The sequence below is a fragment of the Tenrec ecaudatus genome, chromosome 1, assembly GCF_050624435.1.
Source record: "Tenrec ecaudatus isolate mTenEca1 chromosome 1, mTenEca1.hap1, whole genome shotgun sequence".
Lineage (NCBI taxonomy): Eukaryota > Metazoa > Chordata > Mammalia > Afrosoricida > Tenrecidae > Tenrec > Tenrec ecaudatus.
The window spans coordinates 129,499,740-129,643,918 of NC_134530.1; the positions used below are offsets into that span (position 1 = coordinate 129,499,740).

General features: G+C 39.2%; 1 protein-coding gene across 4 annotated transcripts; it reads left to right on the forward strand.

The window, feature by feature from the left end:
- Positions 1 to 38,167: 38,167 nt before the first annotated feature.
- PTBP2 (polypyrimidine tract binding protein 2) lies at positions 38,168 to 110,118 on the forward strand. Of its 4 annotated transcripts, none has more exons than XM_075558698.1 (14): positions 38,168 to 38,334; positions 39,936 to 39,966; positions 64,056 to 64,131; positions 80,690 to 80,862; positions 81,974 to 82,117; positions 83,433 to 83,597; positions 83,688 to 83,798; positions 94,760 to 94,955; positions 102,369 to 102,514; positions 103,941 to 103,974; positions 104,391 to 104,483; positions 107,657 to 107,873; positions 107,966 to 108,043; positions 108,212 to 110,118. In XM_075558698.1, exons 1-14 carry the CDS (start codon positions 38,327 to 38,329, stop codon positions 108,339 to 108,341), a joined length of 1,602 nt encoding a protein of 533 aa, XP_075414813.1. In that variant the 5' UTR covers positions 38,168 to 38,326; the 3' UTR covers positions 108,342 to 110,118. The 4 variants fall into 4 exon arrangements, with proteins under 4 accessions (XP_075414813.1, XP_075414804.1, XP_075414830.1 ...); XM_075558689.1 differs by having other exon boundaries at positions 38,169 to 38,334; positions 108,209 to 110,116; XM_075558715.1 differs by having other exon boundaries at positions 38,169 to 38,334; positions 102,384 to 102,514; positions 108,212 to 110,116.
- Positions 110,119 to 144,179: the final 34,061 nt, after the last annotated feature.

Genomic DNA, 144,179 nt, shown 5'->3' on the forward strand with positions numbered 1-144,179 from the left:
TATCTTATGTGGCCTACCAATTTTCCATACAGTCTTGACTACTGCTTTACATTTTATTACATCCTGTTTTGCTTCCAAGTTATTTTGTTTGTCTTGTGTCCTCACCTAAGATGCAAGCTCCCTTTCAGGAGGGAACTTGATTTATATTGTAATGAATATATATGTATATGTGTGTATATATATATATATATGCAATTTACTCTCTTCCCCATGAAACCTCTAGTAATATACCTTTTTTTAAAGAACCAAAAATGATATATGTGAAATCATCTTGTTCAGAACATGGCGCAGAGTAACAGTACAATGCTTGTTAAACTGAAAGTGAGTTTTAATTTTGATAATAACTATTGAAAATGACAGTATCTGTCATATATATCCCATAAAGATATATAGCCTCAAAAATCCTATATTGGGTTCTTATGAATCAGAGTCAACTAATGGCAGTAGGTTCATTTTTGTTTTGTTGTTGGTTTTTCCTTTTCATAAATTAGGCTAGTCTATGTTAAGGACTTGGCATGTGTACTTCCAATTTAATCCTCAAACTCAACTCACTGTCATCCAGTTCCTGCTGACTTATCGCGACACTACAGGACCGGATATCCCCCACCCTGGGGGTTTCTGAGACTGTAATTGTTAACAGGAGTAAAAAGCCCGTCTTTCTATCAAAGAGTGTGGGTGGTGCTTTCACACCGTGGACCTTACAGATCGCAGCCTAGTGAGTGACCATCACAGCACCAGAGCTCCTCTTCAATCCATGTAGGATGAAATATAACATAGCATCTAATATATTTGACAAAAATAATGCATTCGATAATTATATAAAATATTAAATGCTACAAATATGTATTTTAAATAAATATTACAAATATAAACAACATCAATATATCATATGTATACATATAAATTATATATAATTTTTATATGGTATAAATAAATATACTATGCTATATAACATATCACTAATCTTTATTTTACATAACAGAAAACTAAGGCTAAATACTAAATAAATACATATATTCAAATATCCTCTGTTTTATATGTACACATACATATACTCTCACTTTCCTTCCTGTACCTACTCATGTTCCTAATCTACTTCCTATACGTACCTATCCATGTGTATTCATGGATCACCTTCTTACAGGACTATATACATGACAATATTTATGTTGTCTTGAATTCTAGCAGAACTCCCACGGTCTTCTATGCCTCTGTCATTTTTCTGCCAACCTCCTTCCCAGTGGATAGCATCTTCCCCTCCACCCAAGTTCACACTCATCTGACTCATATTTTAAGTCTAGAGAGTTGAAGGCCAGAGACACCACATTAGTTAACCAGCATATGCAGCTGGTTTGAAAGCATCATCAAGGGAAAGGAAGTAAAAAGGAGGAGCTGCTATTCTGGTCTTTCTACTCTCCACCCAAATCCTGGCATACTCTAAAGAAGTGGTTTGTGGGGGAAGTGAAAGAGGAAAAGAGACCTGGAAGGGGAAGGAGAATGGGAAGGCGAATGAGCCAATGTTAAAAACACATCATCTGGCAGCTCGGAAACAGCACTAGGAGGCGCGTGCACTTGTGTTAACTTGAGCACCGCGGTTAGTGGTTCTTGCCTGGATTCTCACTTTGTTAGCATGAGATACTGATTAATGTTCTTTAAGGTTTCAGTTATCTTCCTAATACTCATCCCGTTGGATTCAAAGGCCATGATCAAAGTATTAAACATCACACTGCAAGACACTCTCTACAAAGAGCATTATTTTAGTAAAACGGAACAGTTGTCCAACTTTAGTGAATAATGCCTCCTTCAGGAATGTTCACGTCATCATCCATGGAGCCTCTGGGCAGATTATGTTGCATGGCCACGGGGACTTTTAATATTTGGCTGCATAAAGAATCCTTATATGGAAAGGTTTACCTGAATTATCTAGGTGGGCCCTGTGTAATTGCAAGAGTCCTTAGAAGAGGAAGGAAAAAAGGCTAGAGAGAAAAGGGTGAACGAGAGTTGCGAAAATAGTTTAGAGTTCAAAGTGGTGTGTTTTGACGCTGGCTAAAGAGGACACAGACAAGGACCAAGGACAGTCTAGAAGCGGGGAAAAGCAAATAAAGGAATTCTCCCCTAGAATCTACAGAAGGAATTGTTGTGCTGTGGGGGGTGTTGAGGAAATTATGACTCAAAGTGATATCATGTGACAAAGCAGGACTGCTCAATAGGTTTTTCCTAGCTGTATTCTTTATGGAATTTACATGAAAAATAATGCAGCATCAGGATTTGGAGGAAGGCTTATTACCCTGTGATCTGCAGATGACCCAACCTTGCTTGCTGCAAGTGAGGAAGATGTGAAGCCCTTACTAATACAGATCAGAGATTGCAGCCTTCCGTATGGAGGGAACTGGAAGATTGGAGTCTCCGATTCCTTAATGTTAGCAGCTTACGATTCATTTAAAACTTTAAATTCCAGAATTATAAAATGATAACTTTTTGCTATTTTAAACTATTAAATGTGTGGTAATCTGTGAAAGCAGCAATACAAGAAAACATATTAACTAGCTGTGTTGTATACTGTCTATAAACAACTGGCAGAGCAAGAAAAGTAGGCAGAGACAGAATAAAGTAAGGTTTCGGGAAGAAAAGACCCCTGCTCCAGGGGTATGATTGAAATGTGACTGTGTCAGGGTATCAGCTCTCAATAGACACAGGGGTTCAGGGCTGAATATATGAACTAAACCATCCAATTATAGGGAACCTCAAAACTTCTATTGGAGCTATTGAGAAATAGATTTTCTATTTTCCATTGGACTTGATTTGAAAGAATATATACTGAAATCCCCTATCTAACATTGTGATCAACAGTGACTCAGCACCGAGTTAAAGGGGAAAAGTCAGATCTTATTGTAATTGCTTTAAGTTCCTGTGCTCAAATATTTCAACTATAATCTATACATATACATACATATACATCAGGTATCTATTGTTGTGTAATGATGCCCAGGTGGCACAGTAGTACTTGGCTGCTAATCAAAAGGTGAAGGGCCAAATCCACACAGCTCTCCACAGGAGAAAGGTGTGAATAATTTGCTTCTATAAAGATTTACAGCCTTGGAAATACTGTGTGGGCAGCTCTACTCTGTCCTATAAATTTGTCATGACTCAGAATTAACATGATAGAAGTGGGTTAGGTTTTAATATTGTGTAAAAACAACCCCAAAACTCAGTGGATTAAAACATTAAGCTTTTATTGTTCATGAGTCAGTGGGAGAGGAAGTAGTTAAGTTGATCAGGTCAGCTCATTTTTTCTGGTTAGGCTTACTTATATGCATGTGATAATCTAGAAGTGACTGGTCTACCAACCCAAACCAACTGAGTTGATTCTGACTCACAATGTCCTTAAAGGTTAGAGACAAGGACTGCTCCACAGGCTTTTTCAGGCTGTACATTTTTACAGGAGCAGAGAGCCTCGTGTTTCTTCTGCAGAGCGGCTGGTGGGTTTGAACCGCTGACTTGGTGGTTACTAGCTCAATGGGACCACTAGGGTTTCTAGACAGGTCTAGGATGGCGTTATTTACATATTTGTTGGTTGATTGGCAATAGATTTGAACAAAAGGGACTATCCTTGGTCTGTCCTTATCTAACAGATTAGGTCATACCTGCTCACCTAGCAAATACATCTGGGAGAGGGCTGCCTCCTCAAAGTAGGAGCAGCCTTAAGGAATGGAGTAAAGCTTTCAGGAACTTCATTTGCTGATGGAGTGTGACTCAAAATGAAAAGAAACAAGCGCAAATATCTACTAATAAATGGAACATGGAATGTTCAAATGAATCCAGAAAATTGAAAGCTATCAAAAATCAAATATACTGCATAAAAATCAATGTCCTATATTTTTTGATAGCCGGGTACCATCAGCTTTCTTCACCACATTTGCCTATGCACCCATTTTGTCTTCAGCGATCGTGTCGGGAAGGTGAGCATCAAGGAATGCGAGGTTATTAGAACAAAGTGTTCTTGCATTGAGAAAGCACTTGAGTAGAGGCCCAATGTCCATCTGCTACCTTAATACTTAACATATAAATATATTTACCTAGATCTATTTCCCTATCATTAAATATAAATATATTTACATATGTGCATGCCTGTATTTAGCCCTCTCCAGAACCTCGTATGCCTCTGAGGTCTTTCCTTTATTCCCTTTTACTTTCCTCTTGTACCACTATCATGTTTGGCCTTCATTTGGGTTTCAGTAATTCCTTACTATTACATTGCCCTTGATCAAGCTCTACCAAGCAAGATATAGCGTCTGGGGTCTTAAAGGCTTGAAAATAAACAAGCGGTCATCTAGCTGAGAAGCAACAAAGTCCACATGAAAGAAGCACCCCAGTCTGTGTGATCATAAGATGTCGATGGGATCCGGTATCAGGCATCAAAGATGCAGAACAAAAGAATCATATCAATGTGAATGAAGGGGAGTCAAAGTGGAGACCCAAAGCCCATCTGTAGACATGAGTATCCCCTTATAGAAGGGTGACGAGGAAGAGATGAGCCAGTCAGGATATAGTAGAGCACTGATGAAACATACAACTTTCCTCTAGTTCTTTATTGATTCTCCCCCCACCAACTATCATGACCCCAATCATAACTTATAAACTAGCTAGACCAGAGCATGTACACACGTACAGATCTGGAAACACAGGGAATCCAGGACAGATAACCCCCTCAGGAAAAATAATGAGAGTAGTGATACTAAGAGGGTAAGGGAAAAGTAGACGGAGAAAGGGGAAACAGACCACAATGATCTACATATATTACCCCATCCCAGGGGGATAGGAAAGTGGGTGAAGGGGGACATTGGTCAATGTAAGACATGAAAAAAATTAATAAATTATCATGGATTCATCAGGAAGGGAGCATCGAGGAGGGAGGGGAAACAATGAGGAGCTGATACCAAGGGCTCAAGTAGAGAAAACTTTTGAAAATGATGATGCTTGACAGAATGGATGTTACGTATAGATTGTGATTAAGAGCTGTATGAACCCCCCAATAAAATGGTTTTTAAAAGAAAATATTCCAACTCAAACTACATTACTTTGACTACATGAGTTAATGTTTGATGTGTCTATTTTTATCAGTTATCTTTTACTCTAGTAAACAAGTTCAATATTATTAATCTTATGATAATTAAAACAGTAACTAATTTTTTTAAAAAAATCAATGTACTAGACATTAGTAAACTCTCACTGCCTCAAGCCAATTCTGACTCATAGCAAACAGGAGTAGACAGCTATATCTCTTTCCATGGAGTGGCTGGCAGTTTCAAACTACTGACTTTACGGTTAGCAACCCAATGAGCCACCATGAAACCACCAGGGTTTCCCTGACCCAGGCAGTAGTTGACTGAAATGGACTGGTGAGGAAAACAGTTATTTGGTTTATTCTACCCAGAATAACAAATTGGAGAAGAATAGAATCACATCCATTATCAAAAAGAACATTTAAGATCTATCTTGAAGTACAATGCTGTCTGTGATATGATGAAATCCACATGCCTATAGGGAAGATCAATTAATATAGCTACTATACAAATGTATATAAAAACCATTAAATCCAATGATGAAGAAATTAAAGTATTCTACCATCATTTTCCATCTTAAGTTGGTTAAGCATATAATCAAGATGCATTGATAATAATTGGTATGTAAAAGTTGGAAACAAAAAGGAAGGGTCAGTAGCTGGAAAGCATGGTCTTTGTGAAAACAATTAAGCTAGAGATAACATGATAGAATTTTATAAGACCAATGACTTCTTCATTGCAAATATTTTTTTCAACAACATAAGCAGTGATTGTATGTATATATGGACCTCACTAGATGGAATACACAGGAATCCAAATGACTATATTAGTGGTAAAATGCAATGGAAATATTCAATATCACCAGCCAAAGCCAAGCCAGCTATTGACTGCGGAACTGCATTATCAATTGCTTATATGCAAGGTCAATTAAAGCTAAATAAAATTAAAATGAATCCACAAGAATCAAAATACAACCTTGAGTATATTCCATCCAAATTTGGAGGCCATCTCAAGAGTATTTGACACATTGAGCACTAATGACCAAGAACCAGATGATTTGTGGAATAACAGCAAAAATATCATACTTGAAGAAAGCAGAGTATCATTAAAAGACAGGAAAATAAAAAGGGTAATGTGAATGTCAGAAAAGACTGAAATCTGCTCATGAACAATGTCATGTGATAATTACACAATAATCTTTATGTTCTTTCTTGGTGGTAATCAAATCTCTCTTTTTCTCTTTGGTTTTCTTTGCTGAATCTCTTATAAGGTCTAACTGATTACAAGAATTTACATATAACCTCCTTCCTGGGGAATGGACAACAGAAAAGTGAGTGAAGGGAGGTGTCAGACAGTGTAAGATATGACAAAATAATAATAATTTTTAAATTATCAAGGGTTCATGAGGGAAGGGGAAGTAGGGAGGGAGGGGAAAAATGAGGAGCTGATACCAAGGGGTCAAACAGAAAGCAAATGTTTTGAGACTGATGATGGCAATGAAAGTACAAATGTGCTTGACACAATGGATGGATGGACTGTGATCAGAGATCTAAGGTGATGCAGACCACAAGCTAGAATAGCTCCCCTTACAGCATATCAGGGCTACAATCTGTATGATGTTATTGCATTCCACCCCAATCCCCTTACAATTGGTTGGCTGGTCACATTATATCCCATCATCATTATATAACTACCAGTCCACTGAGAATCATAACCAAGCCATATGGACACATACTCTGGTGGGAGCCAATTCAGCCCACAGCAGGGTGCCTTTATTAATTGACATGACCGTAATACATAGATTAACAGCAGGTTTGTGATTAAGATGCCAAGGCCTTGAACAGTTTATGGATGAAGAAGAGACAAATAAAGGGGAATAATAGAGAGGGGAAGTAACTGATGAAACAAAGACCCAGATAACAGGCAGATACATTGATTTTGACTTAGAAGAATTACCTCCTTCCTCCAGAGTATAGAAAAGGAGTAAAGGAGAAGGTTTTATATCAATTTTACCATTGATAACAGTTCTGAAAACTAAGAAAAGTTCGTAGCTTCCTAAATGAAGCTGTCCACTGAGTAAGAGGAGAATTTAATAAGATTTATTCAGATCGGTGCAGTAGCTGAGGTATGTGGGAGAGAAGGATAAGTACAAATTAAAAGATTAATGCGAGAAGCTAAGAATCTCAGTGAGGTTTGAAAATATGCTTTGGTGGGAGAGAAAACCTTAAGATTAGGAAACTTTTCACTAACGGTACTCACCTGCTCAGTTGTAGGAAAGAGCAGATGACAAATTGAAGTCATGAGTAGAATTTTCTTTGGTTGAGTTGGGAAAATAGGTATTCAAAGTTTCTGTACAACAGTTAAGAGCTTTCTTTTTTTAAACATTTTATTAGGGACTCATACAACTCTTACCACAATCCATACATAAACATACATCAATTGTTTAAAGCACATCTATACATTCTTTGTTCTCATCATTTTCAAAGCATTTGCTCTCCACTTAAGCCCTTTGCATCAAGTCCTCTTTTTCCCCTCCCTCCACACTACCCCCTCCCTCATGAGCCCTTGATAATTTATAAAATTATTATTTTGTCATATCTTGTCCTATCCGGCATCTCCCTTCACCCCCTTTTCTGTTGTCCGTCCCCCAGGGAAGAGGTCACAAGTAGATCCTTGTAATCTGTTCCCTCTTTCCAACCCACTCACTCTCTACCCTCCCAGTATTGCCCCTCACACCCCTGGTCCTGAAGGTATCATTCACCCTGGATTCCCTGTGCCTCCAGCTCCTATCTGCACCAGTGTACAACTTCTGCTCTATCCAGACTTGCAAGGTAGAATTCAGATCATGGTAGTTGGGGGTGGGAGTGGGGCGGGGGAAGCATTTAGGAACTGGAGGAAAGCTGTATTCTTCATCGGTGCTATGTCGCACCCTGACTGACTCATCTCCTCCTCTAGACCCCTATGTGAGGGGATCTCCAGTGGAAGAGTTTTCTTTAGATGGTCAAACTCACATTTAAAATGTTTCTTTCCCAATGATCCTACAATGAAGTAGGAAAAAAGATATTCATCAGAATTCCTCTTCAGGTAAACAATGCATATTATCATTCGAAAGAATGGGATTGAAGAAGAGACTCTCAAGGTCATGTTCAAACAACTAATAATGATGAGGGGGTACAGCAATGTCTTCTGCAGGATGTGATGCCTCACTCTCACCCCAAAACCTCACAAGCATCGTAAGGTTATTTATTGCGTAAACAACTAAAGGGCTAAATTTTACATGGAGGCTAGTGCAAAATGAACAGATAACAGAATGCACAGATTCAAGAAACGGAAGCGGAGTGGAACACACAACAATGCAGCCCTCACGCATGGGTTTTCATATATTGTGAAACTGAGAAAGGAGCTCACCATGACTTCTGAAGGACAGGATTCAAACTGACCCTACTCACTATTTCTAGAGTGCACAGCCTACACCATGTATAGAGAAAACGTCCAACAGAAAACCTTAGTTTGGCAGCATCCCTCTCATAGATGCATGTTACCTTTAATGATGGGCGGAAAGAGAGAAAGAATAACTGGATCTCTCTCAGATCTTTCCCTGCTTTCAAATAAACAACTCAAAGCACGATTCAGTACTGTCATTTTCATGTAACAAGGCATTGCATTTTCAAACATCACAATACTATGATAGCACCTAAAATTTTTCTGAGACAGACCAGATAGCCCCAGGCATCTGCATTTGGTTATTAAAAACTCCTGCAATTGAGCTGTAAAGTAAACTATACTTATAACAACAAGTATCCCAAACCATAGGCACCTAACTTTTTCCAAAGGTAAATACTGACTCAGGCTTCTTCTAACTCATCCATAACATTATGAAGAAAAAAAAAACGTTTTAGTAATACAAGGTAACTAATGAGCAAGCTTAATTTTGGTTTAGGGTAACTCAAAACAGGAAATCACATCTCCCCCAACCTCACCCCCACCCTCCCACCCCCAGTGAAAAGCTTCTAAGTGCTCGCCTTTGGGAAACCTGTTGGACATGTTTGATGTTCCTTTGGTTTTGTATTACATTAAGTGTTGGAAACTGTTATTTCAGGTAAAGAAACAAATCCATAGACACTCATATGTGTAAAGAAAGAGCTTCATATGAAGAGCAATTAAACATTAAGAAAACATCCCAGCCCAGTCCAGATGAAGTCCATAAATCCGATATTAGCCCATATGTCTCATATCAATCTATAAAGTCCTCTTCTGACTCACGAAACACAAGCAATGATGCCGAATGCAGGAAGATCAAAGGCCAGAGGGTGGGAACTCTTGTGGATTCAGTAGCATTGTAAGGATCTTAGCGCTGGCAGGGGTCTCCTCTTGGCTCCTCCAGTTTAGGGAACTAGTGTACCTTCATGTGTCTTGTCAGCTGCAATGTCTCCCAAGGAGTCCACAGAGAGAAGGGGTGTCTCCCACCTCCAGGGAGGAATACCTGAGTTCCCAGAATCCTCAGGAGAAGGCCATGCCCACACAGAGGCCTCATTGGCTATGACCTGATTGACAGGTCAGACTCCACCCCTTCACTCCTAATCCTCTCAAATTGACAACAGATATATAACTACCACAGAAACTATGCATTAATTGGTAGTTACCTCTTCCAAAAACTATTCTTTTGGCTTTTGTACCTGCAGATTACCAGCAGACATACTAATGCTAGATCCTAAAGGAAGAGTTGTAAAACAAATTGATAACAGCATGCAAAATGGAAGGGGAAATCATCTAAATTAATTTGATGTTGAAGGGTAGAAAACAATTCACATTTTTGCCTTACTGATTCTCCTATCAAGTCCCAAGCCACTCAAACTTTTAAAGCTAATACTGTGTTGACTAATAGAAGTCCTTAGGGGACTGATTTAATGAATACCAAAAACCCAAGCCTACCGCCATGGAGTCAATTATTCATAATTTAATCATAATTAACATGTCAATACTTTGTATGTAAATTAACTACTTCTGAAGTACTTGAAGATGTTGAAGGTACTTAGAAACAGTTTATAGACCACATTATTTTATACATTCTGCTTACACTTTTTATTTATAAAATTATGCTACACTCTTTGTAAACAAACAATGAGTTACACAAATGAATTTTATTCAAATCCAGATCAACCTCAGAAATTCTGAATATTCACAATATCTGAATACTGAGGATTTTTAAAAGGAATAGATTTTATAGATTTTATTGTACCTGTTAACTTTCCTTCTGTTTTCCTCCTCCTCCTCCTCCCCTCCTCCTCCTCCTCCTCCTCCTCCTCCTCCTCCTCCTCCTCCTCCTCCTCCTTCTTCTTCTTCTTTGAAGCATGGAGAAAGCAATCAAGATGTGCAGCTACTTGATATCAATCACACAAGGCTCAAAGATACCTATTGTGTCTTATTAAAATCTTATTGTGAAATATAGCATATCGGTTACTTTTCATTACGAAGCATGTATAACATCAGGATAGCCCAACTGGTGTCTTCTCTTTAACTCTAGCAATGTGTGCAGTCAGACAAGGTTGTCTTCGTTGTTGAAAAAGAAGTTACAGACCTCTTTGTATTCCTCAAAAATATGTAAAAGGGGTATTTTTGGACGAGACATCATTGAATTGTGCTGCTTTTTAATATCAAGGAAAATATGCATTCATTGTACCAACCAAGTGAAGCTATCAGCATTTTGACATACCATTAACATTAATACAAATAGGTAAATATTATACGGAGTAAGTCAAAAGTATTGTTACAAAATTATAGACCTTTATTAAACAAAAATTTCAAAATGTGAAGCTACTAATTCTCAGTGTATCTGCCATGTAGGTCTATCTATACACTTCTGAAGGTACTGTTTCCATCTCTTAACTTTTCCCAGAAGAATCCTGTGCTCTTCAATTTACACCACATCAAAGTAGCAGTTTCGACACCTTCAAAGGACTAACTAAACCATGTTATTTCTCGATGTTTTTGAGCCTTAGGAACTAAAAGGAACCAGCAGGGCAAAACCAGGGGAATGGGGTAAGGTTTTCCAAAGCTATTGTTTTGGTTTTTTTTTTTTTTTGGGGGGGGGTGGCTGGTGAGGTAGTTTATTGTGCCAACCTGGCCAGTAAACACGTGAGTTTAATTGAAGGGCAGAAGGATAAATGGCTCGGTGAGCCTCACGTTTCCAGCTCTTGGATCTCTTGCTTTCTGATGGTTGGAGCAGGGTGCAGCTGCCTTAGCCAGTTCCCTGCTTTTTTTCCCCACCGTTTTATTGGGGCTCATACAACTCTTATCACAATCTATACATACATCAATCGCGTAAAGCACATTTGTACATTCATTGCCCTCATCATTCTCAAAACATTTGCTCTCCACTTAAGCCCCTGGCATCAGCTCCTCATTTATCCCCTCCCTCCCTGCTATCCCCTGCCTCATGAACCCTTGATAATTTATAAATTATTATTTTGTCATCTCTTGCCCTGTCCAAAGCTATTCTTATAGTAGCCCTTGCTACTGTCAAAGAACGATGAGGTGCATTATTGCGATGGGGAAAAAATTCCTGGGCATAACTTTCCTGGTCTTTTTTTTTTCACTAATGCAGTTTTCCATTTTCTATACTCTGTCCTTCTAACTCACTCACTGCCATCAAGCCAATTCCTATTCATAGTGATCCTGACCCTAAAATCATCCCATGTTCTTTGTGGAATCTATCAAGATGATCTCTGAAATCCAAAATAGCAGGGGCCATTATCTTCTGGGCTGACCTCTCTGCCCTGAGTTTAAGTGGCCCTTGGTCCTGCCTGAGTCCCTGGCAGAGCGGAGATGTGTGGAGCGAGCCAACTGCTTCTCCGTGATTTTTTCTCATCTCACCCCGAGCCTGACCGAAGCCGGGGAAGAGCTCGCTGGGTACGTCTGTGCTTGGCGCCTGTGGTTGGTGGGCATTGGGGGCGGGGTGAGGGCAGGAGGGAGACCACTCACGGGGGCCCAGTGCTAAGAACAGTGTTGTTATTTTGTTTATTTTTCATTGTAGTTTGGATGATAAGTTTATAGAGAAAGTTCATTTCCCCTGTAACAATTTATGCACATTCTGTTTTGTGATTTAAGTGTGATCACTACAGAAGCAGACTGCTAACCTTTTCTTCTCCGGAGCCACTGAATGGGGGCCAGCCATCAATCTTTAGAAGTGAAAAAGAGCACAAATCATATACAACCCCCCAGGGGACTAAATACAAAAACATACACACAAAAGAACTCACCATCTAGAATAGAAGATATATTAAGTCAACAAATAAATATATATAGTGTATTTTTCATTGAGAAATATTTATTCATAAGTATTTGTCCACCTGATTTAATAGTTTGTTCTTGCTTCTCAGCTTACCTACTATGTATATAAATGTCCTTGGATGGCACAACAGATTTATAAACAGTTGCTAACTTAAAGGTTGATATTTCAAACCCAGATAGGGCCACCATAGGAGAAAGACTTTGAGATCTGCTGTCATAAAGATAATATTCAAGAAAATCTTATAAAGTAGATCTAATATGTCTTCCATGAGAACACCAGAAATCAGAATTGACTCAACGGAAATGACTTTAGTTTGTGCATGCATGCATGTGTGTGTATGTGTGTGTGTAAACTTGGATTAGTTAGCTCATTTTGATTCACCAACAACAGGAAGAGAAACAATTAGAATGGCTACTTCTTTTTGTTTGAATAGGGTACTCCTGCTAATATAAAAAATGATTTGGAGGTCGATAGTCTAAAATAAGATTACTTGAACAGAGACTCTTCAAATTGGAACTAAATTTGTATACTTAATTATTTAATTTCATGCATGCTATTTCTTCTGGTGAAAAGAAACTAAATGATATATCTTGAGATAACCTACAAATCATCAGTTCTGTTATTAAACCAGGTTACTTTCCACCTGAACTTTCATTTCTGAATTATTCTACTAGCCTTATACAAATACAATATATTTTAGTGCTCCACTTTTGCCCACTTGTCTTGCATAATATAGTTATTCATTTCATATGTTCAAACATTTGTATTGTGTGCCAATCTTAGAAAGACACTGTGCTAAATAATAAGGATGCCTAGAACAATTGCCATTTAATTTTAGCAGTTTATTCATTAATTTATCTCAAAATCTTAAAAATTTTACTCTGTCAGGCATTTTCTAGGCATTTAGAGAGCAGCAAAGAAGAAAAATTGCACTGAAAAATTCACTGCTCACATACAGCTTGCATTTTTTAAGGTGAGACAAGTAATAGACAACTAAGCATCAAAAACTCCAAAACCAAACTCTCTACCATAAGTCACTTCTTACACATCACAACTCTGTAGGATAAACTGTAACTACCTCTCTGGGTTTCTGAGAGTGTAAATCTATGTGCGAGCAGAAAACCTCAGCTTTCTCCTAGGGAGCAGATGGTGGTTTCCAACTGCTGACCTCATGGTTAGCAACTGTGTTAGTCTGGGTTGATGAGAGAAACAAATTTATAGACATTCGTATGTGTGTAAGAAAGAGCTCTATATACAAGAACAATTATATATTGAGAAAATATCCTAGCCCAGTCCAGATCAAGTTGATAAGTCCGATATTAGCCCATATGTCTGATGCCAATCTATAAATTCCTCTTCAGACTCACACAGCACATGCAATGACAACAAATGCAGGAACATCACAGGCCTGTGGGTGGAAAGTTGTGGATGTAAGGGTGGTGTAAACATCTCAGTACTGGCAGGGGACTCCATGTGTCTCCTTCAGCTCCAGGACTCTAACATAACTCCATGTGTCTTGTCATCAAGAATACTAAGCAGAGAGTCTGTGTGTCCCACCTCCAGTGAGCTATTTATCTTCTTAGCGCCTCCAAATGAGGTCATCAAGCAGCAACCTATTGACAGGCTAACCTCCGCCCCTTAATTCTTGATAGTCTCCATTTGGCACCAGATTATGTAACCACCACAGCAGCCCAGCACATGATCCACTACGTCACCGGACACCATACCAACTAACCATAAGATATATTAGGCAGATCATTCTATTTTATTGTGATTTTACATATATACTATAACATTTCCCATATCAACCATTTTTTAAATATACCAAACAGTGAGATTAATTATTGTCACCTTGTTCTATCACCACTACTTATTTCTACATTTTTCATCACTTATAACAGAAAGATAATGTCTCAGCTAGGCAGATAATTCTGAAGAAGAAAAGGGATAAAGGATAATGGGGTAGAAAATGTTATTTTAAATATAATTATCATGCAAAAATTCATGAAGTCCAACAAAAAGGCTACTGCTACAGAATTCTGACTCTTAGCGACCCTATATATTGTAAGCGATCCTATAAAGCAGCCGTTCTCAACATGTGGGTCACGGCCTCTTTAGCTGGTTGAACGACCCTTTCACGGGGGTCACCCGATTCATAACAGTAACAAAATGATAGTGATTAAGTAGCAACAAATATAATTTTATGGTTGGGGGAGTCACCACAACATGAGGAACTGTATGAAAGGGTCACGGAATGAGGAAGTTTAAGAACCACTGCTGTAAAGGATTGCCAAGTCTCTAAATCTTGAAGACAGCAGTTCTCAGCCTTCCTCATGCTGTGACCCTTTCATACAGTTCTTCATGTGGTGGTGACCCCCAACCATAAAATTATTTTCGTTGCTACTTCATAACTATAATTTTGCTACTGTTATGAATCATGTAAATATCTGATATGCAGGATGTATTTTATTGCTACAGATTGAACATACTTAAAACATAATGATTAATCATAAAACAATATGTAAATATAGATTGTGAAATATTTATTTCTAATTACAAATAAATGACATTTTTTCTTGAAGCATGGTGTAGCATGGGTAACAGTCTTCACGCCGGGTACTCATATGTGAGCGTACGAGCCTGGAGAAGGATAAAGGAGCAGTGTCTTGGTTCCTAAGACCATCCGAAATCTGTTTTCTGATGGTCTTAGGTGACCCCTGTGAAAGGATTGTTTGATCCCCAAAAGGGTTGCAACCCACAGGTTGAGAACCTCTACTTTAAGAGGACAGATAGCCTTATTTTTCTTCCTCGGAAGATTGGTAGTTTGAACCATGAGGTAGTTAGTTTATTGTGCCAATCTGGCTGATAAACATGAGGGGTTAATTGAAGGGTGGAGGGATAAATGGCTCAGTGAGTCTCACCTTTCAAGTTCTCCCGGTCTCTTGCTTTGTGATGGTATCACCAGGGTGCCGCTGCCTTCACCAGTTCCTGCTTCAGCTGGCAAGGCTCACTTCCTGCAAGACATCCCTGAGGAGAAGCCACATGGACCTACCCTGATGCAGCCCTGGGTGCTGGAGCAACCATGTGGAGACCCCTGCCAGCGCTGAGATGCTTACACATTCACTGACTCGGCTTTCCTCCTGCAGTCGGTGTCATTGTATGTGTTTTGTGAAATGTAGGACTTTGTGCATTAGTGTTGTACATATGGATTAATGCTGGGCTTGTGGGCTTGGGCAGCACTGGGTTGGGATGTTTTCTTGATGCGTCTTACCCTTTATATAAAACTCTCTCTTATACATGAGTTTCTCTAAAGCACCCAGACTAATACAAACCACCATGCCTTTAGTTAGCAGGCGAATGCTGACCTGATAGCACCGCCAGGGATACACTGAACAGAAACTTTGAAAAGACCTGAATGCAAGGGAGAAAGCCATACAAAAACCAGGGAGAAGGGTATTCAAGTAGAAAGCACAGTCTGAGGCTGACCTGCTTGTGTTCCAGATAGAGCAGAGCGGGGTGTGCTGACGCTGGCTAGTAAATGCTCTGGAGAGCCAAATGTGCATCCCATCCAAATCCTACATTTAACCATTTCTGTAGCTTGAAATTTAGCCATGGTATAAATATTTCCACCAGGCAAATTGGCACATGTTAAAGTCAGCATTTTTGTCCAAGACTGCTTGCTGTGAAACATTTGAAAGCACACTGCTGCCTGTGTCCCAGCGCAGTGAGCAGGGAGCTCGTAGCGGCGAAGTGTGCCTCTGTAAGACTTACACACATGTTGCTAGGTGTCAGCTAGCCAGTCTGACTCGCAGTGACCCTGTGTACAACAGAATAAAATCACTTGGTTTCTTGACTGCTGCTTCCATGGGTATTGACTGAGGAAATCCTTGACAACTGCAATCCTCCATTTAATCTTTAACATATTTATCGTATGTTGCTTATCAATCATGTTGTGAGTTTTGGTTCCCTTTCACTGAGGTTCAATCCAGACTGGAGACTGTAGTTTGTGGATCTTCATCAGTATGTGCTACCAATTCTCTTTGCTTTCAATCAGCAAGATCATTTCATCTATATACTGCATATTTTAATGAGTCTTTTTTTCTATCAAGATACTTTTTCTTTGTACAGTTCAGCTGCGTAGATTATTTGCTCAGCAAATAGATTGATGAAAACATACAACCATAATATACCCCCTTGCTGATTTTTAATCATGCAGTAACCCCTGATTTTATTGAAATGACTGCCTCTTGGTCTGTGTCCAGGTTTCACATTAGCAAAATAAACAAAAGTAAAACTCACTGCCTTCAAATAGATTCCAACTCATCGTGAACCTGTAAGACGGGTAGAACTATCACTGTGGGGTTCTGATGCTGTGAATCTGTTTAAGAGCAGAAAGCCTCATCGCTCTCTCTCACTGAGTTGCTGGTAGTTTCAAACTACTGACTTTGCATTTAGCAACCAATGCTTAAACCATTATGCCAATGTGCCCTAACCCAGCATGCAACTATGTGATCCCAGAATTGTAGATAATAAAAGCCAGACCTGAAGAAGGAAATGGTGTTAGAGCTTAAATCCGGAACCCCTGATTTGCTGAAGGCTGTAGATGACAGCGAAAGCTCAAAATCCATTCACAGGGTCCCCAATTCGGATTAAGCCTCTGGTGAATCCTCCCTGATTATGATTTTGATTGAACTATGGAAATGTGAATTGTATGTCCGTGAACCAGAGACACATAAACCACAGATGTGCGAATGGATTTGTGGCTTGCCCTTAATTGTAGCCCCAGTCTCAGAATAATGATGACATAGCTCGATCCGATGCTCCTCTTCAGAAGCGATCACTGAAGATATGAGTGCCATCGCAAAGTGCACTGAAGAAACTAGATGTTGCCCAACTATCAGAAGCAATGGAGTGTGGGGTCTGAAAGGCTTGTCCTCATACGAGCAGCTAGGTAAATGAAGAGTCTACCAAGTACACAAGGAAGAAGCACACCAACCGGTGTGGTCCAAGGATCATAAATCATAAAATCCAAATCTGAAGGAGGGAATGGTGTCAGAGCTTACATTAGGAACACCTTGCTTGAAGAACACTATGGATGACATTGGAAGCCCACGATCCTTTTGCGGGGTTCACGCAGAGATTAGGTCTGTGGTAAATTCAGATCACAGGTGCGGGGTGTGAGTGGCCTTGTTATCACACAGAGAGCGCTGTAAAGTCACCTGTGGCAGCATCATTAGGTTAGAATGTAATATCTTATCATTTGATATCCCTTTTGACCCATTTAAAATTTGTTTCAGTTAAAAAAAAAGATGAAAGGAAAAGACATGTGTATTCGGCCTCTGGTGAATTCTCTCCAACCTTATACCAAGGCTGTGAATAGCCGAACACATTGGGAAGCAGATTATTACACATGCAGTTGGGTTAAAATTTAGCACATTATTATTTTAGTTCCCTTTTGGTACATTTAAAGTTTTTTCTAGTTTATAATATTTTCTGCTTTCTTTTTGATTGAGGTTGATATCTTTTACTTTGTTGTTGTTGTTAGTTTGTTTGCTTTTTTAAAATGGTTTTCTATACATGAAATCCAAGATAGATAAATCTACAAAACAATAACTGGATTAATGTTTCCTTAGGGCTGTGGCAGGGAAGTTGGAGGGAAATGGGGAGCTAATAACGATGAGGACAAGAATGAAGAAAATGTTGTAAAACTGATTGTGGTGATATTGTACAATTCTTTTTTTTTTTCATTTTATTGGGGACTCTTACATCTCTTGTTACAATCCAACATTGATTGCATCAGACATGTTTGTCCATATGTTGCCTTCTTCATTTCCAGACCTTCATTCATTTCTACTGAGCTCCTGGTATCAGCTCCTCATTTTCTTCGCTTCCTCCTCCTCTCATCCTCCCTTGGTAGATTATAAATTATTTTTATTTTCCTGTCTTACAGCAACCTCTCTCTCCCTTCCCCTGTGTTTTCTATTGTTCTTTCCCCCTAAAGAGGAGTGTATGGTTATGTGTTGATTATTGTGATCACTTACCCCTTTCCCTCCCCCTTCCCCTCACCCCCTTTATCCCTACCCTTATGGCATCACTATTCCCACTCCTATTCCTGAATTCTGTGTCATGAGTTCCCATATCTTTTTTATACCTGTGAACATGTTCCGGTCTAGTCTGAATTGAGAAGCACTACTTGGTCCTGATAGTGGGTAATGAGGAAGCCTTGAGGAACCAGAGGAATATAGTGTGTTTCATTGATCCTTTACTGCTCCTTGGTTGACTTATCCCTTCCCTGTGGCCCCTCTGTGGGGGAATTGTTCCATTGTCTACAGATGGCTTTGGGTCACTGCTCCACCCCACCTCGTTCTCCACAATATGTTTTTGTTTGTTTGTTATGTGTCTTCTGATGCCTATTACCTGGTCCCGATGACTCCACATGATCACACTGATGGTGTGCTTCTTCCATGTGGGCTTGCTTCTCTGCTGACTGACATCTTGTTTAACTTCAAGCCTTTAAGCCCCCAGATGTTATCTTTTAATAGCCAGGCACCATCAGCCTTCTTCACCACATTTGCTTATATGTACCCGTTTTGTCTTCAGCGATTGGGTCAGGAGGATGAGCAGCTCAGAATGCCGATTTGTTAGAACAAAGTGTCTAGTATTGAGGGAGGGGATGAGCAGAAGCCCCAAATCCGCCCACCACAATGGTGTATTGCTGAATAAATATCTGCACATAGGCCAATACCTCTGGTTTTGTGGATTAATGTATTTATAGCTGTACACACCTATGCTTATACCTCTACCCATTGCTTTGCTTCCTAGGTCCTTCCTCTGTTTCCTTTTACCTTCTTCCTGCCCCACCATCACTTTCCCCCTATTTCCGCCTCTTAGAACTTCCTCTTACCTAGTTTGCTGTTACTCTGACACCCTCAGGATCTCTATGTCCTCCTTGTTGTTGACTCCAATTCCCTAGTTATTCCCTGGTCTATGGCGCTGCCTGCTCCCCACACCCTTTCCCCTCCACCCAAGTTACCCCGGGACCCAGGGTTCCGCTGCGTTCTCCTCAGGCTTGCTTCCCATGCCTATCTTACATAAGTAGGCAAACAAATTATGATATAGACCAGGGCTGTCAAACTGGCAGCACGTGGGCCGCATGTGGCCCCCAAAGTAATTTTTTTGCGGCCCACGATACTCTGAAATAAAATGAAAATAGGGGAAAGAAAGTGTTATGAAGAAAATAGCATATAGGTGAGATGGAGGCAATAGTGCACACACAATTCCCTTGTTACATTTTATTTCAGAGGATCTTGGGCCACGAAAAATTACCTCTGGGGCCACATGCGACCCACGTGCAGCCAGTTTGACACCCCTGATATAGACCAAACAAAAAGACAACAAAAGATTAAAAGAAGAAAGGGATTAAATAAAAAAATTTTAAGGAGAAAAATATACACATTCCCAGGTCTGTTCACTGGCTTTCATGACAATCTCCGCACGGGTTATGGGGGATCTTCCCTTCCCAGCCTGACGTCCAATTTGGGGGCTCTTCAGGGGCTTCATTGCTTTACTTCACTTGCTGATCTGTTATGATCCCTTCTTGGTTTGCCCCGCTGTGGGAGGTTCAGACCGCGCTACCTTCCCTCCTTGTGACCCCACATTTGTCCTCAGCCGCAGTCTGCTCCAGTAAGGGGATAGCATGGCATGAACTATTGTTGGCCCCACAATCCCCTCTGTGTCCCAGCCGCTCTCCACAGGGATGTCGTCCTCTGGGCCTGGTGTCTCAGCATAGGGTCCAGACTTGCGGCCCCTTTCTCTTCTTCCTTCTGGATCAGCTTCTGTGAGGGCCAGGCATGCTGGACCTCCTCCCCAACCTGTAGGTTTAATGATGTTCTCTGTCACCCATATTTCTAGGGATGGAGTCAGATTGGCTCTCTTTGGGGGCCAATCTTTTCCTACGTTCTTCCATGAGGCCACCTTTCCCTCATGGTTTGGTGCACCATGGTAGGGTCTGCATGTCTGCTCCCAGTTCTGTGGAGAAAAAACCAATCCTCTCCCCCTGGGTGGGTTAGTGCCCTGCTCCCTCCCTGTCATCATCTCCGTCTTGTTCCCTCTCCCCTCCCCACATTACACTTCTTTGGGTTGGAACTCCAGGTGCCTCCTTGGGTTTGGTCTAACCTCCTCCCAGTTTCCTGTACCTCTACCTAAATATTGGGATGTAGATGTCTTCTCTTCTTTACCTACTGTACTGATTAGTTACCTCAGGGGACTCATGCTGTATTGCTCCTTTTGTGATTGGCTAACTTCACTTAGCATAATTTCCTACAACTCTTCCTATGAAACGATGTGTTTCACGTGATCATCAGTGCTTTTTAGTGATGCACAGTAGTACTCCATTGTGTGTATGTGCCAAAGTTTACGGATCCACTTGTCTACCGATGGGAATTTGGGTGGTTTCCAACTCTTTGTGATTCTGCCTTGTGCTGCAATAAACATTGGAGCGCAGACGACTGGTCGTAGTTCTTTCTTCCCTCTTACTTCTTACCTAAGGTGACCAGATGTCCCACTTTTGGCGAGACAGTCCCGATTTTTAACAATTTGTCCCACGTCCCGCGGCATTTTTAAAAAGTCCCGATTTTTGGAAAGAATGCACGACAAGCTAGGGAATGGAGGGAGAACAGGAAGGGAATCTACATAATACATAACACCATTCAAGCAGCTGCTGATTTGTCGCCCGTAGATGTGGAAAATATTGGTATTAAAATATATTCTTACTTCTATATATACACTGTGCACGTTGAAATGCTTAAAGAATTTTGTGAAACTGAGGAAGTTGAATATCAAAAATACTTGGACACAGTAAAACGCTTTTTTGCCAGCTGTGGAAAGAATTTTGAAAATATACGATCCTTTGAAATCCTACATTCTATCACAGGATAAATGTCCTAGAATTTTAGAAGAGTTTTTTGAAAAAGAGTCTTCAAAAATTTGGCTAGAGTTTGTACACAATCAAGCAGCTCTTTTCCAAATGTTATAAAACTTATTGAAGGTGACAAAATTTCGGTAATCAAAGTAGCAAATTAAGTTAATAATTTAAAGTTTCAGTGTCAAGAGCGGTTAGAAAATAATTGTCTTCCAATAACTATCCGTAATAGCATAAGCCAGCAAGAAGAACAAGGTGCAATAAATCGTGCAGATACCATGAATCACGTTAAAAAGTTCTACAGTAACTGCATAGATTATTTAGAAGTGTGGACGGTACATTGCACTGATTTTGAACATTTTCATTGGGTTACATTAAAACAAGAACTTAATTGGAATTGTGTGCAAAAATCATTCGATCATATACTCAAAATTTCCCATATAGTAATATTTCCAAAAATGATCTTTTTAATGAGGTGTCATTATTAAAAAATATATTGATAAGGAAAAAGTTAAATATTGGGCATCAGCAAAAATCACAATAGAGAACATATGGATAGAAATATTTCATCATTTTGAAACAAACCATGTTCCATACAATAAAGCACTAAAAATTGTGGAATACGCGCTGTCCTGACCAGGAACTAATGCTGCGACTGAATGCGTTTTTTCTACAGTAAATAAAGTGTAGACATCAGAAAAATCACAACTAAGTGTTGAGACTTTGAAAGCCACTTTATATGTGAAATATAATTTTAAAAATTCTTGTGAAAAATGTCATGACCTTTTAAATGACGACAGTGATCTACGAAAAAAATTCATTCAAATAGAAATATGCCAAAGAATAAATAATACTATACATAATTTTTAATGTATTATATTTGTAAATTATACTTATGTTGAAATTTTAAAAAGTTACAATACTATTTTTGCGTTCTATGAAAAGTTTTGTTGCTCCATATAGACCAAATTTTTATTCAAGAACCACCACCCCCACTCCCGTCAATGGTGTCCCGCTTTACCAATGTTAAAATCTGGTCACCTTATTCTTACCTCTTCTGGCTATAAGCCCAGATAGCTGGGACATAAGGCAGTTCAATTTCCATGTTCTCTAAATGTCTCCAGAGTGCTCCTCCATAAAGACTGTTGTGTCTACAAGATCACCAGCAGGGAGGAGCGTGGCTATCTGGCCGCATCCCCTCCAGCATTTGCTGCTCTCTGATTTCCAGATTTGGGCTAACCTCAGGGTGTTACATGGTTTCTCATGGTTGTTTTGATTTGCATCTCTCTGATAGCTAGTGATTGGGAGCGTTTTCTCATATGTTTCTTGGCCATACGGGTCTCCTCCTGAGTGAAACTTCAATTCTTTTGCCCACTTTTATTGTTCACTTTTTAGGCATGTTTATTTTAAAACAGAGTGAGTTTCATCCTGCGCTGTAAGTGTAGTGAAGGGCCATAGTCATACAGATTCCACTAGGTTTTATCCAATCTGTAAGCCTTTTTTGATTTGTTTTAAAATTATTTTACATTACCATCTGTCTTCTTTTAAGCTCTAGTGGTGCTGTGGGACTGCTAATCACAAGGTTGGCAGTTCAAACCCACAAAATGCTCTTCAGGAGAAAGATGAGGCTACCTGCTTCTGCCAAGATGGAAAACCTCCGAAACGCTACATAAAGTCACTAGAAGTGGGGAAAGGCTTGATGGCAGTAGATTTAGCAGTGGGTTTCTCTCTTCCTTCCAGGTTTCCTGTATCTGTCCACACTGCACATTGAACCCTTCAATATTGCAACTCAAGGCTTGATACTGTCTTCCTTCGTTTCAGCTTGAGAAATATAGAGCATGCTTTGCTTTTCTAATCCAGATCTTTACACATTTCAACATACCACGTTAATTCTACTGTTTAGTCATTAATCATCATTTCTTCCGTTTTAGGTGCTCAACATCAACAGCAAGTTTCTGAGTCTCTTCTGACCCCCATTTTGGTCTTCTCTTTCTTTCCTTTCAGTGATCTTTTGGTTGCTTTATGCAGCGTCACCCCACAACTCACCTCGTCTTTGGTCATTGTCGTTGCATGTGTCAAACCTGTTCTCCAGATGGTCTTTAAATTCAGGTGAGATATATGCAAAGTCATACTTTGACTCTTCTGGGCTTCTTTTCATTTTGTTCAACTTCAATTTAAACTTGCATATGAGTAAATGATTGTGTTAGCAGTCGGTCCCTGCTCTTGTTCTGACTGCTGGTAGTGGACTTCTCTATAAGCTCTTTGCATAGATGTAGTCCACTTGATTTCTGGGAAGGTCCACCGACCTAGTCACCATTTATATTTTGGGGATAATGAATTTTAAATGAATTCATTGATTTTTCAAAATTTTATCTTGCTAATTCTGGCAAAAATTTTATCATGCTAATTTCTAACTTCTCGCCTTTCTTTGTTTCCAACTTTCACATTCCATCACCAGTTATTATCACGGCATCTTGATTTATGTTTTATTAATTTCAGACTGCAAACATTGGTAAAAGTCCTTAATTTCTTTATTTTTGGCATTAGTGATCTGTGTGTAAATTTGAATAGTAGTTGCATTAATTGGTTTCCTTATAAGTAAATGGATGTTATCTTATCACTGACAGTTTTGTACTTCAGGATCCATGTTCAAATGTTCTTCCTTATGATAAATATGAAGTGCCAATTTATTATCCTTGGCCTGGTAGACTCTCAGATTCAAAAGTGTCAATACCAATCCATTTCAGATCACTAATGCCTAGAGTAATAACCTTTACGCATTCTATTTTATTTTTGATGATTTCCAGTTTCTCCAGATTCATACTTCATACATCCCACATTCCAATCATTGGTGGATGTTTTCAGTTGTTTCATTTCAGTTTAATCCATGCTGCCTGCCATCAAGTTGACTCTAATCCATAGTGACCTTTCCAGACAGGGTAGAACTGCCCCTGTGGTTTTCCAAGACTAAAATTCTTTCCCGAAGTAGGAAGCCTCATGCTTCCCGTTTGAAGTTGGTGGTGGTTCGGGACTGGTGACTGTGCAGTTAGCAGCCAAGTGTGCAACCCCTACACGACCAGGGCGCCTGTAAACCATGCCGCATTCCCCTTTTCTATTGGAAATACTGTTTCTTGTCTATGTAGAGGTTCCACATGAACTCATTTAAAACTGTATGACCAAGTGGTGTTTCGTTGTGCTGTACAGAGTCTATGAGTCAGAGCCAACTTGACAGTACCGAACAATGACCATAATGAGTGCATTAGTCCACTTCCAATGCACTCCCTCTGATAGGAATGGTATGCGTATCGCTGGGCAATGACCACAAGGAATTCACTGGAGCCTTAATCCAAGTGGGGACCCTGTAAAGGGATTTGGGATTTTCACTGTCATCCATAACCTTCTGCAAACTGGGTGCTCCGAATTTAAGCTCTAATATTGTTTCATCTCCCAGTGTTGGTTTTTATTATTTATAATCCTTGAATCATACACACTGGTGTGCTTCGTCTATGTGGGCTTAATTGTAACCTCAGTTAGATGGCTGCTTGTTTGAAGACAAGCCTGTAAGACCCCAGAGACTGTTATTTCTGATAGTCAGGCACTGCCTGATTGCTTCGTCCCACTTTGCTATAGCACCCATATTTTCAGTGATCTCTTCATGTGAGCAAGTGGTGAGTAGGGCCATGTAACAAGAATGAGTTGTTCTTAGAGTCGGGCTATTAGTAAAGGTGAGCTCAAAATCTGTTCATGTGACTATACTCATCTCTTTATTGGGGAACGTTATAAATTATTCCCATTGGCATATGGTAATTCTATTTATGGTATCATTAATTTGACCAATGTTATAGAATTTCAAATATTTTTAGAAAAGGAAAGTATACATGTCTAGGACAGATTTTTAGACCAAAATGCATGAATTTTTGACCTGTACAGGCAAAAAACTCAAATGAATGGGAACTACACAAACAATGCGGCATGTAGATGGGGCAAAACTTTCAATAATACTCACAAAGGCAAAACCATGCCTATTAGACTACGATATGTCATAAAAAAGCAACAAGTTATGAAAAGAGCAAATATGTGGTAGTCCTGAACTGCCATTCTTTGGGCAATTGTATGATATTGATGGATATTGAGCTGTTCAGATGTTGTTTGTTTCCTTATGGGTCCTTATAATCACTTTCCAATGCTGTACTTGATGTAACCATAGTATTTAGGTCTTGCAAGTGGTGGTGTATCAATAGGTCAAAATGAAAGAGGATTTGTTTATCGGGTAAGTAGATAGGCTGGAAGTGCCCCCATCAAAATACTTCAGACCAGATGGTAGAATAAAAAGAAACTTCACAATTCACCAAGTTCAATCTTCTATGGAGTTCATTGATCTCTTTTGTTGTTTCTCTAACAGATGCATTCTGCCCCTTATTGAAAACTCATAGTAATGTCTTTCAAAAGCACTAGGCAGCTCATTGCACTGTGAGGCGGTTGTTATTGTTAGATGCTTTGTTCTTATGCTTAGCTGAAAAATGCTTCTCTATAATTTAATCCTTCTACTTGGTGCAACAAAAATAATACACATAATTTATTTTTCATGTGGTAGTCTTTATTTGAAGAAAACTAACACATTCATTGGTTAAACACCTCCAATTTCTTCAAACATTTTGTGGTCACTGATACAGAACTTTCATCCATCACTGTTTTAATAGCTTTGTTAGTTTCAATTACCTGAAAATGAAATTCCTAGCCGATAGTTAGTCTTCAGGTGGTGGGTGACCCAACACCCATTCCTCATTCATGCTTCAGAATATTGTTACGGAGTCTCTACGATATAACCCCCTCAAAAAATGGGACAAAGCTCCACTGGGAAGAGCCTTGGTAGCACTCATTTTTCCTGCTAGGCGACCATCAAGCATCTCTCTTTAAGTTAGTAGAGTCACCTGGGAATGATCTTCTGGTCTCAGTGAAATTTTTCATAAAAGCAGCGTGACTTGAACCTCACTTTTGTATGATGGCCAGTTTAAGAGAACAGCTTGGAGCTATGAGCTTTTCTTACCTGCTTGGGAAAAATGCTGAAGAAATGGTTGTGAAGTTGAACACAGCTTACAAGGACAGCACTGTGGAAACAGCGCCTCAAAGGTATGAGCAATTCTCTCTTAAAAACAGGTGAAATGTCAATTGATGACAAATCTCATTCTAGACGTCCGGCAATGTTCCAAATGGACTTGTGTCCAAAGATGGATGGCAGACCATTGAAAAGATGGGGAAGTTATCTGGACAAACTTGGAGTTCAGTCAGTGAATTTTAACAGATGATTTGGGAACGAGAAGTCTCCCTGGAAAATTTGTACTGCGGGTTCAGACTGACCAGGAAAAATAACATGGGGGGGAAACATGCTGTGCTGTGAAAGAACAGATAAAAGCCACCATATTTTTTCCAAGGTCATTATTGGTGACAAGACATGGTGCTGTTCTTATGACACCCCCCCACAAGCAAACATCAATCATGCCAGTGGAACACACACCATCGTCACCTCACCCCCCAAAAAGCTTGTCAAAAGAAATCAAAGGTCAAGATGATGCTAATTTTTTTTTATGTGAGGAGAAAAGTGCATTTGGAGTTTGTTCCACCCGGTCAGACTGTCAATCAGGCTTGCTATTTAGTGGTTCTGAAAAAAATTGCGTTTAACAGTTTCATAAAAAAAAAAAGACCTGATTTGTGGCATATGGGGGATTGGTTTTGCCCCCATGACAATGCACCTGCTCACACAGACATCTCAGTGTGCCAGTTTTGGGCAAAAAACAGCATACCTTTCTTGGTCCATGCACCTTACTCAAATTTTCTCACTCTGTGCAACTTCTTTTTGTTTCCATGAGTGAAGAGGGGCACGAAGGGGCAGCAATCTGATGATGTAGAAGAGGTGAAATTAAATCAAAGTAGGTTCTGTTAGCCAATGAAACAGATGAGCTTGAAAACTGTTTCCAAGAATGGAATCACAGATTTGACAAATGTATTAAATGCAATAGAGAGTATGTTAAAGGTGATAGAGTTGTTTTATTAAAAAAATTTAAATATATAGCTTTGAAAAAAATTCCAGCTTTTTTGGTATGTCCTCATATGTCAGACATTAGTCGAAGTGCTTCAGATAAATCAGAAATAAAACAAACTGATCCTGCAGAGACTGAATTCTAGCAGAAGGAAAGAGATGCATGCACACAGCTCACTCCTTGCCTTCAATTTGATTCCAACTCAAGAGGTCCTATAGGACAGAGTAGAAGTGCTCACATGCGTTCCAAAGCTTTGCATCTTTTTGGAAGCAAAATGTCTCATCTCTAGTGGCTTAGAATCATAGACTTTTCAGTAGGCAATCAATTAGCCTACTAATGATTGTGTTACCAGGGTTCCTGGGAAAATAGATACTAAATTACAAATGTAAAAAATTAAGCAAATTATATAGTAAGGTAGAATGAGGTAAATGCTTTCGGGGGGGGGGCAGAATAGACCAAGAAAAAAAACTATTGCGAGCTATCTGAGTACAGAAGTATAAATAGTGCTACCCGGGTACTTCTCATTGTGTTGGAGAGATTTGAAGACAGATGTACAGATGTGTGGTAGGGGGTATTTAGCATAAGCAAAAAAAGTCGGTCAGTTTAGTAGTGGTACAAGAGAGCGTATGACAAGAGAGTCTACAAACCAAACTCCCCCTGCCTTCAAGTCAGTTCCACCTCATACCAACCGACAGGACAGGCTAGAGCTGCTCCTGTGCGTTTCCGAGACTGCAATTCTCGACAGGAGCAGAAAGTCTTATCTTTCTTCCATGGAGCAGGCAGTGGTTTTGAGTTAAATCCTGCAAGAGTTGGAAGCCTTTAATGGACTAAGGCATTTACTCGCATGAAATTGAAACCATATTCCATGTTAGGGATCTGAGTAGAGGAGAAGGAGTCCTAGTAGAGCAGTGGGTAAGCATTGGGATGCTCGCTGAAAGGGCGCTGGTTAGAACCCACTAGCCACTTTGAACGACAAAGGTGAGGTGGTCTGCATTTGCACAGCTTTACTGTCTGACGAACCCTAACGAGGAGAGAGGGACTTAAAAAAAACAACAAAAAGAAACCCTAACGAGAGGCTCTACTCTGTCCTATAGGGTCACTGTGAGCTGTCATTGACTCTTTGGCAGTGGGTGGTAAGAGAGAAGCGATATGATCTTATTACATTTTAAAAGGATTTCTTCTGATCCTGGAAAGAAAAGTAAAGAGACAGCATTTTTGTGTTTATGTAGGCTTTATCCTTTTGTGTTAGCTGCTAGCCAGGATTGATCACAGCTACATGATCCCGTATTTGTATCCTTCAAGAGAGAAATGATGACTCACATCATCATCAAATACATATTTCATGCCAATTATTTATCTCTGAGCCAACTCACGGAGTTAAGGAAATATCCTTCTTTGACTGGTGCTGCAACTATTGTGCTTGGTGAGGTGAAAGGACAGTGAAAAAGAGGAAGGGCTTCCATAGGATGGATTGACTCAGTGGCTGCGTCAATGGGCTCAGGCAGAGGAACAATTGTGAGGATGGCACAGGACTGGACAGTGTTCCTTTCTGTTGTGCAGAGGGTTGCTATGGGTCAGGCCTGTATCAATGACACCTAACAAGCACAATAACAGCATCATTACAGAAGAGAGATCATTACCATGATTGGTTTAAGCCTCGACTTGGGAATAGTAGTCAAACACAATAAATTGTATGATTGCTCCACAAAGCTACAATAAAATGAGTGCAAGGGTGCCAAAAATAATGCCTTCTAAAATGACTGAGATATAATTATGATTATATGTGTATTAAAAAAATTTTTAGCCCGGCTATCAAAAGATATAATGTCTGGGGTCTTAAAGGCTTTAAGTTTAACAAGCAGCCATCCAGCAGGGAAGCAAATAAACTCACATGGAAGATGCATACTAGCCTATGTGATCATGAGGTTTTGACAGGATCAGGTATCAGGTATCAAAAAATCCAAAACAAACAACTATATTGATGCAAGTGATGGAGGTTGGAGTGGAGAACCAAAGCCCATCTGTAGACAATTGGATATCCCCCACCCCCCCCACACACACAGAAGGGTTATAAGGAAGGGATGATTCAACCAAGGTGTAGTATAGCACCTGCGAATCATTCCTCTAGTTCCTGAATGCTTTCTCCCCACCCCCTGGCCCCCAATACCATGACCCAGTTCTACCTTACAAATCTGGCTAGACTGGAGAGCACACATTGGTACAGATAAGAACTCTCAACATATGGGATTCAGGACAGATAAACCCTCAGGAACAGTAGTGGGAGTAGCAATATAATGAGGATAGGGGGATGGTTAGGGAGGGGGAAGGGGAAGAAAGGGGGGACCCATCACAAGGTTGGATATATAGCCGCCCCCTCCCCAAAAGGGACAAATAACAGAAATGTGGGTGAAGGGAGACAACAGACAATATAAGATATGAAGTAATAATAACAATATATAATTGATCAAGGATTCATGAGGGTGGGTGGGAGAAGGGAAGGGAGAGGAGCTTATACCAAAGGCTCAAGTATAAAATGTTTTAGAAATGATGACAACATATGTACAAATATGCTTGATATAATTGATATATGAAATGGTAGAAAAGCTGTAAGAGCCCCCAATAAAATGATTTTTTTTAAAATTTTAACTCAATTTTAAAAAATTTCTCTGAGAAAAATTTGAATAAATAGGACAATAACACGCTCAATTGAATTCTCTAATTTCATTAACAAAGTCTAAAGTTGTAATTGTTTTGGTCAGTCTCTCCTGATTTATTTACATGGACTGTTTTCAAGCCGTATGTTTCCATGTGTGTGTTTATGAAGCTGAATTTTAAAAGAGAGAGAGGGACTTTACATTTATATTTCCATAGTGTTGTTAGGTGCCGCCGAGTCTTTTCCAATTCAGCCTCTATGTCAATCCAGCTTGCCAAAGGTTTTCCTCTTTTTCACAGCCTCTACTTTACCAAGCATGGCCTTTTCCGGAGGCTGGACTCTCCTCATTACATCTCCAAGGTATGTGAGAGGAAATCTTGTCACCATTGCCTCTAAAGAGCTGTCTAATGTCCTTTTGTCCAGACAAATCTTCTCGTCCTTTTGGCAGTCTCTGGTACTTTCGTTATTCTTTGCCTGCACCACAATTCAAGCACATTATTATTCCTCCAGCTCCCTTAGTTAGTGTCCCGTTTCTGTGGACCTATGAGGTGATTGCAAACACCATGGCTTGGGGAAGGGACACCTTAGTCCTCACAGTAACATCCTTGCTTTTCAACACTGTAAAGAGGTCGTGTGCAGCCAAATAACCCATTGCAATGCGTCACTTGATCCCATGACTGCGGCTTCAATGAGCAGAGGGTGTGGATCCAGGCAACATGAAATCCTTGAAAACGTCCATCTTTTCTCCGTTCCCAGGATCTTATCACTTGGTTCGGCTGTGGGGATTTTTGCTTGTTTCCTTTACATTGAATTATAATCCATACAAACGTCTGCCATCCTTGATCTTCATCAAGTGCTTCAAATTTACTCAACCCTTTCAGCAAGCAAGACTGTTTCAGCTGCATATTGCAGGCTGCTACAAAGCCTTCCTCCAGTCCTGTTACCACGTTCTTCCTGACATACACCAACCTCTGATCATTTGCACAGTGTGCAGATCATTTGCGCAGTGTGAGTATGGTGAGAGGATAGAAATGTGGGGCACACCTTTCTTCCTGTTAAGCCCTGCTGCGTTCCCTTGCTCTATCTGAAGAACTCCTTGATCCATGTGTCGGTTCAGCATGAGCACAGGGAAGTGTTCAGGAATCCCCATTCTTCTCGAGGTTGTCCATAGTCTGTTGTGATCCACACAGTCGAATGTCTTGCAGCAATCACTACAGCACAAGTAAGCATTTTCCTGGTTTTCTCTGCTTTCAAACAAGATCCATCTGGCCTCAGCAATGATATCTCTGTTCTACAGCCTTTTCTATAAACGGCCTAAACCTCTGGCAGCTCCCTCTCAATGTACTTCTGCAACTGTTGTTGGATGATCTTCAGCAAAATTTTACTTGCATGTGAGATCAATGATATTGTTCTATAATTTGAGCATTCTGTTGGGTCATCTTTCTATGGAACGGGTACAAATATGGATCTCTTCCAGTCAATTGACCAAATAGCTGTCTTCCAAATTTCCTGACATACAGCAGTGAGTGTTTCAGTGCTTCATCAGCTTCTCGAAACATTTCAATCAGTAATCCATCAATTCCTGGACCCTTGTTTTTGGCTAATGCTTTCAGTGCAGCTTGAGCTTCTTCCTTCAGCACCACTGGTTCCTGCTCATGTGTTACCTCTTGAAACAGCTGAATGTTGACCAGTTCTTTCGGATTCACTGACTCTGTGTGTTGCCTTTGATACTTCCTGTGTCAGTCAATATTTGACCATAGACTCTTTCAATATTGCAACTAGAAGCTTGAATTTTTTCTTGAATTCTTTCCGTTTAAGATATGCTGAGTATGTTCTTCTTTTTCAGTTTTCTAAGTCTAGGTGTTTGTAAATTTCATTCAAAGACCTCTATAAAATCAGCGCCACTTGTCTATCAGTTCGTTGTATTGTTGTGGCTTGAATGTTTCTGTGAGGCTGGAAGCTATGTCACTGGCACTTCAAATAGGTTTCAGCAGAGCTTCTGGACTAAGAACAGATTCCGAAGAAGCAATAGGCAAATTCTGAGCAACTGGCCAGTGAAAACTGTGTACTTTCTTCTATAGACCTTTGAATATCATTAGGAAGGAGGATTCCATTTTTTCATATAAAGTATCTTTGATTTGTTCAGCAAGTTTGGTAAATGTATTTCATTATAAATATTAAATGAAAACAAAATCATGTGCCTTCTCTCCTTCTTAAAGGGATGCTGCAAGGCCTGGGTTGTGTCAGTTTGGCTGGGCCTGCCATCTCAGTGGTCTCAGGGGAGGCACACCTAACCCACCTTGTGAGGGACGTAACGCAAACGACTCCACAATGGAATTTTTCCCATTTGTTTGTTCGTTTTGTTTTGTGTTGGTTCCTTTCTTTCAGAAGTTATCACAGAAGAATTTCCTTTGGAAAAGCTACTCTATCCTGATATGAGCTTAAAACCTGTTTGTTGATTTCAGAGACTGTTTATATTTGCAAATCTCTAGTCATTGCTTTCCATTTATGTATCCATTTGAATAAATTCATATACATTAGGTGGTTTTATAATATTTTATAATAGCTCGTGTTTATAATATTATTCTTTTAGGTGATGTCGTTTTATATAAAGTCAGCATTTTTTTCATCTTTTACTTCTCTGTGTAATTTTTCTTTTCTTTTCCCATTCCCTGGCCTGGATTAGTTCTTTATGTATGGCTGTTCTAAAAATTGCTGAGCCACTCAAACTATTGTGTTCTCTTCCCAGAATAATCTCTATTATGTGCACAGTATAGGAGGGACAGCCAGCAATGTGAGCTTTTTTTCAGTGAACATATAGATAAGCAGTCACTATAGCTGAATACAAAATTGACAGTGTTTGTCTAAGACCGTTTTTTTACCTGCTGCCATCTAATGCTTTCTTTTTTTAATGTAAAATTTCTTTTTTATCAAAGTTACGCATGTTCATAGCTTAAAAAGTAAATGGTTCTGGAAGAGATATCCTGATGTACACAAAAGCCCAAACAGCATGTAACAGTCTCATTCATCCTTCCTTACCCCCAAGGACCACCCATGGAGGCACACACCTTCACCGAGTCTCCCTGATTCTCCTGGAATATCCCACCCAAATATCAGGCTGATACGGCGACTTCTTCTCATGTCAACCCTCTATATTATCTGTTGGCTTCCTACCTTGAAAGATGAAAATTTATATCCCAGCCACACACAGAAGAAGGGCTTAATCCTCAAGGTCAGCAGTTTATCAAAACCACCAGGCGCTCCAAAGGAAAATGATGAGGATTCCTACTCCTCTAAGGAGCTGTAGGCTTGGAAATTCTGAAGGAGTCTACCTTGTGCTATAGGGTTGCTGTGAGTTAGAACTGAACTGATGGCCAGGAATCTGGCTTTTTGGTTTTCACACACAACCTGCACACATCCATCCTTTTCTTCCATTGTCCTACTAGCTTGTATCACATTCCTGATTTTGTTAATATTTAGTGCTAATGTTATCAGAAAGATAGAATTATTTTTACCACTGAACCAAAGTAGTGTGAATTTTCAAAAAAATTTCCTTATGTTTTCCAATAATTTACACCTATACTTGCCAGCAGTACTAGAAGACTCTGGTCAATACTGTTAAAACATTTTTGATATACCAGTTCATTGGAGGTTATTCATTAGTTGTTTTTTTTTATTATTCTTGGCAATATCTCTTCTGGAGACCTCTAACCTCATGTTCCATTGAACCCCTAGGTCTGCTGTGTTAACTGTTGTCCTGGGACTTTTTCACGGAAATCCTCCAAATTTCCTCCTTCTCTTTCTTATGTTAGTGTGGTAGTGTGGTAGACAGGGTTCTCTAGAAAGATAAAACCAGATTGCTACTAATTTACTATATATATATATATACATATTTATAAAGATATATATATATATGTTTATAAAGATATATATATATAACACAAGAAATGAACTGTTAAATTATAAACAGATATATAATGCAAGAAATGAACTGTTAAATTATAAACTGATAGATAGATATGCAATACAAGAAATGAACAGTTAAATTATAAAGCAGTACAAATGGCTCAGTGCAACTCACTCCTGTGAGAGAGTTGTGAGACAATGGAAGTCCTTCAAGTCCAGGTAGTCCGCTAGGCTATCCCAGTACAGGCAGCAAAACAGCAAGGCAGGTCACCAACTGTCAGCCAGGTCACCAACTGTCAGTCCCTAGCTCAAGAGATGTACATTCCAATCATGTGATCTTAAAGGGACATCAACTTACAGCAACACAGTCCACAGGCTAGGTGTCCCACAGCTAGAGTAGCCTGTAAATTGAGGCACAGAACAAGCAAGGCAGCTGCACACTGGTCCGATGATCAAAGAGCGAGAGACAAGAGAGGCGAGGCTCACTGAGCCATTTATCTCTCTGCCCTTCAATTAATCCCACTTGTGTTTATCGGCCAGGCTGGCACAATAAACTATGTCAGTAAGATTTCTAGTTTCCTGGATCTCATATGATCTTTCTGGACATACTCTTGTCATTATATTTCTCCAGATAGAATTCTCATTTCGAAACAACACAACTCTTTACTCTATCAATTATATCTATGCTGTTATTACTATTAGTTGGCATTAGGTCAGCCCCAACTCACGGTGACCTCGTGCATAGCAGCACAAAGCGCAGTCTGGCCCTGCAGCATCTGTATGATTCCCTGATGACCAGTCCCTCATGCTTCAGAGGGTTTTCATTGACGGATTTCTGGAAGTAGCTTTTTTCTCTCCTGTCTAGTCGTTAGGTGCCATTGAGGTGGTTCCAACTCTAGTGGCCCTATGTACAACTGAGTGAAGGAACGCTTGGTACTGTGCCATCCTCAAAGTTTTTCTTATTTTGAGCCCATTTTTGGCAGCAACTATGTCAATCAGTGTTCTTGAGGGTTTTCTTTTTTGCTTCCATCCACTTTACCAAGCAAGATATTCTTCTCCAGGGACTGGTCTTTACTGAAAGCGCTTCCAAAGTACATTAGACAATGTCTTTCTTGCCATCTAAGGACCTTTCTTCCAAGGTAGATAGTTTGTCCTTTTGGTGGTCCATTTCTAACACCGTAATACAAATGCATCTCTCCTTCTACAATCTTCCTTACTCAATGTTCAACATTCACCTGCATATGAGATGATTGAAAATACCATGACTTGGGTCAGGTTCATTTTAGTTCTCAAAATAACATTCTTGCTTTCGAATACTTTAAAGAGGTCATGTTCATTGGGCCTCTACTCAAGTACTCCCTGAACACAAGAACACTTTGTTCTATTAAACTGGCACTCCATGATGCTTACCTTCCCAACACTATCACTGAAGACAAAGCAGGTGCATAAGCAAATGTGGTGAAGAAAGCTGATGGTGCCCGGCTAGCAAAAGATACAGCATCTGGGGTCTTAACAGGTTAAAGATAAGCAAGCAGCCATCTAGCTGAGAAGCAAAAAGCCCAAATGGAAGAAGCACACCAGCCTGTGTGATCACAAGGTGTAGACAGGACCAGGTACCCAGAACAAAAAATCATATTATTGTGAATGAGAGGGAGTGCAGAGTGGCGAGGCAAAGCCCATCGGTAGACAACTGAACATCCCCTGACAGAAGGGCAGAGGGGAGGAGATGAACCAGTCAAGGTGCAGTATAGCACCAATGAAACAAACAACTTTCCTTTAGTTCTTTGTTTCTGTATGTTTCATAGATGCTTTTATATCTTTTGAACTTGTTTTGCCAATGTTGTGCTTACATCAATGATTTCAAAATACGTACAAGACTAAAATGTTATCTAATGGGTCCGTCCTATTAGGAAATCTCAATGTGAATGAGTTTAGTGCCTTTAGTGGTACAGTCAAGGAGCGGGCGCGCAAAGAATCAAATCAGAAAATTTAGAACATGACCCTACTTCCTATTCTTATGGCATCAATATTAGAGCTCATTTTGGCTTAACATGCACTGAAATTTAGATTTAATTATTATCCACATAAGTGTAAATCTCTGCGAAAGGTCAAAAATTACCATTCTGACAGGAAAGAACAAATCATTACATTGAAAAAAGATATGGGTATGAAAATAATACTGCAAAGCACTTCCATTTTTATTGCCAGATTTTGTTAGGAATCCACAAACACCAATAACATCTTGCCATTTATGATAAAGGTTGTCCATCTGCTAATGTTGAGATTAATAATCTACCCCATGGTTATCTCATAAAATCATACAAATTTAGATTTTAAAGGGCTTTAGAAACTAATCTATGACATTTCCCCAGATTTATTCCACTAATTACTTTAGTGACACGCTTAACCTTTGTGCAAATCTCTATATAGATGCACATGAATATTGTTGGCTTTTAAAAATCCAACATCCAAATGTGTGGCCAATCCCTTCTCAAGTGAACAATAGTAATAACCAAAATAATAAGGATTATGATAACACCCTATATTATTTAGGATAGTCAGTGGGCGGGGGTGTGCTTCACCTGCATTAAGATGTGTCCTATTTTACAGTAAAGGAAACTTTTCCCTGGGGAAGCTAATGAACGTGTGCAAATCCCACAGCTATTAAATGAAAGCCCAAATTCAAACCAAGGCTTTAATCACCATGCTTCTTGCTGGATATACTGTTCATTCGGGCTCTGTGCTCTTTTGTCCTTTTTTGTATTCTATTTTACTTCACTTACTTCATCTAGTACTTCATGTGCCCTGACTTGTAGACTACCTTAAGTTGTTTTTAGGAAATGATGATTTTAAATACATATTATGATAGGTTTGTAGTCTCGTATCTCATTAGGAGGGGCAAATTAAGATAAATGTGATTTTGTAGCTATTAGAATTTCTTCTGCCATGTAAGGGCAGACTTCCTCTGATGGAACAATTTGTCTTTGCCAAGACAAAATGAGAATCAATCAATCAATCAATATTGATTGAATAGGGAAATAGCAAATTGCACTATAGTCCCTGCCCTTTGGAAGCTTACCCATTCAATAGTTGAGTAACTCCACATGTGCAAAACCACAAATATGTGAAAAGTGATTATTAATGTCATTGATAATAGGTCGCCTTTGAAACCTGAGATGATCTTTAATATGAAGATAAGCAAAAGTATTGCCGAAAAAAGTACCCATCTCTGTGGCAAATAAATATTTTTTAAACATTTGGCTGCTTTGAATAGTTTGATAAGTACTTGGAAAAGTAAACTCCCATTTAACTCAATGAAATTCCAATTAGTAAAAAGGTGAGATATTGGGGCCTTCAGGACATTCTCAAATCTCAGCGTGGCATTGAGAGTAACTGGAGAAATGTAGGTAATATTTTCCATTTTCAGGAATAAGTGCGTTTGTGTGTGTATTGGACGTGTGATGACTTGTGGCCGATGGGACGCTGGCAAAAGTCACACCCACCATATTCTCTCAAAGCAGGTGACTTTTCCAACTTTTTTGTTGTCTCAAAAAAGGAATGTCCAATCTTATTAAATTAAAAATTGGGATTGCGATGCATGTATAAATCAAAACGTGTTCAGATTCAGCTGCCCCCACTTCATCCCCACCTTCCCTTTCACCCTTGCAAATGTTAACTGCTGACTTTGGGATGCATGTTCAGTATAAACTCTTTACTGTATTCCTCAACCTGTGTCCTTTTGACGCCGGTTAGGGTGCAAATTTCTCATGGATGCATCTAATTAACTGAATTGAGACTCAAACTTTCCTCCATTTGACATGTTCCTACAAGTGTTTGATTGGAAACACCTATTGTCCATTTTATGACATCTGCATGCTTTAGAAAGCACTGCTTTTAATAAGCAATGGTCTTGTTGAATAAAGTTTTGTGTGCTGGGATGGAGAGGGTCTGAGAATAAATGACAGCATGGGGAAAAAAGTATATATAATTTTGTGTTTGCCTGCATTGGTCCGGAATTGCCAAGCTGGCATTTAGTGAAAGCTGCTTCGGGGCACCCCGACAGTTCAGGGGTCACCCTCCTGAGGTCCAGGGCAGAGAGGCTGGGGTGGGGGGTGTCCCAGGCACCCCGCCCACTTGGAGGATCCAGAAACCCAGAAGCCCGCTCCGTGGCGGCCAGTCACGTCCCCCGGGGCGGCGGGCGGAGGGAGCGGTCGCTGCGGCGCGGGCGGGTGCGCCCACCGCCCACCGCCCACCGCCCGCGCCCCGCGCTCGCCGCCCGCAGCCCGACGCCCGCGCGCTCGGCTCTTTCCGCCGCCGCCGCCGCCGCCGCGGCCCCGTGCGCTCCGGCAGCTTCGGCAATTTCCGTCGGGCTCGGGCCGCCATTTTCTCGCCGCTTGTGCGTCTCGCTGGCTGCGTGGCTCGGTTCCTGTGGGCGAAGCTTTGTCCGGCTCGGCAATGGACGGGTACGTGGTCGGGCCGGCGGGGAGGGGAGCGAGGCGAGGAGTTGGGGTGCCCTCGGGCTCGGGCCGGGGTCGTGCCGACGCCCTCCGGCGGCCCCTCCCCGGGCCGGGCTGTCGTTACCCAACCCAACCCCCGCCCCATCGCACACACCCCTCCCTGGGCGGCCCGGCGGGCTCCGGCGGGGGCGCGGGGAGACGGCTGCGGGGCCGCCCGCGGAGAACGCCGGGCGCCGACCGGGCGGCGGGGGGTGGGTGGGGTGGGGACCCCGGCGCGCGTCGCCGGCCCCTGCCCCCCCCCCTCGGAGCCATTTCGATCCGTAACCTGGGACCTGAACCCGGGGCTCGGGCGCCTGTGGGGAGGGCGCGGGTGGCGGCCCGGCGAGGCCTGTGGGGCGCGGGGAGAGGCCCCCCTGTGAGCCCCACTAGTCCCCTCAGGCGCCCGGCCTCGCGGGCCCGCCCGGCGGGGGACGCGGGCGGCGGGAGCGCCGGGAAGCGCAGGGGGCGCCGCCGGGAGGGGGCGGGGCGGCGGCGGGAGGGGAGGGCAGATGTCAGACTCCTTTGTTTTCCCGGGAGTCGGTCGTGGGGGCGGCGGGCGGGGCAAAGCGCCCTTTGGTGGGGCCTGGGGCCTTCCAGGGCTTGGCGGGAGGGCCCGCCATGAAATCCTCCTGAAAACGAAGTGTTTGTGGTCTACATCCATCACCTGGGCGAAGGCCGCCCGCCCTGGCAGCAACGGGAGTAGAGAGCGCAGATCCATCAGATGCCCAGCTACTTTGACCACTTTCTGGAAAAACACAAAAGGCAACTATTAAACAAAAAAAACCACATTTTTTTTAGAGCCCTTGCAGTGCTGCATCTTGTGGAGCCTATGAGTGCAGACAGAATGCTGGGTGAGGCCAGGCGGTCCTACCGATTGGTGTGCCGCCCCTCCACATCTGAAGAGCCTTAGTTAATTGGCTCCTCATTAGAGGGCTCCATTCCTACTTCAGGGAGGCAGGGAAGCTGTAGCCAGCCTGTCTGGGAGAATTTAACACCAGGGTCGCTTTCAAACTCCCTCTGTGAGGACCAGACGGTTCAGAAGTACAGTGTAAATTTTACTTTGGGTGTAGGGTCTACAGTTCAGTTCTTTAAGGTAATAAAATGAACACCACTTGGAAGTTAATAGACTTAGCATTGTGGTCCTCCCACAGGTTACCAAGAGATTCCTGGATGTTTTACATCATAAACCACAGCTCCAGAGAGGCTCACTATTCTCCCAGCTCAATATGGAAATGGCTGGCAAAACCTTCATTGGAGTTCATGTTTCCTACTATTTCAGAATTCACCAAAAAGTTGATTTAATGTTAAATTATTAGTCTGCATGCACAATCCTAGCAGAAATTGGCATTTTGTAGTGTTTGAGGTCTTGCTCTTTATGCAACTTGTTCAGAAACACCACAGGTTGCCTCACTGTTTGAAAGTCAAAGTAGCCCTGTCACTGCCTATTGGTGTGTTAAACATTTGCAATAGCATTGTGGGGGCCTAGACCATTTATAAACTATTAAAAGTTTCAGAGAGGCAAATTAATCTGTGAAAAATAAGAGATTGAAACTTTTTTTTCTTTCCAGAATTGTCACTGAGGTTGCAGTTGGCGTGAAGGTAGGATATTATTATTTGAAACTAATATGAAAACTGATTGTTCAGTCTGTTCCCATCATTAATGGAAGTTTTCAGTTAGCTTTGGAAACTAGCTTATCGCCACCAAAACCCAATGGGAAAGGTTTCGCTTGATAAAGTTGTATCATGTAAATCATTAAATAGATAACTCTGCTCTTCTGGAAGTAGCAGCTTGTGAGAATATTTTAAAGTATGAGTGGTAGCCAAGGGATTAAAAATGCCTTTCAAACATGATTTCCTGGGAATACAAAATGTTAGTTCAATTTTCTGAGGGGAGATTATAGTTCCCAGTGATTTGACTTAGAGTATGTACTTTTATTAATCAAAGACTTGTATTTACCTTGTGATTTTGCCAATAATAAGTCACCTTAAAATCACTCATCCTGACCCTTGAAAAGAAACTTGTATAGGCAATTAGCTTCAAATTTGAGTTAGAAATTAAGAGCTGGCTTGGTTGTCTTCTGTTAAAGGTAAGTAGGCCTGGGTAGAGAGATTTTGGAATTCTTCCTCACCTACTTTTTGGCCAGGCCAACTCCTCTGTAACTTGTCAGCCTTAGCTCCAATTCTAGTGCCCAGGCCTTTGGTTTTTACAGGTTTTTAACATAATGGTGTAGGGAATTTTGTTTGCAAGCTTGTTTCCCTTGTTCTGTTCTTTGGGTCCTTGTTTCTATCTCTTTCTTTCCCGAGACTGTCACTTTCCAAGCCTACTCTGCAAATATTTGATGAAGGTTGTAAGGCTCCCGTTAGTAGTTTTGAGAGGCTGTAGGCTTACTTCCTTCAGGGATGCTGAACTTTGATAATTGTTTTGGCAACTCTTAAAATGGCATTCATAACAGTGCGATATTCTTTAGAATTTTCTTGGAGATGGCCAGTCTATTTTTTTTTTGGTAATACATATTTTGACATTAAAGTACTAAGTTAAATATTAGTGATACTAGTAGTATTAGGTGGTTTGTAAATTGTCAAAACCATCCAAAAATGTTTTCAGTATAACTGCTACCTAGTGGAAATGATAGTCTCTGAGGTGGTTAACTGAAGGATAATATCAAAATTTGAAAATGATGTATATTAGATTGCGCTAAATGGGAGGAAGAAAAGGACTAGGATGTGAAAAAGAGTACATTTAATGTATATGGCATTGAGGTTAAAGTATTAAGAGGATTTTGACCATAACTGAGATAATGAATAAAATGTGAGGAAACCAGTGTCAGGAAGAGACATTAAAATAAGAAATTGAGTTAGTTTTATGGAAGTCTAGAAGAGTAAGGACATTAATAGCTATAACACGATTCAAAGTTCATGGTTACGATTCTGGAACATGTTGGAATAGGGTGAGAGGAATGTTGAGCTGCAAAGTTTGAGGATGTGTGCAAGTGACGTGTACATTAAATTTTCTCCGTCCTTTTTTCCCTCCTTTCTTGAAAGGCCCTGATTGCACTGCATTCTTGTCTTCCAGACGATTCTTATTCTCCTTGGATGGCATCTTTTCTTCCCAAGTTACCTAGTAATTCAATATGCGTTACTACACGCCACTGACCTCCAAGACATCTATCTATTTTCCCACTTCATGGATTCACTTTGATATCTAATCATTTTCTTAAAATTCATATGGCTAAACTGAACTCTTGAGTCCTCTCACTTTCCCAAATCTATTTTTACTTAATTTCCTTACAAAAAAAGTTAACACTACCAGTCATCCAAATGCACCGATGTTACCAGGAGAGACCGTCCCTGGAAAAGGATGCCATGCTTTTCAGAACCAAAGTTGTAGTCATGCGGACTGTGCTTCCAGTGATCCCTCTCTGCCATCCATTTCCACATACAGCCAGTGATCTTGTAGTGCGGGGGCTCTCAGCCTGTGGGTCGTGACCTCTGTGGTTGTTGAACAACCCTTTCTGAGGGGGTCGCCTGATTCATACCAGTAGCAAAATGACAGTTAAGCAGCAACGAAAATCATTTTATGGTTATGGGGAGTCACCACAACATGAGGAACTGTATTAAAGGGTCATGGCATTAGGATGGTTGCGAGAACCACTGTTTTACTGTAAGTTTTAACTTGTTACTCCCCTGGATAGATAGATCCCTATGCTCTGTCTATTCACAGTAAAGTTGAAATTCCCATGTTGGTCGATAAGCCTCGTGATTAGACCTCAACTTTTAATATTTATCCTGTACTATGCACCTGTTGGGTAAGTGTTGTACTGCTGCTGGTAGAGTGGGTGGTTCAAACCTATCGGCCACTCCAGCGGAGAAAAATGAGGCAGTGTACTTCCATCAAGAGCTACAGCTAACACTATATAGTAATTGACAAAATGGCAGTGGGTTTGGCTTTGATGTGCCAGGTGTATGGGCATTTTTGTATTCCTGTACAATGAACCTTTTGGTGCCCTTGCACCAACTGACCCTAGTCTCTAAATCCTCCACCCTCTATGTTAGCGTCTTTTTGAACTAAGATTTAAATGACATTTTAAATCTTCTCATTCAAATTAACAGCCTACCCTATTATCTGATTCAAAACCTTTCAATGATATCATTTGAGTTTATCTTGTTAATCTGTTTTTTTCTTGAATATTTTCTTAACCTTGCCTTATGTTCATATTTTAATATTTGGGCTTATTCTCTGCATTCGTAGTTGATAGAATGAGGAAGAAATAATGAGCACTTTCTTTGTCGAATTCACTTTGCTGCCATTGAGCCAATTTTGACTCATGGCAGCACTGTAGGACAGGGTAGAACTTCTGTGACTGTCTGAGATTCAAACTCCTTACTTACAGGAATAGAAAGCTTCATTTTTATCTCTCAGAGCTGCTGGTGGTTTTGAACTGCCAAATCGGGGTTAGGAGCACAACGTGTGACTCATCATACACAAGGGTTCCTTTTTTATTTAGCAGTGATAATTTCTAAGTTGCAATGTTTAAATATTTGCAGTCAGGAATAGCTCAAAAAGTTCAAGTTAAGGTACTTTCCCAAGTCGATTGCCTCCCTCTCTTACAAACTGTCTCTAGGAATAGACTCAAATTCCCAACCTTTGATTTCGCAGCTGACCATAGTAAGTGTGTGTCCTCGCCAGGACGTTCCCATACCTTTAGGCCTTCTTTAAATATTGTTTGTGGTGTTCAGGGTAGAAGATTTTTTTGGTGGACCTATTCTAAGTATTTTTTGGATGCTACTATAAACAGTAATTTAAAATATTTTGGTTCCTAAGTGTTCATTTGCAATTATCTAATTGCTAATAAATATAAATTTAAAGATAATAGTTGTTGCATATTGCTCAATCTAGAATCTTTTTTTTTTTGTTATGGCTTCTAGTACAAAGTTGAACAAGAAATGTAAGAGTAGGCATCTGTATTCTGTTCCAGATAAAAGGGTAAAAACCCTAAATGGTACTTATTCCTTAAATAATTGGGAGAGTCCACCTATGAAACCCTGCAGGCCTGTGTTTTGCGGGGTTAGGAGTTTTAAACCACGGGCTCAATTTATTCTGTAGATAAGCGGGTATTCTTTTCCAGTGAGCTTAGGTGATTTGTGTCTTCCACAGAATTTGTTTACATTGTCTAAGTTGCTACCTTTTTTTGCTAAGAGTTACTCATGATTTTACCTTTTTAATCCTTTTATTATCTCTAGAATGTGTAATGATTTCACCTTCCTTATACCTGTTATTGACTATGTGTGCCTTATCTTTTTTTCCTGATCAGTCTGATTGAGGTGTATTGCTTTTATTAATCTAAAAAATTATTTTTGATTTCATGGATTTTATTTTGTTTTAATTCCTAGTTTATTGACTCTGTTTTTGCTTGTGTTTAGTTGATTGTGTGAAGCTGATTGGTGTTTTAGTGTCAAATGATGTTTTAAATACTTTCACTATTAACTTCCAATGATTTGGGGTTTTTTTCTTTTCTGATAAGAAGGCGGTAGACCAAGTAAATTTGGGAGCCTATGTTTTCCATTGTTTGCATGATATCGTTTTCTGTCCTTTTACTTTAACCAATTTATTTCTAAATATTTTAAATATGATTCATATAGGCAGCCTAAGGGTTGGTCTCTAAGTTTTTTTTTATCCAATCTTGCAATTCCTTTCTTTGATTATTAAGGCCATTTAAATGTAATGGTATTTTATGGTTAATATTAAATCTACTTTGCCATTTTCTATTTGTCCATTGTGTTCCCTTTTCCTTCATCTACTGCTGTCTCTTGCTGCCCCATCCCCACCATTTTACCTCATTTGTTAGTGGCTTAAATGAAATTATTTTGTTATTTTAGTGACTGCTGTAGAATTTATTTATAGTAGAAATTTTTAGCTTTCTAATCTTCTCTCAAATGTGAGTCTTACACAATAAAAAAAGCTCACTGCCATTGAGTTGACTCTTACTCCTAGTGACTCTTTATCTAGGGCAGGGTAGACTCTACCCTGTGGGTTTCCATAACTCTTTCTGGTAAAGAAAGCCTCATCTTTTTTCCCAGGAAGCAGCTGGTGGTTTCCAGGGCAGCCCAGCTCGATACCTACTGTGCTCGCAGTGCTTCTAGATGGGCTTGTGCAATTGCCACAAATGGGGCTCTAGTGTGGACTAAATGCCACACCATTTATTATTATTTGCTTATCGTTACCTTTTAAAATATTTTAGTAATAAGCAAAATCGCATTTACATTTCTTCCCATAGTACATACGTTTATTATTACTGTTTTGAGTCTTCAAGGGGAGTTCTCTAACTCCCTGGAGTTCTCTCGGCATCTGTCCTTCTATGGTCCTGTGCCATTTGTGCTCTAGATGCTTTAGCTTCTTGGCTCCTGTCAGTTAAGGGGTCTTCTAGTCTGCCCAGATCCCCTACCTGACCTGTAGCAGAGCCTAAGCATACACTCAAAAGACTTCATCCAGGGACTCAAACCTCACTTGATTTGCAGGCTCCCTGGAATCATTGTTCTTCATTGCTTACGTCCACTAGTTTGCAAACCGTGCTTTCACATGTACTTTGTGCCATTTTTAAGTTGTTCCCAGCAGGTAAATCCAGTCCCTCTTACTCTGTACTGTCTAGGAACCTACGTGTTTGTTTGGTTTTTTTAAACGCCATCATCTGCTAAGGGAAAGGTTAGTGGTTCAGTTCTATCCAGAGGTGCCTCAGGAGAAAGTTCAGCAGTCTACTTCCAAAAATCCAGCCATTGAAACCCTCTGAGTCGCTTCCTTCTGACATCTATGGGGTTCCCATGACTCAGAATCAATTCCTTGAAACTGGTTTGATTTTTGGTTTAATTTCTTAATATATTGTTAGCAGTTTTACTTTTGTCTCACTGTTAATTTTAATCTGTGATATTTTAGTGTGGACACACCAACTTTTCCTAAATTGATGGATATTTTGATTCTTGTTTATAATTTAAAACTTATAGATATATGTAGGGTAAAAATTAAAACGCTACATTAAGTAAAACTTAGATATTTTTGAATGCCAAAGTCCACAATAGGTTGTTGTTAGGTGCCATCAAGTTGGTTCTGCCTTAAAATGACCTTACGTAAAACAGAATGAAACACCTCCCAGTCCCGCACCATATGTTGTTGCCATTGTCAGTCCATCTCATTGATGGGCTTCCTCTTTTTCTCTGCCCTTCTGCTTTTCCAAGCCTGTATGCCCTTTTCCAGAAGCATGTCATCTCTTGATGACATGTCCAAAGTATGTGAGACATTCTTGCTGTCCTTACCCCTAAGGTGCATTCTGGTCGTACTTCCTTCTTCCAAGACCAGTGTTTGCTCTTTCGGTAGTACGTGCTACTTTAACTGTTCGTTGCTAGACCAATAATTCCACTGCATCGATTCTTCTTGGCCTTCTTGATTTAATGTCTAATGGTTTATAATACCATAGTCATGTATGAGCATCTACCAGCTTTGAAGTTTCTTGAAATTTAACATATTAACTAATTTTAAACATAAAATATTGGATGGTTTATACATTTTGTAATGGGTGAGATTTTTAAAAATATATGACTAGTAGTTCTATGAACTGCCTTGCATACTTGACCTATTTTAATGATCATTAAAACTCTTGTGTAGCGAGAAAACTTTTGTGATATGCATTTAAAATTTTTAGCTTATTTACGTAGTTTTGGATGTAAAGATACTTATCTTAAATTGTATAATTAATCTTTTTCACCTATTTAATACTTTTGTGTCTTCTTTAATGTTCAAAATTAGGCTTATACTGCATGTGAGAATTCAACGTGATTATGTTGAATAAAATATATTTTCTGTAGAGGAGGTCTTCAGTAGATAAATAATGATGAGCACCAGGCATGGGATATCCACTTGTAGAACTCCAGGCCCTATACCATTGGAGGTGTGAGAGTTCAGTGCTCAGCTGCTGTGGGAGAGAAAGCTGGCAGTCTGCTTCTCAACGTTTACCACAAAACGAAGCCAGTAGCCCAAGCCATGATGCCTCCTGTGATGCTGTGGGCAGAGTGGAGCTACTTCCCCAGGGTTTCCGACCTGTAGATCGCGCGGAGGAGACCGCTGCATCTTTCCCTGGCAGGGTGGCTAGTAGGGTCAAATTGTTGCCCTTGTGGTTTAGAAAACCTCACGGGACAGTTGTCTGGCATGCAGTGTTACTTTTAGTCCGAATCAACTTGACAACAATGAGTTTAGTTGGGATTTGATTATTGAAAGGCGTGGGAAACAAGGACCGGGAAAAGAATGAATGCAGCCAAATTGTCTGTGCTCATAATTAAGAGCTGGAAGGGCAAGAGTGGTGGAGGAAGGTTTTCACCTTTGTGAGTTAGAGATGAATCCTAGTCTCACACTCCAGATTGAAAATCATTTCCCCCCCAATAATGCTACTTTTAAGATTCCTCTCACAAGCAAGCACATGACTGATCCCCATGTGGTCTTTGGCCTACCTCTAAGAGCAGACATGTTCTGCTCTCCCCACTCCAGGGCTAGTTGACTCCCCTCTGCCTGTCCCCAGTACTGGTCCTAGGTTACTGCCCCAGTGAGTTCAGGAACATGTAGCGTTACTTAACATTGATGGGGCTTGCGTGTCCCAAGACTATATATACCTGTTGAAAGATACATTTGCTCTTGTTCAGGGCTTCATGGAAGAGATGAGCCCTTTGAACGCTTTGTCTGTTGTTTATTCTTTCCCTTTAATTGCACAATTGCCTTTCAGAACCCATTCAATTGTAGGACTGGACCTTACAGAAAAGTCATTGGTTTCACTTCATAACTCATGAACCTTTTATGCGTAAAAAGATAAATACCAATTGTATTGTGCAAAGTCTTCTGTTTGTTGAAGAGGTAAAAGGATCATTGTCTTCCAGAACTTAATGTTGTTTAGTTAGACCCATAGGGTTTTAATTCTAAGTGCCATGTTGCTACAGAAGGAAAGATTAGTTTTGCTTGGTAAAATCCTAGAAGATTTTGTGTAAATAAGTGGTTGTGACTTGTTTCTTAGAGATAAGCCCTATGAGTGAAATACAATGGAAATTTTAAAAGTCAGAACTGTGGAGACAGGATGGCACAATTCATGGTTAACAGTGGGGTAGAATGAGTTGGCTTTGAGCGGTACTGCAATATTTTAGAAAAAAATCTTAATTCATGAGAAGGGAAGAGATACGTAAAAAGGCAGTGGAATAGGTCACACAACATGTTCTTGTTAAGAGAGACTTTTAAGGAGAATTTCTTGAAACCTCTAAGCAGAATTTCTGGCGGTTATAGGAAAGAGTGAATTATTCTTGTTCACTCCAAGTACAAGAAGCTGTTGTAAAAGAACAATCAGTAGGAAATTGGCACATTGACGATTACTTTGTTTGGAATGTAGACTGAGATGGAGCACAGTATAAGACAAAATCAGAGTCATGAAAGACTTTGATATAAAGAGATATGAATGCAGAGGATTGTAGTGAGGACCTTTGGATACAATCTACTTACTGTTAAGTAAATAAACTTGATTATTCTTGAATTTTGTTAGATTTTTTTGAAAACCATTGTCGTAGTAGTAGTAGGTTTCTTTTTTCTTTGTGTACATATGTTCTTCCATTAATGCTACATCAAAATGACAATGTTCCTTGAATTTTTAGAACAAAGGGAAGTTTGAAAGGGCAAGATCATAGCTGTATGGTGACTGCATAAGGTTTCCCAATTAAATTCCTGTAAGACAGCCTTTCTGCCTTTGAAGAATGTGGCTAACGTTGCAAAGAATGAGAAGTCCAGAACACTTAATTCTGCTCATGTGGATCCTGAGAGGCAGTCATTTGAAAATAAAATTAGAATACTGTGGGGTTTAAAATCACAGAAAAGTTCATTTTACTTGGTTCTCCATCAATATTAGTTAAATCTGCTTGCACAAGATCTCTCTAGAATATTGAAAAGCAAGGACAGTTGAGGCAAGGAAGGTGTGGCTGACCCAAGCTATGGTATTTTCAATTTCCTCATAATGCATTTGAAAGTTGGACCTTGAATAAGGAAGCCCGAAGAAGAATTGATAGGTGTGAACTGTGCTGGTGAAGAATAGTGGAAGTGCTATGGACTGCTAAAAGGATAAATGAATCTGCCTTGGAAGAATACAACACGTCCCTTATTTTCAAGGATGGCAAGATTTCATCTTACATACTTTGGATATCCTGTTAGGAGTGGTCAGTTCTTAGAGAAAGTCGAGGGGCAGCAAAGAGAGGAAGGCCCTCAAGGAGATAGACTGATACTGTGGCTATAACAGCATGCTCAGGTATAGGAAGAATTGTGGCGATGGCACAGGACTAGACAGTATTTGCTTCTGTTGTGCGGAGAGTTGCTATGGGTCTGAAAACCTACTCCATGGTACCTAACAACAGCACATCAGTGTTCATGGAAACAGTCAAGAAATTCAAACTACGTATTGTTGGGCAAATCGGCTGCAGAAGACTCTGAAAGTGTTAAGAGCAAGGATGTCGCCTTGAGGACTAACGTGCTGTGCCTATCCAAGCCATGATATTTTCATTTGCCTTATATGCATGTGAAATCTAGACCATAAAGAATAGATGCTTTTGAATTTTGGAGTTGACAAGGAATATGGATTATACTATGAACTTCTATAAGAATAGGAGTGACAGCAAAAAAGAGAGCTTCCAAATGAGGTGAGTCAGCACAGTGGCTACAACAGTGAGTTCAAACAGTGATGGCTGTGAGGATGGTGCAGGCCTGAGCAATATTTTATTCTTTTACATGGATGGTCACTTTGATTTGAAACTGCTTCCGTGACACCTAACAACAAACACTAAAACAATTTTTGCTTTTTGTTTTTATTCCTGTCTGTAAGTGTAGTTCTAATTTACATGTTTAATTGACATTTAGACTATGATTAGTCATAAGACTTTGCCATTATCCGGTTGACAAATATTGAGGTTTCTGTTTTTTGCCTTCTGTGAACATTCATGTACACATTTCTATATCTCAGAGTTTTTCTAGAATTATGACTGCTGGATTATAGATGAATATTGTCAAGTTGACTCAGACTCATGGCTATGTACACCACTAGAAATATCTGGTCCTACATAATCCTTATGATACTGCTGAAATGCTCAACTTCTTCATCATTGGTGTTATGCTTATTGATCCATTCCACCAAGGCTTGCCCTTGCCTGCCGTACCACCTTGCCTTTCTCTAGTCACTGATTTCTCCTGATAATTCGTCCAAAGCAAGGAATCAGGCCATGTTCACTTGTGGTCTATAAGGATTTTGTTGACTAATTTTTAAAAGTAGATCTCTAGTCTTTTCATCCTAGTCTGGAAGCTTCTTAGAACCTACTTAACAGAAGCAACCCTAATGGTATTTGAAATAACGATAGACTACCTTCCAGCATTAGAACAACATGAATGCACCACAAAATAAGAACCTTGACAGGATAAATTACCAAGGGCATATGAGGGAGGGGGGAATGGGGAGGGAGGGGGGAAAAAAAAGAGGACCTGATGCAAGGGGCTTAAGTGGAGAGCAAATGCCTTGAGAATGATTGGGGCAGGGAATGTATGGATGTGCTTTATACAATTGATGTATGTATATGTATGGATTGTGGTAAGAGTTGTATGAGTCCCTAATAAAATGTAAAAGAAGTAAAGAGAAAAAAATGATTAGGGCAAAGACTGTACAGATGTGCTTTATATAATTGATGTATGTATATGTATGAACTGTGAAAAGAATTGTATGAGCCCCAAGAAATTGTTAAAATTAAAAAAAAAAAGAACCTTGACAGGAGTGGACAGGATACTATATATATTTATATATATTAGGTCATTTATATTGCTGACTTAAATGCTTGTGTTAATTTATACTCTAATCAGCAATGTGTGAAAATTTGTTTCTTCATTTCCCTCCTGATGATTATTATGGTTGGACTTAAAAAAATGTTGGCCATCTAATGTGTATCTAAATGGTTTCATGTGGCTTTTAGTTTGAATTCCCATTGCATGGCTAAAGTTCTCAGCTGCTAACCAACTGGTCAGTGGTTTGAACCTACCAAAACTACACAGAATAATGATAATGGCAGTCTGCTTCTGTAAAACTTTTAGCCTTAGTAACCCCACAGTAGTGTTGTGATCTGTGAGGTCCTCAGTTCAAATTCACCCGTTCTGTGGGAGAAAGACAGGGCTTTCTACTCCCATAAAGAGTTACAGTCTTAGAAGCTCCCAGGGGCAGTTGTAGAGTCACGAGGAAGGGGTCAACTTCTGCTTGATGGCAGTGAGGTTAGTAACGCCATAGGATACGTCTCTCTGATCCATTGCTATGAGCCAGAACAAACTCCATGGTAATGAGTCAGGTAAATTTTGGTTTGTTGTGGATACATTTTATTAGCTATTGGCTATTCTTATTTCTTTGTTAAATGTCAGTTCATACAATGTATCACTTTTCTTCATGTTCTTACATAGTTAATATATTTTGTGACTCATCGTTTTTTTCACAGATACATATGAGTTTATGTATCCTGAATGCTGTTAACACTGTTAAATGCTGGACTGATAATTTGTCAGAGTCTCACTCTCATTTGTGACTAGGTTTTTGTTTTTGATGAATAGAGGTTTAACATTTAACTTCAAATTTTTTAAAAATATTTTATTAGGGGTTCATACAACTCTTATCACAATCCATCCATACATACATCAATTGTATAAAGCAAGTCTGTACATTCTTTGCCCTCATCATTTTCAAAGCATTTGCTCTCCACTTAAGCCCTTTGCATCAAGTCCTCTTTTTTCCCCTCCCTCCACGCTACCCCCTCCCTCATGAGCCCTTGATAATTTATAAATTATTATTTTGTCATATCTTGTCTTATCCGGCATCTCCCTTCACCCCCTTTTCTGTTGTCCATCCCCCAGGGAGGAGGCTACATGTAGATCCTTGTAATCGGTTCCTTCTTTCCAACCCACGCACCCTCTACCCTCCCAGTATCACCCCTCACACCCCTGGCCCTGGAGGTATCATGCGCCCTGGATTCCCTGTGCCTCCAGCTCCTATCTGCACCAGTGTACATCCTCTATTCTATCCAGATTTACAAGGTAGAATTCGGATCATGATAGCTGGGGGTGGGGGGTGGGGTAGGGGAAGTACTTAGTAACTGGAGGAAAGCTGTATTCTTCATCAGTGCTATATTGCACCCTGACTGACTCATCTCCCCTAGACCCCTCTGCGAGGGGATCTCCAGTGGCCGACAAATGGGCTTTGGGTCTCCACTCTGCACTATAGTAAGATTTTTTTTCTGGTGATGCCTTATACCTGATCTCTTCGACACCTCATGATCACACAGACTGGTGTGCTTTTTCCATGTGGGCTTTGTTGCTTAGATGGTCGCTTGTTTACCTTCAGTCCTTTAAGACCCCAGACACTATACCTTTTGATAGCCGGGCACCGTCAGCTTTCTTCGCCACATTTGCTTATACACCCGTTTGTCCTCGGTGATCGTATCATGGAGGTGTGCACCCACTGATAGGATTTTTTGTTCTTTGATGCCTGATAACTGATCCCTTCAGGCTGGTGTGTTCTTCCATGTGGGCTTTGTTGCTTCTGAGCTACATGGCCGCTTGTTTATCTTCAAGCCTTTAAGACCCCAGATGCTATCTGTTTTGATAGCCGGGCACCATCAGCTTTCTTCACCACATTTGCTGTTCACCAACTTTGGCTTCAGCGGTTATGTTGGGAGGGTGAGCATCATAGGCCAATTTAGTAGAAGAAATTATTCATGCATTGAGGGAGTACTTGAGTGGAGGCCCAAGGTCCTTCTTCCACCTTAATACTAAACCTATAAATATAGGCACATAGATCTGTTTCCCTATCCTCATATATATATTTGCATATGTACATGTCTCTGTCTAGATCTCTATAAATGCCCTTTGCCTCGTAGCTCTTCCCTTTATTTCCCTTGACTTTCCTCCTGTCCCACTATCATGCTCCGTCCCCACCTGGGTTACTGCTATACCTCTTCATTACCTTACCCTTGATTATTCCCTACCAGGTCTGTCATTCCCACCTCACCACCAATTTGGATCCCATGTTGTTCCCTTGTCCCTGGATTTGTTAACACCATTTCCTTAGCCCCCACCTCCTCCTATCCCATGTCCCCCCAGAACTGTCGGTCCCGTTGTTTTTCCTCCAGATAGTTCATCCAGCCTATCTTATTTACCTGTGGAGATAATAACATGCATAGAAATAAGACAGAGCAAAACCAAGCAACAGTATACAACAAAAAACCAACAACAAACCACTGACAGAACAAAACAAAACACATCAAGAAAGAAAAGCTTGTAGTTAGTTCAAGGATTGTTTGTTGACCTTTAGGAGTGTTTTCCAGTCTAGTCTTTAACTTCAATTTTTGTGGGAGGTTTTTTAATCTCAGAATTTCTTATTCTAATTTGGTGTCTTGTATATGGTTTTGTGGATTTTTGTTGAGAAATTCTTCTAGGGCCTCAGTACACGTGGACTTTATTTTTTGTGTGAGGTGTGAGGTAAAGGCTTGTATTTTTCTCTTATGAATAACAAATTGGTTACCAATAAACTGAATAATTCATCTTTTCCCCACTGAGCTACAGTATTAGCTTTGTCAGGCTTTATATCTGTTAAGGCTTCCTTACTATTTCATTGTCTATTTTGATATCAGTACCACATTTTCTTGATTACAATAGCATCAAAATATGTCCTGAAATCTTGTAGAATGTGTTTTGTAAATTTGTTCATTAAAATTATTTTGGCATTTTTATTTTGTATTTTAAAGTCACTTGGCTATGTTCCATGATTACGTTTTGAGTTTTTGATTCTAATTGCATTGATTTATAAGTTATTTATAAGTTAATTGAGTATCATTATATTTGCATATTTAATAAAATGACACTGTTTGAGCTCAGAGGCAGAGAACTGTAACATTCCTTTGATGAATTTCCTTTTATTCTCCATAATATTTTCTCTAATTATGAAGACATGTTTAATGCAGAAAGGCAAAAAGTAAAATAAATTAATCGCTAGTAATCCCCCCACCAAAGCTAATCATCCTTGTTTGTACGTCCCATACTTGCTTCTGTGAAAGAGAAGGATTTTAAACAGCTTATGTGGTTTTGATTTGATGGCAGTGTTTTATGTGTAATTCCCCATGCCTTTTGAAGAGTATTCTAGAGGTGAGAAACAGTGTGATGCTTTGATAAATAGTTACATATCTCACAAGGCTATTGGTTTATTCAGTTATGTATGGAACTTTTATGGAAAAGTGTTTTTATTGAGCATTTCAAATTTCCCAGAATTATATAACATTTAAAGTTTTTGCTTTTATTACTAATACTGGAAAGTTTGTTTTCTCCCATTTATTGATTTGTTTTGCCAGAGGTTTATTTTTTTAGTGCTTTCATAGCACCAGCTTTTGTATTTCTAAGTATTTTCTAATTCACAAGTTTCTGCTTTTCTTTTTCTTTTTCTGTCTAACATTGAATTTATCTTACCAGTTTTTGTTCAATTTAAGTTACGTTGTAAATCATTTCTTTTCTTGAAAAATTAATGCAACAATTATTGTTCTTTTGGCATTAAAAGATCTCTTATGTATTTAACTTCATTATAAACATTTCAAAATACACAATGGTGAAGAAAACGATGTAATCACTTCTCTTTTTTTCTTTTTGGAGTTACTATTGTGGATCTGAGATCATTTTAAAGCATCCCCAAATACTTCAGTCTACACCTGTAACACAAAAGCTCCTTTTCTGGAAGCTAGCATTTTGATAGCAATGTTATACCTAATAAAATAAAAATAATTTTTAATCTAATCTAATCAATTTTTAGTTGTGCTCAACAGTCCCCCGTTGCTTGCAAAATAACTTTCACCTCTTTATTCTTTGATTCATGAACCAGTCAAAGGCTACATACTTGGTTTATTTCTCTTGATCTCTTACATTTTAACACCTGTTCTTCCTATTTTTTTGTTAGAGAAACATTCTAGATTTGGCTTCCTGTGTGTCTGTGTTATCAGTTCATATTCCTCAGTAAATTTATAGGGGAGGCTTGATCAGATGCAGGTTTATTTTTACCAACATTATTTTGTAAATATGTTGTTCAGTTCCTCTCCTATAATATCTAATTCCCCCTTTGTGAAGTTAACATTTATTAGTTGATTCAGGTTTTGGCCTCATGCATCCGTTAGATACGTCCAATGCTTCGTCGTCCTTTTATTTAATGGATTTTTGTAGCTGTTGCATCTTTATTAGCTATTGCAAAAGTGATGATAGTAAACAGATGCATACACTTAAACCCAGTGCTCACAGAAAACGAACACACCACACCGAGAGGGTTGCACGATTGTTGGAGGAGTGAGAGCAGACCTCCCCCAAACTTGAAAAGTACATCAGTTACTTGTAGAGAAGAATGAGATTATATTAGTTGGAATTCTTCTATTAGGATTTTTAACAACTATTTGGTCTCACTGTGCTTAAGCACGCTAGCTATCTTATTCGTGTTGTAGCATATGTCAGAACTTCTTGAGTAAAAGCCATTATCCGAATACACCAAATGTTGTTTATTTACCCAGTGGACATTAGGTGTTTACCTTTTGGCTGTTGGTAATCATGATGCATCAAACGTTGAAATATAATTGTTAGTACAATTGTTTATGGTAGTCCTATTGTCTTTAGGTGCCATCACATAATTTCAGATATGCAGTGACTTTATATACAACAGAGTGAAACACTCTGGTCCTGCGCCATCCTCACAATTGGTTTTCGGTTTGAGCTGATTATTGCAGCTACTGTGTCAGTCCATCTGGCTGAAGACCTTTCAATTTTTCACTGCCCCTCTACTTACCCAGTTATACTGGTATATACCTAGGAGTGGAAATACGATTCATTAATTCGGTGTGTGACTTTATGAGAAATCCCCATACTGTTTAATACAGTAGATATACCATTTTACATTTCTATTAGCATTGGGTTAGGATTCCAATTTGTCCACATTCTTACCAACTCTTATATTTTGTTTTTTAAGATATTAGCTGTCCTAATGGGTTTGAAGCATTATTTCTTGTGGTTTGCTTTTTCTTAATATTTAATGTCAGGCGAGACTGAAACTTGTGTGTGTTCATAGAGTAGCTAAAGCAAATGGAAGAAGTGATGAAGTTAAAGAGCTGAATGGAAAATTTCACAGGGCAGCTCAAAAAGACAAGTGTAATGAAATGTGCAAAGATCTAGAGTTAGAAAACCAAAAAGGAAGAACACGCTCAGCATATCTTAAACTGAGAGAACTTGAGAAAAAATTCAAGTCTTGAGTTGCAATATTGAAAGCTGCTCTGGGCAAAATATTGACTAACAAAGGAAGCATCAAAAGTAAATAAAAAACACTCAGACTCACTATACCAAGCAGAAGTAGTTGACATTTTCCCATTTCAGGATGTAGGTTATAACCAAGAATCAATGGTACTGGAGGAAGAAGTCCAAGCTGCATTGAAAGCATTAGCTAAAAAAAGGGTTCCAAATATTGATTGAATACCAATTGAAATGTTTAAACAGCTGATGGAGCACTGGAAGCATTCATTCATTGACCTATGTCAGGAAACTTGGAAGTTGGCTATTTGGCCAGTTGACTGGAAGATATACATATCTATACCCTTTCCAAATTATGTTATCAAATTATAGATCATTGATCTCACATGCAAGTGATTTGGGCTGAATATTGTCCAACAATGGTTGTAGCAGTACTTTTGAGAAGGAGCTGCTGGAGGTTCAGAAGAGAACATGGAAAAGGGATAATCATTCCTGGTGTCAGGTGGACCTTGACTGAAAGAGAATTCCAGAAAGATGCTTACTTGTGCTTTATTGATTATGCCAAGGCATTTGAGTATGTGGATCATAACAAGCTGGATAGTCTTGAGAAGAAAGGTACTTCCAGAACTTTTCAGTGTACTCATGCTGAAACGTACACATGGATCAAGAGGGAGTTGTTGGAACAGAAAAAGAGAATAAATACTACATGGTTTAAAATCAGGGCAGATATTTGATGGGATTAAATCCTGTTACCATACTCAGTCGGTAGCCAGAGCAAATCACAAGAGAAGCTGGATTATATAAAGAAGAAATTGGCATCAGAAGTGGAGGAAGACTTATTAACAACCTGTGATTTTCAGATGACACACCCTTGTGCTTGCTGAAAGTGAGGAGGACTTGAAGCACTTGCTGCTGAAGAGCAAGGATTGCAGCCGTCATTGTGGATTATGACAATGTCAAGAAGACCAAATTCTTTACCACTGAGCCAATAGGTAACATGATAATGGAGAAAAGATTGAAATTGTCCAGGATTTTGTCCTGCTTGGATCCACAATCAGTGCTCATGAACGCAGCATTCAAGAGGTCAAAAGACACATTGCATTGGCTAAATCTGCACAAGACCTTTTTAAAGTGTTGAAAAGTAAGGATCTATAATGATCCCTATTTCCTAGTCTTCAGTTAGTTGAAAGTGTTTCAGAAGGATTGAGTGAATAAATAGAATTCTCCAGTGACACTGTCTTTTCTAGGACATTTTTTATTGAGAGGGATTGAACAACAAAGCTAATCTATTGAATTGTTCAAACTTGTTTGAAATTTTCTTTTTTTTTTCTTAAGTCAATTTAAATAGTGTATACTATATATACTCAAATATAAGCTGACCCAAGTATAAGCTGAGGTACCTGTTACCTGGGAAACCAGAAAAAAACTGATTGACTCGAGTATAAGCCTAGGGTGGAAATTGCAGAAGCTATTGGTGAGTTTAAATAATTAAAACAAATGAAAATAAAATTACTAAAAATTGAGACATCAGTGGGGTAATGTATTTAAATATTTATTTTAAATAAAAGGACAAGTCATTTAACATTAGTAAACCAGCACAGTAAGTGGAAAATAGGTTCAACAAAAATAATAAGGTATCAACAATGATACCTTAAAAGTACTATTCCCTGAGCTCAATCAGCAACCAAGCTAAAATGTAAAGAGTTAAAATCCTTCAAAACTGGATTCCTCATCATCATCCATATCCCAATGCAGAGCTTCAGCTGGTGTGAGGTCATCATAGACGCTGTCCTCACTGAGATTGCCATCATCACTGCTGTCATTTTCATACAAAGCGCAGTCTTCACTGCCATCCATAGCATTACTAAGACTACATTTCTGGAAGGCACGTCGCACCATGTCTTCTGGAATGTCTTCCCATGCATCTCAAACCCACTTTGCTATTAACTCTATGTCAGGCTTCATGAGATTTCCTCTATCTGTTAGTTGGGCTTGACCAGATGACATCCATTCATGCCACATCCTTCACACACGGTCTTTAAAAGACTTATTCAAAGATACATGTCATAGGATGGCTCTGATTGGTTAGATGTGAGTAAACAAACATTCAAAGCCCTGCAGTATCAGCGGGGCTTTGAATAAACAGCAGAGAAAGACAATCATCTACAAGAGCAAGATAACAGGCGCTCACCTGGGGGGTGGCGGGGCAGGAGCAGCAAGATGTTAAACCTCCCTGGGGTACCACTGACTCTTGTGTAAGCTGAACCCCAGTTTTTCAGCACATTTTTTGTGCTGTAAAACTCCGCTTATACACGAGTATATACGGTAGGTATCTTAGGAATGTGCTTATTTATTGAGTCTGTCTGGTTTGATAGTAGAATTGTTGATCATATTTTATTTACATTTTTTAATTTTGTGGGGTCAGTAGTAATATTTGTACTTCACAATTTTAGTTTTGGATTTTTATTTTAGCATATGCATGCACGTGTGCACATACAGAATGGATGTTGATTATCTTTTCATTTTACATATTGTTAATTTTAAATCAATTTTTAGCTTAGCTTCTCAAGTCCCCGCATCATTGGTGAGAAGTTAACCCTTTCGCTGTCTTAGAGATTGCTTTTAAGCTCCCATGCATACTCTTCCTAGTTTACCCTTCCTTTGAACGTCTTCCATCTAAACCGTTGGAAATCTTTTAAGTTTCCGAGATATATTTTTATACTTTATGATTACTTTGGAGTAGAATTTATTATCAGTGTGTTTTTTATGGTTAGTTTGCTGTCTTTGTTTTAGAACTCATTACTTATCCCCAGTCTTAAAGATATTTTCTTTTTAAACCTTTTAATTTGCCTTCAAGTTTGTAACTAATTCATCAGAAAATTATTTCTTGTGTGAATTTTATTTGGTATGGATCCACTTTTAGTTCTTTGCGCTTTAAGGGATTACCAATTAAATTAAAGTTGGCAGTGCCATTTCTTTTATATTATAGATGGTTGCATCTTAGAGAAAAAGCTAGGCTTTTGTAACAAGTTTATAGAGACATAAAATGGGCTAGAATATTTCTCTTATTAAAAAAAATACTCGTTAGTCTAGGTCTCTAGGAGAATGCTTCATGTGGTTATTCATTGGGTAAACTTTATCTTACTGCTTCAGCATTCCCCAAACTTTTTCAATTATCCACATGCTGCAAAGTTTGTAGTTAAAAACCATCAGGTGCGAATTGCAAGAAAGATGAGGCTGTCTGCTCACTATAAAGATTTATAGCTGGAGTGAGGGAAGTCCAGCCCAGCCCACAGACTGGGTAAGGCCAGAGAAATCATCAGTACCAGCTAACATAACTTGCTTCACCAAAGAAAAACAGTTTCTAGCCATTACATTGCTGATGAGTTCATGAAATATTTGACCACATGTAGCAGACGGCTTTCTATGGCCCTTTACTGATGTTAAAAATATCCAAGTGGCCCTTGACAGGTAAAGGGTTTTCACCTTTGATGTACAACCTTAGTTAGGGTTCAGATGTGTTAGTACTGACTCCATGGCAGCGCGCCTGGTTTTGATTTTGGTATGGTAGAATGCTTGCTTTGCTTTTGTGCAAAGTAAATTGATCTCAGTTATTTGAACAGAGACCAATATATGCATTTAGCAATTATTAGTAATAATGACTAGCACTAATTTGCTCATCTGGAAAAAAGTGTAGCTCCTTTTTTTGGTTGAACTCTATTATAAAAACATTACTTTTGCATCGTTGCTACATCACACCCTGACTGTCTCGTCTCCTCCCCAAGACCCTTCTGTAAGGGGATGTCCAGTGGCCTACAAATGGGCTTTGGGTCTCCACTCTGCACTTCCCCGCTCATCCACTATGGTAAGATTTTTTGTTCTGGTGATGCCCGATACCTGACCCCTTGACACCTTGTGATCACACAGGCGGTGTGCTTCTTCCATGTGGGCTTTGTTGTTTCTGAGCTAGATGGCCGCTTGTTTACTTTCAAGCCTTTAAGAACCCAGATGCTATCTCTTGATAGCCGGGCACCATCAGCTTTCTGTGTCACATTTGCTTATGCACCCAGTTGTCTTCAGCGGTCCTATCAGGGAGGTGAGCACACAATGATATTAATTTTTTGTTCTTTGATGCCTGATAACTGATCCCTTGGGCACCTTGTGGTGACACAGGCTGGTGTACTTCTTCCATGTGGACTTTGTTGTTTCTGAGCCAGATGGCCGCTTGTTTACCTTCAAGTGTTTAAGACCCCAGACGCTATGTCTTTTGATAGCTGGGCACCATCAACTTTCTTCATCACATTTGGTTGTTCACCCTCTTTGTCTTCAGCAGTTGTGTCAGGAAGGTAAGCATCATAGAGTGCCAATTTAATAGAAGAAAGTATTCTTGCATGGAGGAAGTACTTGAGTGGAGGCCCAATGTCCTTCTACTACCTTAATATTAAACCTATAAATGTAGGCACATAGATCTATTTCCCCATCCTCATATATAAATATATTTGCATATGTGCATGTCTTTATCTAGAACTCTATAAATGCCCTTTGCCTTCCAGCTCTTTCCTCTATTTCCTTGGACTTTCCTCCTGTCCCACTATCATGCTCAGTCCCACCAGGGTTTCAGAAATTCCTCTTAGTTATATTACCCATGATCATGCCCAACCAGGCCTCCCATACCCTCCTCACCACCGATTTGGATCGCTTGTTCCCTTGTCCCTGGGTTTATTAACACCACTACCTTTCCCCCCACCTCCCCCTCTCCCATGTTCCCAATGAACTGAACTGAACTATTGATCCCATTGTTTTTTCCTCCAATTGTTCATCCGGCCTGTCTATTAGACCAGCGGAGACAATAACATTCACAAAAACAAGACAGAGCACAACCAAGCAACAATATACAACAAAACAACAACAAACCAATGACAAAAACAAAACAAAAAAGAAAAGCTTGCAACGATGAAAAATACAATTTTCCTCGAGTTCCTAAATGCTCCCCGCCTCCTCCCGGTCATGATCCAAATCCTACTTTGCAAGCCTGACTAGACCAGAGGATGTACACTGGTACAGATGGGAATTGGAAACACAGTTAAACACAGTGATCCCCTCAGGACCAGTGATGTGAGTGGCGACACTGGGAGGGCATAGGAAAGGTGGGTTGGCAAGGGGGAATCAATTTCAAGGATCTACATGTGACCTCCCTAGTGGACATACAACAGAAAAGTGGGGGAAGTGAGACATGAGACAGAACAAGATATGACAAAATAATAATTTATAAATTATCAAGGGTTCATGAGGGGGAGTGGGGAGTCGGGAGGGAGAGGAAAAAATGAGGACCTGATGCCAGGGGCTGAGGTAGAGAGCAAATGTTTTGCGAATGATGAGGGGAACAAATGTACACATGTGCTTTACACAACTGATGTATGTATGGATTGTGATAGGAGTTGTATGAGGCCCTAATTAAAAAAAAATTACTGAGGTGGGCCATTTTGCCTTACAGTGTACTTTATATGACCAGAAGTATTACTATTAGGCTCTGGTTTATACAGTATGGTTTTTCTCCAAACCAAACATAATTAAACCTGTCTTTGGAACCAGTGGTGGATGGGTGCAGACAAGTTTTGTCAGTACTACATTTCTCTTAGTTTTATTAGGATGCCTTTAAACAAAGGGTCCAATTAAAGCAGTGACTTTTTAAAGATCTGCTGGAGTCCGTAAAGTTAAATTCAACGGAAGAATGACAGCACACAAGGTTATGGAAACTGCTTGTTGAATATACATTAGAGCAGTCTCCATAGATTTTTCTCAGAGCATAGGATGATCTTGGGAGCTTATTATGTAAACAATTTTAACAAAATAGAAAATTGTAGTGGTGAGAAAAAGGCCAAGAAAGTTGAGCTGAGGAATCTCATTTTTATTTATATCACTACAATGTACCTGCTCATTCTGAAGGTGTATTAAAGGGGTGTCCTAAGAAAATGTTGGGAAGTCTTACCCCATCTACCATAACCTGATCTTGCCTAATTCTTCGTCTTGTTTCCAGTACTCACCATTTAAAAACATGAGGATGTCCACACTGCTTTTTTGATCTGCTGTAAATGGGAGATTGCAGAAGTCTTCGGGGAAGGGTTAGAGAGACGAAAATACTGACTTCAGAAAGGCCTGACCTAGATTGAGGATATGTTGAGAAAAGAGCTTCCTATTTTGATATTCTTGAGTCATGAGTCTGTGATTTTATAGTAATAATTTCTGATTTATTCTCGTATTAGTGCATGTAATCATAAAGCCTCTGACTTAGATGTTATCTGTTTTTACAATTGAGGAAAATAAGGAAATCAATAAAGTTACATAAATAAGAATTGTGGAAGTTGGCCTTCAGAGTTCTTTTTCTTAACAGATTATTGAATAATTATGGAATCTATTGAACCAATTAGGTTGTTTTGCCAAGTACCCTTAAGTGGGTTTCAACCTATAACTACCCTATATACAACAGAAGTAAACATTCCCTGTGTCACCCTGACCATCCTTATGATTGTTTCAACCCATTGTTGGAGGTACTGTGTCAGACCATCTCCTTCATGGGAGTCCTCTTTTTCACACCTTTTATTTTACCTAGCATGATGTTCCTCGCCAGAGATTGGTCTCTCCAAATCCACCATCCATAATTCTAAGGAGTATTCTACTTACTATACTTTTTCCAAGACAGATTTTTGTTTTGGCAGTTTATAGTACTTTCAGGATTCTTTGCTGACATTGTAATTCAAACGCATCAATTCTTTTGTGACCTTCCTTTCACTTGCATATGAGGCAATTGAAGATATTATGACATGGATCAGGAAGTGGTATACTGTCCAAACCAAACTTATTGTCATTGAGTCACTGCTGACTGGGAGGTCACCCCCTGAGGGCTTCCAAGATGACTGACTTTTTAGGAGACTAGAAAGCCCAGTAGTTTTGAACTGCAGACTAATGGATTTATAACCCAACATGGAAGCACTGCAAAGGGCTCCTGTGTGGTAAACTGTAGTCCTTCTTAAATGTCAGAAAAGTTTCTTAAAACTCCAACACCAGAGTTTCTTCATTATGTCTGAAATGGCTTGAAACAAATCCATAGCTAACAAATTCCTAGTTCTAATGCTAATGACTAAAGCTAAGGGTCACACTTAGAGACGTCATCATTTAGAGCCACCATGAGTTGAAATTGACTTTGTGGCAGTTTAGGTTTTTTTTATTTATACTATTCCTTGATAAGTCAGATTTTATTCCTTGATAAGTCAGATTTTATGTAATTATAATATTGTATGGTTTGATATGCTTATTTTTCTTATATTTCTTGAGGTCTTAATACTAATGAGCGGAGAGCTTTTAAAATGTTTTTAAGAAGTGGTTTTCTATTTGTTTCAAATATATATAAATATTTTGTAATACAACTCATTAGTGAAGCATTATTTCAAATTAGCGGATAGTTTATGGTTAATTTGGATCGGGAGGGACTATGAAATGCTTTCACATCTTTTGATATATTTTTTCATGGTTACATACTTTATGTATTGGTTGGTTGAATACTTGATAGTTTATGGTTAGTTTGGATCGGGAGGGACTATGAAATGCTTTCACATCTTTTGATATTCATGCTTTATACACTATTTCTATGTATTGATTGGTTGAATACTTGCTTAGTCAATATTATTCTCTGGCTATTTTTAATACTAGTGTCTACCTATGTAAATGAACACATAGTTTGAAATAGTCAAAAGAGTACTAGCTGCTTTGAATAGCTAGTTTTCAACACATAATGGTTTCTAATCATATTCTCTGCAGTTCGAGACGTGAGTAGGAATTCTTTATATTGACAAGTGTCTCAGTTTGTAGACTTTGCTTTCAGTGTTCTAGCCACAGAACTGTATGTACACTTAACTGTTTAATTTTTAAAATGATGATGACCCATCCACCGGTATAAAGTTCACATTTTCTAAAACTCAAATAGTATATATAATAAAAGCATGGAAGATTCATAGCACATCTCCTGCTTTATTTATTAGTTTGTTTATGTAGCTTTTCAACGCTTTTGATTATAAAACTGAATCATTTAAAACATTTCCTATATTGAAATTTGAGTTAGTTTTGACATTTTTAGTTTTATGGAATAGAATGAAGGAAAATTAGAGGGATGAAATTAATTTTTGTTTTAAATTTGTTCTTAGACTAGAAATTTTTCCCCAATAGTGTAATATTTGACATACTTTTCAGTTAGTATTAGAAAAGTTACAGCTAGGGGACAGGCTTTTAGAATAATGTTTCAAAATGAAAGCGGTCTTATGCTCATTTGTTGCTGTTTTTGTAGAGAGGATCTGACGAACTACTCTCAGGAGGTGTTCTCAGTAGTCCAAACTCTAACATGAGCAGCATGGTAGTTACAGGTAAGTGTTGTTCTCTTCTCTGTCTTTATTTGCCCTTTTATGGGACAAATGTTAAAGCAGATTCAGTGCTATATGCTGAAATGTTTTAAACTCTACTATCTGTATATGTATGCCAAGTTAAAAATCAAAAGTAAAGTTGATGTCTTTTTGTGGTCAAGTAACTGCTTGCTTTTTTAAAACCACAGAAATAATTATTTTTCTGTCAAGTCATGAGCCCCCTCACCACTTCCTTTATACTTTTGGTTTGGTTTTGTGTGTTTCATGGCGTTTTTGACTTACAGTATTCTCTAGCCTATTTGGCCCAAAGCACAAACTATAATCTACAACCAAATGATTGAACTTCACAGTTCCTTTCTTCCTGTGTGTGTAACTTTTCTCTTTTCTATAACAATATTTAAATGATTTGCGTGGCATCCTTATAATCTTGGGAATTTACTACTAGCTATTTAATCTGTAAGGTTAAATAAGCATCTTTGGCTGTTTGTAATGTCTGTTTAAGCTTAAAAAACAGACACATTTAGATCATAGTTTTATGACTGGTAGGCCCAATTTTGTATCTGTTTATTACTATTATGATTATTGAATGTTTATGCTTCCCATTATTTCCCTGCAACCAAAATTGTTGTGTATGCGCTAACACACACACTCTACCTCTTCTTAAATTAGTTGCTTGAGGAATTAATTATATCAGGCGTGAAAAGAATTGTAAAAGACTAGATAGAAGGTGTGGAGACTTTTAGAAGTCATTACGTGTATATATAAACATAGGCACACACATACACTTTCTTGACAGTTCAATTAACTAAAAGTAATAATGAAATGCTTACCAAATATATTGGTAATGATATGCTTCATATGGGAAGATGAATCTGTCAGCACATCATTATAGACTTTACAGTGCCTTGATTACAAAGCAAAGTAGGCACTGTTGTACAATGTACCAAATAATTAAATAGATTCAAGTGTTTGTAAATCTGCTGTATAACTGTTATTTTTCTTTCACTTAGTATGTACCCCAAACCAAACCCACTGCATTTGAGTTGATTCCAATTTATTACAACCTTATAGGGCAGAGTAGAACTGCTCCTTAGGGTTTCGGGGACTGCACATCTTTAATGGAGCAGACAGCCTCATCTTCCTCCTGTGGGACAGCTGGAGGATTTGAACCTCTGGACTTTGGTTAATATTCCAGTACCTAAACCCACTCTGTCACTAGGGTTTGAAATGTAAGGAAGGCCATGACTAGTATCAGTCTTAACTTTTCTTTCCCCTCACCCCCCAAAAATAAATAAGTAAAACTGAAAGAGAATAAAACGTATGAAGCAACTCGACAATTGATGGGTAAACAATGCAAGGCTATGTTTATTGAAAGACGAGAAACACATGCAGTAAATCCCATGACCATTCCAACTTTCTGCCCTAGAGTGTTTTATTGCTGTGGCTCAGAGAAGTAGACCCCTGGAGACCACACAGATCTCAGAGAGCTGTAAAGCCTCTTTGAGAAAGCAAGGTTGTTCTAACAGCTCAATTTTTGGAGGGAAATTGGTGTGTTCCTAAGCATAGGACGGTATCGAATTGGTATGAGGATTTGTGCCACTCAGTGCTTTGTATAACACCTGGGTGTACATATATAGGCTCTGATTTTACAAGGTCTGTCAGAAATTGCTCACTTTGGGTCTCAGTGCTAAATGGTTATACCAAAGGGTTTACAAATGTTGAAATTGTAGAAAGCCAGATGGAGATACCTTGAAAAGTACCTCAAACATTTTTCATACTGCATTAAAAGCAGGCCTTATGAGAAAATCGCACCCTATATTTAACATGCCATAAAATCGATGTATGGCCCCCATCCCAGGGGGACGGATAGCAGAAAGGTGGTGAAATGAGACACCAGTCTGTAAAACATGGGGTAGGGGGAAGAATAGAATAATTTATAAATTATCAAGGGGTTATAGGGGAGGGATATATATATGTATAGAATGTGATAAGAGCTTTAAGAGTCCCCAATAAAACAAAAATGAAAGAAAAAGAAAGAGTAAGGTAACAAAATGAAATAGTTTAACTTGACAGGACTTAAAGGATTCACTAAAAATCTGATTCCTTGCCAAAATAAAAATGGAATTCCTTAAGGCAGACAGCATGACAGACTTCATATTATTGTTACCCACAATATCTTGCATATAGTCAAAACTAAAATCATGTGAATTAAGCTGGGAAATAACCCATAAGTTAGAGAATATACCATTAATACAAACATCCTGAAATATAACTTACATGTTGGTCATTGCAGGCAAGGATGACAAATATTTTCAAAGATATAGAGGTAAAGATTGAAATGGTTAGAGAACAAATAGGAAATGTATTAACAAAGGAAGTAAAACAACTATTAAAAAGCACATAGGTATATTCTTAAGGGAAAGGCACAATTTTTGAAATTAAAATTAATTAGCTAGAATTAATAAATTGAAAACAAAAGAAAGACTTTAATAATGGTAGTTTAAAATTATTAAATTTACCTGAGAGAAATAATTATTACAATGGATCTTAAAAAATACATGGAAAAATAGAAGTAAATGATTCTGGAGTTTTCCTACAATTTTATTTTTTTAAGATCCCTTGTTTACAGAGTCCTGGTGATGTAGTATTTACATGTTGGTGTGCAATCCACAGATTGAACAGTTCAAAACTACCCGTGCTCTGTGGGAAAAAGAAAAGGCTTTTTACTCCCATAAAAGGTTACAGTTTGAAACTCACAGGGGCTGTTCTACCTTTCCCTTAGAAGGGCCCCTATGAGTCAGCCTTGACTAGATGGCAGTGAGTTTGCGTTTCATGTTTTGTCTATCTATAGGGAGCCCTGGTGGCATAGTGGTTGTTTGGCTGCTAACCACAAGGTCAGCAGATCGAAACAAGCAGCAGCTCTGAGGGAGGAAGATGAAGCTTTTCACTCTTGTAACATATTACAGTCTTGGAACCCACAGGGGCAGTTCTACTCTGTCTTGTGTCCTTTAAGTAATAATGACCACAAACTGCCAAAGTTAGAAAACAAATACCAACCTAGAGTTTTAAGAATCTTGAGTGAATTCTATGTTGGATAAATGAAATGAATCTAAGCAGGCAATAATAATCAATAGTATAAACTTAACTAATCATAAGTAGCAAATTGAAATTTAGTCAGGAAGAAGATATTTAATAGTACAGAAACACTAGACATTGCTAAAACATGCACACAAAACCAAAAATTATTTTTGAAGCCTTGTAGAATTATATAGATAAAAATTTAAATCTACAGGGAGTAATGAAGACCCCTGGGAATGGGAAATAGGTGCATAAATCAAAAAATATTGTTCTGCTATTATACTTTAGTTTTGCTTGAAAGACTTTGGATAATAACAGACTAGCATGGGATTTATTTTACATGTGTATGTGCACGTACACACGGGGTGGGGGGTGGGAGTGGGCACCAAAATGTCCATGGAAAAATCCCCACTTGGAGCCCTTTCTTGGATGGCAACAATTAATTCAAAGGAAAGATTAAGTAGACTTCTGAAGATGATAGCATTCTTATTTTACCTGAGTGATTCAAAATTAATTTTAATAGGCTGATCGCTAAGGTTACATAGTAAAATCTTTAAAACAGCCTCTTAATTAGACAAAAATCAGTTAAGTGCTGAGTTGCTAACTGAAACCTTGGCTGTGTGAACTCACCCAGTGGCCCCATGGGAGAAAGACCGGGCTGCGTGTTCTTGTGGAAATTTCAGCATAGAAAACCCCTTTGCGCAGGTCTATTCTGCTTCACAGGGTGACAAATCGGCTTACCGGCACCTACCAATAGCAATAAGTCAAAGCCAATAGAGTAAAATAAACTTGACCATCTGGTACTTTGTTTTCAAGAATTAGTATCAAACTATATTAGTCCATTGAGGATTATATTGACTTAAATAGAGACTAGAGAGTCCAGAAATAAACCCACACATATGTGGACAACTGGTTATTAACAAAGGGGCAAGGTATGAATTTGGTGGAGAAAGAATAACCTTTCTATAAATGGTGCACTAGCAATACTAATGGGAACGAAAGGGAGCCCTGGTGGTGTTGTCTCGTAAGTATCGGACTTGTAACCAAAATGTCTGTAGTTCAAACGCAACAGCAACTCTTCAGAGAAAGAACAAACTGTCTGCACCGAGATCTACAGCTTCAGAAAGCCCCTCTAGGGAAGCTATGAATTGGAATGGCCTCAGTGACGGGGTTGGGTAATAAGGCTCTTTAAACGCAAGGGCTGCTGTAGTGGTGGTGCTCTAACGGCCACATCAGCAGTTTGAATTCAACCCGCTGTTCCTAGGGAGAAAGTGGGGCTTGCTACTCATGGAAAAAGTTACTTGTCTTGGAAACTCAAAGGGGCCGGTATATAGGGTCTCTGTAGGTTGCCATCAACTTGATTCATGAGTTTTTGGTTTTATCTAAATGTAAAATTTTAAAAGTTTGGTTTTATCTAAAATCCAATTTGCAAAATTTCTAGAAGAAAATACAGGAGAAAAATTTAGGGATCCTGAAGCTGAGATTTTTAAGATATGCCCCCCCCCCCAAAGTGGACTTTATAAAAAAAATGTCTTATTAGACTTCATGAGAATTTAAAGCTTTGACTTTAAAAAGAGGATGAAAAGACAAGCCATAAAATGGCAGACAATCTTTACAAAACTTAGAGTTGATAAAAGATTCCTGTCCAGAGTCTACACACACACACACACACACACAAAATGCTAATGGAAATATAAAATGGTAGAAGTTCTTTTGAAACCATTTTGGCAGTTTCTTTAAAAGTTTATATATTACTATATGATTCTGATGTTTGTCTTAGGCATTTATTCAAGGAAAATAAAATCATATGTTAACTAAAAAGTAGTTGCAAACACTAACATTGATTTTAACTTATTTTTTATAAACTCAAGCCAGGAGATAACTTAAATGACCATCAACAGCTTCGTGGGTAAACAAATGACTATTTACCAGTAAAGTAGGATGTTACACAGCAATGTAGAGTGAGCTATAAATACATGCAGCGGCAGGACTGAATCGTGAAATAAGCTGTGTGGAAGAAGAGAGACATTAAACACTGCCATCCTGTCAGATTCTGTTGACCATATAGACTTGTGTATAAGCCGAGTTTTTTCCAGCACATTTTAAATGGAGTTTTTGTGGTAAAATTAGGTGCCTCAGCTGATATTTGGGTTGGCTTATACTCGAGTATATACAGTATATCTTACTGCCATCAAGTCTAATCTAATTCATAGCAGCCTTACAGTTCTACAGAGTAGAACTGCCCCTGTGGAGACTTAGCTCTTCATTGGAATAGAAAGCCTCATTTTTTTGCCTGCCGAGCAAATGGCGATTTTGAACTCCTGACTTTGCAGTCAGCAGCCAAATGTAATCATTATGCCTCCAGGGCTCCTTTTATAACTAAAAATTGCAAAAAAAAAATTTAATGAAGGAAAGCAAATTAATGGTCATTTCAAATTTGAATTAGGGGAAGGTAGAGAGAGGAATTGCAGATTGCAATCACCAGGAAAGTTCAGGATCTGTATGTATACTCATAATCATGATGAAGATTTCACAGCTGTTACTATACCAAGAAGAGTAAACAAACCTCCCTGCCATTGAGTCCATGCCAACTCATTGCGACCCTTGAAGAGTCACTGAGTTTCCGGGACTGTAACTCTGCAGTAGTAGAAAGCCATGTCTTTCTCCTGCAAAGTTGCTGGGGATTCACAATGCTAGACATTGTGGTGAGCAGCCCAGTGTGTACCCATTGTGAAAAATTAGGAAATTATACCCCCTAAATATATACAGATTACCCATGTGTATGAATTGTACCTGCAAAAGCAGTTTTGTTTTGTTGTTGAAAAGCCCATATAATAATTAAAATGGGATACTATCATTTATTCCATAACACATTGCAACAGAACCCGGGGGACTAGAAAATAAACACCAAGAAGTAAACCCAATCAAAACCCCAACAGGCTTTGTAAGGCTTTTTCTACTTACTGGTCCATATGTTGTTCAGAACTGTGCAGTTTAATTTCTGTAAATATTTGGTAAGCTGCTATTTCTTACAGTTTTATTTTTAATGTAATTTCTATAATCAGACTAAGTTTTTATCCATTTTAAATTTATTTGACACTAGAGTAGCCAAAACAATTTTGAAGAAGTAAAGAAAAAAGTGGTCACTCGTGCTGTCTTAATTGAAGAATTAAAAAACCTGTAGTAGTCACAGAAGTTTATTGTGAACATCATGACTATCATAGAATAGTCAGAAATAAGCTCACTTTGAAAGTAATGAGTATGAAGATGCATTGGATATTCAGCGTGGAAAACTTTTTTTTCCTGCAAATGTTGCTGGAATACATGTGAAAAATAACAAAAAGAGCCTCAACCCCTACATTAAACCATATATAAAAATGAACTGAGATAAAATGATACTTGTAAACATAAAAACTATTATAGTAAACTATTAGGAAAAATCATGGTCTGAACCTAGGGATGTGAAAAGGTGATACCTCCAAAAAAACGGAGTTCCACTAGGCTGAGCAGAACTTTTGGAATAAACATTTTTCTCACTAGGCGAGCGTCAAGCAACTTGCTCTAAGTAAGTGCACCCAGTGGTGCTGCTGGAGAAGGTTTTCTCTAGTCACGGTGAATTTTTTCCTTGAAAGCTATTTTGAACCTCTATTTTTTGTGATGGCTTGCAGCTGTGAAATTTTGTTTCCTACTCATGGACAAATGCCACAGAAACTCTTGTGATGTTGAACACAGCTTACAAGCACAGCTCTATGGGAAAAACTCAAGTGTATGAGAGGTTTTCTTATTTCCAAAATGGTGAAATGTTGATTGATGACAAACCTCAGTCTGGACTTCTGTCAACTTCCCGGACGGATAAAAATGTCAACTTGTTTGTTCCATCAGGTCATACTGTTAAATCAAGCTTTTTGTTTACAGGTTCTGAGAATACAGCATAATGGTGTGTGACAAAAAAGGCCTGATTTGTGGCAGACAGGGCTGGCTTTATGCCTACGACAGTGCACCTGCTCACACAGCCTTCCTTCTCAGTGCACCTGTTTTTGGCCAAAATTTGCATGCCTCTTTTGCCCCCATCCACCTTACTCACCTGTCCTAGATCCGTGTGACTTCTGTTTATTTCCGCGGATGAAGAGGGACTTGAAAGGACAACGATTTGACAATGTAGAAGAGGTGAAGAAAAAGTGAGGGAGGTGCTCGCTGCTATCCAAACCAGATGAGTTTGAAAAATGTTTCCAAGAAAGGGAACCTCAGATTTGACAAATGTATTAAGTGTAATGGATAATTATTTGAAAGTGATTATTGCTTTGTAAAAAAAATTAAATGCATAGTTTTGGGATGAAAAATCCCATTTTTTGGCCCCATTGTATTGCAGATTCCTCTTAGGAATGACATAAAAATACTAACCATAAGAAAATTCATAATCTCAATTCTATCAAAATAATATATCTAATGACATTGTTTTGAAATGAAACGAAGCATTAACTGGAAGAAAATATTACTGTCAAGGGACCTGTATTTAGAGTATCTAAATAACATCTACAACAGTAATTAAATATAGACAATCCATTTATTTCTTGAATAAGCCAAATAAGGTAGATAAAGTGACAAACAGATGAAAAGGTGCTTTTGTCATCAGTAAGAATGAATTTTAAAATGTCTGATACCGATAAGAACTAGAAACACAGGGAATCCAGGCTGGATGATCCCTTCAGGAACAGTGGTGAGAGTGGCGATACCGAGAGGGTGGAGGGAAGGTGGGGTAGAAAGGGGGAACCGATTACAAGGATCTACATGTGACCTCCTCCCTGGGAGACGGACAACAGAAAAGTGGGTGAAGGGAGATGTCGGACAGTGCAAGATATGACAAAACAATAATTTATAAATTATGAAGGTCTCATGAGGGAGGGGGAGTGAGGAGAGTGGGGAAAAATGAGGAGCTGATGCCAGGGCCTTAGGTAGAGAGCAAATGTTTTTAGAATGGTGATGGCAACGAATGTACAAATGTGCTTTACACAATTGATGTGTGTATGGATTGTGATAAAAGTTGTATGAGCCCATAATAAAATGATTTTTTTTCAAATGGCTGATACCAATTCGCAGCCATGGAAATGGCTAAAGCAGATTGTAATGTCCCATGCAACTGAAACTGTTTTCCATTTCTGGTGAGAGTGTGGTCAAGCATTTGGCAGTTTCTTCGAAGCACACGTAGTTTTCTAGATCTTTGTCTACTGAAAGCATGTGTTCAGTAGAAGACTTATATTGGATGTTTTAAAATTTAATTCACAGTGGCCTTATTGAAAAAACCCCAAATGTTTATCAACAGTTTTAGAAATAAACTGACATTTTCAACTTCAGAAATTCATCAATATGAAAATGAATAAATAGTAGTATAGTATACATAGCACATTGCTTCTCATTCATAACAGAAGAATGGTTACAAACATATGAGGGGATACCCAACAAACCCCGGAATTATATTCCCTGGTTATTTATTTAAAAAAAAAAAAAAAACTAAACAACCCTCTCATCTTCAAAGTACTCTCCATTACACTTAATACATTTGTCAAATCTACGATCCCATTCTTGGAAACATTTTTCAAACTCATCTGTTTGGGTGGCTTAGAGTAGCTCCCTTGTTTTTTTTTCTTCACCTCTTCTACATTGTCAAATCGCTGTCCTTTCATGTCCTCCATTCGTTGAAAGAAGTCACATGGATTTAGGTCAGGTGAGTTAGGTGCATGGGGCAAGATAGGCATGTTATTTTTTTTGTCAAAAACTGGCGCACACAGATGGCTGTGTGAGCAGGTGCATTGTCATGGTGGCAAAACCAGTCCCCTGTATGCCACAAATCTGGCCTTTTTTGTTTCAAACTGTTATGCAATCTTTTCAGAAGCTCTAAATAGAAAGCTTAATTAATAGTCTGACCTGGTAGAACAAACTTAAAATACACTATCCCCCTCATATTAAAGGAAAAAAAGAGCAATGTCTTGATCTTAGATTTCACTGGACAAGCTTTTTAGGCGAGGTGAAAATGGTGTCTTCCACTGGAGTGGTTTGCTTTCAGGATCGTAAGAACAACACCATTTGTCTCCTCACCAGGAATGTCCTTGGAAAAATAGTCTGGGTTGCTTCGGAGCTGTCTTTTTCCTGTCAGTCAGAACCTGAGGCACACATTTTGCAACGACCCTTAACATTCCTAAATGTTCTGTTAAAATTCATCAAACTGAGCTTCAAGATAATCCAGACAACTTCCCATTTCTTCAGTAGTCTGTGGTCAGTTGTCAAGCACAAGTACATGAATTTTGTCCATATTTTTGTCTGCTCGGGAAGTTGACGGACATACAGAAAGAGGTTTGTCATCAATTGACATTGCACTTTTTTTTATAGAGAAAACTACTCATACATTTGAGTTTTTCCCATTGCACTGTCCTTGTAAGCTATGTTCAGTATCACAACAGTTTCTGTGGCATTTTTCCCAAGCAGGAAACAAAATTTCACAGCCGCAAGTTATCTTAAATCAGCCATCACAGAAAACGAGGTTCAAGCGGAACTGCTTTTACAAAAAAATTCACTGTGACCAGACAGAACCTTCCTGGTTAACACCGCCGGGTGCACTAACTGAGAGAGCGAGTTGCTTAATGCTCGCCTATCTGGACATAGCCGAACTACAAAAGCTCTGCCAAGTGGAGTTTTTTCCTTTTTTTTTTTTCAGTACCCAGTCGTATTCAACAACTTGAGTGAATCTTAGTCAACCTTATAAAGGAAAATGAAGTCAGGAACAAAAGAGTACATACTCTGCTTACATTTCTCTGTACTTCAGAGCAGACAGATTTGGCAGCGGGTTTTGTCTTGAATGGGTTTCCTTTTTGCATATCATTTAGCATGTATAAAGGGGCTTAGGTAGTGTATTGGGCAAAGTGATGAGCTTTTAACTGCAAGGTTAATGGCTTAAACCCACTACTCACCCTCTTCAAAGGTAGAAGATGTGGCTGTCTATTCCTGTAAAGAGTTACAGTCTTGGAAACCCTAAAAAAGAGTAGTTCTTATAGAGTGGCTATGAGTCAGTCAACTCCATGTCGACAGGTGTTTGGGGTGAGTTATTTATACATTACACAGTCATTTGTCAACTGAATATAAATTACCAAAAATTTAATTTCAATTATGGCTTTATATACCCAGAACAAAAGTTTTATGGGTAGCAATTTTTGAAGGATTGTTGCAAAAGAAATCCACAGTATTTTATTTTTATCTTGTGTGAAGAACCAGATTTATAACCCAGGCAAACCTAATCCTCTCTTTTTTTTTTTTGGATAGGGTGCTGAGTCAGTTTTTCAGAAGCTAAAAGTGACATTTTACATTAAATTTCCTTTTTAGAGTTTAACATTTTATCAATGTGAAAATAATGCATAGTTGTATGGAGCTGGTCGGCAGTTCAAAACCACCCAGCCTTCTGTAGGAGAAAGATGAGGCTTTCTACTCTCATCTATTGTCAGATTGACAGCCTCAGAAACCACAGGAGCAGTTCTTCTCTGTCTGATAGGGTCGCTGTGAGAATTCAGATGATGATAGTGAGTTATTGTTATCTCCCAAGTTTGCATTAGGGCACTTTAAGTATTGTGACAAAATCATAGAAACTTTTATTAAAAGTATAAAAATATGAAACTATAATTTCTCAACATAACCTCTCTTTAACTCTATGTACTTCTGAAGGTGATATTTCCATTTCTAATCCTTTCCTGAAGAATTCTGTGCCCTTTGTTTAATACCTGCTATTTTGACATCCTTGAGGAACTTAATGTTTCTTTTTCATTTGGTGTTGTTTGACTTTGGAACACAAAAGGATACCTGAAGGGGCAAGATCCTGGCTGTTAGGCCAGGGGGCCAGGTTTCCCAATACAATTCTTTAATAGGACAGCCTTCGCTGCCCTCAAAAGAATGAGTAGGTTCCTTGTTATGATGTAAACATTTCCTCTGTTGGATTTTCCTAGTCTTTTTGTCAGTAGTAGAGTTTTAAATTTATTAAAACTTCGACCTAATGAGCCCATGATCATCCCGCGTCTTTCGAGAAAATGTGTCAAAATAACCCCTTTGAGATAGATACCCTAAATACCTGTATACTCTGCTTTGATTTGAGATGTCCTAGCAGATCCCAGCAGAAGCCTGCTTTGAATGGACTTTTTTTTTTTTTTTGGAAGGCATTTTAATGAATTAAGACAAGTATATTACTGGGAGAAACTTGTTTCCAGTCATTCCTAACTATATGTTTAGTTTGGAATAAGCCTACCTGTGCATGTATGAACTGGAATCCTGGTAGCAATATGTTTTTCCTTAACCTTCGTAGTTATTTAATATGAAGACATTACTGAGCACTACGGTTAAGGATTGAAGAGAGCCCTGGTAGGGTGGTGGACTGTGCATTATGCTGCTAAATGCAAGGTCAGCTATTTTGAGGGAGATGGATGAGTGTTTGTTCCTGTAAAAATGTAAAGTCCTAAAAACCCAAAAGGTCAGTTCTACTCTGCTTTTTTTCCCCCTGATTTTTTAATTAATCGTTTCATTAGGGGCTCATACAACTCTTATCACAATCCATACACACATCAATTGTGTAAAGCACATTTGTACATTCATTGCCATCATCATTCTCAAAACATTTGCTCTCCACTTAAGCCCCTGGCATCAGTTTTCCCCTCCCTCCCCACTCCCTCATGAACCCTTGATAATTTATAAATTATTCTTTTGTCATAGCTTACCCTGTCCGACGCCTCCTTTCACCCACTTTTCTGTTGTCCGTCCCCCAGGGAGGTGGTCACATATAGATCCTTGTAATCGATTCCCCCTTTCCAACCCACCCTCCCTCTACGATCCCAGTATTGCCTCTCACACCACTGGTCCTGAAGGATCATCTGCCTTGGATTCCTTGTGTTTCTGGTTCCTATCTGTACCAGTGCCCCTCCTCTGGTCTAGCCAGACTTTCAAGGTAGAATTGGGATCATGATAGGGGGGCAGGAGGGGAAGCATTTAGGAACTAGAGGAAAGTTGTATTTTTCATCATTGCTATATCGCACCCTGTCTGGCTTTTCTCCTCCACGAGACCCCTCTGAAAGGGGGTGTCCAGTGGCCTACAAATGGGCTTTGGGTCTCCTCTCCGCACTCCCCACCCCCAACCCCTCATTCACTGTGGTAAGATTTTTTGTTCTGGTGATGCCTGATACCTGATCCCTTTGGCACCTCTTGATCACGCAGGCTGGTGTGCTTCTTCCATGTGAGCTTTGTTGCTTCTGAGCTAGATGGTCGCCACTTGTTTACTTTCAAGCCTTCAAGACCCAAGACGCTATATCTTTTTATTTTTTTCCCCAAGAGGCTATATTTTTTGATAGCTGGACACCATTAGCTTTCTTCACCACATTTTCGCATTCACCCACTTTGCCCTCAGTGATTGTGTCAGGAAGGTGAGCATCATAGACTGCCAGTGTAATAGTACAAAGTGGTCTTGCATTGAGGGAGTACTTGAGTGCAAACTGTAAGTCTTTATGGGAGTAGATAGCCTCATCTTTCTCCTGAGGAGTGGCTGGTGATTTTAAACTGCCTAGAAGTTTGCAATCCAACACTTACCCAACAGTGCCACCAGGGCTCCTAGAAGTAAGACCTCAAACACCCTACCATGGAGTTGGTGCTGACTCAGCAACCCTTTAGCGCTGGGTACAACTGCCCCTGTGAATTTCTGAGCTGTAATTCCTTACAGGAGTAGAAAGCAGCTTTTTCCTCCAGAGGAGCTGTTGGTGGTTTCTACCTGCCGACCTTGTGTTAGCAACCCAACACATAACTGCTACACCTACAGGGCTCCTAAAACAGGAAAAGGATTAGTTTAATATCGTGTAATATGAAGATTGGTGTAGATTTTGTAGTTACAAAGTAGATAACTGGCTTGGCCTTTTTGATAAAAGCAGATCTCTAGATCATCTGATAATACTTATTGTCATGGTCTGAGTTATATCCCCTTAAAATATTTGTCAGCTTGGCCAGGATTCTCAGTTGTTGGAAGTTATTTAATGATACAGTGTATCAGTTTTGTGGTGATGTCATTTGACATCAGTAGGCTGTAAAAGGAGTTGTGAGGTGCCTGGCAAGTAGTTAACTTGAAATGAGTGTGAGATATTAATGTGAAGGAAAAGTAGGGTTTTTTCTGTATTTCTCAAAAAATAAGGACAGTGTAATTTTATAATTTTCTTTAATTATATAATGTGTATCTCCTCCCTAAATTATTTATTAACTCTCTTTCTTAATTATGCTCACCATTCTCCAGAAAATATCCAACACAAATCTAAAACAAGAAGATACTCTCCTCATAGACTTCTGTTTCTTGGGAGGCATATTCTAAAAACCATTTAAAAAGGGAACTCTTTTTTTTTAATATTCTTTGTTGTGATTTTTCTTGCCCTTCTAGAAGAAAAAGGACAGATTAGAGTAGAAGAAAGTGAAGATTTGTAGTTTTGAGTGTCCTGATACCATAACTCACTAGCTCCTTGACTGGATTACTAAAAAAAAAAGCAAGGCCATGGTGGGTGGGGTGGGGGTGGTGGGGAGGCTGGCAGACATTAACAACAAACTACTATCATGCTTTTGTACTCCGATTTCCTTGCCAAGAAAAGGCAGTTTGCCAACGGAAGATTTAGTATTTCTGTATCAGTTATATCTTTTAAGGTATGTGTGTGTGTTTCATTCCTTGCTTTAACTTTTATTGAACAGAATAATTGATGATTATTTTGTTAAAAGGTACCACAGAATCAAAAGAATAGCCTTTTCTTTTTGAGAAGTTCAAATGCCTGTGTATGAATATATTTTCTTCCCTCATAAGATTTTAAGTGCATGAACTTTTAGGTCATGTAGAATTAAAAGGAGGGCTGGAGAGATTCCTGTAGTTTTTCATATTGTTGTAATGATGAATCGCCAGCAAGATTTTCTTGGTTCTGTATTCTGAAGCCGGCACTCAACTACTTTTCAGTGCTCAAAGCCAACTTGAAAGATGTTTTAAATGATGGTCAGTTGAAACTCTTTAAAAGCAAAATATAACAAGTATAACTTGACAAGTGTAAATTACCAAGTGAGTTCACATATTAGCTCATCTTCTCTCCTGATCAAATAAAGGCATGACACCAACCCTTTGCAGTCTTCATCAGAGACTCTTTTTATCACATTACTCGATTGTACTTTCTTCACATCACTTATCACTGTAAGAAATTACCTTGTTCTGGTTCCCCCATTAGAATATAGGAAAAAAATAGAAACTTACTCATTATCTTCACTGCTGTACTCCCAAAGTCTCTGTCATTGTCAGATATTTTACTAATGACATATATTTAAAAATTCAATGCGTGCCTTAATTTTTCTCTTGTGTTAGATTTTATTCATTAGTTTAAGGCAACCTGAACACGCATCTCTGAGTGTTGATGCAGACACACCTCACAGTTAACGTAGGTTCCGTTCCAGACCACCAGAATAGCAAATAGTACAAGAAAGCAAGCCACGTGAATGCTTCTGGTTTCCCAGCAAAGCATATCCTATGCTTACACTGAACTGTAATCTACTCTGTGCAATAGCATTATGGAAAACTTTTATGTTACTAAAATGTGACGTGGAAGTTTGAAATGAGAACATACTATTTTTTTTAAAAGCCAGTATACTTACTTGATGCAGGATTGCCATAAAAAACAGTCCCTTAGAAGTGTACTAAAATGAGGAGTATCTGTGATGATTTACAGTAGCAAATATCAGCTGTGATTGTGTATGATATCGTGAGAGGGCCGTAGAGATTCACAACGTTAGTTTCATTCCTGTAGAATCCCAATCAACAGGTTTGTTTATAAGCAACAAACTTTACAAATCATAGGTTTAGACTTAAACTCAAACAGGATCACTTAGAGCTTATTTAATTGAGAATGACTTTATGCTGTATAATTTTATATTTTTGTTCTCAGTTGCCATTTAGACAATTTGGACTCTGACCCCGTGTGACAGAGTAGACCTGCCCCATAGTGGGTTAAGAGAATGAGTTTCAAGTCATGGAGAGATTGAGACAATCTCAAGAGTTTTATTAAATGTGGAGAAGTTCTATGAAATACCTGAAAGTATATGCCAAGTGGAGTGCACGCATGTATTTCTCAGTATGTTAGGGATCTCCATTTTAATTAGATTCTCACAAAGACTGTTGAGTTACAAAGAGACTGAGAGTCATTGACCTGGCATGCTTGATAGACTATATAAGCCCTTTAAACAATTCTACATAAAATACCCCCTATTGTTTTATAATTTATCTTTGATGGAGCTTTGGGATTGAGGCAGCTATCTACATCATAGATTGAAATAGATCAGCTTAACAAAATAAGATGGTCAAACTGATCAGTAATTTTATAATAAAAGGATCTTGATAATAAAAAATATTTAAGTAGATACCAAATCCAAACACACTGCGATCGGGTTGATTCTGACTCATATAGGATAGAACTGCCGCCCCTCTGGATCTCTGAGACCTAATTCTATGGAAGTAGACAGCCTCCTGAGAAGCAACTGGTAGGTTCAAACTGTTCGCAGCTCAATGCATAGCCCACTGCACCACAAAGGCTCTTTTGACAAATAGAATAAGGTGGAAATATTAAACAATTAGGAAAGGTTCATTTTAGATGAAGTAGAAAGAATATTCAGTTGTTCTACTAAGAAGAATGATACAAAGTGAGGCTGTCTGCTCCTGGAAAGATGTTCAGCCTCAGGAGCCTTCTAAAGGACTGCTGTGAGATGGAATTCACGCGATGGCAGTGGGTTTTCAGGTTCATCCGGTTTACAGCAGTGCCCTTACACCGTGCCTCCTTTGATGCTACTCTTAAATAGCATATGTTTCTTACTGAAGAATTTATAACTTCGTAGATATAATACAACCTCACTTTTTTTTCCAGTCCAAAATTTTCACTTTTTCCCCCTTTGCATTTTAGAGGTTTTCTGCTCTTGTAAAGATTTACAGCCTTGGAAACCCAATGAGGCAGTTCTGCGTTGCCCTATGGGGTTGCTATCATGAAATTGCATGCTAATTGTGTCTTTAGCTTCGGGGAAAATTCTTTATAAAACAGCTTCTAATGTTTTTGCGTGTCATTTATTATTTTTACATGTTATCATTCAGAAACATATTGCTTGGCCTCAGTCTTTAACTAGTTAATGAGAATTTCATTTGTTAATAATTGGTGGGTAAAAAAAAAGAGATCAAAGCTAATGAAAATGACCTTATACAATAAATTGTAACCAAGGTTGAAAATTTGGTTTGCCAATAAAAAAAAAAATAATTGGTATATTTCTCCATTCCTTTGAAAGCCATATTCTTTAATAGCAATTCTAGCCACTCCGCAATATTTTAAATCTTTGTTCTGTTTCATACATGTAAGAAAGAATAGTGTGTTATTTTATTCATATATGGACATTACATTTTTTAAATGTTTTTCAGCCAATGGAAATGATAGTAAAAAATTTAAAGGAGAAGATAAAATGGATGGTGCTCCTTCTCGTGTACTTCATATTCGAAAATTACCTGGTGAAGTGACAGAAACTGAAGTTATTGCTTTAGGCTTACCTTTTGGTAAGGTGACCAACATCCTTATGCTGAAAGGAAAAAATCAGGTACATTTTTTTCAAGGCTTATTAAATGTTAAAGCTCAAACTAATGCAGCTGATGTCAACTATATATAGTAAGGGGTCCAGTACTGTGTTAAATTTATGGAAGAAAATCATTGAAGTTTAGGCCTAGTGTTATTCTCTTGGTAGCTTTGTGGGAAATTAATGCTAGAAAATCAGAATAGAAGAATCATCATAGTTTTCAGATCTTTCCCTTTCTGAGTTCATTTAATACTCTTAATTGAATAATTATTCTTTGAGGCTATGGAAAGTAAAAATAAAGCATTTCTTTTCTTGTTCTCTTGTAGTAACCAAAACTAGCGGAAAGAGTAGAATAGTATCTAGTCCCATAAAATTATCCCCGGGAATTATTTGTATCAGAACATAAGAATAAATTATTCATTGATCCTGGATATTCTTCATTGATTAGATTTATTAATGCACTAGGGTCAAGGTAAACTAAAACCTAAATTATTTCCAGTGGTGTGGTTGGTTGTGTGTTGGGTTGCTAACCACAAGTAAGCACTTTGACCCCACCAGTTGCTTTGTGGAAGAAAGATGAGGATTTCTGTTTTTCTAAAGAGTTACAGGCTCAGAAACCCTAAAGGGAAGTTCTGCTCTGTCTAATAGGGTCGTTATGGGTCAGAATTGACTCAGTGGTAATGAGTTTACTTATTGGCATTGAATATGGTTAATGGCCTGATGTTTGAAGCTTAAATATTTTTCTTTGCTTTTAAAATTGCGTAGCCTTCTAAAGTTTTTTTTAATATCTCCTATGTATTTTCTCTGTTGGGAGTAGGGTATTTAATGCTAGAAATGGTTTAGGTTTTATTTTCTCTAGCTTTGTTATGGGGGATAGAATCATGAGGTACAGATGATTGTGCTTAAAAGTGAAAACACTATTATATGCTCAACTTTTTTCGTAGGTTCACTTTAAACATATTCTTAAGCTTATAAGGGATTTCTGATTCTACTTATTAGAACATCTGAATGTAATTTGAAAGGAGATATTCTGAATGTTGCTTTTAAAAATCAGATGAATTGATTATACAGATGATATTAATTTGAATTTAATGCCTGTTTTTACCCCTTTTTTGTGGCTTAATTTTTTTTCCAGGCATTTTTGGAACTAGCAACAGAGGAAGCAGCTATTACTATGGTTAATTATTATTCTGCTGTGACACCTCATCTTCGTAACCAACCCATTTATATCCAGTACTCAAATCACAAAGAATTAAAGACAGATAATACATTAAACCAAGTGAGTATGTGTCAGTGTGATCCGTTAGGAATCTCATAAACATACTAACAGAAAATAGCATGTTTAGCTCTCTAAAACGTGTGTGTGTGTGTTTTCTTATTTTCAGTCTTTTGTGTATTCTGTCACTTTTACCTGGAACATTATGGTCTGCCCACCCCCTACCCTTCACATACTTCACATACCTATTTCCAGAAAGCCATTCCCTGATCAAAACGAGTGGATTAGGTTTGGATTGAGTGACTTTAATGCCAATTGCAATCACAGTCTGAGATTATTGTACACCTATCAAGACTGGCTAAAATTCAAACTCCAGGCAATGCTTAGTGTTGGTGACAACATAAGGAAGCTCACACCCTTATATATAAATAGTAGGAATGTAAGTACTAGAATCATTGTGTAAAATTTAGGGTATATACTTCAACTGAGCATGTGCATATTCTTTGACTCAGTAAATTAACTCCTAATTACATACTTGAGAATACTGGTATACTACATACAGTAAGGGTATGCCGGGCCCCTGTAGGGTTTCCCGTACGGGCTCCATGGCATACATACAGTATACCGTGATATGTCTGATGCATGTCTGTTGTGACACACATAAAGACATTCAGATGTTCAGCAGCATTGTTAGAAATACTGTCAACCCTCTGCATCTGCGAGCTTTGCATCCACTCATTCAACTTATTGCAGATCAAAAACACTCGGGGGAAAATGACAAATTACCAAATAAATCCCTCAAAGGCTAAGAGTGGTGGTGGTGGGGGGGTTTCTAAAATACTATTATAGCTTATATATTATACTAGTATTCTAAGAAATCTGGAGGTGATACAAAATTGAAGTATACAGGAGGATGTGTGTAGGTTAGATGTACTTATTACACCGTTTTGTAGAAAAAGCTTTTGAGTATCCTATTTTTTGGTATCCACAATGGGATCCTAGAACAAACACCTCACAAATACCAAAGGACAACTATAACGAACTGTACAGAATTGTCTTAAATAACTCAGTAATTTCCATGTTGCTGTCTATAATGAATTTCTGTTCTGTGTTTCTGTTTAAAACATTCTGGTTATGTGAACCAAGTGTGTGCTTTTGCACCATTGTTCCCTAACCCTAAGTAATTGTTATGAAGTATTAGTATTTGAATAGTACGTAGACGAAGTTAGGCTTGTAGTAATATATATGCTTAAGAACATTAGTGGAGTATTAAATTTTGTTTAGTCTGCGTTCTAGAAAGAAGTGAGTCGGTAGAATAAAATACAGCAAAGTCTATAATGGCTGTTTATAAAGTACTCTCTTTCCGTTCACTTGATAGCGTGCTCAAGCTGTACTTCAAGCCGTGACAGCTGTGCAGACAGCAAGTACTCCGCTCAGCGGCACCGCAGTTAGTGAGAGTGCCGTGACTCCAGCCCAGAGCCCAGTCCTTCGGATAATTATTGACAATATGTACTACCCGGTAACACTTGACGTTCTTCACCAAGTAAGTTCAATTTAATTTGCACATTCACCTCTAACATTAGAGATATATTGACAGCATAGAAATAATATGTTGAATTTAATGTTTTAACAGATATTTTCTAAATTTGGTGCTGTATTGAAGATAATCACATTTACAAAAAATAACCAGTTTCAAGCTTTGCTCCAGTATGGTGATCCTGTAAATGCTCAACAAGCAAAACTAGTAAGTCTGGAGATTGTTTTTAGGTGGTAATACATTCCAGTTAACAGAGATGCATTGTTATTAATATTGACCTAACTTATGATAGCATGTGGCATTATAGACATAACAGATATGTTTACAGGCTATTTAGAAAACCGTAATATTTGGCATAAAAATTGCTTATTTTAAAAATTAATTTAAGGAGACATCAATTTATTCTTATCCGTAATATAAGAACCAGTTGTTGCCTCGTCACATTTAACTCGAGGAGGCCCCATGTGTGTTAGACTAGCACAGTGCTCCGTAGGACTTCCTGTGGCTGGTTTTATAGAAGTAGCTATCCAGGACTTCCTTTTCAGGTGCTTGTGCTTAGACTTGAACCTTTGGCCTTTTGGTTAGTGGTATGCACATTAACATTTGCACCACCCAGGAACTCTCCTATCCATGATAGAGTTTTTTTATTATTGTGCATTTTTGTTTATGTGCAAAAAAATGTGTTGTGTAAGTGTACGAATTTAAGATTTTAACTGGTTTTTAGTTCTAAAGTATCTTGATACTGACTGGCAGTAGATTGTGTGCAGTATCATAAAGAGATGTGGCTCATGTGGCTATGTTCTCTCTTTTTTTTTTTTTTTTTTTTTTAAGCAAAAGGGAAGACATGTATTGGAGCCCAGCATACCCTACTGTGTAGGCATGCCCAGCAAAGGGTCACACCATTCACTGTACCCCATGTCCCAGAGGAATTCCCCGAGAGCCGAGTCCCAAAGCCCCAGGACTGGCTGGGAGTGGGGACATCAATTTGTTTAAGCTTATATTTAATGTTATTTATGTAACCAAAACTGCAACACAGCGGATACACTAGAAATTTTCGTGAGGGGTGTTCACAGATTTGGGTTTTCCTCACTATTCTTTTTTTTATTTGGGGCTCTTACAGCTCTTATCACAATCCATACCTATATCCATTTTGTCAAACACATCTGTACATATGTTGTCATCTTTTTCAAAACAGTTTCTTTCTACTTGAGCCCCTGGTGTCAGTTCCTCATTTTCACCTTCCCCCTGCCCCCTTGATAATTTTTAAATTCTTCTTTTTTTTCCCATGTCTTACACCAACTGCCATCTCTTTTCACCCACTTTTCTGCTGTTTGTTCCCCTGAGATGGGGGCCATATATTGATCCTTGTGATCCGTTCTCCCTTACTACCCCTCAGCCCCCAACCCTTGCCCTCCTAGTATTGCTGCTCCTCTTACTGGTCTTGAGGGGTTTATCTTTCCTGGATTCCCTGTGTTGTGAGCTCTCATCTGTTTTAGTATACATACTCTGGTCTAGCCAGATTTGTAAGATAGAATTGGGGTCATGGTAGTGGAGGGTTTGGGGGAGAGGAAGCATTAAAGAACCAGAGGAGGGTTTTGTGTTTCATCAGTGCTATACTGCAACCTGAGACTAGCTCTTCTCTTGTGGCTGTTCTGACAGGGTGTACACTTGACTCCTGGTGGGCTTTGGGTCTCCACTCTGCCCTCCCCCTCATTCCCATTGATACGCTTTTTGTTTGCTTCGCTTTGGGTCTTTGATGTCTGATACCTGATCCCATATTGACACCTCATGATCTCACAGGCTGGTGTACGTCTTCCATGTGGGCTTTGTTGCTTCTTAGCTAGATGGCTGCTTGTTTATCTTCAAGCCTTTAAGACCTCAGCTGCTATGTCTTTTGATAGCCGGGCACCATCAGCTTTCTTCACCACATTTACTTATGTACCCATTTTGTCTTCAGCACTCGTGTCAGGGAAGATGAGCATCACAGAGTGCCATGTTAGTAGGAGAAACTGTTCTTGCATTGAGAGAGTACTTGAGTGGCGGTGGTCCAATGTCCATCTGCAATAGTAATACTTTATAAATAAATATATGTGCATATCTCTATTCCTCTGTCATTGTATATAAATATATTTACATATATAAATGCCTGAATTTAGACCTCTACATAACTGTCCTATGCCTCCCAGTTCTTTTCCTCTATTTCCCTTTACTTTTGCTCTCATCCCACTATCATGTTCATCCTTCATTTGGGTTTTGGTACTTCCTCTTTGCTATATTACGCTTGATCAAGTGCCCCCCCCCCCAACAAAAAAAAATCCTGTTCCCTCCTCCTCATCAATTTTGGATCACTTACTCTTCCCTTGTCCCTAGGTTTGTTGGCACCCCCATCATTTTCCTCCATCTTTCCTCCCGGATTCCCCACAGAACCATCAGTCCCATTATTCTCTCCTCCGGAATGTTCATCCTGTCTATCTTGTCCAGATATATACCTGCATAGACAATAGTACGTGCAAAAACAAAGCAGAGCAAAATATTTTTAAAAAGACAAAATAATTCAACAACAGCTAATACAACAAAAATAAATAAAAAAGAAAAACCAACAGAAAAACTGAGATGCCCTCAAACAGTTCCAGATCTGTTGGTTGACCGTTATGAGTGTTTTCCTGTCAAGTCTGCTGGGGTGTCATGCCCTGGCCCCCAAATCTACTTTTAGCACTCTTCGAGGACTTGGTTGCTTTGCTCCCCTTGCTGCTCCGCTGCACACCCTTAGTGTTCACTCCAATGCGGTGGGGTGAGGTCAGGCACATCTCCCACACCGTGTCCCTAGTGCTGTCCGCTTTAGTGCTATGTGCCAGTGCAGGAAGCATGGTCCTGTCTCAAAGGGGGGCCGGCCCTGTGATCCTCTGTGCTTTGGCTGAGCTGAGCCGGAATGTTGTCCTCAGGGGTGGTTGAGCGCATGGTGTGCTCCACTCTCTCCTTCCCTCTTGGTTTGCTCCTGAGCTGCAGCTTCAGTGCTGTCCTCTGAAGTACACTTCTTTGGGGTGGGGCTGGGGATGCCCATGTAGTTGGAATTGGGGTCTGGCCCTGCTGACCTATCTATTGGTTGCCTGGTTCATGCCTGTATGTTGCATTCACGTCTTGGCATGTCGGGTTGGTGTCTGGTCCCTCTCTCTCCCCTGTGGAGATCAAAACAACACCCTCCTTTTGGGTGGGTAATGTCCTGTTCCCCCAACACCCTCTTTCTCTCTCTCTGTTTCTTCTCCCTCGTTATTTGGCTGCCCTGTGTCCCTGGATTGGGGTTGGCACCTGCCGTAGTACCTGGACCTCATCCCTGGTTTTAAAAACCATGAGAATCTTCATAGGTTTTCTGAATAAGTTTTTAGTCTATTCACAATTATCTTGCTTGATTGTTACATACAGTTGCAAAGAAACCTTGAGATAAGGCAGAATCTTCCAATACTGATGATCATTGTCAGTTGGCTGTCTTGGTTTTACTTTCTCAAACTTGTATTTCTGACTTTACGGTACCTTTGCTGTGTGTCTCTAGCTTTTCTGTGCCATGTTGAATCATTGCATAGTTCTTCGTTATTGAATAGCAAATGCACTCTGTCTACCCTTGTCTCACCCTTTCCTCCATGGCACACTTCTTTTGGACAGTTTCACTTTCAACAGTTCTAGAATGGTTGTACAGAGAACAGACTGTTTTTAAAATTATTAAATTTCAAGCCTTAGAATCTCATTTAAAGAACAAAACCACTTCATAGAACAGAAAAGCTATAATATTAGTTGTGAGCGCATAAATGGAATCGTTTATCAAGTGCTATTTTATAAATTTTCTGACCACTGTTAAGCTATAAACTAAAGAGAATATTTTTCTGTTACAAGGGAAGGCTAAGACTTAATGAGGTCAATCATTTGTATACTGTACACTACTGAAAGGTAGATATTTTCAGCTAACATTCCATATATATTTTGGTACCCACATTATATATCTAACTTTAGTTTTCCTCTTCAGACGTAACTATTAGAATTTCTCCCACGGGTCTATTGTTCTTTTCCACATGCCACAGTAACCCCACTTCAGAAAATTTTGTATTTAATCAGTTCTTAAAATCAAGTTGCTGTGATTTGAGATGACCAGTAGGAGAAAATTTAGAAGCCCTGATTTTAAATGCAGTGTACATTTTTCTTAATGTGAGCTATTTTTGTTGTGATTCCAATTGACCCTTCTGATCCAGAGAGATCATATTTAGCCAAAGGACCAATGAAATGAGATATGGTTTGGAATTGTGCTGCATTCAGAGCATAATTTTTATCGAGAGAATAATTCATATGTGTGTCTTAACCTGAATTTATCAAAATTAAATGTATTCTTATGATATTTAAAGTAGTATATTGATGAGAATAAATGAAGCTTCACGTAATGAGTTGACACACAGCTAGGATTCATTCGGAAGTGTAACCTTTGCTTCACTCATTGGAGGAAAAGGAGTTTGCGTCTTAATCATACTTGTCCCATTACCTTGTTGTTCAGACGCACAGATAGGATTCATTCGGAAGTATAACCTTTGTTTCATTCATTGTTGGGAGTGGGGCGGGGGTTGCATCTTAATCCTGCTTATCCCTTTACCTTGTAATTCAGATTCCTTGGTAAAATTTTTATTTTGATGACCAGTTATTCTCTTCTTGACCAGTTATTCTCTGCTTCTACACCTACTTCAATGCTGTTGGGTATACGTAATGAATCAAATATACTCTTGACAGTTTTTACCAGTTTCCATTTGTGAGAATCAACCCTTTGCTTCAAAAATCATTCCAGTTTTTTAGCCAACATGATCTCCCGTATTGGGAAGAAATTGTCTTTCTCCATGTCTGCCCTAGCTCCTGATTATGGCCTTATCCACTGTTACATAGAAGGAAACTCCCAACAAAATTACTCACAGAATCTGATGTATCAACACCTATGAAGCTGTGAACTAAAGCTTTTTAACTTATTTATATTTTTAGCTGTAAACTAAAGCTAATGTTTATTTTTTTAAAAGCCATCAAGTAGATTCCAACTCACCAGTGCCCGAGTGAAACACAGTTTGGTCCTGCGGCATCCTCACAACTGTTCTCCTGGTGAAGTCCAGTGTTTCAGCCGCTGCGTCCGTCCATCCAGCTTGCTGAGGGTCTTCCTCTTTTTTTGCTGCCCCTATGTTATTAGATAGGATGTCCTTTTCCAGGCCCTGAACTCTTTAAATTCAGTGCACTGCTGCAACCATTGTTAGGTGATCTTCAGTAACATTTTGCTTCGTGTGATATCAGATTGATAATTGTTCTGTAGTGTGAGCATTCTTGGAATGGGTACAAATAGAGATCACTTCCGGTCAGTTGGCCAAGTGTTTTCTTCCTAATTTCCTGGCAGAGACAAGTGAGTGCTTCCAGTACTTCAGCAGCTGTTGAAACATTTCAATGGGTATTCTTTCTATTCTTTGTGCCTTTTCTTTTTTTGTTTTTGTTTTAGCTAATGGTTTCGTTGCAGCTTGAACTTCTTCCTTCGGTGCCATTGGTTCTTGGCTGCTGCCTCCTGTAATTGTGGAATTCAGACACATGGATTTTATTATTACAGTGACTATATATTCGTTCCATCTTTCTATGTTTCCTCCATCATTCACTACTTTGTCCATAGAATCATTCAATATTGCAACTCAAGACTTAAATGTTTTCTTAAGTTCTGTTAGTTTAAGATGTGCTGAATGTGTTCTTACTTTTCTAACTCTAGTTCTTTGCACATTTCATTGTAATATTTTCTCTTCTGCAGCTGCCCTGTGAGAATTTCTATTCAGCTCACTGACTTCATCATTTCTTCCATTTGCTTTAGCTACTCTGAGATTGAGTTTCAGAGGCTCTTCTGAGACTCACTTTTATCTTTTCTTTTTTCCCGTCTTCATGACCTTTTGCTTTCTTTAAAAATGACGTTCTCGGTGTCGTCCCGGAGCTCATCGCTTCTTTTCCCATTGCTGTTCATTGAGTCCTAGTGGTTCTTCAGTTGTTGAAGTTAGGTAGGATATACTCAAGGCTCTATTGGGAATCTTGTTTGCATTTTCTTCAGCTTTAATCTGAAACATGTGAGCAATTGGTGGTTTGTTAAAATGTTGGGCCCTTACTTGATTTCAGGTGCTGATATTGAGCTCCTCTGTGGTCTCTTCTCACAGAGGTAGTCAATTTGATTTCTGGAGTTCGTGTTTATAATGGCCATTTGTATAGTGGGAAAGTATTTGCTTTTCTTTTTCTCCATTTATAACCAGACTTCGTATGTGAGTTGTGTATGCTGGTTATGTTGTTTCTTAACTCCTGATTTCTCTGCTGCCTTTAGTTTGGTTTCTGCCAGAATTTATCCAAATTCCTCCTCCTGGTGCACCACAGATCATTTAGATTAGCCCAATCCCAGTAGCACTATTTACTTTTATCACAAATAACTTCTAGGTGACATTTGACACTGCAAACCTGTCTTAAAACTCTTACCCACTTTCTCTCTCTCACCTGACCTTTGCGCTCTCTCTCTCTCTAGGTGACATTTGACACTGCAAACCTGTCTTAAAACTCTTACCCACTCTCTCTCTCACCTGAGCTTGCTCTCTCTCTCTCTCTCTCTCTCTCTCTGTCTCTCTCTCTCTCTCTCTCTCTCTCTCTCTCTCTCTCTCTCTCTCTCGCGCGCACACACACACACACACACACACACACACACACACAGTCCCTCCTCACTGAGCTATATACTAACATGCCCTAATACTATGGGACTTCCTGCCTCTCTCTCTCTCCTTCACACACACACACACACACACACACACACACACACACACACACACACACACACACACACGACTTCCTCTTTGTTGTATCTCTTCCACTTGAACTTCGTAAGTTACCCATTTGTGATTTTTGACCATACTCACGTCACTTTCTCTAGCACAGATTTAACGTAAAATGTCTAGATTAGGAGCCTCATGGCCACGGGACTAACACTGAAACCATCAGTCTAACTTTCCTTCCCATACGCATCTTCCTGAAACAAACCACTATCAATAACAGTAACAGGAAGACACAACCTGGTTGACCTCTAATATACCTATGTCAAAGTGTAATAAGTAAGGTATAAAAATAAGTAGTAACAAGCAATGGAAAGAAAACGAAGTTTTCTTAAGACTTTTTAAATGTTAAATTCACACCCAATGTTTCATTGTGCTGTTTCAAGTGTCTTGTTCTGTAGCATATTTTCCAAGTTTTGCTTACAATATTTAACCATAAATTCTACAAATGTTAACTACAACAAAACTTTTTATTACTGTTTTTACATGCTTCCTAAACTTTCCCTGTGAATAAATGCATTTGATATTTCTTCATGTGAAGTATCTTTAGCCTCTACTGTCAGAAAATCTTTGCTCTTGCAGTTCCTTTACATTCTTGATTCCTAAATGAAGGACTGATTTGTGTGCTATTATTTTTCCTGAGTTTTTGCCAAAAAAATGTGAGACTGGTTGAATTGAGATTGTGTAACTTCTTTTTAATCTTGTGATTTTTCTCCATGTTTATGGCCACCTTCCTTCGAACTAATAACAAGTGCCGAGATTTCGATTTTCATGCATTCTCAATTTCTGTTCCTTTTCTTACTAGCAGATCTTTTAAATTTTTGCTGATTGTTTTAAGATTTGCATCATGAGTATATAGTGTAAACTCCACGTATGTATAGTCTTTCAAAAAAATTGAAAGGGTAAGAGTTAAAATTGAGGGCTTCTAAAGAATTGGCATATGCCTTCTAGACCTTTGGATGGATCAGTCAGCCTTAGTATTGCTTGGAAAGAACTCAGTCCAAAGAAGTTACATTGATGTTGTCATTGTTAATGATTTGATGTCAATATCTTTTCATTAATTTGGACACTAACTCAAAGCTAGGTCTATTTTCCCAAAGTATCATTTTTTTCCCTTGATACAGCAGTCATCCAAGAGTAAATTTTCTCTACATCTTTTGCTATTCATATATTGAATTGAGACATAGCTTATTTTACTTTGTTCTCATTTTCTCTATGGAAATACTAGAAGGTTAATGTATACCGATTTCCAGTGCTTTTGTTTTGCGGTAAAATATAAATGATAATTATTCTCACTAGGAGAATTGACACTTGGCTTTCATTCTTACGTGGTGATAGGTGCCATGCCTAGCCCCAATATAATTGAAAACCCTGGTAGGATTTTTGCTTCAGTTGAATCTTGTATTGATATGGATGGACTCATGTTAAAAGTTTGAATCATATTGTTTATTATTAACTTGATTAAAAATATATAAAATTTAACTTGGCATATTTATTAGCAAAAGAGATTCATATTTCCTGAGAGTGGGGATATTTGAGTGCATTACAAGCTTTATATACATTAGTGGTAACTATAAAGAATTACTTTCTCACATCCCCGGAAAACCAGGTTGAAGTCTGGTCCCTCTTTCCCTTTGGAGATATAAACAATACCCTCTCCTTGGGTGGGTTAGTGCCTTGTTCCCCGACTACACATTTCTGTCTCTACCCACCCCACCCCCCTTTTTAGTTGGCTACCATATGTAATCCTGGATTAGATCTGGCCCCTGCCATACTACCTGGACCTTACTCCAAGAATGTTTGTATACAGTAGCTTTTTCCCTATGCCTCTTGCTTTTTTTTTTTAAAGCTTACCTGAGCAGACTCATGTTGTACTTGTTCTTTTGCGCTTGGCGTACTTCACGTAGCATAATTTCCTCCAGTTCTTCCCATGCGGTGATATGCTTCATGCGTTCATCACTGCTTTTTAGCGATGCATAGTACTCCTTTGTACATACGTACCAAAGTTTCTTTACTCCGTTCGTCTGTTGATGGGAATTTGGGTTGTTTCCAACGCCTTGCATTGCGAACTGTGCCGCGATGACATTGGAGCACAGATGTCTGGCCATGGTTTTGTTTCTTGCCTCTTCTGGGTATATGCCCAGTAGGGGGATTGCTGGGTCGTATGGTAGCTCAATATCCATCTGCTTCAGAAATTGCCAAATCGATTTCCATAGAGGCTGTACATACCTACAGGTCCCCCAGCAGTGGCCGAGAGTTCCTGTCGCCCCACAGCCCCTCCAACGCTTGTTGCTTTCTGTTGTTTTGAATTGGGCTGTCTTTGAGGGTGTCAGGTGGTACCTCATGTTATTTTAATTTGCATTTCTCTTATGGCTAATGATCGGGAACATTTTCTCAGATGTTTATTGGCGATTCAGATTTCTGCCCTTGTGAAATTTCTCTTCAGGTCCTTCGCCCATCTCCTCAGTGGGCAGTTCGTTTTTCTCTTATTGTAAGCTTGTAAAGTATTGTAGATTTTAGTAATAAGACCTTTGATGTGTCATTCCTAAAAATGTTTTCCCAGTCGGTGGGTTCTCTTACTCTCTTGGTGAAGTCTTTCAATGTGCACAGGTGTCTTATCTTCAGTATATCCCACTTGTCAATTTGTGACTCCTCTGTATTTGTTTCCTTCCCTATTTCCGATAGTCTATGTGTTCTCTGTGCCAAGGTTCTCAGGTTTGTCCTAATTCCCTCATTAATGGCCCTAATTGTTTGGGGTTTTACCTCAAGGTCTGTGATCCACCTTGAGTTTATTCTTGTGCACGGAGTGAGGTATTGGTCTTGCTTCAGTTTTCTGCTGGTAGATAGCCTTATTTCCCAGCGCCATTTATTGAAGAGGGCATCTGCTTCTCATTGGATGTTTTTGAGCCCTTATCAAAAATCAGTTGCTAGGGTGCTGGTGTTTTTGTTTCTGGGTCTTCAGCCCTTTTCCATTGGTCTGAATATCTGTCGCTATACCTGGCGATGCCTGGGTGGGGTGGGATGGGGTGGGGTGAATGGAGGGTGAGTTGGAGGTGGGAAGCTGATTATAAAGATCTGCATATGGCCTCCTCCCTGGGGGACAGATAATGGGGAAGTGGGTGGGGGGAGACATCGGACAATGTGGGATATGACAAAATAATGATAATTTACAAATTGTCAGGGTGGATTGGAAGGGAGGAGAAAAATGAGCTGATACCACGGGCTTAAGTAGAAAGCGAATGTTTAGAGAATGATGAGGGTAACAAATGTGCAAATGTAATTGACGTACAATGGATGGATGGATGGATTGTGATAAGAGTTGTATGAGCTCCCAATAAAATGATTAAAAGAAAACAATAATTAGTTTCTCTTTAGCACGACATATTTTTAAGTCTAGTTGAGTTACTTTCCATCCTAGCTCTATGGCAGTGAAAATGGATGTCCTGGAATAATTTTAAAGTCCCCTAGCAAATAGCTAACGTGCAGGTTGGAATGTTGTTCACGTTCAGTGGCGCTCTGTCCATATAGTTCTGCATTTACTTTGGCAGAGCCAGGACTCCTTTAATGGATCTTGGGCTCTTGGGTGTGATCTTTTTGATATGTTTTTAGCAGAAAAATTATGTATTCGTCTAATGGAAAGTTAAAAACGTATTAATCTGTTCTTAATTTATTGCAGTCTTATATCAAGCTGGACTAGAAATGGAGATTATATAGGAAGAGAATAAAGCACAATAGCTGCATTTGCTTAGTTTTTTTATGATTCACCATTTATTTCCACACATGACTCACCCCACCCATGTGAGGAATTATGGCCATAATTATAAGAAATTGACTCTCAGCTTCAGACCTGGCAGCCTTTTATCTCGAATTTCCTTGTGGAATGGCATTAGACTTACGGATCTCCTCAAGTTATGCTGACTTATATTGAACACCCCAGGTTAAGCGTGATACTAACTTCTGTTCACTTTCATGGGAATTGCTACTACATATTATGGTGGCAGATAATTTAATGGTTTGAGCCTAGCTCATCTAATATGGGATTAAATAGAAGATACTTTATAAATCTGTACCAATTCATATAAACACTGTCATTCACCAAGGTGCTATGCAGTGAGTTCTACTACTCTAATAAGACTGATGCAGGTTAAAGGTTATTCAACAACAGCTAACGAATGTAACAAAGCATGATATATGGAATGGTTCCTTTTCTGATGGCTTTTTTTATACAGGGTTTTCACTGTTGGGTTTTATTGTGAAATCATTTTCCCCCAGTTTTCATTCATTTCTTTACTGACGTAACTGACTTCCCTTTTGTAGGCACTAGATGGTCAGAACATTTATAATGCTTGCTGTACCCTAAGGATTGATTTTTCCAAGCTTGTGAATTTGAATGTAAAATACAACAATGATAAAAGTAGGGATTATACTCGACCAGATCTTCCGTCTGGAGATGGGCAACCTGCATTGGACCCAGCTATTGCGGCAGCATTTGCCAAGGAAACATCTCTTTTAGGTATGATTTTTAATATCTATACCACTTTTCTCCCACTTTGTCAAATGGAAACGTGCCTGGTAAATTTCCGTAAGTATACTGAATCTCCCCCAATTTAGAAACTAACTTTGTATTAAGTTTTGTTTGTTTTTTCAGGTGAGAAAGTTTTAGGAAAAAATCCTTAAAAGTGTACTTCATCTGAGTAACTAAAAGTATGTTCTCTTCATTCCTATGTCCACCTTCATCTCTTCAGTACTACTTTCTAAAACAAAAGTAGAAAATTATCTAATGAAGATACTACTGTTGACATCTTAATGTAATATTTACACTTCAAACTTGTTTATGTCACCTTGCGTATATTCTTTATAGTAAATCTGATTGTTTTAATTAGTATGAGAAGCAGTGAAATGTTAGCAGACAAATTATGTGTAATGGGAGGGAGCACCTGTGTTTTTTGAAAGAGCCTAATCTTTAAAAGTAGAATTTTCTATACAAATTATTATTTTGCTATTCTTTTTCAGATTGTTTATTTGTTTAACTTTGTGCGTTACAATGATGTTAACCCCCCTAATAAAAGTGTAGTGAAAGGATACTGCTAATAGTTCATATAGATGATATTTTAAAAATGAGTGAAAATTTATTTTGTAACAAGTAATTTGTAACTTAAGATGAAATCTTGTACTTTTGTCTTATTTAATGGGCTTAGAAAATTATATCTCGATTTCTGACACATTTAAGATCTTTTGAATTAGAATTTTTGCTCACATGGAACTTGAGATTGATGGTACTAATTAGCACTTAGTTTTCTCCCTAGATGAGTTTTTTCCCTTACTGAAAAAGATACAGCATTATAATTAAATATTTTTTTTGGAAATAGTTTATTTCCTGAGAATATGGAATGATGCCATCCCCTTGTGAGTATGAAATGTGTAAGTGATAATAAATCTATGAAGAGCCATAGCGCACAAGCAAAGCAATTGGTGTTGGGCATTATGTCTAGTGACATCAAAAAAAAACCACCCTTTATTCTAATTAATCTCGCACAACCCATATATACTTATGATTAAAATAGATGCCTTATGATAGTAACATGACAATTTCCCTCTGATTGTTTTACTCTAAGCTTTGATTCCCTCAGCTCTGCTAGAAAATTGGTAATACTGACTTTTATAATGTGTAATTTTAAAAGCAGTCAAGATAGAGATAATAGTGAATGATATGGCCCTTGCTTACAATTAGTGCTGTAGAGATTTAAATTCTTCACTGACCAAAATTGTATAGAAAAGATTTAGCGTTTATTGGATAGTGCATTAGACCAGGTTGACTAGATAAACAAGTCCAATTATACTCCTCTGTGTGAGAAAGAGCTTTATATCAAGGAGTAATTATCAAGAAAGCCTCCCAGCCCAGACAATTCAAGTCCATAAGCCCAGTCCTAGTCCATAAATCCTTTAGACTCATGTATCTACATGGAGTGATGCAGAATGCAGGAAGGTGACAGGCCGGTGGGCGTGGATTCCCATGAATCCAAGATCAGTGGACACATGGCAGGGCTTCAGCAGGACTGAAGGTAGAGCAAGGCCCTCATGAGAAGGCTACACCCCTTTCTTGGTATAATTTTTGAAAAGGTCATTGGGGAGTAACTGTTCTCATAAAAGATTACAAAGCCTTGGCACTACTAACATCTATCTTGCATTATGGCTTTATACATTTTTGTAGTATTATAGCTACATTGTTTCACATTGGAAACCTAAAAATGGTTTGCTCAGTATATCTTTGAGCTCTGTGTTGAACTTTTTCATAGAGTGTATTTGTTCCCTACTTTTCTATCTTACAGGAAAAAGACAAAATTTTGTATTGTGAATATAGTAAATTCATATTACTACATGTTTTTGTCTTTTTTACCTGTCTTTATTGGTCTTTGTATATTATTTAAACTAAGATTTTAATTTAATTATAAATATCCTCATAGTTTATGGAAGTAGATAGGTCAAACATTTTTAAAGCAGTGGACTCTTTAGCATTGATGACCCACAGAAGATAGCTTCTCTTCTATTTTTATAATGTTTTTCCCTTTTTCCTTTAGTTACAGAACATACAGTTTTATATTAAATAAGATCATATCGTATATGAAGATTTGTGTTGTATTTTATTGTAACTGATGTTATTAAGCAGTTTGTGGAAAAATTCCATTTAATAGCTGTCTAATGTCAGAAAATTTAATCTTTTGTTTTAAACTAGCACGAATGCTATGAGAGGGACTGTCCTAGCACTGACTTATTTTTTAAGTTGATAGGAATACGTCTAATTTTTATTTTAGTTTTATCACTTTATTAGCTAGTTTGAACTTTTAAAATGTTTACTAGGTATATATAACTGTTGAATTAGTGACTTATATTTCTGTTTGGATATTCAGTAATTCTTGCACATTTTTTATTGGGGATATTGTGATGGTATTTGATAAGAGGTGAATCTTCAGCTTTATAATCACTTTAAAAAATCATTTTATTGGGCGCTCGTATAGCTCTTACCATAATTCATACATCCATCCATTGTGTCAAGCACAATTTTACATTTTCTTCCTACTTGAGCCCTTGGTGTGTGTAATCACATATTTTGACGAGGCTTTTTTTCCCTTTTTAAATCTTAATCTGAAAGTACTCATCAGATAAATATTTGCACATATTTGAGATATTTTGTATGAGGAACCACTTGCTGCATTGTTATTCACAATAACAATGTGAGATTGTCTTCACAGTCTCACTGTAGTGGGATAGTGGGATCTTTCCTCCGGGATTGATAACCAAATCTTTCCTATTTGTATGTCTCAGTTAAATCTAGTTACGTTAAAGTACAATTAAACTAGTATTGATTGTATTTATTTCCAGAGGAATCAGCTTCAATTAGTACTTGTTTTAAAGGGAAGTGATTAAGTGTGCTTTCAATTTGAAGGTTTTATTAAAAAACAGTATAAAGTTGCACTCTTAAATATTTGGTGGGAAATTAATGTGCATGTTTTCATAGCCACTTGATTTAAGTTTAATTATTTTATAATCAGTATTATACATTTTTATTGATTTATTTTGTACAGTACTTGTTAAGGACTAACACTTAAACCTAGTTTCTCTGGTTTTTTTCTTCTAGTGCTTGCAATTAGTTTCCTAAAAAATATTATTTATTTAAAGAAGGGAGATTTGGTAGTTAGTTAGAAATCTGACATCTAAATACACTATCAGAAACCTGGGAGACTCTTAACCATTCACATATTCTACTTCAAAGAACAAGTTGATCAAAAATCCTTGAGATTATAAATTGAGGCATTATTATAATGATCATTTAATCATGTTTAAGGAGTTACAGAAATAATTGTTAAATGATTGTGTTGTCTAAAAAATAGAGGACAATACCTACAAAGAATATTTATTTTAAAGCATTCTATACAATTTAATTTGAATAAAGTAGCAGGTAACAGAATAAAGTAAATTTTTTGTTGGAAATCTGTTAGCATTTAATATTAATAGGAAATAAGTACAAGAGGACTTCAAACGTTTGTGGGGAAAATGGAATAACATTTTTTCCATCTACTTTTGAAGCTTAGTATTTATCCAAATTTTTATACCATTTGATTTTATCTTTTCGCCACTGTATTTGTGATGTATTAAAATGACATGTAAACTGAACTTGAAATGATTTCTGAAAGTTTTTTTGTCTGTTTTTAGTAGCTAAAAACATTCACATGCTAATTTAAAACACATTTTTATTACCGTACATACTCCAGTATAAGCCAACCTGAATATCAGCCGAGGCACCTGATTCTACCCCAGAGACTCCATTAAAAATTTGCTGAAAGCTGCTAACTACCAGGTCAGCCATACAAAGCAACTGACCCCTCCAAGTGAGAAGGACGAGGCTGCTTCCTTAGAACGTAAAGCATCACTGTCCTGTTAGAGTTACTGTGAGTGAGAAGTGAATGTGGCCTTTGTTCTTTTTCTGAATTACAATGAATGCTATGTGTCCCATCATCTTAATTCAGTATTTCCCACACTAAATCTATGGTATTTAGATGAAATCCTTGCCATTAGGTCATTTCAAAAAGTACTGTAAGATCTGTAGAATAACATTTTCTTGCCAATCCATAATAATTTGCATAGGAAGTTTGATTTGGCCATGCCTGGCATTGCAGAACATGAAAGGATGATAGTAATGTGAGCAGAATGGGAGAACAAAGATTTGGGCTGCATTGTGCAAAGCCAAAGGAAACTAAGAAGGAAACTGGCTACCATAAAGGCCAAACGTGCCTTCGGAGGTTCTAAGGGAGTCAGAGGATCAAGAACGTGAACAGAGAAAGTCAGGAAAATAAATTTTAATATTAGAAAGAGCAAAGAGGTAAAAACAAAAACAAATATCTAGTCGAGAGAGGGTGTTGAAGTGGGTTAATGAATTAAAAATCATCGAAGGTAGAGGTTTTTGAAAAATTGTAAGACCAGAATGTTTTTCTAAAAAGTCTCTCAGAAGACGACAGGCCGTTGGTGAAGTTAAAAAATAGCATTGGGTGCTTAAGTCTTTGATTTAGAATGAATGTCCTGGTGACTTTGATCAAATGGGTGATTGATTGCATGACATTGAAATCAAGCAAACTCACTGCCATTGAGTCGATTCCCACTCATAGCGATCTTAGTCTGACGGGGAAGCACCCCTCTGGTGTTGCAGGACGTCACTCTTCACAAAGTATAGAGCCACATGCTGAGTGGCTGGTGTTTTGAACGTGCTATGCCACCAGAGTTCCTTCTCCCACCATGCAGTCAGTGCTGACTCAAAGCGACCCTCGGTGGGTTTCTGAGACCATGTACAGGAGTAGAAAACAGTCTTTCTCCCAAGGAGCTGCAGATGGTCTTGAACTGCCAATCATGTGGATCGCAGCCCAATGCATAACCACTACACCATCAGGGTTCTTTATGACATCAGAGGTCAGTCAGTTTGATGGTGCTAGACCAGTCACAAAGCCATGTTGTGTAGTCAGGTAGAGTGCCTAGTTGTACATTTCTTCCTTAAAGAAGAGTTGGTTTATGGATCTAAAAATGAATGTTTTGAGATTAATAGGACAAAGCATCCTTCTGAATTTCTTTAAAAACAATTTGAGTAAAAGTACAATTGTTGATAGAAAAGAATTGATTCCAGAAGTAAAATAAGAATTGAAGGGAGCATTAATAGAAGAAGAGAAATGGACTGTCAAAAATAACATTACTGTTTTTAGGATCCTCAGTAATTTAAAATCATGTCCTTAGACCAAAAAGATAGAGAACTGATAGAGCTGATTCATAGTAGCCTATGAGATATGATAGCTGCTTCTGGAAATGAGCATGGGGAGATGCAGGAAATGGTGATAAAAGTCAAGAGATGCAGGGAAAATGCCAGGAACCAGGCAGCTTTGTAAGGAATATTTTAGTAAATGGTTAATGATTCCAACAACCAACTAAAGGCCTTGAGAATCATCATGAGAAATGAAACTGATTTTTTTTTTTTTTACGAGCTGGTCTAGATTTTACTAGATCCTAACGTAGATTTCAGAGAGGTCCTTGCTGTCAAAGGGGAGTTGAGGCTTACTCACGACACTCCAGGTTTGTCTGAATAGAAAGGTGCCTCTGGAGACTGAGCGTTTTTCTTTTATATGCCACAGATTGCTTTCGTGTGTGTGTATGTTTCCAATAAAAACCTTTTGCCAATTAAAGTCATGACAAGAAAACAGGGGGATTTTATTCTAAATGAATAAATCAGGAGTTACTGCTACTCTTAAATACTTTTGTGTATAAACTTTTAGTTTCATGCTATGGCATTCAACCAAAACTTCGAAAATCCTGAAAAACTGTTTTAACAAGTAATAGGGATGATGTAATGAAAAGTTATGCGCGCATTCTTAGGAATTAGGAATATATTCATAACTTGAAATGTTTCATTGAGAAACGTATTGAAAAATTTTTGTTCACAAATCAGTTCCTTATTTCTGGCATTTACTTTTAAAATCAAGTTGGTAAATGAATGAAATTAATTTGGTTGTGGTGTTTATTTGTTGAATTTGGACAGTGACTAATAAGGTTCATTATTCTTGATGCTTTTGTATATGTTCGAAGATTTTCAAGATAAAACAGGAAGAAACATAGGAAAGTAAGGTAAATTGGTGCTCTCAAAAGGGGGTGTAAAATATGCACGAGTACATGTAGAAAAGAAACATAATAGAATCTTCAGAAATGATGAAGAATGAATTAAACAGAGATTGGAGGGAAAGTAGTTGTAAATAAAAAACATACAGAAATAATAATTGTGATAACTAAACAGCATTTCAGATTGCCAACAAAAGGTCATATTTTCTGTAAAGTAAAATGTTGGGTAAAAGAGCACCTGAAACTAAAGGTAAACAACAACAGATCCTCTTGACAAATACAAGAAGGCTGAAAAATGAGAAGACATAAAATGTGAACCTATGGAATAAGGCCATTTCTACCCAGGTATGTCATGAAGTCAACCTTATTTAGGTTGGATATTTTTCCTTTTACTGCAAAACGGTGAAAAGAACATATTCACTTTGATTACTGAACTGTACTTAATTGAAAATAAGTTGGTATGTAAGAATGCAAGAGGTGAAAGGATTCTTAGTTCATTGCTACTTGACAATTGGGGTACAGGGAGCTGCAGCAGAAGGTATTATCTAATACATGAGGATAGGATTGCGTCCAGGGGACACGAAACAGTAAGGCAGGACAGTGGAGCAAAAAGTAGAAGGACATGTTACAGCTAGCTAGTTGGCAAACACTGAGAGAAAAGATCTATATCCTATAGAGTGGTACTTTGAAATTTTATTGGAAGCATGTGACTTTGAGAAACGTGTGTTCCATTTTAATACTCCATTTGAGTGTGGAATTTAATAGGCCCATTTTGATAAAGTTTTCCTGTAATTCTTTGAATTATTTCATGATAATTTTCCTCTAGAAACTGAAGCACTTAACTTTTTCATTAACACGCTTTTATTCTGTTAGAATATACAAAGAAAATGCCTAGTTTAAAGTCTTAGTAACAATTATGTTAGAGATAATTTTTATATTTGGTTTCTCACTGTAAAACATGAAAGTCAACTTTCACGTCTGCCTGAAAGCATTACATTTTTTATGCTTTGTTTACTTTTTCATAGGAAGTGAATTGCTACATAATTTTTACAGAAAATACAGGTAGGTACTTTGCCTCAGATCATGAACGGCTTCATTGAAACCAGTTTCTTTTCACAACTGCATATTGGCAAACCCACTTTCTCCATAATATAAAACTTGACTTTCAGGAACCACTTGGAATGGTCAGCCGGAAGCCATGCAGCCATCGTTCATAAATTGGTTTTTTTAAACGACTTGTGTGTGTTTCGTAAAATATGCTTTATTTTAAAATTAGGGCTTCCTGTTGCAGCTGTTCCAGGAGCTCTGAGTCCTTTGGCTATTCCAAATGCAGCTGCTGCGGCAGCTGCTGGCCGAGTGGGTTTGCCTGGAGTCTCAGCTGGTGGCAATACAGTCCTGTTGGTTAGCAATTTAAATGAAGAGGTTAGTAAATGATTTTCTAATGTTTATCTTGTAGCTTCATTTCATTTGTGGAAGTTCTCATGTTTATATCATTTTGCACTTGCCTTTTCTTTTTATGTACATTCATTAGTCAAAGTATTTTTGTATGTTTCTATTTCTGAATAAATTCTTATGGACTTGTTTAGATAATATTTTATTTCCTTTTATTTGTTATTATTATTATTTTAATTGAATGACCTATTTTTCCTAAGAAAAATATGGTGAAGTACTATGGTTTGGCTTTTTATCCCTTTTTTTATTCGTAAAAACAAGTGTAACCTAATTTTCAGATTTAACTGTAAAACAATTTGCTCTTTGCCTTTTCTAATTATTTGCTTGTTCATTTCATGCTTATGTGTCATTGCATTTTTTAAAATCTTATTTTATGTGAACTTCTCTAATACATTTTTCTTTGAAGGTTCTTCCAAAGATCTTGACACGAGGCACTCTTCCAGTCTTTCTTAGTAATTGTTTTCTTTGCAGTTTATTAGTCATTGTCTTCTAAAAATATTTTCAACTTTATTTTCCTTCCTCCCTTTCGTGTTAAATGAAGTCTATTGTTAAGTTGTTTTCTTTAGTTGTACATTTTATGTCTGATATTTTTATTTTTATTGCTATGAAGGCTGGTATGAAATGTGGGAAGTTCAATGTCTAATTGAAATATTTTATTTTTAATTGGCCTCTGTTAATGTAAACATTAAGCTTATTTTATCATTTAAGACTTGCCATTCACAGAGTTCTGCATGCCAAAATGTGTGGATCAGAGCGCCTTGTTTTTATTTGAAGACTTTTGCCTGCATTTCATAACCAACCATGCTTATGCCGTTATAGTTCAAAGTTTAAAGTGCCTATGCATGCTTTCCTTCCCTATGTTGAGATGAAATGCTGTAATTTACTCTTTGATGTAGATGTACTTTACCCATATTTGTCTTGGATGACTACATTTTACTCAGTTTTTCTTGTACAGTACATAAACCAACCATTTTCTGACCAAATTCCTGCATTTCCTATGTACTGACCTATATTTTATTTTTTTGTTTTGTTTCCCAATTCCTTATTTTTTCTTCTGCATTGCTGTTTCCCTTCCCCATCTCATCCTTTCCCCTGTGTGTTCCCCGTCCCTTTCCTTGTCTTTTCCCAAATGCCCCCTCCCCCTCCCTGTCCTATCCTTTATTTTCCTTGTCCTTGTCTTCATTCCCTGTCTCCATTCCCTGTGTTCATGCTTCTGTGCTTGAACAAATGTTCCTCGGACCAACTTGCCCCAATTAACCGCCTTGAACCATGATCCATGACCACCTCACCATTCTGCGGGAACCACCCTTCGTTATGGATGATCTGTTCATCTCCGCTCTTCCTCGACTCTTCTCTCTTCTTGTCTTACGCTGCTTGCTCTTCTCTCCTTCTAAAGATGGTTACGCCCCAAAGTCTGTTTACCCTCTTCGGTATGTTATTGTTAGCACTATACTTTTATTATTGATTTGATTTTTGTTTCACCTTAGTTCTTATTTGTAGCTAGCACTTTGGCTTAAAGTTGAATAGTAAATCTTTTGCTATTTTTCTTTGCTATTTAAAACTCCATAGACACAAAATTTGTTTTAATGCATGCTGATTTATTTTGCATGGTCTTTAATTTAATATCATTCACATAGCTTTGAGGGTTTATCAAAGATTATTCTTTTCAAAATTCACTGTTCAAAATCTTAATCTTCTTTATTCATATGTGAGAATGGTGAGATTGAATGAGTGATCATGTTGATGTCTGAATGTTTCATTGATATGTCAGAAAGATAACCTGTATAGATGACTTGCATGTAAAATTAATTCCATTTTTGGATTACCTCTCTGTGACTCCAAAAAGGTGTTTATGGAGATGTACAGCGTGTGAAGATTTTGTACAATAAAAAAGACAGTGCTCTAATACAGATGGCTGATGGAAACCAATCACAACTTGGTAAGATGAGACCATGAGCTTTTCTATATAAGGCTAATAACATATGCCAGTAAGAATTTTTTCTTAGAAAAGAGCAAGTTCTTCAATGTCACTTTAATTTTTATATTTAAATGTGAGTGGTGCTAACGATGATCATATTTGTATTTTTGTGGTTTTCCTCCTGCAATTTCTCAGGCATAGTTCACTGGAAAAGATTTGGGGTTCAAAATTACAGTAATAGTTTTTCATAAGAATGATAGAATTTATATGACAAATCTTTTTTTGGTGATTTTTCATTCATTATTACTCCCTGTAATAGAAATTAGCCTTTTTTAATAAGTTGTTAGGGAGAGAGGCACCAGTAGCGCAGTGGGTTGAATTTTGTACTGTCAATGAAGAGGTTGGCATTTTGAGCCCGCCACCTCAGCGGAAGAGCTAAGCCGTCTGCTGCTATGGGACAATACTACTCTGCCCTGTAAAGTTGCTGTGGGTTGGAATTGACTCAATAGCAGTTGGTTTCGGGTTTATATATGTCCTTGTTTGGAATCGTAATAAGTGCTGAGTTTTAATTTATTCAAAGTCATTTAAGAGTATTTGGCTAAAATGACAAACTCTAGTACCTTCATATGGAAATGAGTGGGTTTCCTTATTAACCCTTTTTATGCCAAATTTCTGCATATTTTTTCTATGGATATTTTTTTGTTCTCTAACTTTGTTTTTCTTCTGCAGTACTCTTTCCCTTCCGTATTTCATCCTGTCTCCTATGTGTTCACTTTTCCTTTCCTTGTCTTTCCTGAAATGACCATCCACCTTTCCTGTCTGACCTGTAAACCATTCATGATTACCTCTGTAATTTTGAAATGTACTGTTGTCAACTTATTTCATTAAACCAATCTAGTTGACATTGTACATAAAATGTTTAAATCACTTCATTCTAGAGCACAACTACATTCTCACAACATGATTGACTATAAATTTGTGTATGTTCTTGGTTTTTATAATTTCATATATTGAAATTCAAGATGACGGTAGCTTCTACCTGGCTGTAGTCACATTGTGCATTTTGAAGCGTTTCAGTTTTCAAAATAAATATGGTTGTGTCTTTGCAATTAGCTCCAAATGAGAGTTGTGTACAAATAGCACAGTATGCTGAACCAATTTGGGACTTGGGAATCTTAAAGTTTGACTAGTATTTAATACCAACTATCTTGGCACCTCATAACTATATAAAGAATCCATTTGGCCACTTTTTAAAATCATGCTGTAGGATGTGAGCGGCTTGTAAAAGATACCCATTCATCAGTTTAGTCAAATATTTTTAATAACTTTGAATAAAATAACTGCTCAAATCCTTTTTGTATTTTTTCCCCATTAACCGTGTGCAGTGTGAGTGAGTGACCCTACTCTTATTTTGTACACACTGGATACAGACTTGTCATGGTTGAGATTTGCATAAGATAGAATTCATAACCAAATTCTTTGGCTATATTTTTGTATAAGCCTTATTTAAAGTAAAGGATTTTTGATTTTTATTAATTTTATATTTGTGCACCTTTTACCCTCAATTTTTGTAAGGTCTTTACACCAGTACTTCGATTTCTTATAACATGTTTCATATATTCTGGTTTGTCAGAGTAAATATATTATTTTCAATGCTGTAGACTAGAAAAGATTTTCCGTTCTTGAAGTACATGACCTTAAAAACGTATTTTAAAGATGCTTCAAAGAGTTTGTGGAAAAAATAAAATGATGGAATAGAAAGCTAGTCTAGTGTTTCCACAAACCACCAAAACCTTTAAATAGTGCATGCATGCTCTCCTTCTCCCCTCTTCAACCATCATCGCACCACCACAGCACAACAAACTGACAGGCATTAAAGGGAATAGTTCAGGTGGATGGAAATCAAATCTGCTTTGAAAGTGAAAATATGTACGTGCATAACTGTCATCTCAGATCTGGTCATTCACGTTGAAAATAGCCCAACAGTTACCTCGAGTAACCACATCATGTTTTGTGGGCAGTTGCTGCACCAAGTGCTGGAGTGGAGACAAATGGTTCTTGTTTCATGTATTACAGAGTTGGAAGAAATATATGACTACTGTAAATTGTGATGGATTTCAAGGATTTTTGTTGGTTTTTTTTTTACCATTTTTTTGTTGGCTCGTACAACTCATCACACTCCATACATACACCCATTGTTGCCATCATCATTCTCAAAACATTTGCTTTCTAATTGGGGAATTTCAAGAATTTTATGGATTACTTGGTGAGGAGAATGTTTAGTGAGGTTCCAGAAAATAAAAATCTTCCTTAAAATGGAACATTAAAGGATGAAGAGATGGATAGAGGAAGTTCAGGAAATAGAAAAATATTAGTGATAATGTGAACAAACGTATATATGATTAAAAGTTAATAAAAACTAACATGAAGCTTGAATGAATACGTTTGTTTACCTGGAGTGCAAGATGCAAGCACAATTTAAGGCTAAGATACTGTAAGTTTTATAAGGGTTGATAATTGTGCCTTATCACTTCAACTCCAAGTTGGTGAGTGATTGATATCACATATCTGAAAAAGATGATGACATATTTAAAAGTCAGACTGTAAAAGGCATAGCCGTATTGAATGACTTAAGACATCATTTCTGAGGACTTTCAGCAGGGAGTGACCGGACCAGATTTGCGATTACGATAGGTCAGTCCAGCTGCTGAATAGAGAATGGACTGGGAAAAAAACAAAGGTCCACAAGGAAGGAAAATTAGGAAACTGGATCGATTTTTTTTTTCCAGGTCAAAAATTATGGCAGGCAAAAGTAAAGAAGTGGAGAAAACAGAACCTTAGTGATAATTAGCAAGAAGTATAGTATTACAGAACTGGGCAGAAAAAAAGTGTTAAGGATACTATATAGTTTTCTTGGGCAATTAAGTGTTATTTGTTGATAGCACTTATGAAGCAGCAAGAGTGTTGAGAGATTCCTCAACAATCAGGGCTTTTATACTATTACAGTGTTTTGCCAAACTATGTATGCCTAACAAATGACAATTGAGTTTGTCATGCTACCAGCGCTAGGGGTAAATTCATGATTCATTTTAAAGTCGTAAAAATTCAAATTTAAAGTAATTTTCAATAATAATTCTTTTCATTTTTGAATTTTGTAGTCACTTTTTAAAATAGATACCCTTTATTTTTTATAGCCATGAACCATCTTAATGGACAAAAAATGTATGGGAAAATTATTCGTGTTACTCTCTCTAAACACCAGACTGTGCAACTACCTCGGGAGGGACTTGATGATCAAGGGCTAACCAAAGATTTTGGTAATTCCCCATTGCATCGCTTTAAGAAACCCGGATCCAAAAATTTTCAGAACATTTTCCCTCCTTCTGCAACTCTGCACCTGTCCAATATCCCGTAAGTACTAAAGCCGAAGTTTTCTAAAGACCGCACAGTTGATAGGAATTTTAATGTTAACCTTTACTTATGTTTTCCTCCAATTTTCCCAGACCTTCAGTAGCAGAAGAGGACCTACGAACACTCTTTGCTAACACTGGGGGCACTGTGAAAGCATTCAAATTTTTTCAGTAAGCAACCGTCCTTGTCTTTAAATTGACTTGGTAGAAGTAAGTTTTTTTCAGGAAGTTTTTATTTCTTATGTTTCTAGAAGTGTTTTGTTGATTAGAAGTATTGGACATAATTTTGCAGTGTGCTTTTTTTCTTAAGTATCTAATTTCATAATTTTGTTTCAGAAGAGATCACAAAATGGCTCTTCTTCAGATGGCAACAGTGGAAGAAGCTATCCAGGCCTTGATTGATCTTCATAATTATAACCTTGGCGAAAATCATCATCTGAGAGTGTCTTTCTCCAAGTCAACAATTTAAAAAAGGGGGAGGTGAAGGTTGGGAGTGAATCACATTGTTTGGTGTTATCACCTATTGACTGTTCAGAAAGTGGGGGACCAGAGTTTGATTTTGTTTTGTTTTCTTCACGCTGTTATCATTCCTTGTTTATAAAATGAAATGGCGTGCTGCGTAAAGGCAGAGTTGTTGACTGCTGCATTTCATCAGTTCTGTAGGGAAGCCATTTTTACTGTGTTGATAATTTCAGGTTAATTTCACTCTGTTTTGTTTTCAGCTTAGTTGACATACGTGCCTTAAAAAGGAAAACTAGTGTTGCTGTTGCGCATTTACTAGAAAAAAGCAATTGGTTGTCTAGGGCACACTGTTACGTGGGAATTAAAATATGTTTAGGCAGGGGTGTGTAAAAAGGTTAAGTTTGTTTTGTTTTTTTTCTCCTGCTTGGAACTTATTTTTAATTATTGGCTTGTCACATTTCTTTCCATTTAATCAAATATTATACATGATATTGAAAGAATAAAACAACATTTTCAGTTTTTACTACTGTATGTAGGCTTTATTGCTTTAAAAAATCCCATTGGCCTTTTGTATCTCACAATTCTGGTCTAGATTCAGTTATGAAGATAGGCATTAGTTAAAATTAACAAGATGCAGAGTATTCATTTCTTAAGACAGCAAAGTGGTTTCTGTAAGTTTGAGCCCTCTGTGGAAAGCATTGTGGAAGCTTAACCTTCTTGTACACACTCTTGTGGGACGTGTCATAAATGTCAGCACTAAGTAATGTCTTGTTTGTGGCTGAATATTTTTCGTAGATGTTTTTGAAGTTGAAATGACTTATGTGCATTTAAATATATATTGCCATCCTTAGTTTGTAATTAAGATTTGGAATATGGTTGTGGATTTCTGAGCATGTGCAGACTGGTCTAGCTAGTTCAGGAACTGGTGCATGTATTTTTCAAAGATAAAGAAAGTGTACTGCGAAAATTTGCAGGAAGATAAATTTTGTGGCAGTTTTCTAAAACTGACAACCAGGTGGGACCAAAGTTTATGTGCCTTTAGTCTTAATTTACCTTGCATTGTAATATTCAGTTTTAATAAATCTTCAAAATATTTTGTATTTAGGAATAGATCTGACTTTAATAAAAACATGGCTCAGAATCTACAGGTCAAATTAATTTGAACAGTTCTTGTCGATCTGAATTGTTGATTCTGTTTAAATGACCAATACTTTTTGAAATCGATGTAATTAGTTTCAAGATTCATAGATTCTGTTATCTATGTAGACAGAATGGTCATGTATATTTTCTATTAGTTGAGTTTTTACATCTTTAGAAATGTAAAATTCAGTATAGTTTGAAAGCGGCACAATTAAAAATTAATTTTCTAACAAAGTTGGGAGGTTTGATGGTTGTTTAATTTCATTTGTGTGTACTCTGCTTACCTCTGTAGCATGCTCAATAAATACTTCTGTAGCTCTGTATTCACCTTTTCTGTCTTTCTCTGCTGCCTTTTCTCTCTTCTCTTTGTTTTCACTCCACTGTGCTTCTGAATTCATGTTTATTCTCTGCCAGGGTGGGAAAGGACTAATAGTACAATTCTATGGCTTAATACCATTAATAAATCTAGATAACTGTGAAATTATACCAGCTGGGGTTTGGTTTTGTTTTATTTTGATTTTTTAATTTGAAAGATGGTTAACTGTTTTTCAGTAGGACACATATTAAACATTTCCCACCCTGTTAAAATCTGCTTTAAAGACATAACTTTTATTATAGCCTGTTAATTCTATCTCTTTGGTTGATTTTGTTTCTTTTCAGTAGACTTACGCACTGATAGATCTTTTGGATTTGCCATGCTTTTTGCTGCAATTTCATCTTTCATCTTCTGTGTCTGCTAAAGATTCCCCACTAATCTTAGAATACCTTGTGAGTTTATTTTAAAAAGAAAGAAACCTTGCTATTTTCATAAAGAAGGAAAGTAGCATATCATAGACATTTTGTCTTTGACGGGAAAACAAGTATACAGGTATTTAAATACTTTCTTGAAGAGTGACATTTTACAAGTGGGGATCTTCTTCAATTAGGGTTTAAAGATTCACTATTAGAGTGCCGTGTCTATTACTGAAAATATTGATGTCACTTGTTCGAGCAGATGTGTGTATATAGTTCTGTCCCACAACTCTGGAGGGGTTCCTGCTCCTTAGGTTTGTTGTTATACATGCCTGACAATTATGTAAAATCCTTGAAGTAGGAAAAGGATACAGATTAGTGAAGGGGCATGAGATATATTTAAATTTTTATACTTACGGACAGCTCCAAGAAAGAAGATTCTTAAGAAATATATTGGGTGTCTACTTGTGTCCAAGGTGGAGGTTTTGCTCATGTTTTAAAGTTAGCATTGCAGTACCCCTGCCACTCCAGCAATGTGAAATCAGTCTATAAAATATCAGTAGTTAATGAGTAATATGAGGGGGGCTTCAAAAAGTTTGTGGGACAAATCCATTATCTTAATTCCATTATCCCACTCACTTTTTGTAAAACTCTTGGAAGCCCCCTTGTAATTGAACAAAGCTGCGTTCATTGAAGTTCTTTGGAATAGGAAAAAATTTAGAGTAGGCTCAATTTTTTTTTGAACTTTGTGTAGTATCTATAAAAGAGGTGGAAGGGTGCAGTTTTTCTTGGAAGGAGAAATGGGCCTGTAATGTGTAAGTATTGGTCCATTTGCTGAGCTGGGAGAAATTCCAGATATCTCCATGAGGGAGATAACCAGAAATTTAGTTCAAAATTTCAAACTTCACAGAAAGCATGATGTTGAATTGATTTCAACTCATTTGTAGGAGCAAACTGCCAGTTCCTTACTCCTGCGAAGCCACTGGCCAGTTCAAACCAGGGCCCTTTTGATTAATTGCCAAGCACTTAACCAATTGTTACCACCACGGTGCCTTAATGTAAAGAATCAAATTATACTAATTAACCTGACTTGTTCGTAAATTCCATTTGGATCACCGTCCCCTTTCCAGGAAAGGAAGTCATTTTCTAAGCGTCAGTGTCTTATTTATAAAGTGGAGCCAGTGAATTCTCCATATTCTTCCGGATTCTTGTGAGGTACACATTGCACAGTTGCAGAGTGCTATGTAATTAGTCAACGCTAAGATTTTTTTTTTAAGGTTAAAGGTCAGTGCACAGGATTGCCTATAGTAAACATACTTATCCACAGTAGGTTTTTCTTGGTATGAAGAAATAAAATATTTAATAGCTTAAAATTAATTTAAATGTCTATAAAAGAAGTAGAATGGCAAGCATATGGTTTAGCCTTCTTTTGTCTTATATGATCAAGAAACAGTTGATAGTCTAGTAATAAAATGTATGTGTAGATTTCATTAGACATCCCTTAGCTGTGAGATTTTAATGTGTAAATCTCTTTTTAAAAAGTGCTTTGAAACAAGTCAGTCTAATGTTTAAAGACATTCAAGGCTGCGAAAGAAACCCCACCTAAGCAGTAGCTCTGAATTTCAAACAAGGTTTTACTGGGCTGCCGTAATATTTTAAAGTAGAGCGTAGATATGAAGAGTTAGTTTTTCTTCCTCCTCAGGAGGTTTCTTTTTTAACCGGCTATTTGTCTCTAGAAAGTCTGTGTAAGAATCTAGAAAAACTTACTTTTTGGACCACAATATTAAGGTATATGTACTAATTACCAAGCATCTCAATTGTATAGACAATCTTGATTTTCAATATAGTAATTCCCTTTAAATTAACTTTTTTAATTTCAGAATTTGAAAATGCAAGTCAACATTTGAATGTAGCAAAAGTACCAGATTACTCACATTAAAGGAACAATGAAACAAGTCTATAGAGTAATAATGAACTCCTACACTTCTATTAGATGATTATTGACCTTTCCCACACTTAATATATGACTTTAAGTAGGATTTTTTCTTTTCAAAAATCCTAAATACTAAACAGATCCATGTACCTGGTCTGTCCCTCCTTCGTTTTCCTGAGATAATCCTAATTAGAATTTCATGTTTTATTATTCAGTGTTTTCTCTGCAAAGGAACTGTTCATGGGCTAAATTTATTTTTTGCCTATTTCTAGAGATACTGTAGATACCATCATTTTTCATGGTAATTAAAATGCTGCAGTGTTAGTAGCATACCCTGTATAATGTTAAGATTAGGATGTTTGTACTCCATCAGTGTGGCATGTAATCCTTTTTAAAGGGGAGGTGGGGTTAATCCTCAGAATGAATCACATCTCCCAAATAAGAGATGTAAAATAGTTTAAGTATACTATTTCTAACAACCGCCCTCCTTGTAACTTTTAAGTGCTGTCCCCTTTGTTTTGCCTCTTCCCTCCCATACCTTTTTAAATTTCTGTGGGCAAAGCGTTTGACATATTTATTGTCATCCTTGCTCACTGGTGTTTAGTGTGTAGGATTTTTTAGCCAAGAATTTTCATCTTTTATGATGAGTTTTTTATGTACTGCTCACTTCCTTTACTAAGGCAAATCCCAGACATATTTCATAAAACAACACTTTGGCAGCTTAAGAGTTATTATTGTAATCACTGTTCTCTACTGTTTTAGCTTACTTAGCCTGTTCTCTTTGAAAAGGGTAGTCCCTGGACACACCGCAGACTTGGATGAATCTAAATTTTGACAAGTTCTACAGGTGATTATTTGGGAAAGTTTGAGAAGCTTTTTAGTAGACAGCCTCAGCACTATGCAGATGAGTTTGTTTTCCTTTTTCCCTACGTGTGTTATTGCATGTTATTGGTGACTTTGAGTTACCCAATTTTATGTAGCACCAATCAAGAATTGTAGAACTAAAAAGGACCCTACCTACTTGTAACCTCTTAAAAAGAAAAAAAGCTTGTACAGAAAAATTACCCGTCTAGCAACATTTATTGAGACTTGACTATAATCAGTATTCAGGTCCCTGGATTTCCAGTCCAGTCTGCAAATAGCCCATGGAAAGGAAATAACCCATTTGCCACTGAATGGATTCCTACTCATAATGGCCCTGTAGAAGAGGATTCCCAGACTCTAAATCTTTATGGGTGTAGGAAGCAAGCCTCATTCTCCTGCCCATTCCCAAGGAGCACCTGGTAGTTTCAAATGCTGACCCTGAGCTTAGCAGCTCAACCAGTAACCAAGCAAACAGAAGCGTGGTGTTAGTTATAAATCGCAGCTACTTAAAATAAGTACAACAGAAAAGAATTTTTTTAAATGTATGCATCAAATGTAGCTTTATTGCAAGTAGATTAATGCTGGTTCATTTTTCCCTCAATTATAAGATAAGACTTTATATCCTGATTCTTTAATATGTAGGATTATAAAATGGGACCCTTGATTCACCTTAGTAAATAGACAGTTCTATACTTGAAACACTGCAAGGATCCCATCTCCCACCAATCGCAAAATTTCAAGAGTTTATGTATCTAAGCATTCTTAAGTGCTCACTTGTACTTGGGCCGGGTTCTGTGCCACAAATAACAGATAGCTGTGCAGTGATGTGCCCCAGCACCTACTCCCGGTCGGTGGTTGCTGTGGATGTTTCCGTGCCTGGCCGTGTTTTCTACTGTCACGTCTTCTCCGTGGAGTCTCTCTTGCTTGCCACCCCACATGCTGTCTCTAATCTTTGTTGCTGCTTTTGCTCTTCATCACTTACTCTGTTGATTTCTCTCTCCTCCGTCTTCCCTTCATCTTTCTCCTGGTTTCTTCTTTGCAATTAATTGCATTTCTTGTTCCAGTGATTTGGATATAATAACCATAACCAACCTATTAAAGTATTCTTTTTTACATTTGGTTACTGAACTGACTTTATGGTGCTTTGTATTTCTGTTCAGCTGTACGACTATTTTTATTGTCTGGTTTGGGTTAAAATCTCATTTTTTTTCTGGGATTGTAAGAGTTATAGATGGGGAAATCACTAAAGGTCTCTAGAAAGTTGAAGCATTCTCGTATGTATCTAGTATATTCAACACTACTCCAGTGCATAATGGAAATTCATCTAAATATTTGCTTGCTGTTTAGGAAGAGAGATTTAAAAATAACTTTAAAAAGACATCCCATTATAAAGGCCGATTTCATCCACAGAATAATTCTAGAAATGAGAGTGCATGTGTTTAAATTAATTACTTAAATCTTTTGAAAGCTCTAAGGAAAGGTTACAGAGAGTGTAATAACTGGTCTCTGGGCTCGGTTAGAGTTTTGTAATTAAAATAGTAAACATATGCTTTCTTTTTCATACATGAATCAGCTTCAACATTCACATTGGACCTTATTCTGCTGCCTACTAGCTGACCCTCCCCCATATTAGTGTTGATTCCCTAAAAGCCTCAAACTGAGGCACGGGCTGTGCAAATGGCGACCCGCTCAACTGTTAGCTGACAGTCCTTCCTGATACATGGAGGCAACTACGAGGCAGCGTCAACAGTAATAAGGATCCAGAAGGCGTTTATTGCACACGTTACATATGTGATGGGGCAATATAAAGATGACTTAAAACCATGGTACACCTCAGTTACTCTGAAACATTTTTTTAAAATACACTTTTATGTTTGTTTTTAGGGAGTAGTTTGAGCATCTTATGTGTGGTGTTATGCTAAGAAACTAGGAAAAAGCAGAAAAACCACCTAGCTGAACCCAACACCTACCATGAACTTGTATCAGCTACCTTGGTTCTCCACGTTGACTAGAAATTACACTCATCTACATCTAATGTTGACTTTCCGTCCGACTTCCGATGACCCTCCGTGCACTTCGTGACTCACCAGAGGCAACAATACGGTGCTCACTGGCACAAATATAAGGCCCTTTTCGAGATAAAATGTTTAACCGTTGAGCTTATGTAGGTAGCCGTTGGTTTTGATTAGGGTCCTGCCTATCTTTTTATATCAGTGAAGCTTCTGAACGTGCTCTTAACTCAGTGCCCCCGTGTGCTACACGTACTGCAGTGTAACATTTAATAATACCTTCGAGGCCCGACAAAAGCTCGCTGCCATCAAGTCAGTTTGACTCAGGGCGACCCTGTCGAGCTGAGCATCACTGCTGTAGGTTCTGAGACTGCCTCACTTTTCTCCTGTGGAGTGCCTGGCGCTTTAGAAATGTCCTGGACGTTAGCAGTCCAACATGTAACCGCTAAGGCACCAGGGCTTCTCCAACTTGGAAGAGAGTATATTAAAAAATACCCAACTCGCCGTTTTGTCGCTTGCAACTCCTAGCGGCCCTATAAGGACAGAGTCGAACTGTGTCTGGGCATGTTGGGAGAGAGCCATCCGTGGAGAGGACATGGCTGGTAGAGAGGCAACCAGAAAGATGGAAGCGGTCCACAAGAGGGATTGGCATGGTGGCGGCAACAGTGGGCTCAAGCATAGGACCCAGTGGTGAGGGTGTCCCGGGACTGGTCAGTGCTTCATTGGGTTGTGCATAAAGGTGCTAGGAGTTGGAACCAACTGAGTGGGACCTAAGAACAAGGACTGCCCCTTTGGTTTTCCTAGGCTTCACATTTGTTGCAGGAGCCCAGTCTCACCTTTCTCCGGAGGAGCATGTTAGTTTTGATTTGCTAACCTTAGCCCGATCTGTAAACCGCTGTACCACCAGGGCACTGAAAAATAGTACCCGACCGCCTACAGGGTGTGAAACAGTTTCACTCCGAATGGTAACTTGGGCAAGGCCCTTTATGTGGTCCCATTGTTTCATCGTGAAAATGAAGCTGGTGTGTGTGTGAATGAGATTTGATTTTTTTACTCAATTCATATGTTTTGTGACACTAATTCTTACAGTGTAGCAGCGTTCCATCCCTGAATATGTCTCCTATGCCTTATTTGGTTATTTTTAGCTTCAAGCAAGATAATTTATGGGACTAGGGGACAGTGGGGAATAAATCCAGAGCCATCTAATTCCAACTCTCAGGGACTCTGTAGAACAGTGGTTCTCAACCTGTGGATCACAACCCCTTTGGGATTCTATGGGACCTTTTCACAGGGGTCGCCCAATTTATAACAGTAGCAAAGTGACAGTGATGAAATAGCAACAAAGATAATTTGATGGTTGGGGGGGTCACCACAACACAAGGAACTGTCTCAGGATTAGGAAGGTTGAGAACCGCTGCAGTGTAGAACAATGTAAAATGATTCCCCAGGGTTTCTGAGACTGAATCTTGGGGAGCAGTCTCTCTCCCTCAGGAAAGCTGGTGGGGTTGAACTGCTTACCTTGCTGTTAGCAGTACAACATAGAACCTGTCAGCCTTGCTCTATGATTATTTGACAGTAGTGTTCGTACGAGAGTCGGGTGGTGTAAAGGATTACTGTTCAGCCATTCAGCAAAAGGAAGAAAGGCCTCGTGTTGAGTTTCTCAAAGAGTGTAGCGCTTGTAAATCCTGTGGAGCTCTGTGGCACGTGTCACCAGGAGTCAGACTTAATTCATTGGCGACTGTGATGCTTGTAATGGTACAAAGCTCACCTTTTGGACTGACCGGGTTTAGGATGATTATGAAATCATTTTCATACCATGCTCATTTCGGACTTGGAAACCCATGTTCTTTCCCCTCTACATCACAGTGAATAATACAGCATATGTAAATTATTTGTGATCAGTTTAATCCCTTGAGTTTTCCATTGTCGTGTTTCAAAAGTAAACAGTTGAATTACAAATTATATAAGCACCAGAAAGGAGTCCAGTCAGCTGCTTTTGCAGCCCCTCAGGTGGTGGCCTGGGATCACTGTGTTGCAATCCAGTAGAATGGCAGTAGATTTGGTTTGGGTTTTACAGTTTGTGAGGAGCCCTGCTGGTAGCCCTTGACTGTTCACCAGTCTGCGGTCAGTTTGGATCCGCCAGCTGCTCTCCATTAGACACCTAGGGCAGCGTGCTCTCAGCCTTGGAAGCAGGGGATTCTATGGGATCTCTATGTGTCAGTGGACAGGTAAACCATGTGCCAGGTTTGGATGTGTGGGGAAAACAGCCCTTAACTGTTCCCTCCTCTCCTGGAGCTTTCTGTCTGACAGGAGATCGGTGCATAAGCAATTACATAGTCTAACTTATGCCTAAGGCATTGGGAGTTATAGGTACTCAGCCTTTCGTCATTAGGAAAGGATTCTTGAAAGTAGTTAACATTCGAGAATTAGCTGGCTTAGAGGGAGATGCGAAGGGGAAGTGTATCAAGCAAAGAGAACAGTTAAAATCAAGAGAACTTGTAGCACCTTGGAGTAGAGAAATGAACTTGAACTGGAAAAGATTGAATAGAGTCCAAATAGTCCCATCTTATTTTAGACTTGGAAGATAAATGGAGATCCACTAAAGGTGTTGGAACAATTATTAGTTAAAATAGTGATTTTTTTTTCTTATCTCCGTTGTCTGGAATAGTTTTAGAAGGAAAGGTATTAATGTAACAAGGTTGGTGGATTTGTCATGCTCATTAAAGGTTTTTTTTCAAACTCATGGTATTCATGTTTTCTAATTAAAAATTGCATACATAGAAATTTTATTTAAATATATCCATTGAAAACTATTTATAAAAATAAATGATAAATTCCTGTTACATACTATTCAAACAGAGTATTGATAATTCTTGAACTTTGTTTGAATAGTATTTAACTTGTTCAGTGTGGCTTCATCATCTTCTGATAATTTAACTGTACTGTACAATAAGGACCCAAAGCCATGCATAGACATGTTACAGGATTTTAAATTGTCTTAAAAAAACAAAATTTGGGGGGGCAATTTAAAAATAATTTCCAACTAACAAAAGTTTGCAAGGTACGACCAACCCAAACTCAGTGCCATGGAGTCAGTGCTGACACATAGGACCCCCCTGTGTGTTTCCAAGACGAACTTCAGGAGTAGAGAGCCAAGTCTGTCTCCTGTGGAGCTGCTGATAGTTTGGAACTGCTGACCATTCGGATTGCAGCCCGACTCACAACCACGACAGCACCAGGGCTTGCAACATACATCAGAACATTTAAAAGTTCAAACCTAAGGGGCCACTTTAGGGGCTCCAAAGCACCCAAAGAACTTTGGTGCATAATCATGTCAGTAAGGCTGCTGTTTTCGTTTGAAGAGTGATATAAACAACAAAATTTTAAATCTGAAGTGTTATTAATGTTATGGCAAAAGAATAAACAAATGAACAAAGAACACTAAAAAGTACTTTATCACTTAAAATTGCAAGGCTTATAGCAAATTTAAATTGCTATTCAATGGCAGTGGGTTTGGTTTGGGGGTTAAGATTAACGAACAGGCTAACCCTAATTTCTCTTTTAGATAATTCAAGTGTAATCTTAGATACTCTCTATTCTTGAATTGAGAACAATAGATAAAAACCAGTCTTTAAATTAGAAAATTCTGCATTTTCCTTTACAAATCACCAGTGTTTCTATTTGTTCGCTACCTCAGTTTATTGTTTTGTGTACAGAAGCCATATGTGATTGAGTTTAATCAGAATTATAAAAAATCAAATAGATGAAACATTTAAGATTTAGAGAAGCTAAACTTCCAACAATGTATTTGTCGGCATTTGTTTTTTGCCTGGTCCACTGAATCGCTATACTTACTTAGACTTCAAGGAGTTCTTTACTAATATCATATTCGCTTTCCCCCAATGCATTCTTTCTCTTCTTTTTATGAGATTTTTCTAATGGAGGTGATGTATGAAGTTACATAGAGTCCAGGTCCCAGTTAAGTTACTCCAAAAGATTACCTTAAATTTTTCCCACATTTTAAGTGAGTTATTAGCAAGGTAATTTAATTGTGATTAGTTTAATGGTGTTTGATAGTACCTGGAAAGGTCAATGTCTAAATCTGAGCCATCTTTGCCTAACATGTTCTATCACTGCAAAACAGTTGGCAAAATTAGTCTTTTTTTCTTCGCCCCGTTTCCCTTTGCATTCACTGTATTCTAAATCCAACCGTACAACATACAAAGGCACTAGTAAATAGAGGTTCATGATATCTTCTATTTGGGTTGGGCAGCTCAAGTGTATATGGTTGAATGCTAACTGTCCATAATGTAGTAAAAGGAAAGTGGTGAAACGAAATCCCATATTTTTCTGTTGTCCTTGGCACAATTCCTAGTTAACTTTCCTATTGCCCTTCAAACATAAACCGTATATGCTGTGATCACACGTCCTACAGGCATGTTTGCTCTCGAAAGCCAGAACTTCAGTCCAGCCGCCCCCATCGCTCTCAGAAGAAAAGCACGAGACCATCTGTTCTCCTTTTCCGAATAATGGGACTTTAATAAAACTTGAGGAAATGCCATCGTCGAGTGGAGTTAAAGCTTCAGGAAGTGACATTTCGAGAAATGGCAATGGGAATAATTGGATCCAATTTCCAATAGGTCTGGGTTTAGCAGCTGTAGTCATTTCTTAAATTTAAAGAATATTTCTGCTAAAGGTTACATATTCTAGACTGTATGCATTTGCTCACTTCGTTCTTAGGGCAGTGGCACGGGGTAAATATTACAGTATTAGATGATAGAGAGGCTCAGTCCATGCTGTTACCAATTCCTATAACAAAGGACAGAACTAGACCAATACTAATTATTTCAACAGCATAATCTCACCATGTAGACTTTTAGGGAGAACACTTGTCCTTTACTTCTATAAAAGGAATCTTACTCATTTGATACATTGTTTCTTTATCCTGCCTCATTGTGCTGCCTATCCCAGGATCAAAGATTTAGAACCAAGGGATCTGACAACTGAGAGACCCTGCTTGAGGGCAGATTAGTTACTTATCAGAGGTCAAGTTGGCTGATAAGCAACATTATGATAAAAGGAAGAAGTAAGTGTCAAGGAACTTACTTTGTACAATCACGTTTCCAGGAAACAGTGGTCAAGAAGTGGGACAGTGGGTGAGGAAGATGAAGAGTTGATGCCTTGAAAATGGTGTTGGCCATGAATATTGAATATACCACTGACTTCCGGAAAAACACTTGTGTCTTAAAGGAGTATAGCCAGAACGCTCCTGAGAAACAAGAGTGGCAAGATTTCATTTCCAGTACTTTGGACATATTAGCAGGAAGGACCAGTCCTTGGAGAAAATTTGGTAGAGAGCTACTCACCAATAGATCGGTACAGTGGCTGCAACAATGGACTGAAACTGAGCAATGATGTGAGAATGGCAGAGGTCTGGGAAGTGTTTTCTGATTGCAAATAGAGTCACTATGGGTCTGAACCAATCGGCACTTAATACAACAATCAGAATCTAAAGTCTATTCTCTACGTAAAAGGGATATGTGTTTCTGTAAAAGTGGAATAATTACAGATCTCTCCTCCAGCCAGTCTAGGTTCTTTCGAACACCATACTTGTACCTGTAGTTATGTTTTACATGGCTCCTCTTCTACCTCAGCTTTCTTCTGCCTTATAGCTTTCTACTATCTCTATCAAGCTACATCCAGGACTTTGAACAGGTTCAAACTGATTAAGTAATTGTCATTGTAAAGAAGGGTCATCTATGATAGGTGGTATTTTGACCTTTATGAAAACAAACAAGGAATTCTGTTGGCACTGTGAGCTAAGCATTGTAATGGTAACTGCAAGGATGGTAGTTCAAGCCACCAGCTACTCTTAAGAATGAAAGATGAGGCTGTCTGCTTCCAAAAAATATAGAGTCTCAGAAACGCTGTATCAGGTCACTAGGAATCAGAATCACTCCATTCAACTTCCAGCACTTTTGGGGGATGCATCACATTATTAATAGCTAATATTTATGACAATGGCATGAATTGATTTCCAGGACATTAAGCTGAGTGGCATCCTCAAATACGAAAACAAAACTCACTGCCACTGGAGAATTGATTCTAACTCATAGTGGCCCTGTCAGATAGACTAGCACTGCCCCTGTGGGGTTCGGACACTCACTCGTAACGGGACTAGAACAATTCCTCTCTCCCCAGGGGAGGTGACATGGTTTCAGACGGCTGACTTTGTCCTTAACAACACGTAACTACTATGTCACCCGGGCTCCAACTGAGTGAAGTTCGTCAATCACAAAGGAACAAGACAAGACTTTAATTGCTTCCAGGAACGAGGGAGGAAGGAAGGGAAGTAATAGGCTAGAGAGTAGACGTGTTAATCTGGGTGAAGGAGAACACAGTATCCTACAAGAGAGATGGACACACACACACAAAGGGCAGGGTGGAGGAACAGGGCAAACTGTTGGGATGGCTGATAAGTGCAAAAATGATCTCGTATGTAACCGCTCCACTTAATTTACAATAAAAGGATTCTTAAAATGCCAGATGGCACGCTCTGTGCAAAGTACTTTATCTAAACAATGTCCAAAGTCACACCAGCTGAGTGGTGACGTTGGAATCCCTAGGCGGTTTGTCTCCAGGCCTGGTGCCCAACACGCCAGTCAGCCAAGCCCTTGATGGCTGACACATTTCCGTTCCTCTGGTCCTCTATTTTGTACCCATGCTCTCACTCCGGTACTCGTGTTTTCTCTTCTCTGGACCACCTTGTCAATACTGGTCTTCCCTGTGGTGGGATTCCAGTAACTTAACAACTGGTTTGCTGCCCTAATGACCAGCCATCCGTTTTTAAATATAAACAGAAAGACATACCAGAAGGTAGTATTATCATTTCAAACAGTTGACGCTTAAATAAGAACAATAAAGGAGGTATGCAAAACTAGATTATTTCATGAGTTTTAAAATATTAATGAAAAAATAATACCTGACCACTACCACCCAAAAAAAAACCCCAATAAAGCTGTTACTTAAAATATTTACATGTTGCTTCTTGATTGGCTTCCTCACTTGAAATATTCTTCCACGAGCATCATCGGCGGGTGATTGATCCGCAAGCACCTCTTTCCTGTGACAGTGGGCCAGTTGGACAACAGCCATGGTGTTTGATATATTAGAAATCGGCGACTTCTCTTCTCTGAACATATTATGTTCATCTTTGAAAAAAAATATTTTTGTTCCTGCTGACCTTACAGCAGTTGTTCTGACAGCAATTTTAGCTCTTTGAACACTTTCAGGAATTGCATAATACACTCATAATGTCTTGGGAATTTGGGGTGTAATAGCAACACTGACACAAATGAAAGCGTGTCCCTCTCTAGCTGTGTGGCATTTTTCCTCTTTGCACTCTATGTTTACTGAAGTAACAAATGCAAGGGAATGAAAATGTAGCATTTCATCAAAAGCATAATGATTTACGAAGTGAATAAGTAAATATTGCCAGCATAGTTCCGCCTAATTTTCTATGGACAGAATGAAAATTCCTGTGAGCACTTTACAGTAACGCTGCTGTACAAAGGGGCGTTAAAAGAGGAAGGGATGGGCGTTTGTGCCTGCCATAGTGGGTGGCTGTCTGTCCGCCCGAGAGAAACTCTTGCTTACAAGTGCCGTTTGAACCCCAGTCTGCCGAACTCAACCAAAACGTAGTGCGACCCAGTGGAATCCCATCATAGACTCCCAGATCTTTGCAGTGGGTCTCTGGCCTCCCCACGGTGCCCTGGGGCAGCAGGAACCCCGCGCTTGCCTGCTAACCAACCGAAAGGCCAGTAGTTCCAAACGTACCAGCTTCTCTCGGGAGAAAAGGGGTGTTGGTTTGCTCTCGAACAGATTGCGGGCCGGTTCTCCGCTGACCTGTGGGATCCCTGCATTGGAATCAATTTAACGGCACGGAGTTTTCTGCATCCATAGCGGGCTCATTTAGTGCCTTCCCACTTGCTTTTCGAAACTAAAACTTGGTCCTTGTCATTTTACACTTGGAGCCATGCTCTTTTCTTTCGATGGCCACTTTTCATCATCCTTCGCTCTCCAGTAAAAACTGCTACTCCTGCGAAGCTTTCGCATGTGCCTTTGCCTTGCCCTGGGGGCCGAGGAGGAAGCGCTCAGCTGCCAAACCAGTGTTAGAGTTTCATGTCTACCTTGGGAGAAAGGCCTGATAATTCACTCCCTAAATCACTTTACTCTGACACACAGAGGGCCTCCAATAAGTCAGAATAAATATGGTTTACGCTCTCCTGGACCCATTTTATGTCTCCGAAAAAACGCACTGCTATCAAGCTGATTCTGACCCATCGCCACCACTTAGAACCAAGTAGAAGTGCCCCTGCGGCTTTCTGAGGCAGACTCTTAGAGGAACAGGAAGCCCTGCCTATGTCCTGCTTTCCATCTCCACAGTCGAGCAAACTTGGATTCACACTTTTATATTAATTGAAGATTCCTATGGGACCCTTTTCCCATCCCAGTGTCGTTCAGGCTGATTTCCAGTCCACGTTTTTGAGTTCTAGAATGCATTGTCCTTGCAGTCTATTGCTCTCCCGGACGGCCTTGATCCCAAGTGTCGCTTCACGCAGCCTTAGTCCCCCATCCCCATAGCGACATGTGACGCTGTGTGCTGTCCAGAACGGCTTTCCCTCTGAAACGCTGAACGACAACCAACACCTTGGGGGGATTTTCGTCTTTTTATTGAGACTCTCCGGGGTCTGCGAACAACATTGGGCAGATAGTATGGGGACGCATAGTGCAGGAGCCCTGCCTGGTGCAGAGCGGCTACGCGAAGCCACCGGTTGCTGAGTCTCAGCAGGAAAAAGATGAGGCTTCCTGCCCCGGGAAACAGTTGCCGTCTCAGAAGCCCACAGGGGACTTCTCGGCCGGCCCACAGGGTCACTGTGCTTCAGAATCGACCCGAGGGCTGTGAGAAAGTACTGAATAGTATATTGCTACTGTCAATGTCTCAGTCCCAGAATACCTGAGTTTTCCCAACAAATAGAGCCTGGGTTCCTTGAGGCCGCCTGGTTTTTCTAACTTGTCTCAAACCAAGAACTGAGCATCTACACTCCCTTGCTGAAATAATTTCCCTCATACCAATCTGTTTATGCCAAACTGGCCCAACAAATCCCAACCCAGGTCAGTATCAAAATCTGTATTCTGTGCTCGAATTGCCAAGTGCAGTTGAACTAAAGGGTACACCCTCACAGATGAGCGCAACACTTGTGACTTTTTAGCAACATCTTTCCATCATTTTAATGAATGGAGTCCGTTCCTTGCCCTTTTCTCCTCAGCATATATAAACATGATTTCTACTTTACCACTAGTAAATGCTCATAGGACACTGAACTTGACTTCATTTTGTTGTGTGCTGTCAGCCTAGAATGAGCATCTTACGTTTGGCTTGACTAAGCTGCCGCTTTGGACTTGTCCCAAAGATGTCATTGTGTCCCTGGAGCCCTTGCCTCATTCTCTCTGTCCAGATCAGGTAATGTGCGCTCTACTAACCACCTTTCAAAAAAAGCCCCTCCGCCTAGTAAAGAAATTCATAACTCGGTCAACGTGACAACAATAGAGGTATATATTGTGCTGTGAGAACTCGGGGAAACACAATCCATTCGATCACACTGAAAGTGACCTGCGTGGACAGTGGTCAGTGGAGAAATGGAGGCGAAGGGTAATTACTGCTGTTGGCCTTCAGGTTCCTCCTCCAACTCAGCATCCGATCTGCACCACCTGCTCTAAACTGGCCACACCGGGACCACACTCAGACCTGGGGTTATTTCTGAGCCCGTTCGATCTATCTCATTGGGGACCTTCCTTTTGTTCACTGATCCTTCCTTTTTTACCAAGCATGCTGTCCTTTTCAGGGTCTGGCCCCTCCTGCAAACATGGCCAAAGCACATGAGACAAAGGCTGGCCTTGCTCACTTCGAATGAGCAGTCTTGCAATACGTTCTAGGTAGATCTGTTTGCTCCCCTGACAGTCCATAAGACTTTCAATATGTTTCACCAGCACCACGATACCAATGCATCAGTTCTTCTCTGGCTTCTTTATTCATTGTCGGACTTTCACATGTATATGAGGGGATTGGAAATATCATGGCTTGGGCCAAGCACACCTAGTGCGCCAAGTGACATCCTTGCTCTTCACCATTGGTATTCTATTTTCAGCCAAGATCCACCTGACATCAGCAATAATATCCTTTGTGCAATGCCGCCTTCTGAATGTGGCTTGAATGTCTAACAAGTCCCTGTCATCATACTGCTACAACTGTTTTTGAATGATCTGCTGCAAAATTTTACTTGCATGTGATCCTAAAAATATTGTTCCATTATGTCCACATTATGGGTCACCTTTCTTTGGAATGGTCAGATAGCTTTCTCCAAATTTCTTGGCGTAGTCTAACAAGTACTGCATGAGTTTATTGAAACATTTCAATTGGTAGCCTGTCAGTTCCTGTCAATTCCAATTTTTTTTCCCTCCACAAATTTCTACACAGCAGCTCAGACTTCTTCCTATGATATCGGGTTCTTGATCAAACACTACCTCGTGAATGATTGTCAGCTAATATATTCTTTCTGTCCAATGACCGTATCCGTTCATCTTTTGATGCTTCTTGAACTATACTATCTTTTGCCTATAAAACAAACAAGCAAGCAAGCAAATACACAAACACAGTCACTGCCATCAAGTGAATGCTGAATTTTATAGCAACCCTCTAGCACAGGATAGAACTGTCCCTGTGGGTTTCTGAGAACTGTAACTGTTTGGGGGAAATGGAAAGCCTCACCTTTCTCCCTCTGAGCAGCTAGTAGTTTTGAACTGCTGACCTTGAAGGTAGCAGCCCAGGGAGAAACCACCACACCGGCAGGGCTTCTTAGAATCCTTCAATATGGCAACTTTTGAGTTTTTTCTTTAGTTCCTTCCGTTTCAGATATGCCAAGAAGAATCTTTCCGTTTAGTTTCCTAATTCCGGGCCTTTGCATATTTCATTGTAATGTTTCACTTTTTCTTCTTCGGTTGCCTTTTGAAATGTTCTGTTTTGCTCTTTTACTTCATCATTTCTTCCATTCGCTTTAGCTACTCTGTTTCCAATAGTGAGTTTGAGATTTGTGGTAGTTACATAATTGTATGTCAACTTGAAGATGTATAAAAGTGTAGGGGGCCGTCAAGCCTGTCAGTCAGGTCACAGCATTGATGGTGACTCCTTGTGGGCGTGGCCTTCTCATAAGGAGGGTCTTGGGAACCTCCCATTCTCTTTCTGTATTCATGCTGGCAAGCCACACTGGGACCTGCCAGAGCCCTTGGGGATGCATCCACTGCCCATTGGATCCAGGGGAATTTGCACTCACTGGCCAGTGATATTTCTGAACTCTGCACCATTGCCTGTGGCTGCGTGAGTCTGAAGAGGGACTGATGGCCTCGTATCGGGCTGATGGACTGGAAGGGGAGGTTTTCCTGACACATAAAGTTTCTTGACATAAAGCTCTTTCTTATACATGAGTGTCCCTGGACTTGTTTCTCTAGTCAACCGGGCCTAGCACAAGAACCTTCTCTGACACACGCTCTGGTCGGTCTTTCATTTAAGTAGCCTTTTGCTGTCTTCTTCTTATGAGATTCTTTATGTCATCCCACACTTACCTGATCTGCCATCATTAATGTTCAATGTGCCCAATATGAACTTTTCTTTTTCCTTACTTTAAAAAAATATTTTTACTTTTATATTATAAATTGAGGCTTGATGGTGTGGTGGTTATGCATTGGACTGTGATCCCCAAGGTCTGCAGTTCAAAACCACCATCTACTCCAGAGGAGATGGTGTCACTCTTTCTAATCCCTGAAAGAGTGACAGTCTAGGAGACACGCTGGGGCACTTCTGCTCTGACCTACAGAGTCCCTGTGCATCGGCGCCAACTTGGTGGCAGTGAGCTTTCTGGTTTTCCAGAAAATTGTAAATTATGTGAAGGTTAAAGAGCAGCTAATCAATTGCACATTTAACAATGCATACACATTTTTGTTCCCACTCATTAATTACAAATAATGTACGTCAGTTATCCTGCTTCCTTTATCCCTATGTTAATTGTTTCCATTCTCCTTCTTAGCTCTTTGTACTTTGTTCTTAGGCAAATACTGCCCTTTTGGTCTAAGTTATTAGTTATTCTAACAAGGGTTGAGTTTGGGCCTAGATGTGCAGGCTAACTAAGGGCCATAGTCTTGGGGACCTCAAATATGTGCTTTATATGGTGTGTGAGTCCAGGTAGACTGGAGAAACAAATTCTTAAACATGCATATGTGTATAAGAAAGAGGTTTATATATAAGAGCAATTGAATATTGAGAAAACATCCCAGCCCAGTCCAGATCAAGCCCATAAGTCCAATATTAGCCCATATGTCTGATACCAATCTATAAAGTCCTTGTCAGACTCACAAAACACATGCAATGATGCCAAATGCAGGAGGATCACAGGCCAGTGGGTTGGAAGTCTTGTGGATCCAGTGGCATTGTAAGCATCTCAGCGCTGTCAGGGGTCTTCATGTGGCTTCTCCAGCTCCCAGGGCCTTGTGCCATGTGTCTTGTCAGTAGAGCATTTCTCAGGGAGTGAGAATCTCTCTCCTCCAAGGAGGAAAATATAGGATTTCCCAGAATCCTCAGGAGAAGGCCATGCCCACACAGAGGCCTTATTGGCCTGATTGACAGACTAGACTCTACTCACTGATGGTAGTGAGCTTTTCCGTTGGCTTTTCCAATTTGATTCTTGTGTATTCCATCTGCAAGGTCCACACTTGTGGTTGCCATTTGTGTATTTTCAATGAGTGAGTCATTGGTCTTGAAAAATGCTATTTTGCATTTCCAGCTTCATTTCTATCAGTAAGGTCTTTCCTCCCAACTACTGATCCTGCTTTCTTTCCAGCTGTCGCATTCCAGTCACCAGGCATTGGAACATGCTTCTTGGTGCATGTTTGATCAATTTCAGACTAAAAACCTTGGTAGAGTTCTTCATCACTGGGTTTAACGGTTGCTGCATAAATTTGAATAATTGCTGTATTAACTGGACTTCTTTGTAGGCTTCGGGATATCATCTGGTCACTGAAAGCGTGCCATTTCAAGGGAAATCTTGAAATGTTCTTTTGGAAAATGAACGGGACCCTATTCTTCTTCAATTTGTCATTCCTAGCTTAGCAAAGCTTATTACTGCCTGATCCAGAAATGACAAATAGCAATCCATTTTAGCTCTATGATACATGGAATATTGATCTTAATGTATTCCGTTTCATTTTTGATAACTTCTAATTTTCTTAGCTATATCCAAAGCCTTCACTCCAACCACCTCGTTTGCGTGGACTCCACTCTGCGGAGGAAGCTCTTTGAGTCACATTTGAAATGCGTCTTAGCCTGAGAGGCTCATCTTTGTGCTCTACATGAGGTGACGCTCTGCTGGAACTCATTAGGTTTCCAGTGACCAAATTGTCAGAATTGAACTGCCTCTTCCCTATTTCTAACCTGTTCTTAGTCTGGAAGCTCTGCCGAAACCTGTACAACACGAGTGGTCCTGTAAGTATCTGAAATACGAGGTCTACCATACCTTTTGGTATCAGAGCAGCACGCAAGCCACCACGGTATGACACATTCACAGAAGAATGGCAAAGGGCATCTTGGTACAATGAAAGACACACGGAGAGACAGAGACAGAAAAGAACGGAGAGACGTATTTGTTTAACTCGCCTGGATGCCCCGGAGGAGGTAAAGGAGGACGGGCTCAGAGAGCGAGCAAGGGAGAGCACTGGCAAAAGTGAGTTTTTTCTGTCATGCTGAGGAGTTTAGTCTGATCTACAGATAGAAATTGTGAGTGTGTCAATAAGGGCTTCACAGCCTCGTCTTTTAATCAAGGGGAAGCTGTTGGGTTTGAACTGCCAACATTGTGATTGAGAGCTCAATACTTAACCCATTACAACATCAGCTTTCCTTATTCAGATTTTTATTAGAAAAAAATGGTAGGAATCATAAGGATGGATTGTAGTGAAGAGAATCTGGAGAAATAGAATATGAATGTAAGCATGGTAATGGAGAGAGAAGTTGAGGAATATTTCAGAGCCAGGCTTAGGGACCATTTAAAACAAGCGGCTGTGACGGGACAGCAAAGGAAGGGTGGGCTAGCAGGAGGTTAAGCTGCAGTTTGAATTAGAGAAAAGAAAGGGGAAAGAGTTAACTCTTACAGTTTGGTTTTAGAGAGAAAATTAAACTTCCGTTTCAAGAACTGCTAGAATATCCGCTTAGGTTGCAAAAGCATAAAGGAAGCCCAGACTAGAAGTTAGCGTGGGCATCACATTGAGGGCGCCTTTGGGCCACACCGTGCAGCTAGTCATTGAAGCCGGGGGAGTGGGTAGGGACCTGTATTTCCATCTATTTCATGTCCTACCAGTCCTTTCCCTCATTGAGGGCTGGGATTGAGTCAAATTTTGCATGCCACTGGAGCCCCGCCGAGGAAAATGATACTTTCAACATGAATGGGTATTTCCTTAAAAACTTTTTCTCCTCTCGCTCGTTTATATTTCAAGCATTTTCCTCTCGTTGCTTATGCACCCTCTGTTCAATTCAGCACAGAGAATAATTTGGGAAGTAATTTCTGGCGAGGTGCATAATATAATGAAATTCCACCACAGGGGAAAATTTGAATGCTCCACGGAACTTGCTGTGTAACTCCAGACACAGTTTCACCTTAGAGACTTTTCAAGAGCATAAGAAAGTCCTTTCGGGGGGAAAGTGATATTAATGATGTATTGTAACTCGATTTTTCTGCTTTGAAGCTTACATGTATGCGAATCCAACGGGCTACAATATATAAATGGGCTTAGGTACTATATTGTTTTCACCAAATATATGAAAAAGGGTTGGAAATATCAGCACTTACTCTGTAAAATTACTTATATATATATACTATCTAAATGAAATTACGTAATTCTCCATCCAAACACACACTCCATGTGCATAATCCAAATCTGTGCTTCCAGATATTTGTTAAAATTTTATTCCTTTAGATCAGGGCTTTCGGATGTTTCGATGTATCTGATTTGGGGGTTGTAGCTCTTTTCCCTCCGTTTTTTTTTAAAAACAACTTCTCCTTATTCCATGAAAGCCTCAGAGTTAAATAAGCAATTTTCTAAGATGTCCTTGTCAGGCAACATTATGGTAATTATTTGAATATCATTGCTAAGCCAGGTGAGCGATTTAAAAATGTAAATAATTTGTAATACTATGAATCTAGTTGATGAAGAGCAACCTTAATGTTGATTGATTTATTAGAATCTTTTGCTGATTACTTAGTAATTGCTTCAAAATCTTATTTCTATGGTTCAGTTGATCACTTTCGTGGCAGTTTCTTAGTCTATATCTGTCTAACTCTCAAATCTGTAATGACCATTTCACACCAGGAGTCACTAAATACTTCTCCGGCCAGTAATAAAAGGCCAGTAGCTGCAGAGTTTCACAGCTGTTGACTACTCACATTCAGAACTTGCTTGATATATTCGTGGTCTGATACATAAAGTATTTTAAAGGTTTGCAATTGTTCTACTCAGCACTGTATTTTTGCTAGTGGCAGTGTTGACTATGTATAAGGCCAACCTCAAGGTCAGCAGTTCAAATCCACCAGCCACTGCCTGGGAAAGAGGCGAAGCCATCTGCTCCCTGAACGATTGGCAGCCTCGGAAATCCTTTGGTTCGCAGCTTCAGCATGGACTCGCTGGCAGTGGATTTTGGTTTGGGGATGGATTCAACTGTGTTTCCTAAGAACATGTTTTAGGATCCTCATTCATATTCCCGTGGATGAAGTCTAATCTCATCTAATGTCATCACTTTCTGTAATACACTGTAAGACCCATTGACGTCATACTGGCACAGAGTGGATTCAAACCCAACCACTTCGGAGTCATACAAAAAGCAGCACAGTTAACAAAGAGAGGTTCTGTAAAGACACAGGGGGGAGACAGGCACAATCTGGCCATGACAGAAACAAATAAATTCATAAGCCTTGGCACTCCAAGCACTGTGGGTATGTGAGGCTGACAGACAAAGAAGAACCTTCTCTACATCCATATCTTAAATTCAGACTTCTAGTGAATTTGGGGGAAATAATCGTTTGTTCCGTAAACGTGGAATTTGTGTTACAACAGCCCTAAGAAACGAAAACTCTTAGAGTGTTTAATTTTTAAGTGTATATCATGGTCCCAGAACAACATTCAGGCTATGAACATTTAGCTTGGCACCCATGCTTAAAAGTGTCCAAAATAATCAGATTTTGATAGTGAAAAGTTTTATTCAAAAAGAAGAAGAAAAGCGACTATTAGAGTAGGGGAAAGGGCCTATTTTATTGGGGAGAGTCATCTGACTATAATATCAGCAAGTCCCAAGAGTTGGGGACTAGGTGAGTCCTGGTAGTGCAGTGGCTAAGAGTTGGGCTGCAATCCACTTCATGGGCAGTTCGAAACCACTAGCAGTTCTGAAGGAGAAATATGAGTCTTTCTACTCCAGTAACAGTTATAGTCTCTTGGAAGCCCAAAAGGGGTTTCTATGAGTCAGCCGTAACTCCGTGGAAGTGAGTTTGAGTGAGAAAGTTAACAAGGCTAGAAAAAACTCAGGTGTGGGGAAGCAGCACTGTGGTTAAAATGGTGGGTTGTTACTCTTCAGGTCAGTGGTCTGCTGCCATAAAGATCGACAACTTGAGAAACCTTGTGGCGCCGTTCTGCGCTGTCCCTGAGGGTTGCCAGGAATCCTAATTCACACAATGGGAACACAAACTCTGAAGGACAAAACAGACCTGCCCCTGTGGCCTCCCAAGAGGGCAACTCTGGATGGAAGTGGAGCGCCTCATCTTTCTCCTTTGGAGTGGCTGGCTGCTGGGTTCAACCTGACCTTGGTGTGAGCAGCAGGAAATGTGACCCATTACCCCACCTGGGCTCCTCACAATGGCAATAGGGTTGGTGCTTTGGTTTTTGTGGGAAAGTGGGATGGAAAGCCGGCCTCACTGGACAGGAATCAGAATACTTATGGGGAGATCAGTCTGTTCTTAAGTAGGGCGCCTAAATAGCATAGACTGCGGGGCCAGACTTCTAGGACTGGGAGGATGGACAGAAGCTTAGTCAAATGATTAGTAAGCACTTATTTCTGATTAGAGTCTTGGGCTGCAATGCACTTGATCGGAGTTCAAAAGCACCAGCAGCTCTGAGGGAGAAAGACTGGGCTCTGGGCTCCCATAAACAGTTAACAGTCTCAGAAATCCACGGGGAGGGAGGGGGTCATTCTGAGTCAGCATTGACTTGATGGCAGTGAGGTGTTTGGAGTATTGTTTTATTTTCTGATTTAAGAGGCAAGAAATAGGAATTTGAAGGATCTGGTGGCACAGTGAGTCATCTGCTAGGTTGCTAACTACAAAGGCAGCAGATCAAAGTCACTACATGGTCCTCAAGAGAAAGACACAGCTTTCTACTCCGTAAAAGTGTTGTCATGGAAACCCACAGCAGCAGGTCTACCCTGTTCTACAGAATCACTAAGAGTCAGAATGGGCTTGATGGCAGTGAATTTGGTTTTCTTTTCCATGTTTGTGTTTAACTGACAGAAGCCCTGTTGGTGCTGTCAGGTAAATGTTGGGTGAGCTGTTCAAACCTACAAAGTACTCTGTGGCAGAAAGTTGAGGCTATGATTTCGGTTCGCTATGAGTCACAGTCAACTTCATGGCAGATTGGTTTGGTGTGGTTGCTGTGGTTGTTGCTATTATTATTGTTATTGGTGTCTGACCTCTCCAGAACCAAAACTGATTACCACTGAGTCAATTCCAACTTATGGAGACCCTATTCAACAGGATAGAACTTCGCTGTGGAGTTCGTGAAGTTGTGCGTCTTTACAGACGCAGAAAGTAGTATCTGATGAGCTTGCACTGCTGGCCTTGTAGTTAGCGCCCAATGTGTAACCAACATTTTGCACTCGGTGATTTGCACTCAATGCAAAAGATCGGCAGTTCAAACCCATTCAGTGGTACATAGAAGATAATGCTTGGTGATCTGTTTCCCTGAAGATTATAGCAAAACAAAACAAAAAAGCCTAAGCAAAAAAAAAAAACAACAAAGAAACAACTCAGCAGAGGATAGGGTCACCAGGAATCCGAATTGGCAATGGGATTTGTTTCTTTGGTTTGGTGTCGCACCTTATCGTAGGTACACTGGGAGCATCATGGAGACTTACGTACGTTATCTGGGAGGGGTGGGTATTTGCATGCAGTAAGCTACTCTCTTGAACACAAAGGTTAGGGGATTTCCTTAATCATCACTGTTTTCTAGAATCACAGGCTTCATGTAAAATCCAACATTAGCAACATTACCTTGACGAGAAAGCTATACCCATGACCTTAGGCCTTTTGAAATTTGAATCTATCTGAAATTCACAAACATGATTATAATGTCAGGAAATATAGTCTTAACGAGCGTTAAAAAGTGATTCTTAGCAACTGTATTTTGACTGGAATGTAATTATTTGCCATTACATCTCCCTTCGGACCCGCTTTCAATTTATCCTACATGTTTACTATCGTTTGCTTCTGCTCACAGGAAGAAGACTGGGCCTTCGGCTCCTGGAAACAGTTACACGCTTGGAACTCTCCGGGCGTCGCGGTGAGCCAGCACGGGCTCCATCGCAATGAGTTTGCTTCTTCCTTAGATTGAGGTCTTTCCCTGTTCTTTGTGGTCTTCGTGGCTGAGTCTTCATTTTTTCTCTCTGTTTTTCTCTGTAGGGAAGCCAGGATTGATGAAGACAGTAACTGAGATAGCAATCACCTAGAAGCACAGAAGGGGAGGGGGTCAACGCTATTGGGTACAAGACAGAAGAAAAGGTCCCAAAGTTGGTTGTGGTGATGATTGTACAACCCTTCTTAATATGATTGGTGTATTGTATGATGTGTTAACTATAGCTCAATAAAACTAAGTTTAAAATATAATAAAAATAGTTTTAAAAACTAACTAAAAATGAAACACCATCTCTTAAAATTGTCTTATCGTTGTATTGAAGCTACTACACATTTCATTTATCCTTGAGCTGAATCACAGGAAACCTATTTTATTGTAAGAAATTGGTATAAGAAATCATTTAATGCAAAAATGCTGTTCTTGACTCTGGAGTTCAAATTTACTCATGTACTTGAGTAATTCACGTACCACAGAAAATTATTCCTGTACCTAACAAATGCTTGTAAGTTCTTCAGCTACTTGATCGCCTATTATATTTATTTTTAAATATAAATTTCAAAATTTATATTTCAACATTTCAAGATTCTCTTTTGAGAATACTCTGTGTATTGCTATTTCTATATATTTACCTGAATCATAGATCTTCATGTATTTAACTGTGTATGAAGTTTTCCATATTCTACATAGCATAAAATTTGATTGTATAATGTAAGTAAAAGTATTTGAATGGAGTACCTATTAACTAAAACATCTATGATTAGGATTGTTTCTCGACCACCCCATTTAACAAAGATAAGAAATATACTATGAAAAAAAAGAGATATACTGTGTTTATAAGAATGTTTTCCATTTTAGAATAATGTGACTGAAGATATTTTGGTAGTTTTAGATACAACGTCAATTTTGTGATATATCCCTGAAAATATTAGGACAAATCAATTACTCAAGTAAAAACAAATATAGGACAATGTGGCAGTTACATAATCTCCCATCAACTTGAGCGAAGGGGTGGAGTCTAGTCTGTCAAGCAGGTCATAGCCAATAATGTCTCTGTTTGGGCATGGCCTACTCCTGAGGATTCTGGGAACTCCTCTCTTCCTCTCTGAAGGTGGTATATCCACTCTTTCTGCCTTCCTTTTTCTGATGTTGAGACACTTAGAGAGCTGTAGAAGACGCCTGGAGACCCATGCCAATGTTGAGATGCTTCCACTGCCACTGGATCCACAGGATCTTCTACCCACTGGCCTGTAATCTTCCTTCATTCAACATCATTGCATGTGCTTCATGAGTCTACAGAGGAATTTATGGACTAGTGTCAGACATAAGGACTAATATCAGACTTATGGACTTAATCTGGTCTCTGTGAGGATGTTTTCTCAATATGCAATTGCTCTTTTATAAAAAAAACTTTTTCTTATACACATATGAGCATCTGTGAATTTGTTTCTCTAGTCAACTGGGACTTACACAGACACTAAAATTATTCACTGGTACTTCAAAGTACATTGTATTGCTTTGTTTTAAAATTTTTATACATGAAGATATCAACCTTAAATGTACATTACATTCTCAAGAACTATTTTTCTTTTTTTAAATCCATAGTTAATCATTTGTGTACTCTTAGCACTACATAATTTATCTTTATTTTAAAGTATTGTAATTTAACATGTTTCAAAATATTAAAAATAAAATATTTCTTATTGTGTATTCATCTAAATGCTAAGTTGTTTTTGTGCCAAGGGACTTTTATAAGTTTTATGTGTTACATTATAAGCCTTTCCTTATGGAGTATAGGTATATTTGTTCTGCAGGAGTTTGTTTGAAATAATACAGCATCAGAGTGTAAAATGAACATATTTCTGAGGCCAAGGGGGCAGAAGAAGCATCTTACAAACATTTAGGGACCCTTACCTCCTAAATTTTAAACTAAGATTTATCTTTTCATTCAATTGATTTGATATCTCTAAAGATGACACATTAGAACCTAAAAGTAAACAAGCCTTTCCTATATAAAATAAATGCTCATAAGCCTACTTAAACAACTTGAAGATTTTGCAGTCTCTGATCTACTACATTTATTTATTTCATGTGCATTTTCGTCTAAAAATGCTTTCTCTGGTGAGGCAGTGGGTTAAACATTGGGGATGCTAATGGGAGGGAGACAGAGCGGTGTTGGCTCCTGTAAAGAGTGACTGTCTCCGTACGCCAGTGCTGCTCTGTCCCGGCAGCCTGCTATGTGTAAGAATTGATTCAATGGCAGCTGGTTTGCTTCTGATTTTCATCACAAAGAGCAAACAAATAAGCTTAGATTTAAAGCTAAAATTGAATATATGAGGGGCCTTCAAAAAGTTGATGGAAAAGTGGAATTAAATGATAATGGAATTTCCGCACATATTTTTGAAGCACCCTCATATTAAAAACAAAGCAAAACAGAAAAGCAAGCACACATTAAAATCCCATAAGTGTGAACCAGTGGTGATGCTTAAATCTGACTGAAGAAATTATTTAACCATTTAGGAGATGAATTTTCTCATAAGTTGAATTGATAGAATTAGTTGATGAAATCTCAGAGAAACGAAAATATTTTTACATCTTGGAAAGATCAGAAATGCTACATGTTTTTTAGCAACAAATAATTTTAAATTATTTGGAAATTTGACCTCTAGGAAGAAGCATTATATATATATATATAAAACAGGGAGCAAAGGTAATTGGTCAGTTACGGGCAGTTTTCCTTGTCAGAAGAGTTAATCTAGGCATAAAGAAATGGTTCCAGTGAACTGCAATGCAGTTGATCATTTCCTATGGCTCTTCTAGTCGTAGCCTTTGTTATTCCCACCAAAGGACCTATGGTTTGCTGATGGGTCTGGGTAGGAAGTTGGGGACAAATATTGATTGGATTGTATGATTCAGCTATGAGTGATTGTTAACAGGGCTAATTGTGATTGTCATCCCTCAGGACATAAAATGAGCCATCTCAGCATCAGGAGGGGGAACTGTACTATCAGCAAGAGGGAAGAGCCAGACATGGAGTGCATTCTCTGGACCCTGAGATTCCTATGAATGAACCTTCTTCTTCCAGGAGCATCTGTGGCACCAGAGGAGCAGCAACAGCAGCAGAAGAAGGAGTCAGAGTGGTGACACAGAGTGGTGGACTTCCTAACCCACAGAGCAATGAAAGCTGAGTATTTAGGAGCAGGAAGCTGGTTTGAGGAGTAGGGTGCCTCTGGCACTTAATTGGGGGTGCTGAGTTGGCTGACCAAAGAACAGGAGTTGTGTGCCCCGGAATGGAGGCTCACAGCAGAGCAGCATGCCCTGCAGTCATTTATTAGCAGCCCTAAAAGAGTTTCACAATATTACCCAAGGAGGGCAGAAGCTTGGCCTGCCTGCAGGCTCAGTAGAAAAGAAATTTTCCTTTCTGAACAACTGTGTCCTGAGCAATTTTCACTTGGATTGTAATCCGTTAACTTCCCTAATAAGCCCCAGAGTGGTGATTGTAGTCTCAGGAGTCCTGCGGTACCATTTCAATGAATTCTAGACCCCAGAGGAAAGGCAGGGTGTGGGGAAGATAGAGGGCGACGGGAGACAGCAATAACAGTAAGGAGTTCTCTGTGGGAGACAAAGCAGGGGTACAGAGGGATTAGAAGGTTGTCAGGTCACCTTACGGAAGACTTCCATATCCCACCTCTACATGGGAGGGATGAGTCTCAGGGGAAAGAATCAAATCTCAATCGATTTGTGGATCCTTGAATAGAGAAGGTCTATATCCTATCCCCTCAAACAAAAAATCTCACTGCCATCGAGTCAATTAGGACGCACAGTGAACCTTTAAGAGAGGGTAGAACTGCCCTTGTGAGTTTCTGAGATTGTAAAGTTTAATGGGAGTAGAAAACCCCTTTCTCCTGCCGAGTGGTGGGTGGTTTTGAACTGCTGACCCTGCAGTTAGCAGTCCAACAAGTAGCCATTATGCCTCTAGGTGATCATAAAGGAGCCTGCATAGTGATGTTAGGTAGGCATTGGACTGCATACTACAGGGCCAGTGGTTTAAAATCACTAGCCAGTCTGTGAGAGAAAGGTGAGAGAAACTGCGCCTGTAAATATGGACAGTATGGGGGAAACCTATGGTGCGGTTCTACATTGGAAACAGCGTTGAATTAGGGAAACCTAGGCCAAGGGTCAGAAAGCCCTGGGTTGAGTGATGGCTTTTATAAATATGTATCCATTCATTTATGAATTGTCTAGATTGCGCTAGGTCAATCTGCTTCACCAGGCCTCTTTAGAGTATTGAAAAACAAGGATGTTACTTTGAGGACTGAGGAACGCCTGCTCCAAGCCACGGTATGTTCAAGGACCTCACGTACGTGCGGACGCTGGACACTGCATAAGGAAGGCAGTGGCAGCATCCATGCGCTTGTATTGTGGTGCTGGACAAGAACATGGAAAGTACCGCAGGCTGCTGAAAGGACCAACCCCTCTGTGTTGGAAGAAGGACAGCCAGAATGCTCCTTACAGGCAGGGATGGCAACACTTCTTCTTACAGCCTGCAGACGTGTTGTCAGAAGAGACCAGTCTTTTCAGAAGGACATCATGCTTGGTAAAGTAGAGGGGCAACGCAAAAAAAAGAAACAAGAGGACAGCCCTCCAGGAGGTGAATTGACAGCGGGGCTGCAACAGTGGCCTCCAGCACAGAAAACTGTGAGGACAGTGCAAACCCGGGCAGAGTTTCATGCTGGGCCAGGGCCACTCTGGGTTGGAACAGACTTGGTGGAACTGATCGACCTCAACAGATACTTTCAATCACAATGGTAGAGCTTAATAGTTGCAACAGAAACCTAAAATATGTCTTATCTGCCCCCTTCCAGAGAATGATGGCCACTCCTCAGTTTAGGGCATTGGCAAACGCCAGAGTTGCCCTGGCGTTATGTGGGAATAGACAGAATGTCTAGTGTGGATGGGTGGATAGGCCCAAAACTTCTTTCAGGGCCCATTCATAGTCAAACGATTCTCTATACATGCCACAGGGCAATGAAGCGGAAAAGTTCGAGACAGTCCTGGTGGATTTCTCACAGCTTCGGTGTGGAGTAGGCACAGCAGAGTGATTGTTATTCCAGAATACTCAGAAAGCCACTGTGGTCTGGAGTTGTCAGTGCAAAGAACAAAGGACAGACGGACCAGCATCTGTCATAACCTCACAGCGTAGGACCCACAGAGATGACATGTCATAGTAGGTGCCAGTTTGGACTGAAAACCTGAACCATAGACCACATGGCATACCACTTATAGCGACCCAGGACTTAGACACAACTGTAGAGCTAGGGAGGGTAGAGAACCTACATCCATGCAGACATAGTTACTCATTCAGTAAGTATTCCTGTGGGCCCATTCTCTTTGCGGTCTTCTGGCAACCCTGCACATAACAAATAAACACATTGTTGCAACTGTAGTGCTGATTCATTTAATTGAGTGTCTTTCTCTGTTTTGCTGATTCTCTGCTTCCCCGAGCATAGTGCTGTATCTTTGTTCACGGCTGCAAATCAGGACTTCAAATCTGTTCATTCTGGTTCAGCCTCTTGCTGAACCTGTTCATTTCCACCTCAGATATACTGAATTTGAATCTACATTTTAACAGAATTTCTGAGCTGTAGATGAGATTAAGTTAAAAAATATCACTACTAGCATTCCACGGATTCATGGTGAGCAAACCAGGGTAAAATACGTCTCTGAGGTCACTGGACGGCTGCAGACAAGTTCCTTCAGTCACACGCTTTGTCTCGCGGTGACCACTTGAAAAAAAATAAGATACTTTTTGTGCCATGGGGAAAAATGATTCTGTGGTCACAGTTAATAACAAAATCTTAAGAAAAATCACATGGGAATCTTCCCAAATTATTGCAGCTTTTCCACACGTGGCACAATCATTGTTGGATGGAGCATGCCTTTGAAGGTAGGTTGGGAAGATGTCCCCGGGGAGACAGGTGAGGGCTGATTGTCAATCTTGACAATTGACCGAGCTGTGGCTGAGGTCCCGGAACCGGTAGCATAAGACCATCTAATTACCATTGATGCCATGGCTGCTGAAGTGGGGACCTCACACTTTAAATCTTCCAATCTTCCTGGCCGTAGGAACCTTTTTTGCTTGATGGATGCTAAACGTGTTGCTTGAAGATTAGCCTGCTCCCAGAGCTGATCTTGACATTAGTTTTTTAAGCAAGATTTATGCTAATGAAGGTGATTTTAAGAAACAAGTCACAACTGGGCATAAGTCCCCACTTGGCCAATACAATTCAGGAAGCAAGGTCCAGTCAAAACAGTAGCTTCCATGGGAATCCCGTAGGCCAGTTAAATCTGTGGTACAGACGTAAGCTTAGAGCAGTAGTTCTCAACCTTCTTCGTGGCGTGACCCTTTCATACAGTTCCTCATGTGGTGGTGACGCCCCCCCCACCAACCATAAAATCATTTTCATTGCTACTTCATAACTGTCATTTTGCTACTGTTATGAATCGGTTGACCCCTGTGAAAGGGTCGTTCGACTCTCAAAGGGGTCACGACCCACAGATTGAGAACAACTGGCTTAGAAGGTCATGGTAGTTTTCTTTTCAACTTCCAAAGGGGCCATCTTAATAAATTTTCTCAAAGGACACAAGTCAATCACAGAGGCCTATTAAGAAAAAGTTTGGGGGGGAAAAAAGAACTGCATGGATGAGAAAAAGGTCAGGAAATTTGTACCAAGTAACTTTCTTTCCCATGACTGCAACACACCTCCTGCTCAGAGGTGGCAAGGGCTGTCTTATGAGAATCCCACTGGGAGATGGGAGCTGTCCAGATCAGGAGCCCTGATCTCGCTCCTCTAAAATTCTTTCCCCACCCAAACTCAATATTTAAAAGAAGCACAAATTGAGTTCCTTGAGGACACCAGCACGGCCCTTTAGACATGGGGTAAATAGACATGCACAGCGGAAAGGATGAGAGACAAGGGCACATCAGCTTCAGAAATCTAAGCCTAGACAGAGGATATGTTGGGAGACAATATCTTCACATTTTGATATTTTTATTTAATGAAGGTTTACATGAAAATATGGCAAATCTTTTTGATATAACCTATTGCCTAAGAATTATTTGGGTATCTGTAAGAATCACCTGGGGATCTTGATTCTGATGGAAACAATTCAAAGCCTGACTGGAAATAAAGCTTTAAAACAATATTGAGGTCCCCCCAAATATCGCCAGCCAATCAACTAGTATAGAAAACATCATGAGAAATCTGCAGAAGTGCGGAAAACTATCATCTTGACAAAGTTTTAGGAGGATCTTAAAAAGGCGAACTTGAAATAAAAAATGCTACTGTAGTTAAAGGTGGATCTTTCAAAGATGGCACTAGAATGAATTGGGCAACATAATAAATTGCTCTGAGGAAGTTTCCTAATGTGACCAGTGAAGTTATTTATTGACTTAAAGTCTTGCCCTTTCCAGACATAGATATCCTGGAACGAATAACTAAGTCCTGATGACACAGGTGATCTGTAGTCTCAACTCAGTCTTGTTGCCACAATGAGTCCACGGGTACATGAGATGTCTTGCTAGTCTGGAGCATCACTGTGCCAAATAAAAGCAAAGTAGAGTAGGTAGAAAGAGACGGGGCTGTGGGGACCAGTTTTCATGGACTCAACTCTGACTTATGAAGATCCCATTAATATCAGAATAGAACCGTGCTCCCAGGTTCAATAGGGTTTTCAATGGCAGATTCTTAAACAAACAAACAAAACAAAACAGATCTTTCTTACAAGATTCCTCTGGGTTGACTCTGACCTCTAACCTTTCAGTGAGCAGTGAAGCGTGTCAACCACTCTCACCCTGCGGGGATTCCAAAGTACAGTCGTTGTGGGCTTCTGAGCCTAATTTGTGGGGACAGTGCGGCATGATGTGGTCAAAGCAATCCATAGCATTTTAATGGACTGATCTTAGGAGGCAGATTCCAAGGCCTTTCTTTATAGTCTAGAAGCTCTGTTGAATTGTGTTCAGCATTTTAGTGACATTTCACTGACTGGGGGTGACTATGTTTCAAGTGCATTGCTTGGGCTCATACCCTGGTCTCTGGCATGGAAAGGTGAGAGTTCTATCTCTGAATCGCCACTACTGTGGAGTATGGTTGGGAACGTTATTTTACATATTAAGAGAGACTTCATTGATCAGGGGCTGCTTGAGCAGAGTCCGGAGGGTGTGAGTTTGGGAGTCGTGCAGACAGCTGGGAGAGAGACTACCTGAGGTTGTCATTACCACTTTGGAAACAGGGATGCAATAATTCGCTCATTGAGAGACAATAAAGTTGTGTTTCTTTCTGACCCGAGTTGCTGGACTGAAAGGTGTACCTTGCTCTATCAATAAACTGGGCAAGCAAGGATGTTTCTCATTTTCCTTCCTCCCAGTTTTGAATCCGCTCACAATCTTGTCTCAACCCGTGTTCTTCTTTCCTGAGTCAATCTTATCTCCCCACCAGGAAAAGCAGCACAGGGTGTGCAGGCCCCCACGTTTCTCTTCCACATTTCACCATACCTCCCCACCCACCCCCCTCTGCTACCACTCCCAGACCCTCCTGTAGGCTCTACTGGTCAGGAAAGGCTCCTCTCCCCTAGGGGCCCAAGAGCATCCTGGCTTGCACAGACTACTGAGGAGGCAGGTGAGGCTGTAATATTCCTGAGAAAGTGACTGAGGAGGTAATTGAGCACAGACTGGTATAAGAATTCCCTGGCATATGTATGATATTAGGGCTGTGCTGAGAAGCTGAGCTCTCGGGACCCCCTGGCTCTGCTCCTTGGAAGAACAAAGATGGCTGTCCCTAGCCACGTGCGGCCTGTGCTGTCTGTCACACTCAGAGAAGTTAATTAAGACTTTTCACAATGCCTGCAATATCTCAGACGCTTAGGGCTGGACTTTTAATTTTAAACAATTATAGCTTACACTGATGTCGCGTTTTGCAATGGGCAGTGCATTTTTAGCTTCACTTTTTCTGTTAATATAAAACTCTCAGGGGTAGTCAGGAAACCAGTGATGATAATGATGATGACAGTAGTACTCCTTTAAGAGATTCCAGACGATGGGTCCCTATATGGCTGCTGTTGCTGCTACTCCTGCTACTGCTCTTGTTCGCAAGGAAGGAAACCGAGAGACGCCATGAGTAGCACACCCTGGGTATGTCAATTACGAACAGCGGAGTCATGATTTAAAGCTATTCATGCCTCACCACCCTACTACGTGGCCCCTGGGGTATCCGATGGGGAAACAGAGATGACATAGCTTTCCAGATCTGGAGCAGGCAGTATAATCCCTAGTGCAGTCGTCTTTGGCCTCATGAAACGTTTCCTTTAAACCTAGCACATTTCAGCTAAGGCCCCAAAGAAGTAGCTTTGTGTAACCTGGAGGAAAACAAACTAATTGACCATGGAGTCAATTGCAGCTCACAGGGGGACAAAAATGAACTCAGAACAAGGCCCGTCTCATCCTTCTCCCCCTCCGGCTTTCAAGCTGTCCTTTTGCTCCTCGTGTGCCTTTTAGTAACAGATCCCAGCTGATACAAACTGCTACATCCGGGGCCTCTGTGCAAGGACCACAGTCCCCGTAATTGTAATCGGGGCCAATAACTACGCAGTCTTGACAAGACACAACTTCCATCCTCTCAACCTGAAAATCATGTTTTCCTTGGAGAGTTACTTGTTCAATGACCCTTAAAGCTCCTTTCCTGACGTTTCACCTTTCTTCCTGACGTGTGTACTATTTGAAAGTGTACGTGAAAGAAGGACCCAGAAAGAAGAAAACCAAATGAACAAACAAACTGGGTGGACACATGTCATGGAGACATCTGCGCATTTGCTTCGATTTGAAATAAATGCTTTCTCGTGAACGGTTTTATTTACCGAGTGCTCTAGTTTGTGCTCTTGACAATTCTGTTGCTCACCATGGCCTAAAACAGCTCTTAACATGCGGTGCCCCAAGCTGCCCCACTGATGGGAAGGTCAAGCATGTGGAAAGGTTTCAGTGTGTAGTCCCGTGTCTCTTCATGTGTTCTCTCCCTGAGACCTTTTGCTCACAGGTGGAAGTGCTGTAGATGCCAATTTTTGTCTTCAAAGGATTTTTTCCGGATAGTTGGTGATTAATCTTTCTAACCCCTCTTGGAAGTGCTTGCGTATCTCTCACTTATGGGTAGAGGAACTGGGGCAGGCAGGTCGGGAAGTTAAGACACTCCCCAAAGCAGAAGACGGTGCTTTATGAGAGCTGAGATTAAGTGGAGGCCAACTTTGCCCACATTCTACGCTCAAAATTCTCTGGCTCCATGAAAAATACATACCACTTAAATATTTACATCTGCTAACAGTCGCAGAAATAATGTTAATGAGACAGGAC

Bases quoted from the DNA above. Each gene is read 5' to 3' on its own strand.
- PTBP2 (XM_075558689.1), top strand. The intron at 80,863-81,973 runs GTACATTTTTTT...TTTTTTTTCCAG, and splicing joins TGCTGAAAGGAAAAAATCAG to GCATTTTTGGAACTAGCAAC. The intron at 82,118-83,432 runs GTGAGTATGTGT...TTCACTTGATAG, and splicing joins CAGATAATACATTAAACCAA to CGTGCTCAAGCTGTACTTCA.